Genomic DNA, 144,179 nt, shown 5'->3' with positions numbered 1-144,179 from the left:
ACCCGTAGATACTGAAGATCAGAGTTGAAAACTGTGGTGCTGGAAGAATCGCAGGTCAGGAAGCATTTGAGGAGCAGGAGAATCGACATTTCGGGCATAAGCCATTCATCAGAAATTCCTGAAGGGTTTACACCCGAAATGTCAATTCCATCTTAACTTGGGTCTGTCTTCCAGTGAATTTAACATATCAGCTTATATTTACAAGGATCCCTGATGTACTCCTTACTGCTGTTGTCAAGCTGCTGTGCCTGTCTTCAAAAGAACCAAAGAAGAGTCACGCCAGACTTGAAATATTATCTTTGTTTCTCTCTCCAGACTTGCTGAGTTTCTGCAACATTCTTTGTGTTTGTGTCTATCTTCTGTTCGGTTATGTCCTGCTTTTCTCTCTGGCTTCATCCTTGTTTTTTTGCATAGGTTGACGTGCTGGCCTTTTATACCACATTCCTAAGAAATGTTGTGATTCTGTTCGCCGAGCTGGAAGTTTTTGCTGCAAACGTTTCGTTCCCTGGCTAGGGAACATCATCAGTGCTATTGGAGTCTCCTGTGAAGCGCTGCTTTGATGTTTCTTCCGGTATTTATAGTGGTTTGTTCTTGCCGCTTCCGGGTGTCAGTTTCAGCTGTAGTAGTTTGTATGTGGGGTCCAGGTCGATGTGTCTGTTGATGGATGTTCTTGCCGTTTCCGGGTGCCAGTTTCAGCTGTAGTGGTTTGTATATGGGGTCCAGGTCTATGTGTCTGTTAATCTTCAACCAGACTTTATTCCTAAGAAATGCTGGACAGCTTTTCACTAAGTGGGATAGACTGCAGTTGACACATTTGCTTGCTTTTCTTGAGCTGGCTGCAACATAAATACTGTTTGTTGCACCTGGTGCTTGCAGGTGCTATTGTCCAACTACAGCGGCTCCATACTTTCTGCCAACTGCAAGCAGTGAATTACTGATGTGAGCTTTCTTTGTCTTTTTTTATTCAGCTGTAGTATGTGGGTGTCGCTGACTAGGCCAGTTTTTGATGCCATCCATAGTTGCCTTTGAGAAGGTGGTAGTGAACTGCCTTCTTCAACCATTGCAATTCATTGCTGTAGGTAGACCCACAATGCTGTTATGGAGGAAATTCCAGAATTTTGACCCAGCAACAGTGAAGGAACAGCAATATATTTTCAAGTTGAATTTTCTAAGAGGTCTTTTTGGAATGCTTTGAGAAGCATGATGCAATTGCCAACTCTATTCACTTCTGAGATAGGTCAGCCTCAAAAAAAAGTCATATTTGTTGCCCTTGTTATAGCATCCACTTACAAATTATCTATTGATACTATGGTCTTTGCCTATAGGAAATCAATTCTAAGTAATAAATTCTAAAGTTAACTGGATATTTCTCGGCCTCTTCAGATATGACTGAAGAATTGACCTTCATTACCAACTACTATAAGTATCTTCATAGAATGCTCAACTGGTTCTACCACTGCTTAGTTTATTATCCTCTATTTAAAGAGTTTGAACTTGGAAAATAAATCCATGGCTTTCCAATTCATGCTGAGGGATTTGATACTCATCCTTCTATGCTTTCCACATGGTACTAAATGTTCCTATTCTATTTTTTAGCTTGAAATGTACTTTAGGGTTTGTTCTGTTGGCCTTGCACTGTTCCTGAAAGCAGCCTACTTTTCATTTCAGTTATTTGAATTTAAAGTGCATCTCCTCTTAGTTCTGTCTAGGTTAATGCCTGTTATCCATTAAAATTTGAAATAGCCTTTAGATATAGTAAGTTTCAATTTGTTAGCTGCTTACATGGACCTGACCAACTTGGAATTACTCACAATTTTAAGTTTCTAAACAGTAGGAACTTCTGGTAACTGTTATATTTCATTCACTGCTGTTTCTCTTAGCTATCCAGCTTTTAAGGTTGGTACTTTACTTTTGAAAAAAATAAAGAAAATCCAACTATGCATCATATAATAATATTGTTCCATTATCTATGTACCACAAATGAACTATGCATATTCTATTTTCTTGAAGATCTCTATCATCTAAGGAACGAGGACATGCCACAACCAAAAGGACTAGCCACTCTACCATACGTCAGGAGCGTCTCAGAACTGACAGCCAGACTACTGCGACCCTTAGGACTCATAACAGCACACAAGCCAACATCCACGCTCAGACAACAACTCACTAGAACAAAGGACCCAATACCCAGCATGAGCCAAACTAACGTAGTTTACAAAATACCATGCAAGGACTGCACAAAACACTATATAGGACAAACAGGAAGACAGCTAACAATCCGCATCCATGAACATCAGCTAGCCACAAAACGACACGACCAGCTAGTAGCCATACACTCAGACAACCAGCAACATGAATTTGACTGGGAAAACACCACTATCATAGGACAAGCCAGACAGAGAACAGCCAGAGAATTCCTAGAAGCATGGCATTCATCCCCAAACTCCATCAACAGACACATTGACCTGGACACCACATACAAACCACTACAGCTGAAACTGACACCCGGAAACGGCAAGAACATCCATCAACAGACACATCGACCTGGACCCCACATATAAATCACTGCAGCTGAAACTGACACCCGGAAGCGGCAAGAACAAACCAATATAAATACCGGAAGAAACATCAAAGCAGCGCTTCACACGAGGCTCCAACAGCACTGATGATGTTCCCTAGCCAGGGAACGAAACGTTTGCAGCAAAAACTTCCAGCTCGGCGAGCAGAACCACAACAACGGATACCCGAGCTACAAATCTTCAATCAGATTTTAAAGCTTATATTAATCACCATCAAATTTCTACATTACTCTGCATGACCATTGGAAAGAAAAAGATACCGCATGTGTCAAATGTGAAGGTTACTCAGCTATTATTTATCGCTGTGGTTTGTATTGAAGAAGCACAAGGTCACAGGAAGCATCATTGTTAAAGACCTCAGGAACAAATTCCATTTCTCTACTGCACAAGTAATTAGTAGTTGCTGTTTGTTTGCAACAAGAGCAGAGATGCTGGAATTATGAAAACATCACTGGTAGTCACGGAATTTTGCAGTGCTTAAATTATGTGCAAGGAATGGAAACAGTGTTTAAAAGAATGGAGTAAATAGCTTCTTTATGAGAACACTGAACACAACACTTTCCATTTGGCATTCCCTCAGGGTTGAGGATGAATTGTTTAGTTCACCTCCATAATTGTAACCACTTTCAGGAAAGGAGATGAATCTGACTATGGAAATTACAGGGGAACTTCCCTACTGTCCACCATGGGAAAGGTCATTGCAAGAATCCTCCTCAAATACTGGGAGGAGGTGGCTGAGAATCTCCTTCCTGAGTCTCAGTGTGACCACAACCTGCTGAAAGGCACAACAGACATGATTTGTAGTGCATAACAAATCCAAGAAAAGTGCAGAGAATGCAGCAAAATGTTCTACATGGCCTTCTATCTCACAAAGACATATCACCCTGTCAGCTAGAAGGGTTTGTGAAACATACTCCTCTAATTCAGCTGCCAACAGAAATTCAACCTCATTCACTGGCTGCTTCATGATGACATGCAAGTGTCGTCTACACCAGCGTATTCACCACAGACCCAGTATGACCACAAACTAGGTTCAAGCAAAGCCTGGGTCATCACACCAACACTCTTCTCCATCTTCCTCACTGCAACTCTCTACCCTATCTCACTGCTGGAGTGGAGCTAACTAACATAACAAGTGAGAAACTATTCAACCTGAGTACAGCATGATCAGAATAGCTATGGCTGTGTGACATAGATTCGGATTTAGCTGCTGCAAGCTATAGGGGAATATTTAAACAAGAACTAGCTAAGAACAAATAAATGGCTGCCCAGAGGACTATGAGAGAAATTAAGACTTTGATTGGAAGCAAGTCCCGAATAGTGAGTTTAAAATCTCATCAGAGATTTAATGCCATAACAACCTAGCTGAAATAGATTTAGCTAATTTTAATCCAGTTTCCACTAATGGTGTCAATCCACCTCACTAACATTCTAGACTATTAAAGTCACAGCCTGTTATGCTCAAAATCATATTTAACAGTCAATATATCAAATTCCTGCCATGTTCCAACAGTGGGATAGATCCACTAGGTACTACGAAACAGGTTTGAGGGGCTGAATAACCAACTTTCATTCCTTTAGGGCACAGTAAGGTCAAAATGTTGGTTTTAGGTATACTTAAGATTGATTCCAAGCACGGCAGAGTCGAATAGGTAAAAATAAGGGCAGAACATTTCTAGCTATGTGCTTTCTACCAATAAGAGGCGCAAGAGGGCAAAGGAACACCCTCTTCTCCTAGTTACCATTCAGGTCACAGACCATCCTAACTGGAAATGGTCATTTTTTTTATTCGTTCATGGGATATTGGTGCCACTGGCTGGGTCAGCATTTATTGCCCATCCTTAATTGTCTTTGAATTAATTGACTTGCTGGGTCATTTCAGAGGGCAATATAGAGTCAACCACATTGCTGTGGGTCTGGAGTCACATGCAGATGGACCAGGTAAGCATATCGGATTTAAAGGGCATGGGTAAACTAAATGGGCTTTTACAATGGTTATATGGTTGCAATTAGACAAGATTTTAATTGCATTATCTGTCATGACTGGCTATCTTCAAAACTGACTTAATCATTATTGGAAATTCAAGCCTAGCAATTTTGCAGGAGTGCCTTCATTACAAGGACTGCAATTATTCAAGGATCCTGCTCACAATCCCTTTCTCAAGGGAAACTTTGCCAAGGACACTTAACTCCCACAAGCACATTTATATAAAAAAGCTGTGCTTTATACAATGAGGTTGTATTGATCTTCCCATCATCAATAAAGTCAGGGGTTGTGTTCCAGCCACAGGTCCCCTATAATTACACACTTAGAAGCCCAAAGTAAAACCAAGTCATTAACTGAATACACCTTAAAATGATCAACAAGACCCCTGAAAGTACCAATCAAAGTTCACTAAGTGTAAATAGCAAGGAGCAACTCAATTAGATAATCTGACGATGGTGGAAACTGAAGGATGAATGCTAATTATGACCAGACCAGTTAGTCTAACATTTATGGTGGGCACATTATTGGAGTCTATAACCAAGGATGGAGTAACTGAATATAAATGGTGCCTTGGAATCCGAATTTAATTCTTTTTAGGAGGCAGTTCGGATTCCGAAACTATTTTCCCCATAAGAAATAATGGAAAGTGAATTAATCCATTTCTGGACCCCCAAAAAAATTTACAAGACAGTTTTAACAGCAAATGCACATGATTTAGGTAAAGAAAGATGAGTAAATGACCTAAATATCAAGTAATAATAATAAAAACAAGAAATAAATGTACTAACATGAAAATAACTACATTTACCTTAGTGAGGAGTGCTAGTGGTGCACGTGGAAGCTGGAGAGGAGGAAGGAGGGAGAGGGTTTACTGCTTGGAAGGTGAGTCAACTTCCATAATAACATCAGGTAACTGTGCTTCTGCTGTTTGCTCTCTTTGTCTCTTCATTGTCGTAACACTAAGGCCACTTGTAGAGGGCTGGGGCTCACTGGACTGGCTTTCTTTCGAGAACCACCTTTGCAAAATTGTCTAGTGTTGGCGACTTTTCTAAATTTTTCTGAAGTGGTCAATCACATTGTCATTGAACATGTTTATGCTCCTGTTGACCACTGCCTTGTTAGGATGCCATTTTTCAACAATGGCCTGTATTTTAGACCACAGGAAGCACAGTTTCATAATTACAGCACTGGAAATGTTCTTCCTCCTCTAAAGAAATTTCCCCTGCCACTTCTTCTTGCTGTACCTTGTGGATGTACTGAAGGTTTCCTGTGGTGAGTTCATTCTTGTGATCCTCCACTAACTCCTCCACATCCTCTTCACTCACCTCCAAGCCCATGGACTTGCTCAGAGACACAATAACAGGCACAACAGGCGTTCTTTGAAGCCTTCAAAGTCTCTCCCTGCAACACATTCAGGCCAGAGTTTCTTCCAGGCAGAGTTCATTGTCCTCAGAGACGCTTCCCTCCATGCTTTGTCTATGATTCTCAAGCAATGGAAGATATTATAATGATCTTTCCAAAACTCTCTGAGGGTCAGTTCGGTCTCATTTGTCACCTTAAAGCATCTCTGGAACACAGCCTTGGTGTAAAGTTTTTTGAAATTTAAGATAACTTGCTGGCCCATGGGCTGGAAGAGAGGAATGGTATTGGGGGGCAGGAACTTCACCTTGATGAAGCTATATTCGCCCACCAAATCTTCTCCCAAGCCTGGAGGATGAGCAGGACCATTGTCCATCACAAGAAGAGTCTTCGGGGTAGATTATTTTCCTCAAGATAAGCCTTCACAGAAGGGGAAAACTCCTCATGAATCCCCTCAGTGAAGAACTGTCTGGTAACCCATGCTTTCATGTTTGCCCTCCACATAACATTAAGCTTGCTCTTCATAACATTGTTCTTTTTGAACACACGTGGATTCTCTGAGTGGTACACAAGCAAAGGCTTTATCTTGAAGTCTCCACTAGCATTACCACACAACAAAAGAGTATGCCTGTCTTTCATTGGCTTATGGCCTGGTAAAGACTTCTCTTTCTGAGTTATATAGGTCCTCCTTGGCATCTTTTTCCAGAAGAGGCCTGTCTAATCACAACTGAACACCTGTGGTGCCACATACCCCTCAGTGTTCACAAACTCACTAAATTTCTTCACAAAATTTTCCGCTGCATCCACATTTGAACTAGCAGCCTCTCCATGCATAACAACACTGTGGATCCCAGTTCTTTTCTTAAAGTTTTCAAATCACTTCCTCCTAGCCTTAAACTCATCACTATCAGCACTACTTCCAGGCACATCTTTTTTAAGGTCAGCATACCTGGCTTTCTCACAAATTATGCCCTCAGAGATGGGATCACCAACCAACTGTTTTTTGTTTATCCACACTAAGGGGAGTTTTTCCACCTCCTCTATTAACTTTGATCTCTTAGAGATCAGGGTCATAACACCTTTTGCCACATCAGATGCTTTTATCACTTCTTTATTTTTCAGAATCATACACACGGTCGATTTCGGCATCTCAAACATAGCAGCGAGATCAGACACACACATACCTCTCTCATGCTTAGCGATAAGTTCTTTCTTCAACTCAATTGTCGTTCTCACGGACTTCCTCTTACTCTTATTGGCTTCACTGCTCTTCTTGGGTGCCATGGTGAAGGCACAAGGGTGATAATTAAAAAAAACGCACAAATCGAGGTAAAAACACGAGGTAAAGTAGTGATGGACACACGAGAGATGCTTTCACGTCTACTTCCGGGGACGAATTGAACATACAATGTGTGACCTGTACGGTACATGGTGTTCGGATTCTGAAAGTGTGTTCGGAATTTAGGGAAAAATTTTCTCAAAATAATTGTTCGGATTCCGATTTGTTCGAACAATAGGACGTTCGGATTCCGGGGTCACCACCGTACTTGGAAAATTTTCATTAAATCAGGGAGTGTCAGCATGGATTCATGGCACGTAGGTCATGTCTGATGCCCCACTAAATGTTTTTGAGAAGTGACTAGGATAGTGATCAGGGAATGTCAATGGATGTTATTTACATGGAATTTCAGAAAGCTTTTAATTAAGTCCAATGTAGGAGATTTTAGGAAATGTTAGGAGCTGAGGGCAAATTACTGATATGGCTGGGAAATTGAGTGGCAGGTGACAGAAAGTAAGGATAATTGATAGATACACAAATTGGCAGGATGTGACCAATGATGTCTCAGAAGGATCTGTGTTAGGGGCCATAATTATTCACTGCATTTATTAACAACTTGGATAATGCCATTGGCAGTCATATATCAAGATTTGCTGGTGACACAAAATTGTAGGTGATCACATAAAATTACAAAAAGAAAATTAAAGACAAGGTGAATGGGCAAAACTGTGGCAGATGGAGTTCAATGTAAGCAAGTGTGAGGTTATCCATTTTCAACAAATAAAGCATAGATCACCACATTTTCTACATGGTATGAAGGTAAATAATGTGCACGTCCAGAGAGACTCGGGAGTTCAAGTTCACAGACCTTTAAAATGTCATAAACATGTGCAGAAAATAATCAAGAAATCAATGGAATGCGGGTTTTTTCTCTAGAGGACCAGAGTACAAGGATGCAGTAGTTATGCTGCAGTTATACAAAATCCTGCTTAGACATCACTTGGAGCACTGTGAGCAGATCCAGGCACGAGACCTTCTGAAAGATATATTGTCCTTGGGAGGGAGTATGATGTCAGATTACAAGAATGATACCTGACTGCAGAATTTAATTGATTATACAAATTAGGACTGCTTTCTCTGGAATTTAGAAGATGAAGGAGTCAACTAATCGCAGTCTTCTACTTGATAACTAGAAAAGCCAAGTAGGTAAAGATAAACTATTTCTACTGTTGGGCATTCTAGAACGAGATGTCATAGTCTAAGCATCTCAGTGCCAGACCATTTAGGAGGGATGTTAGGAAGCACTTCTCCACACAAAAGGCGGTAGATGTTTGGAACTGTCTTCTACAGATGGCAGTGGATGCTGGACCAGCTGTTAATTTTAAATCTGAGGGAGGTACATTTTTGTTAAGTCAAGTTATTAAAAGAGATGGGCAAAAGGCAGATATGAAGACAAGTCACAGATCAGCCATGATCTCATTGAATGGTGGAACAGATTTGAGGGGCTGAATGGCCCACTTCTGTTCCTATGGCTCAAGAAGAACTTCCCAGCTCTTCTTTGAATAGTCCTACGGGTTTTTTTAGATACCACCCAGAGTCTCCCGTTTTGTGGCTTATCCAGAAGATAGTTGGTGTGATTTTCTCCTGATACTGCATTGGAATGATACTCCAGATTATACGTTCAAAATGCAGGAGTGGAATTTGAACCCATGATCTTGTGATTCATAGATGACAGAGCAACTGCCAAGCCAACTTTGATATCTCCTTTCACCGCATCAATTAGTATTCTGACAACTAGTTATTATATGAACATTTACTATTGGACTTGTAATTGACAGTTTCTTTTTTACCAAGGAGTTGAATTTTGCTTTTATTGTGATTTAAGAAATACATTAAACAATTTTCACACCACCAGAATATAAATTCACTCTAAAGCATTCCAAGGTCCTTACTTTATAAAATAGCTTGCTCCTCACAATTTATTTTCTTTGGTTGATTTGTGTTTATATTTAATTCTCCAATTATTGATCTCCCCAGTACATGGTTTATAAGGCAAAATCACGCAAGCAGCATGCCGTATGTTTGTACAAAGGACTGAATTGTCATTATTGTCTGACGGTTACACTGCAGTTTGCCCTTTTTGACTCCTATTCTCTCTATACGAGGAATTGAATTTCCTACATTCTGCACTTTCAATGATGATCATGAAAATTCCATAACATTCAGCAACTCTTCACTGGTTGGAGTCATACCTGGAATCAAGGAAGTTGTTGAGGTGGTAGGAAGCTTATCATTCTCAGCTTCTGGATATCTCCGCAGGAGTTCCTCATAGTAGAGTGCTTGGTCTTGCTATTGTCAACTGCTTCATCAATGATATTCCCTCCATCATGAATGTTAAAGAGAGCAGTCCCATAAAAACTGAATTTTCCTAGTGTTTACTATATAACATGAGATTTAATTTAAAAGCTATTACAACAGTACTTCATTTTCTAAAGTTCTAGCTATGAAAACAAAAGAAGGAATACAAAAAAAAACAGAAGTCACAATTCCCTTTGAACTGGCATCAACAATTTATTTGGTACTAAATGCACCTCAGATCGAAATATTGTTCTTCAAAAGAATGCTAAACTAACCCTCAGGTGTAAGAAGGCAAAGAGACAACAATTATTCAATAAGATGAGTGGCTGTCCCATGGCCACTGGCCAAAAGGGTTCAGACAGTTGATTGACACAAAGAAAATAACCTGCCCCTAGAAATATGATATAACAAGAAGTGTCTCAGGCCTAGAGGGAAGTTCTTCAACTCTTTAACCTTGTAGGCAGCAGACCTTGTAGGCAGCAGTTCTCATTGGACAAACCCCAACGGCCAGTCTTCATTGAGCAGGTTTCATCTAGCCTTCTTCACCTGGCATATTGCAGATGGAAAAGGGGAAGATAAAGAGAACCAAGGGGAGAGTTCCCTAACACCTCAGCTAGAGAGCAGGATGCTTCCCCCACAGCTTTAACAAGACTAAGACATTCTGTGCTGACAACCTATTTGTCCCCTGATATCAGCGAATATCATGATTGTTGTCATGATTATATGCTTTCTTTATCTAACTGATTAATGTTTCATATCTAAACCACTGCTTCTTACCAAAGTCAATAAGCAATCAGAAAATTACATTCAAATCATCGACTACCATATTAGGTAACTGTGATCATGACCCCTGAAATTAACATTCAAATCAGAAGTGGGGATGTTTGTGGAAGACTGCACAATGTTCAGCACAATTCATGACTCAGACACTGAAGCAGTTCATGTCAAACTGCAACAAGATCTAGAAAGTATGCAGGTTTGGACTGAAATGTGGCGAGTAACATACACTTCTCACAAATGCTGGGCAATGACCGACTCCAACAACAGATAATCTGACATCCATTATATTGAATGGTATCACCATCACTGAATCTCCCACTATCAGTATCCTGGGGTTGACCATTGTACAGAAACTGACTGGATGAGCTACATAAATACTGTAGCTACAAGAGCATGTAGGAGGCTAGGAATCCGCAGTGAATAAGTCACCTCCTGACTCCCAAGGCACCAGTTAGAAGTGGAACAGAACACTTGCCTGGATGAGTACAGCTCCAACAACACTGAAAAAGCAGCCCACTCGGTTAAAACCACACCCACAAACATTCAGTCCCTCCACCGCCAATGCTCAGCAGCATGAATGTGTGGACCATCTACAAGATATTCTAAAGAAATTCATCCAACCCTCTTAAGCAGTGTCTTCCAAACCCATGATCACCACAATTTAGAAGGACAATGGCAGTAGATACATGGGTAACACCATCTCGTGAAAGTTCCCCTCCAAGCCACTTAGCATCTAGACCTATACGTATACTACTGCTCCTTCAGTGTCGCTGAATCAAACCTGGAATTCCCTCCCTAACAGCATTGTGGCTCTACCCGTACCAAATAGACTGTACAAATTCAAGAAACTAGCTCACCACCACCTTCTCAAGGGCAACTAGGGATGTGCAGCTAGCATTGCCTACATTCTAAGAGTGAATTAAAAAAATTAACAAGTTGTTATGTAATGAAAGCGATGGTTAGAGATTTTACAAAGGTAAATAATTTCAGAAATGTTCTTAAAATAAGTATTCAATAGGACAGAATTTGAGTATTTCTGAAAAAGAAAGATATTTTATTGAGGCGTTTTATCTTGCCCTTGTCAGAACATCTGCAGAAAAGTGATGCAAAAGTAATAAACATTTTTACAGTTAAGAGTAGAGAGTGTTGTGTGTTGATATGTGGGTTCTGATTGGTAAAGTTGCTACCAAGGTGGTCAGCTATATGATGATTGACAGTTAACTGCAAATTTTTAAAAAATTTAAACCAGGCAGGTCAACTCTGATTGGTTAAGATATTGTCCTGAGGAATGAGCCAGAGATGGTTGTTAACCTATTTTGTTAATTTAAAACAGTTGCATTATTCTTTTTCTATTCTGCAATTAACAAACCTCTGCATCTTAATATCACATTCACAATTGTTAACAGCATGGAAAGAAGGCATTTGGTCCATCATTCCTGCACTGTTCTGCCTTTTCCTGCCTGTTCCTTATACCTTGCATGTTATCTCTATAAAAGTAAACATCTAATGCCCTCGAGTGCCTCGATTGAACCTTCTTCCTGTAGCTGGCTCTGAGGAAGCTGCATCAGTGTAAATAAAGGGTGATTTGGGGACAGGATACTGGAATCTGTGGACTTATTTTATTTCCAGCATACTTCCAGGTACTTCACTCCCGACCCTAACTACTGTCTGTGTGTAAAAGTGTTTTTTTTTCTCTTTGCTTCTCACCTCCTTTCTGAGTCTTCTGTATAAAGGCTGGTTCTCAATTGTATTTTCTACATGATGCCTGCAACCTTTTTCATCGCCATCTTAGTTTCTAACTCCTTTCTCCCCAAGACATTCTAGAATTGTTTGCCCTACATTTTTCTTTTAACAGAATAAACCACAACTGTACCTGAGTCATCTCTTTTTCCAAGATAGCATTTTTTCACCTACTTTTTTTTTCCGGACAACCTTTGGCTTCAGTTTACTCTGTAATTATTCCCCGATTAATTATTCTCAGCATACATGTTTTTTGTTCTTCTCACCATAATCTTAAACCTTTTGATATAATGGCTACTATCCCCTACTGTTTCCTGCATTGAAATGTGACATTCTTGGCCCATCTCAGTCCAAAGAACAGGCCTAACAGTGCTACTTTACTTAAAAGGCTAGACACATGCTGCTGTTGGAAATTCTACTATATTATGCTTGCGCATCTCTAATTTCTTTGCAAGCTCATTCAACTAGTTGGGGTCTAAAGGCATTCCAAACAATGTAATTGCGCTCTTTTTGTTCTTGAGCTCACACTATCTGTCCTCGAACCCTTGGAACACTCTCTTTCTCCAGCACTTTAATGCTCTCCTAAATAAATACCACCACCCTCTTCATCTCTCTTTTCTGAACACCTTGTATCCAGGAATATTTAACAGTTTTCCCTGTTCCTTCTTCAAACACGTCTCTGTTATAGCCACATTTCAACTCCCCAGTCTTCTACACTAACTTGTGCATTCGCACTCATGCGCAGTAACCTTGACTTAAAATGTTTTAACTTCTCCCTTAATCTGACTTGATGGATTAACTTATTATTCTCTGTTCTGGTGTTATCTGCTTGTCCTAGTATTTTTTACTCCATGGTATTCCACTAGAATATTCATTTGTGTTCCCATGTGCGTGTTGATTTAGCTTATAGTCCCTACCTAACAGCACCAGCAAAATGCCCTGCATTTGCAGCGTCATGATAGAGCACTACAAAGCTTCCAGTACAGACAAGTTGGGTATACTGCAAACCCAACTGACAATCTTAAATTGGTTGTCAGTGTAATTCTTAACACACACAAGGTTATTTAGTAAAGTTGCACAATCACAAAATCACATCTAATGTTGGTCTCGGGATTGGCAAGTAGGGTCTCGTTGGGTACAGCACTTCTACAGTATGGTCTGGTTGGGATCTCCAGCATCTGCAGTCCTCACTTTCTCCTTGGGTACATCAGGACCCTGCTTATTGTGAACAACCAAAGGTGCATGTTGCTTGATACAATTTGCCAACCTCTGGAATGTAAGGCCCAGCATCACACCATAAAACACATTACTCATTTGATAGGTAAAAGCCTTGCTTTATTTTGATTTCAGCGTCCTGTTGTTTTGTTACTGCATGGCTGCAGTATGAAACTGCTTGCTTCACCTGTTGCTTAGATTTTTGCCTTACTGAAATTTGACATAGACTGGGCAGTTCTCAGTTCTGAAAATAGTAGCTTTATGCCTGTTCATGAGCTTGTGCAACATACAGCATGAAATGTTTTGATCAAGATAGCAACTGGCTTGTCCAATGCCTTTGCAGGGCCCAATCTCAGCATCAACTTTGCATGGTGAGCAAATGCCAAAGGTCCTATTCCTGACTGAGTAAAATATCTGAACGCCATTCTCTGGTTCATTCCTCAGGGCAAAGCTTTCACTAGTCAGAATGTGGAGATGCTGATGTTGGACTAGAGTGGACAAAGTTAAAAATCACACAACATCAGGTAATAGTTCAATAGGTTTATTTGGAAGTACAAGCTTTCAGAGTGCTGCTCCTTCATCAGATAGCTAGTGGGTCAGGATCATAGGACACAGAAATAAAAGAAGAAAGTGTCATACGACTGATGAGATGCATTGAACAAACCTTGATTGCTGTTAAGTCTTGAATCACTTAGAATTCACACAATACCATGTAATAGTCCAACAGGTTTATTTGAAAGCACTAGCTTTCAGAGCACAGCCCTGAACAGGGCGGCACGGTGGCACAGTGGTTAGCACTACTGCCTCACAGTGCCAGAGACCCGGGTTCAATTCCCGCAACTGACTGTGTGGAATTTGCACATTCTCCCTGTGTCTGTGTGGGTTTCCTCCGGGTGCTCTGGTTTCCTCCCACAGTCCAAAGATGCACAGGTTAGGTAAATTGGCCATGCTAAATTGCCCCGTAGTGTTAGGTGAAGGGGTAAGTGTATGGGTGGGTTGCGCTTCGACGGGTCGGTGTGGACTTGATAGGCCGAAGGGCCTGTTTCCACACTGTAGGTAATCTAATCTAATCCTTCATCAGGTGGTTTATCAGGACAACCACCTGTTGAAGAAGCAGTACTTCGAAAGCTAGTGCTTCCAAATAAACCTGTTGGACTACAACCTGGGTTGTGTGATTTTTAACTTTGTCCACCCCAGTCCAACACCGGCACCTCCAAGTCATCACTCAGAATGGGGAAGCAGGTTTCAATTCATTAATATGTAAATCCCAGACCTTCTTTCAAGTCACATTCCCAAGATAACTGAAGGCATTATTAAAAAAAAGGTGACACCTCAACTCAGACAATGCATTAAAAAGGTGTGAGGTTAGAGTCTGTCTGGTTCTATTTCCAAAGTAGGAATTATAAAATATCATTTGGACTGACTCCCTCCAGGCTGTGTGCTGTTTGAACAAAATAGAATATATCTGCAAATAAATTCTGCAAATGAAAATTCACCCCAAAGATTTATATGGGTGCAGCAATCACCAGAGAGAGAGAGAGAGAATGAGAGAGCAAGAAATAGAGAGAGAGAGAGAGAAAGAGAAAGTGAGAGAGAAATAAAGAGAGAGAGAGGGAGAAAGAGAGAGAAAAAGTGAGAGAAATAAAGAGAGAGAGAGAGAAAGAGAGAACAAGAGAGAAAAAAAGAGAGAGAAATAAAGAGAGAGGAAAAGAGCAAGAGAAATAAAGAGAGAGAGAGAAAGAGAGAGCGAGAGTGTGTATGTGTTTGTGTGTGCTTGGTAGAGTGTGTGTGTGAGTGTGACAGAATGTACACCTGTGAGAGGGTGTGCATGTAGGTGAGAACGTGAGTGTATGTGTCTGATAGAGTGTGTATGCGAGAGGGCCTGCATGAGTGTGAGAGTGTGATCAGGTGTAACTGTGTGTGTGTGTGTGTGTGTGTGGGGGGGGGGGGGGTGGAGGTGAGGCAGGGGGGTGGTGGTCACCTGTAGTGTGACATGAACCCAAGATCCCAGTTGAGGCCATCCTCATGGGTACCGAACTAGGTTATCAGCCTCTACTCAGACACTCAGCGTTGTTATGTGTCCCAAAGTCTGCCTGGGAGGACGGTCATCAGAAGATCTGAGGTCAAATAGCCTTGACAGCTGAAGTGTTCCCTCACTGCGCCCATATAAATCTTTAGGGTGAATTTGCTTTTGCAGAATTGTATTTGCAGATACATTCTATTTTGTTCAAAAAGCCCACAACTCTGTAGGCAGTCAGTTCATGTGACATTTTATAATTCCTACTTTGGAAAAAGAACCAGCCTGACTCAATGTTGCAATACAGTCAGATTTTAACCTCACACCTTTAATGCACTATCTGAGCTGTCACCTTTTTTAAATAAAAGCTTAAGTTATCTCAAGGATGTGACTTGAAAGAAGTTCTGTGATTTACGTATTAATGAATTGAAACCTGCTTCCCCATTCTAAATGATTAAAGACTTAAAGGCAATTCAGGTTTGTTCAATATATCACATCAGTTATATAACACTTTGATGTTTTACTACAAGTTCTGTGTCCTATGATCCTGCTCCACTAGTTACGTGATGAAGGAGCAGCACTCCAAAAGCTTGTACTTCCAAATAAATCTTTTGGACTATAATCTGGAGCTGTGTGATTTTTAATTTTGACTAATCAGAGATAACCTGCCTGGTTTAAATTTAAACATAGCTTGACAAATAACTGCCCATCATCATCTAACTAGCACATTCTACGTGACAACACCTTAACTAAAGCCCACTTGCTAAGCAACAGACTCTGTTCTCATGCAGTATAAAGATTTTATTCCCCATAACATTGGTATTCTTGATAACATCCTGATGAATGCTAGATGAAAAGGTTTTAAAAAATGTATCTTTTCAACAAAACTTAACAAACACTAACTGCCACTAGTATCTTAATTGTTAGCAAGTACAGTAAAGTCCATCGATGGGCAAAGCATAGTTTTTAATTTAAACAGACATTGAAATAAATGCAGATGAGATAGTAAAGATATTGAGCATAATAATCACTGTTGTATTAATATAAATAGCTATATTATCAATGACTGCAACTTAAGCCTTTTCACCCTCTTCGTTTTATTTATGTTATTATATACAAATATTAACTATGTTATATTTATTTTAAAATCAACTTTTAATTCTGTTTATTTTTTCTCATCTTCTTCTGGTTCTTGAGTCCCATCGTCCATTTTGGAAGTTGTGCATAGATCAAAAATAAAACCTTTGCTTAGCTGGACTACAGATGTTGTTGCATTTGTCGGAAACATAAAGACTGGATTGACTGTGTCACTCAAATCATTCCCTGATGACAGCATTATACACACTACTGGACATGCTGACTATTGGTGTCAGCTGTATAATCATGTATCAATAGGTTAATTAAACAGTAATTCTCCAGGGTTAATTCATAACGCCTTCAATATTGACCCCTTGAAACCAAATACCAATTAATCCTTCAATATACTTCACATCATACTGTTTGGGCAGCTTTATTCAGATCATATTTAACAATTTACACAGGAAAGAACAACAAAACTAACGTGCAGAATAGTTTGTGGAGAATTATGATGTGCTTTATATTCTATTCTGATAAAACAATAGAGCACAATCAGTTTAGAACTGAAAGCTGAATGAGTTGGCTCATTGAATTGATCTTGAACTAGCAAAAGAAAGAAATAATAATGTCTTTGAAGCAGAAATTGACGAAACACAACCTGGATTTAGATTGGGTGTAGGAATAAGAGAAGGATATTCAACCTAAGAATAATCATTGATAAATACCTAGAAATAAACAAGAACATCGTGCGCCGCAGGGCAAGAGCTATAGCTGGGGGCAGGGAAATTATGATGCAGTGAGGCATGACTTAGGTTGTGTGGATTGGAAAAACAGGCTTCAAGAGAAGAACACTAATGAGATGTGGGGATTGTTCAAGGAGCAGCTACTGCGTGTCCTCGATAGGTATGTACCAGTCAGGCATGGTGTAAAGGGCCTTGTGAGGCAGCCGTGGTTTAGTAAGGAATTGGAGTCCCTTGTGAAAGGGAAGAAGGCGGCATATGTAAAGATGAGGCGTGAAGGTTCAGTAGGGGCGATTGAGAGTTATAAGGTAGCCAGGAAGGAGCTAAAGAGGGAGCTAAGAAAAGCGAGAAGGGGACATGAAAAGTCTTTAGCTGGTAGGATTAGGGAAAACCCAAAGGCTTTCTATAGGTATGTCAAGAATAAAAGGATGACTAGGGTAGGTATCGGTCCAGTCAAGGATAGTAGTGGGAAGTTGTGTGTGGAGGCGGAGGAGATTGGAGAGACATTAAATCAGTACTTTTCATCAGTATTCACTCAGGAACAGGACACTGTTGCTGATGTGAATATGGAATCACAAATAATTAGAATTGATGCCCTGGAAATATGCAGGGAAGAGGTTTTGGGAATATTGGAAAGGATGAATATAGATAAGTCTCCTGGGCCTGATGGCATTTACCCCAGGATCCTATGGGAAGCTAGGGAGGAGATAGCAGAGCCATTGGCCTGGATTTTTATGTCGTCATTGTCAACGGGAATAGTACCAGAGGACTGGAGGATAGCGAATGGTGTCCCATTGTTCAAGAAAGGGAGTAGGGATAGCCCTAGTAACTATAGGCCAGTGAGTCTGACTTCAGTGGTGGGCAAAGTCTTAGAGAGAATGGTAAGGGATAAGATTTATGAACATCTGGGTAGGAATAACGTGATCAGGGATAGCCAGCATGGTTTTGTGAAGGGCAGGTCGTGCCTCACAAACCTTATTGAGTTCTTTGAGAAGGTGACTAAGGAAGTGGATGAGGGTAAAGCAGTAGATGTTGTGTATATGGATTTTAGTAAGGCGTTCGATAAGGTTCCCCATGGTAGGCTAATGCTAAAACTTCGGAGGTATGGCATTGAGGATACATTAGAGGTTTGGATTAGGAATTGGCTGGCTGGAAGGAGACAGAGGGTAGTAGTTGATGGATTATGTTCATCTTGGAGCGCAGTTACTAGCGGTGTACCACAAGGATCTGTTTTGGGACCATTGCTTTTTGTTATCTTTATAAATGATCTAGAGGAAGGACTTGAAAGCTGGGTAAGCAAGTTTGCGGATGACACAAAAGTCGGTGGAGTTGTGGATAGTGAGGAAGGAAGTGGTAGGTTACAGCGGGATATAGATAAGTTGCAGAGCTGGGCGAAAATGTGGCAAATGGAATTCAATGTAGCTAAGTGCGAAGTCGTTCACTTTGGTAGGAATAACAAGATGATGGATTACTGGGCTAATGGTAGGCTACTTGGTAGTGTGGATGAGCAGAGGGATCTTGGTGTCTATGTACACAGATCTCTGAAAGTTGCCACCCAGGTAAATAGTGCTGTGAGGAAGGCATATGGTGTACTGGGCTTTATTGGCAGAGGAATTGAGTTCCGGAGTCCTGAGGTCATGTTGCAGTTGTATAAGACTCTGGTGAGGCCTCATCTGGAGTATTGTGTGCAGTTTTGGTCGCCATACTATAGGAAGGATGTGGAAGCTTTAGAACGAGTGCAGAGGAGGTTTACCAGGATGTTGCCTGGAATGGTAGGAAGATCGTATGAGGAAAGGCTGAGGCACTTGGGGCTGTTCTCATTGGAGAAGAGAAGGTTTAGGGGAGATCTGATAGAAGTGTATAAGATGATTAGGGGTTTAGATAGGGTAGATACTAAGAACCTTTTACCGCTAATGGAGTCAGGTGTTACTAGGGGACATAGCTTTAAATTAAGGGGTGGTAGGTATAGGACAGATGTTAGGGGTAGATTCTTCACACAGCGGGTTGTGAGTTCATGGAATGCCCTGCCCGTATCAGTGGTGAACTCTCCTTCTTTATGTTCATTTAAGCGGGCATTGGATAGGCATTTGGAAGTTATTGGGCTAGTATAGGTTAGGTAGGACTCGGTCGGCGCAACATCGAGGGCCGAAGGGCCTGTACTGCGCTGTATCCTTCTATGTTCTATGTTCTATGTAACATTTCCAAATGCTTCAGAGATTATTAAAAGACATTCAATCATAGTAATGAGCAAAAACTAATTTGATGTGTAACTGAAATCTGTTACTGACATTTAAAATTGTGAGATTTATGCAGAGCTTATACTGGGATCAAATTATGATCATCATGTTAGAGGACTGGCAATCAGATATTGGAAGGAAAAGTACAACAAGGCTATGTACTGTCACCAATCTTCACACAGGACAAACATTTTGAATTCAAAAACAAAACACATTTGTGGTACACTGATGAGACAGCACTATGTGCAGATTCAGAAGAGGACTACAAAATATAAACTAGCAAGTAAAATGTAGAAGTATACAATGTAGTATGAAACTAATCAGACAAAAACACTTACAGTTAAAATGGAGTACAGTGGAAGAAACTAGAGTGAAGATTGAAGTGGACAGCATTAGTGTGGAACATGGAGATAAAGAAAAGATCACCAAAGATGGCGACTTAGAAGGACTGGGATGGCCATAAGTAATTGAGGGATGAATCTTTTTATGGCTAAATGTCAATGTTTTGAGTTTGATGAAAAATTTTGCTCAGTGAGGCCTAGAGAGCTTTCTCATTATGTCATATCAAATTCACCTCATTAACTACTTATCCAGCCCCTGCAACACCCCAGTTATCTGACACTAGCCCAACTTTACAATCCTCCATAGCTGGAAAAATGCACCATTGACTGGCGACTCCAGAATGGGTGTGTGTCCTTGTTGTTGGCATCATCTTTAAAAGGCCATTGTGCCCCAGTCAAAGCGCTGTCAGACAGGAGCCGCACTATACAGTTTGCCTAGACATGGCAGAGGAGGGGAATTTGATACAATATTTTGTAGATAGACACTGGAGATCTGTGTGGATGGAGTGTGTAGCATATGAGGGCCATCCTATTTTGCAAGAAACTGCCAGCGGAGGCCATGACACTAGACCCTGCCAGCCTGCTCCAAGGTCACCACCTGGATCGAGATGGTCTCTACTCTCTGGAGGAATGTCCATTCACGTCAATGACCTACTTGGATCCATCAGGCTAAATATAACCATCTGTTCTTTGCTAACTCATTCACCTTCACCTCTGCTACTGTACCCATCTCTGACCAAGGCTCATAATCTATCAGAATCCCTTTTACATGCAACATTCTTCTTTCACTTGCTCATACATCCCTTAACTCTATAAACCATTAAACCTGCATGTCCTCTGCACTGCCTACTCACTCAATCAGGACAATTCACCGCTTTATCTCCATCTGCACCCGCACTAAAAGCTGGACGAGCCACTTTCATCTCTGTCAATATCTCCTTATTCTCATTACAAGAAAAAAAAATCCACAATAATGCAGAAAGAGCCATGGTGGTTCAAAGATGCCCACATTTGGCTGCTCACCTCTTAGAAGGAGTGTATCCTGATCCTGACTGCATCAATTGACTGATTGACCATGTCCAAACCCCTAGACTGGTATTGGAAGCTGCCCTTGACTTACAATACCAGGACTCCCCGACTGAGGATTATTTCCTTTGACTTGACTGAGTATTGGTGAAAACCATAACAAACCTCCTGGCTTTGTGCCTATGCTCAAGGACATGGCACGGCAAAGCATTGCGAGCTTTGATAGATTTGGCAGAGGGGGAAAAGTGCAAGCCAAGGTAGGGATGCAGTGAGCATCCAGGTAGGCTCAAAGTAAGTGAGCACTAAGAAGGCAAGCACTTGTTCCAATCTGTGAGCTGGGTGTCTGTCCCTGTGCACCAAGTGTTCTTGCAGCAGCATTGCAATGTACTGCGGTGCAGCTTTAAAGATCAGAAACGTATTGTAAATGGTTTGATATGCCATGATCAAGCAGAGGGGCTAGTAAGATATGTGCATGTGGAATGTGTGTGGTTGCTACTCTTGGAACATGCCCTGAGATTCTGTTAATGAGTGTCCAAAATGGAGGTCCTTAGGAGCAAGCAGTGAGCTGAAGACACCAGGCACCTGCTCAGACTTCCATGTTGAATTTCGCAGCATCAATTGCATTCACAGCAGACAGTAAGAGAGAAAACTTCACGTTAATGAGGCAGATGTGCAGTTGATTAGCTTAATAACAAGCAATAAATCCCCTTGAAAAGGCAGCTCACCGCTGCCTGGCAAGATACTCATCTAGAAATCTAGAACTCTGTAGGGAAATGTGATTTGTTACTGCTGGTGTCAAAACAGGTTCCACTCAACTTCCCATGTGATTCTCCCAGACATCTTGCTATAACTCACATTGTCCAAGACCCTGTAAGATTCTACTTTTAATGGAGATAAAGGATGTATTAATAACAAGAAAACTTGTAGCAAAACTTATAATGAAGAAAATAAAAACCGATAAGATGCTAGGTTCGATTAGAAACCTGAACAATAAGTGAAAGAAAATATACTGCTTTGAAATGTGGATTCTAAGACATTTGGCATCAATTCCACGCATAGATCATAAAACAAGTGAAGATGTGTTTGAAATCATAAGAACAAAAAGAACTCTAAAACATGATATCCGGAAAGGAAAATATCAATATTTCAGCCGTTCTACAAGAGCTGAAAATCTGCAGAGATTTCATCTAGAGGGCAGTATGAAGGGCAACTAAAAATGGAGACAACTGAGGTGTTGTGGGATGACAGACATCACAGAGTGATTGCAGATGAGTTGCTGTGGATTTGTAAGCATGGTGTGAGACAAACAAGCATGGCATTTGATGAGCGTAGATTGCCTGGTATGGGCAGCCACAAGCTGCAGCAGCAGATTACAGCTACAGTCTATCAACCTGCACACATAACAGATACCTGTGAATTTATAATACATTTTTGAACGTTGGGAAACCCATAGAACATTGAATATAGCTAATTGGTTAAATACATTGATCTAAAATTTGACAGTGAGAATGGACACAAATTTCTTCTGTAGAATTCTAAGCACATTATTCATCTATGTAGGTCCCAGTTCAGATGGCCTTTTTTTTTATCTAAAAGGCAAACAAGAGCAGGGCTCAGCAAAACCACTGTACTTTTGACAATTAACAGATACAGCTGAAAGCTGACATCAAGCAGCCTGTGCATAGTTTTTGCCTGGATGCATACCTTCTAACTCTACAACTGAGGAACATAACATCAGTGTGCATCAGTGATGGAATTGTTGCTGTTTCTGTTTACGGTGCCTCATAACAGTAGCTGTGCTGCTTCAATCTATGTGAACTACTTCAGGCTGCTTCTTTCACATTCCTTCTAATATATATATTAGAAATGTTTCACCTAATCCATCAAGCTTTCCTTATTCAGATATGGTGCAGCTGCATATGCAAACACTGTGGGTGGCATGCTGGCTCAGTGGTTAGCACTGTTGCCTCACAGCACTTGGAATCTGGGTTCAATTCCACTCTCAGGCAACTGTATGGCAGTTTACACGTTCTCCCTGTGACTGCATGAGTTTCGTCCGGGTTCTCTGGTTTCCTCCCACAGTCCAAAGATGTGCAGGTTAGGTGGATTGGCCATAATAAATGCAGGGTTACAGGGATAGAGTAAGCTGGCGGGTCTGGGTGGAATGCTCATCAGAGGATCGGTGTGGACTCAATGGGCTGAATGGCCTGCTTCCACATTGTAGGGGTTCTGTGACTAACCCCTCCACCCTCCTATAGTTACATAATGCCTTGTGAGAGTATGTCAAGATAAGTCTGCCAATTCTTGATTTTGCACAGACAGATTTTCAGCAATACAGTGATTCCCCCATGCAGTTGTTGGACAATACCATGTTTTAACTGGATGTGTACAATTCCGACAAAACTCAAGAGGTTTGACACCATAAAGCAGCCAACATGACTGGTACTACATCTGTAAACATCGACTCTCTTTACCATTGACACTCAGTAGCAGCAGTGTGCTCCGTTTATAAGACTCACTGTAGAAACTCCACTAAACTTCCTTAGATAGGAAACCTTAGATAGCACCTTCCAAACCCATAACCACTACCATCTAGAAGGATAAGGGCAGCAGATAATTGGAAACCCTACCACCTGCAAGTTCCCTTTTGAGCCACTTCGCATCTTAACTTCCAAATATGTCCTTATTCCTTTAGTGTCAGTGGACCAAAATCCTAGAATATCCTCCCTAATGGCATTGTGGAATTCAAGAAGATTGCTTGCCACCAACCTCTCAAGGGCAACTAGGGATGGGCAACAATGGCTGACCAGCCTGCGATGCCCACATCCCGCGAGTGAATGAAAAAACAAGTATCCTGACCATAGCGCTCTGTGCATCTATTTCCTGAGTTATCAGCAACATGCCAGCATTGACAAGGTGAGTCCTTCTTCAGTAAAAATGAGGAGCTGGGCACTGCACAAGGAGAAAGGAGGCTTGGTGTGGCATTCCTATCAGAGTGTGCTTTCACAACTTGACAGGTAACTGCCAGTTTCTTGCAAGTTAGTTTAGTTGGCTTGCACTTTCCTCACCTTCAGCTGGACTCCCCACAACACCCCGGTCCTCAATGGATCCTCTGAGCAGCAACTTTACCACACATGGATTCCTGATGAAGAACACAAAGATCTGCAAGATCAGCAGCACCAGGAGCAGCAAGAGCATCCACAGCAGCAGCTCCAGCTGCCTTCTTCTCTGAGAACATGTAACGTTACTGGGCAAGAGGGGATAAATACTGAGATCCTCCCCCAAGGATCTGCAGTTTCCTTCAAGACCTACTTCTCATCAGACCAGATCGACATGCATTGCCAGTGGTCATCATGCTGTCGATGTTGTGGATAGTGACGAAGGATGTAGTAGGTTGTAGAGAGACATAGATATGATGCAGAGCTGGGCTGAGAGGTGGCAAATAGAGTTTAGTGTGGACAAGTTGAGGTGATACACTTTGGCTAGAGTAATCAGAATGCAAAGTACTAGGCTAATGGTAAGATTCTTCGGAGTGCAGATGAGCAGAGAGATCGCGGTGTCCATGTACACAGATCCCTGAAAGTTGCCACCCAGATTGACAGGGTTGTTAAGAAGGCATAAAGTGCTTTGGCCTTTATTAATAGAGGGATTGAATTCCAGAGCCATGAGGTTATGCTACAGCTGTACAAAGCTCTGGTATGGCCACACTTGGAGTACTGTGTACAGTTCTGGTCACCGCATTCTAAGAAGGATGTGGAAGCTTTGGAAAGGGTGCAAAGGAGATTTACGAGGATGTTGCCTGGTATGGAAGGAATGTCTTACGAGGAGAGGCTGAGGGCCTTGAGGCTGTTCCCATTAAAGAGAAGCAGGTTGAGAGATGACTTAATAGAGACATACAAGATAATCAGGGGGTTAGATAGGGCGGACAGGGAGAGCCTTTTTCCAAGTATGGGGATGGCAAACACGAGAGGACACAACTTTAAATTGAGGGGAGATAGGTATAAGATAGATGTCAGAGGTAGTTTTTTTATTCAGAAAGTAGTAAGGGTGTGGAATGCTTTGCCTGCGTCGGTAGTAGATTCGCCAAGTTTAAGTGCATTTAAGTCGTCATTGGACAGGCATATGGATGTACATGGAATAGTGTAGGTGGGGTGGACTTCAGATTGGTATGACAGGACGGCGCAACATCGAGGACCTAAGGGCCTGTAATGCGCTGTAGTGTTCTACGTTCTATGTTTGTCATTGGAAGGTCTTTTTTGTCCACCACACTCCCTATTCCCTCTTGGGTTTCTGTCTTTCTCCAAAGTTTTGCAAGCTTTTCTCCTGCAAAGACAAAAATAAGCATTTTATGAGCATTAGGCTTGTATTGTGTGCAATGCAGGGAACAATACTTATGCTGAGTGGGTGTGAGGCATGGGTGATGGTGGGAAATAGGATGAAGGAGGGGGGTAAATGTTGACTGCTCAGATAGGGAAGTCCAGAGGAACTTGCAAAGAGAGAGAAATGCATGGTGCTGTTAGGTGAGTTGTTCTGAGAAGTGCTGTGCAGGAGAGTACTGACGAAATCAGAGTGTGACAGGCCACTCACCAATCCTGTCCTCTTGAGACTGGTGCACTGCCTCATGGTTAAAGAGAACATGAGGCTGAGTCATTAAGTATATTCAAAGCTGAGACAGATAGATTTTTAACCAGTAAGGGAATAAGGGTTACGGGTAAACCGCAGAAAAGTGGAGTTGAAGATTATCAGATCAGCCACAATCTCATCTGAAGCAGACTTTATGGGCTCAATGGCTTACTTCTGCTCCTATGTCTTATGATCTTTCACGCATGCTGCTGATATCTCAGTCACTTCCACAAGAAATTATCTGTGACTTTCAACCATAGGGATTATATCACCACCATCCCTCAAATCTCACAGCCGGTGTTCCAAATATAAGTAAGATGCATAGGAGGCAGCCTTCCCAGGTCTCCTCTGTGCCATTGTGCTTGATGCATCCTAAGGAATCCAGTTTCACTTGAGCTGCTCTAATCCAACTGGGCCATGGCAAAACCTACTGCCAATTTTCACAAATTCTCAATCCCTTACACATCTTGTTGTTTTAGCTGGTGTTATCATTTCAAAATTCAGCAAACAAGTTAAAATCATGCCATATGCACAAAAACTAATTATTTTTTCTTTCCATGCATAGATACATATTCTTAATTCTAATTTATATCCAAACACATTTGTGAAATGCTAATTTCAAAGTGTAAAAGAGTACTAAGAAGAGAAAATGCAGAAATTTTATACATTGTTTAAGATATGCCGCCTGAAATTCAAAAGCTTCTTGGAGTGTGCAAACCACCCTCAGTCACAGCAATTAGCCTCAGTTCATCTCAGAATCTACATGGATTAGCTTTTTGACCTAAACAAACAAGTCACTTCAAAGGCATCAACTTTCATATTACAAAATACAAAACACACCAATGAAAGCACTGCGTCATCTGACTTAACTTGAGCAACAGCATGAGAGACTGGTTGGATCTTTCACATTAAAAAAAACCTGACAGCAACGAAACAGACCACCCAGTCACAAAGTGGATTTGATTAATGGAATTCTGATTCAGAAGAAGTTGAGTTTTCAAAGAAGGAATACATTGCCTTCCCTCACGATCACAACAACTAGAAAGAAAATCATTTGATAAGATAAAACTAAGTGGGATTGTGAATTTCTTTTATTTGCCCAGTTTCTGTAATGGTCCCAACAGAACAATGCTATTTGCATTGAATGTATCTTATTAATGAGTATGTGGAACTTAATAGCAAATTCCCTATTAGCCCAAATGAAGCACTATTAGTTCAATGAGTTGATATGGACATTGGGAATGTTTGTCAGTTTATTTCTCTCATTAGAATAATGTTCTGGGAAAGAATAGCAAAGCAATAATAATGATCACTGATGGTAACTGAAGGTAATCTTCTTCAGAAATCTTAATTCTGACTTCTAATCATGAATAAATGGAAATGAAAGATATAGAAAGTTGCAATGTTCTTATTTCAGTGTGTTTTTGTTTATTCCTGATGCACACAAGAAAGATTTATGTGAATTTTTTATCCATTGCATTGAATTGTTTTTCCTATATCCTTAGGAATGAGAAATAATATTTAATAATAAAGCATTCTTTAGACTCTATCAATTTTAATATCATTAACAAAGCATGGGTTGTAGCAGATGGAATAGGATGAGACTCTGAGAAGCTTCTGTATAAATATAAAGACAAATGGTTGGATTGAAAGTTCAATTTCTGCACTAATAAGTATGTTTGTAAATATTGAATCTATTGAAATTGTATAGAAGCACTTAAAGTTCGAACATACTCTCTGTGTAGCATTGCTTATAATTTTCAAGTTGAAATTTTTGCTTCATACTTTTACAAATTTAATGAATAATGTATATTTTTGAAAAGCAATCAAGATTTTCTTGAGGCTGAAGTTCACTCAGAAGTTAGCATTGTACGTAGACAGGAGCTTCTGCTAAGTGTAGAAAAAAGCAGGATTTGTCAAAAGTTGTTACATAAGTCATAAATGATAACAATCTACCCACAGTAGTCAACTCCACATGTTGCAGATAGTTTGATCAGCGAACCTATAAATTGTTGGGAGTGGCGTTCTGAAATAGTTATATGGGTTTTAACCACTAACATTAGCCTCGGGTGAGACATTTCAGTAAATAACCAAAACCTACAGTAAAATGCACAACTTCATTAAATAAAATCAATGCCCAATTTTGATGCTTATTATGTCTAGCCACAAATCAGGAAATGATATTTCATTAAAACAAACAAAATTATAGCATCACATTTTGTTACATGATATTGGAGTTGGAGCCAAAGAGACCCTGAATATTTGTTACTGTCTTCCTCCTACAGTATCCACTCTAATCACAGTCTTTCGGCTGGGGACAGTTTCCCTTTTAAAATTGATCTGATAATCCTCAACTCCACTTTTCTGCGGTTTCCCCATAACCCTTGATTCCCTTACTGGTTAATTCATAAATTAACCAAATTTCTGACATATATCTACACAGGCCAGCGACTATGCTTATAGTCCTAAGGAACTAAGATGGTAAAATACCGTCTTTATCCATGACATAAATCCACAAAGTCCAAACAGTGATTCTGTCCATATGAAGAGTGGGTGGAAAAGAACAATTTCGAGCTCCATTAGTTCGGGATTTTCTGCACTTACTGTACAATTTACGCTCTCAGCCGCACAGTTTGGTACAAACAGCATCGGACCCAACTGAATATAAAAAAAGTCGGTTTGTGAGAAATTCTAATGACCGGTCCTGCTAAACATTTGCTAACCTTACAGCCCTTACGTCTACTCATCACAAAGTCAAACTGCATTGAGTTCAATGGGGACTGAGTCAAAAATTCCTTTGCCAAGGAAGTGCTGGAAGAATCAATGAAAAAGTGGAAATAGAATGAGAAATGATGTGGAGGTGCCGGTGTTGGACTGGAGTGAACAAAAGTTAAAAAAAATAAACCAATTGCACCCTAAACTGGTGCTGTCTGATTTTTAGAATGAGACAGATGCACAGGGTGGGAATAGATAGTTAAATTAGCGAAATTAAAACAAAATGTGGCAGATTAATTAGAACGAGGGCAGAACATTGGTTGATATATTAATTTCCTCTCTGCCCGAAAAGAGTAAGCTGGTTGATAAATTGACGTTTATTTCCTGTGTGCTTATCTTATTGCTTCAATAGGTTTGCAATGTCACAAAAGAATATGTAGAAAGGGCGACTTGTTAAAGAAGAGATCCAATGAATACTTAATATACAAAAATCATGCAGAGGATAAAATGTTCCCATCTGACACACTCGAATTACCATTAATAAGATCGGCCATTTCCCTGTTCAACCCTGAGCAGTGTTTGAATTACTTCTATTTCAAATTACACCTCATATCAATCAGTTCATCACTTATGCAGCAAGTATTCTCTATCGGCAGACTGGATGTCGACTATTGAAAACAATACCATTCATACATTAGGAGAAATTGAAACCTGCATTCAACCAACACAACGCGATTCATCTTTAAATAACTTTGACCAGAGACATTAATGCAAAAGTGAGAGGTGATCAACGTAATCTCAACCCGATCTGTGCCTATCCCTTTTCAGATACAGCCTTGCATTTTTGCCAACATAAGAATGAGATGGCTCTAAGTCTAGGCGACTTCCTGTGAAGCCCCGTCTTCCTAATTAACTTTTTTTTTGCTTCTGTATAGCTGGTACAAGTGAACACATTTCTAAATGGTAACACATGCGCTGGAGTTCGAACACGTTCAGCATAATATGCGTACAGAACTTTTGCAAAAAAAAATCAGCAAACTACCGGGCGATCAGGTGTCCACTTCATCAAAGATCAACAAAGATGCGGACTTTGCACATGTACCTGTTTCACCCGCAGGAGAACATTAAACCCTTCTAGTTGCTTAGATATCCAGACATACACCGCCCCCACTCCCGTCCGTATATATGAAAGCCCACACAATACCCAGCAACAAATACATGCAGCTGGAAGCTCACATAGTCATAGTTTCCAAAGGAGATTGGGAGAGCCCTGGCTGACCGGCCTTGTTGGTGAGCGATGCATCAAGCAGACGGTGTTCACAGCTTGTCAATGTGACAGTGAAGTGATTACTGTTACACCCCTCTGGTGCCGGGAGCAGGCGCAAAGACACCGCCACGTTCCGGATTGACTGACAAGTCACCGACCGAGCTGTGGTGGGATCACCCATTTGTACACACACAATAAGACCCGAAGACCCACACCAAAGTTGACGAGATGCGTTTTTGTTTTCGCGCGGTTCACGAAGTGATGGGTAGACACAGAGCAATGCCGATCCGGGGAGGGGAGACGGGGTGGGGGCAGGCTGGTAATAAGGTTTTTAACAGCGGTGTTAGTCACCTCACTTAGAGGGCATTTGTGAGATGGTTTTCATTTTTTTCCCCCTTGTATGTAGGGAAAGATCCGATTCCATCTCAGATTTCAGTCTCTGCAATCGCCTGCCTGACAAAAACTTTGCATCGTCAATTCCGCTAATAATTTAGTTCATCCGTCCGAACGGACAACTGTTGATTCCGGTTTAGGTTGATAGTGTGGCATTATGTACACCAGACTCCCACAATCGTCACCCAACATCCTCATCTTCCTGAGTTCCACTTTCTGTCAGGGTCCCCCACCCACCCCGCGGTTATTTTGTGAGCAGCAGTGTTTCCATGACAACGACCGTAATCAGCTTTGGACATTTGGAGAAATGTAGCTGGTTATGAAGATCAAATATTCCGTTCTGGCAACATTTGATGGTGGTGTCAGCAATAGTGCATTTGAAATTTAACTCAGACCAAATTAATAACTGCTTATAGCATCATAAAGGAATTTAAAAAAATATTTTCCGAATATGTGTACCTTAGGCATTTGCGACAGGAGTTCACCTTCCTTTACGCTCCGTTAATGGATCTGTGGCTGATTAAACAGTCTTCTCTTAGCATTCGAATGTAATTCGTTTCCTGCAGAGTGCTCCAATTCCCATATTCAATGGTTAGTTGTAAGCTCTCCGTTTATAAGTGGAAATTATCTGGAAGATAATTGATCGGAATGAGGCTTGAGTGGAGCACAGACATCAGCATAGTCCCATTTGCAGTGCAATTTATAAAATCATATGTCACTTACCAAACGGCGGGATGCACACAGGAGTTGTGCACTCACTGTATCCAAAATCCGTCCGGAGGCTGGGTGAAGATTTTGGTAGACGTGAACTCATCGCTTTCTTGCCAGGGGTCAGCAGAGGAATAAAATGATACAAACGCAATTAAAATGTAATAAGGGATTGAAATGTCGCTTTAAAGCTTGAAAATAACACTACATTCGAATTTATTGATGCTTACTGTGGGTATCAAATCCCTGTGTCTGCAAGCTGACTGAGGGTTAAAATGACTGGAGAATTTGATACCAATGCTGGTCATGACAGCACAGTTCAAGATCACACTGCCTGCTGGAACAAACTTTAGGAATGAAAGATTGAGTCTTGATGGACTTTGCTCTAGGGTACATAAGGTACTATACACCAAAGCGGCTGTTTCCGTGCTTTACATCTCTATGACTCGATATAGATTGCATGCTGCAGGATATGAGCAGGATGGTCTCAAGTTCTCTGTGGATTTTAATCGAGTCGATTCGCCTGCAGTCTTGAGAATTAACGCCTCCACCAACAGAGAGAGACAAAATGTTTTAATCGTCTGTCTATTAATATCCCACAGCTTAATGTCAGGGTCAGGGAAGCGATGCTGACAGCACATGGACAGATGGGTTCAAAAAGGTGTGGAATGCTTTGTAAATATAAACTATTATTCTACAGGGACTGTTTAGATCATTGTCGAGTGCTGCAAAAGCCTTCATCAGGTTTGTGCCCGAAATGTCGATTCTCCTGCTCCTCGGATGCTGCCTGACCTGCTGTGCCTTTCCAGCACCACACTTTCGGCAGCATCTGCAGTCCTCAGTTTCTCCCTGTCCAGATTATTGGCAAGTATTCTGTTAGAAGTGCAATTAATTGTCAGTGGGCAGGGGGTTATAGTGGCTGAGAGATGTGACTGGGAACAACTGGAGATAACAGCAGAATGATGAATGGTATCTAGGCAAAAGTGAGATGCTGGAGATCAGAATCTAGATTAGAGTGGTGCTGGAAAAGCACAGCAGGTCAGGCAGCATCTGAGGAGCAAGAAAATCAACATTTCGGGCAAAAGCCTTTCATCAGGAATGGTGAGTGGTATCTGCCAGTTCAACACATGCCGGTAAACAACAGGGGCTAAAAAGAGCATCAATACTCTGGGTAAAGGTGATTAGAGGAGAGGAGAAAGGATTTGTAATTTGTTCCTTCAAGCTACATAAGGCCAGAGCCAGACTGACCGTTGTACATGACTGTCCGACCAGAAAGTGGCTGAGAATGTGGAAATGGGCGAAGACTTCTCTGCTAGTGATCAGTGTACAGTTTAATTATGTCCGAAGGCAGCTCAGAAATGGCAACATTTGGGAAACACGGCAAGGCTTTGGGAAACCTGCAATGAGGCAACATGAAGTGATGTGGAAAAAAAAGGTAAATGTTAAGAAGGAGAAATAAAACAACAAGCATTTCCTGGCCGTGTTAAAAGGTGTACAGAGACAACCACATACTTGGGGATTGGGATCAGAGGGTTTGTGTCCCTCCCTGTTGCAGTGGTTTTGTGCCTAACTCGAGGTCTGAGTGCAAGTCCACCTGTCCTTGAAGCATGGGGGTAATATGCTTGAATGAGTTGATTAAAACAAGGATACCACAGGGAGGAAAAAAACGTATCAGATAAATAGAAAGCTGTAAGTCCATGAAATTCAGGGCAATTGGATCCGAAATTGGCTTGAAGCAGAGGGAGGTGGTCAATTTTGTTCTGTGACTGGAAGCCTGTTGTCCAGTGGGTACCACAAGGTTCAGCTCTGGACCTCTTGCTGTTTGTGGTGTACATTAATGATCAAGAAGTGAATGTGGAAGGTTTGATCAGTAAGAATGCAGGTAAGACTAAAATTGGTGGTGTGGTAAATAGTGAGGAGGAAAGCCTTAGATCACAGGGCATTGTAGATGGACTGGTCAGATCTGCCAAATGATGGCAAAAGGAATTTAATCCGGAAAAGTGTGAGATGATAAATCTTGGGAGGACTGACAAAGCAAGGGAGTACATGTTGAATGTTAAGACCCTAAGAAGGACAGAGGATCAGAGGGAGCTTGCTGTACATATTCATAGATCGTTGAAGACAGCAGGACAGGTAGGTATGATGGTTAAGAAGGCATGTGGTATACTTACCTTTATTCATTAAGCCATTGAACACAAGAGCAAAGAGGTTATGATGGGACTGGAGTGCTGTGTGCAGTTCCAGCCACCACACTTTAGGAAGGGTATGATTACAGGAGAGATGGTGCTGAAGAAATTCATCAGGATGATGCCTGAGGGTGATGTGAATAAATACCCTTCATTATTCTGCACAGTAAAGAACAGTAATAGCATTCCAAAATTACCAAATAATTGAGCAGCAAGGAGAGGGAGGTGGGGGGGGGGGAAATGGGGTGGGGGTGGGGGAGAAGATATATATATATATAAAATCAAAATATAAATCTAAAATATAAATATAAAATCTAATGGCTGGTTAGTCCCTTAGATGGGTTGTAGATCAGGACATTAAAGGAAGTAACTACTCAGGTACTGGATACAGTGCTGGCAATCTTCAAAGACTCCTTAGGTTCTGGAAAACTCCCAGGTAGTTGGAAAACTGCTGATGTAACACCCTTTTTCAAGAAGGGAGAGAGATAAAACAGATAGCTCGAGGCAAGTTAGTTTAACATCTATCATTGTGAAAATGTTTTAGTCTATATAAAGAATGTAATAGCAGAGATTTTAGAAATACAAAATCTCATCAGACAAACCCAGCATGACTTCTTGAAGGGGAAATGATGCCTGATAAATTTATTAGTGAAGTTAACTAATGAGCAAGAAAGATAAAGGAGGACCAATAGATGTAACACGTTTACATTTCCAGAAAGCATTTGATCAGGTACCACACAAAAGGCTGATGGGGTTTGTATATTATTGATTGATTGATTATTATTGCACCAAGATATATACTGAAAAGCATAATTTTGTGTGCTAAAAAGGCAGATCATTCCATACAAAGTGCATCGGGGAAGCAGAACAGAATGCAAAATATAGTGTTACAGCCGCAGAGAAGATGAGAAAGAGAGATCAAAATTAACATTTGAGAGATCCATTCAAAAGTCTGATAACAGTGGGGAAGAAACTGTACTTGAATCTATTCATTCAAACTTTTATGTCTTCTGTCCAACAGAAGAGGGAGGAAAAGGTCTTTGATAATGTTGGTTGTTTTACCGAGACAGTGGGGAATATGGATGGAGTCAAGTATAGATGGTTTGTGTGATGGAATACTGTACTTTTCACTTGCATGGATGGGTTCAGCTCCAACAAGAAGCTTGACACCATCTGGGATAAAGCAACCCGCTTGCTTGGCATCACATCCACAATCATCTATGCCCCCCTCTACTGATACTTATTGCAGTACTGTGTGCTACCTACAAGATGCACAGTAGTAATTCACCAAAGATCAATAGACAGCACCTTTCAAACCCATGACCACTTCAAATCTAAAAGACAAAGACAGTTGATACATGGGAACACCATCACCTGGATGTTCCTCTCCAAACCATTCACTATTCTGACTTGGAAATATATCATTATTCCCTCACTGTTACTAGGTCAAAATGGCTCCCTAAGTGCATTAGGTATGCTGCTCCTGGCATGCCACCCCCTCCCCTGTACTCTCCATTAAATCAGGGTTGATTCCCTAGCTTGATGGTGATGGTTGAGAGGGTATGTCAGGTCATGAGGTTGCAGATTATGGCCCACAGTGTTTCATGGATGCCCAGTCTTGAGGTGCTAGATCTGTTCGAAATCTGTCCCATTTAGCACAGTAATAGTACTACACAGCAAGATGGAGGATATTTGCAATGTGAAGGTGTGACTTCGTCTCCGCGAGTACTGTGAGGTGGTCACTCTTCAAAACGTTGTCTTGGACTGATGCATCTGCAGTCAATAGACAGGTAAGAATGAGATCAAGTATGTTTTTCCCTCTTGTTGGTTCCCTCACCATCTGTAGCAGATCCAATCTGGCACTTACTCCTTTCGAACCTGACCAGCTCAATCAGTAGTATTGCTGCCCAGCCACTTTTGGTGGTAGAAATTGAAATCTCCCAGCTAAAGGTCCATTTTGGGCCTTTACCACCCTCAGTGTTTCCATCAAATGTTGTTCAAAACAGAGGAGTACAGATTCATCAGCCGAAGGAGGGTGGTACCTGATAATTAGCAGATGGTTTCGTTACCCACATTTGATCTGAAACAATAAGACTTCACGGGGCCTAAGGTCAATGTTGAGGACTCCCAAGGAATGTTCTCCCAACTGGATACCACAGAATGTGAGACTATGCATTTTGGCTGGAAGAATAGAATTGCAGATTGCTATTTAAGTGGAGTGATTTGGATGTTATTGTGCATGAATCACAAAAAAAGCTAGCACCCAAATTCAGTGGATAATAGAGAAGACACTAACAGAAAAACATAGGAACATAAAAACTGGGAGTAGATCATTTGGCCCATAGCTCCCGCTGCACCATTCATTCAGGTCCTGGCTGATCATGCAAATGGAGTCACAGAAAGCTAAAGATCAACTTGATCATTTCACCACAAAACTAAACCAATTGGAAATATTAAAATATTTATTTGGTTCACTCTTAATGAATGAGTCCTGTGGACAAGTTCCTGAAGTCTTCAAGGAAATGAATGGAACTAACAAGAGTTCTGGCTAATAAATCTAAGGCTGAAAAGTTCCTGGGCTGAGCATGAAAGCTGGAGATTGACAACACAAATCCGAAATACAAATACCAATGAGGCTTGAGTCTGGAAATTAGAAACACTTCTTACCCTAACATGATGGATGAAGAAAGCATCTGAACAGGTTTTACAGCTGCATATTCAGAATCTGGAACTGCAGAACCAATTTTAAAAACTTAAGGCTAGAGATTGGAAATTCCCATCCCATTTCCAAATTCTAGCACATGCGTAGCTTCCAAAAGAAATATTTGCAACTTCATCAATTGATGCCTGCATTATGTTTTATATTTATGGTTCCTACACTTGGTTTTTCATGCAAGCAGAAATATTATCTCCATATTGACCTTATCAAATTTTTTCCTAAATTTAAACAGCTATAATGGGTCATCCTTCAACTTACTCTTTTTTTAGAAAAGCGAGGCTCAGCCTTTCCAAATAAGTGTGCAATTTCAGTTTTATACAGTCATAGAGTTGTACAGCATGGAGATAGACCCTTTGGTCCAACTCTTCCATGCTGCCCAGATATCTAGTCCCATTTTCCAGCACTTGGCCCAATCTCTCTAAACCTTTCCTATTCATGTACCCATCCAGATGCCTTTTAAATATTGTAACTGTACTAGCCTCCACCACATCCTCTGGCAGCTCATTCCATCCACTCAACACCCTTTGTGTGAAAAAGTTGCTTCTTATGTCCCTTTTAAATTTTTCCCCACTCACTCTAAACCTATGCCCTCTAGTTCTGGACTCCCCCACACCAGGGAAGAGACTTTGTCTATTTATCCTATCCATGCCCCTCATAATTTTGTAAACCTCTATAAGGTCAGCCCTCAGCCTCCAATGCTCCAGGAAAAGCAGCCCCAGCCTGTTCAACCTCTCCCTATAGCTCAAACCCTTCAACCCTGGCAACATCCTTGTAAATCTTTTCTGAACCCTTTCTAGTTTCACAACATCCTTCCTATAGGACGGAGACCAGAATTTCACAAGATATTCCATGATCTTGGTCAATGATTTTTATCACCTTCTAATGCCTCTATGGATTATTTTTAATTTGTTCACAGAATGTGGACTTGGTTGCCCATCTCAATGATAAAACCAAAATACTGCAGATGCTAGAAACCTGAAACAAACACAGGAAAAACTGGAGGAACTCACTAGGTCTGCCAGTGTCTTTGGAGAGAGAAACAGGGTTAATTGGTTATGAAGAGTCATACTGGACACAAAATATTAACTCTGTTTTACTCTCAATGGATGCTGCCAGATCTGCTGAGGCTTTTCACCATTTTCTGTGTTTGCTGCGGCTTGCCTGTCTCTAGTTGTGAGCACCAGATTACTTTGTGTCCAAGTATTTTGACATATTTGACTATATGATTCACTAAATAGAGAACTGATAGGCTGACTTTTTGAACTGCAAGTTTAAATATTAATTCACTTGGATTTGTTTGTAACCATCACTACCATCAAGAATGTCACTGTGATCTGTTAGATAACATAGATATAACCCACAGATTGCCAACAGTAGCACAGCAATTAGTCAGGCAATGATAAAGCCTTATTTCCTTTCATTACCATAATAGTCTGCTATCATATGTATGCTATTTAGATTATCAAGTTGAATTGTTTAAACCAAGTTCTATTATGCATTCTGTCTCCGTATTTCCTTCTATTAAAAATAACCTGATTATTCAAAGTCAATTTGCTGAATCCTGGTCTTTGAACTTGTACTATGCCAATAGATATGCTTAGATGCATTTCTTCTCATTGAGCTTTCTCATCAATTCACTGTTTTTGAATGAATAGACTATACTTGAGTACGTTCTCCAGCTATGACTGAATTGTAGCGATCACACTATAGATTTCGTCTGACATTTTACCATTTCATTGCTGTAATTTCATTGGAAGTGCAGCATGAAACCTGCTTTTGTTTGTAAATGGGATTTATTTTCATTTCTGACAAAGCTACTGTGACAGAGCAATTGTTCTGTTATAAGAACAAGATGTCATCTAACTTCATCAGGGAGCCATCTTAACTCCTTCTCCATGAGAGGCTTCATTTTGTATTCCATTCTGAGAAAGGAGCCTCAAATGAATGCTAAACATTTTATCTTAGTCAAAGATAGCATATGTCATATTAATTCAGTCAGACCATCTCGAGCACAAAGCATTGGGTCTAATTATAAAACGTCGCTGTCTCAAGCTGGCTTTATTGGACAGGATATGCTTTCCTTTCACATACGACTTTGTAATAACAGCTTAGTTTCTGTTTCTCAAAAATATGGGGCCTGGGTAGTCACGACAGGAAAAGGAAAAGTTTTGACTAAGACTGGATACATAAAAGTGGACCCAGATGCAGGCAATGCCATTCACCTGACTGAAGGGGAATGACCTAGGAAAAGAATGGTGTATTCAACCATGACTGAGATTGCAGAAGGTAGGGAAAGGTAATGGGGGATACAGCATTACTATCACACTCATAGAAGACGCCAGTTGGAACTTCAATTAGGGCCCTGAAGCAGGGGAAGAAGCCTTATTGGAGAGCTTTTTTAATGCAGATTTGTGGGGAAAATGGGCTCAGATTTGAGAGACAAAGATCCATTCAAGGGCATTCAAAAACGAGGGGAGATCAGTGATGACATGGTAGTTTGCCATGGTAGTCAACATCCAAGGTGTACTTTTAGAGATGAAATGTGAGCAATACAGAATTGCAAGGGACAATATCATGCAATCAGAGTTGCTACTGAAGGTAGAGGTAGGGCGGAGTGTAGTGGATGGAGAGATATATTGTGGGGTTTGGGTAGAGAGAGCAGGAGATGGAGTACAAATTATCTTGGAAAGGGTGTGAGGAAAGATAGGAAAGAAATTAAAAGAATTTGACGGTCGTATGGGAAGGAGAAACCTTTGAGGAAATTTGGCTTGATGTGTAAGGCAAGAAGACAAATGTGGCAGGCAACTGACTGGATAATCTCAATCTTAGCAACAAAAAAACACATAAGCTCCTGACACTTGTTGCTATAGATAATAAATCCTCAAAAAGAGACTGCCCGATGAGCTTGAAGCAAATATGTCTGTAAATGATTAACAGAAATAATAGGTACGCTTTTAGTTTCTGTCAGGAAGCTGGCAGGAGTGGGTGGCAATCCCACGCAGGAATGAGAATCTGAAGCCTAGCAGATCCTACTGGCTGCTTAGCTACAAAAAAAACTGCAGCTTGCCAGAAAGGGATGAGGAAAACAGGTTGTTTAGGTCCACTGGCACCAAAATAAAGTGGGAAGCTTAGCTGAGGGCTGCAAGGGCTAAAAAGAACAGCTTAGCTTTGAGATTACATTTTTCTCTAGTTCATCTTGTACCCGTGACACTCTCTCCAAGCTCAACTTAGCCACCTCCTTGATCCCATTCCTTCTATAACTGTTGGACACCCAAATTCCCTTGCTTTCCCTGACGAGGTTGACACCTTACTCAGGAGTCAGCCAAACTTTTATCAAGCGAGCGTGAGTCCAGTTGGCATATAGTAATGAAGCTCTTGCCAGGATCTAACGATGGCTTGACGGTTCATCAAACTGAATGGTGTTAAAATTGCAGATCATTGGGAATGGAATGCAAAATGAAGCCTCTCATGGAGAAAGAGTTAAGATGGCTCCCTGATGAAGTTGAATGACAACTTGTTCTTATAACAGAACAATTGTTGTTTTGCATATGAATTAATGTAGTTAATAATTTGTCAGAAATAAATAACTGTAAACAGAAAAATAAAATGAGACACTTGATATTCTTACTTTACATCACTGTGATTAGATATGTACCGCAGGGAAGTCATTGGAATCTGTTAGCTGTCACATACAGTAATTACCAGCTATTATATTGAGGATAATTAAGCTGGTAGCATCTTTCTCTTGTAACAACTCATGTTCATAGCTTGCGAAGTACCACTGTAATTGTTTCATTTACACATTACTTACCTATATCTGTGGAAGCGCAACTGGGATTAAATATCAAATTAAAGGTCAAAGTGGGCACATGGTCCTTTTCTTTTCCATTGAAACGAAAGACTGGAGTATGTACATAAACATAAAGTCCTAAAAAAAGTTGAAAGCCAGTGAAGCATTTTTCCATGTGCAGTCATTTTTGTAATGTAAGACACACATTCACACAGCAAGATGTGAGAATGTTAGATATCCGGCATTTTAATGAAATCAATCTTTTTTCAAACTGATGCCAGGGGATCCACCTGAGAGATCAGAAAGAGTTTCAAATTATCACCTCATCCAAAAGACGTATGGCAGACTTGTACTCCCTCAGTGATATATTGGATTGCCTAAAGGAAGAACATACGTGTATCCGAATTGACATTGATCAAATAAATACTCTAGAAATGCTAGATGAATTATAACATCAAAACTACTTCATTGGAAATGAAATACTTTAAATGTTTCTGAGAAGTGATAATATGCCATAAAATGCAAATCTATTGCACAAAATTGCCCCTTCATTAAATTCATTGACTTAGAAATTTGATGGCACCAATTATTGCCTAAGTCTCAAATTTGTTGGCAACTATCCAAGATGGGACTTCTTCCTGAGATAGAGACAGAAATCTTTCCTTAAATCAATTAATGTTCCTTTCTGGGTTAAATTACTGAGGGGCAGCCTTCGGGATAATGGGCGGGCTTTCTGTTAGCAAGAATCATGTTACCGCATTAAAACCACGTGTTGGTCGCTTTCAGAAAACCCAAGTCTTAGACACGATACCTTCAAGTCTAGCACTGCTGCCCTGGGAGCATTTCCTCTGTCACAGGATCTTGATCAGATGGGCGAATGGGCTGAGAAGTGGCAGATGGAGTTTAATTTACATAAATGTGTGTTGCTGCATTTTGGCAAAGCAAATCTTAGCAGGACTTATACACTTAATAGTAAGGTCCTAGGGAGTGTTGCTGAACAGAGAGACCTTGGAATGCAGGTTCATACCTCCTTGAAAGTCGAGTCGCAGGTGGATAGGATAGTGAAGAAGGCGCTTGGTATGCTTTCCTTTATTGGTCAGAGTATTGCGTACAGGAGTTGGGAGGCCATATTGTGGCTGTACAAGACATTGGTTAGACCACTGTTGGAATATTGTGTGCAATTCTGGTCTCCTTCCTATCAGAAAGATCTTGTGAAACTTGAAATGGTTCAGAAAAAATTTACAAGGATGTTGCCAGGGTTGGAGGATTTAAGCTATAGGGAGATTTTGAATAAGCTGGGGTTGTTTTCCCTGGAGTGTCGGAGGCTGAGGGATGACCTTATAGAGCTTTATAAAATCATGAGGGGCATGGATAGGATAAATAGACAAAGTCTCTTCCCTGGGGTGGGAGAGTATAGAACTTGAAGGCATAGGTTTAGAGTGAGAGGAGATAGATATAAAAGAGACCTAAGGGCCCAAGTTTTCATGCAGGAGGGTGGTACGTGTATGGAATGAGCTGCCGGAAGAAGTGGTGGAGGCTGGTATGATTGCAACATTTAAAAGGCATCTGGATGGGTATATGAATAGGAAGGGTTTGGAGGGATATGGGCCATAAGCTGGCAGGTGGTACTAGATTGGGTTGGGATATCTGGTCAGCACAGACAAGTTGGACCTAAGGGTTTGTTTCCGTTCTGTACATCTCTATGAGGCTATGACTCTAAGTATTTGATTGCCAGGATTTCTGTGGGAAAGAAGGAAATACCTTGCTGCTTGATTAACCTCCCCTCTTGAAAATAGCTACTGTTGTTGCATTCTTGCAGTCAATGGGAGTTCTTTTTCTTCCCAAGTATATTGATGAGTGTTGGAATCTCAATTTGAGCAAAATAGTCCATCAGCTTTGGAAACACTGCTGGAATATCAACAGGGCTACTAACTTTGTTGATTTTCATTGGCTTGATCACTTCCATTAAGTTGGTCCACCATGGAGTCCACCATAAGGTACTGGAGACTAGCCTAAAGAATATGATTGGCCACTGTGGATTCACAGTTGAGGACTCTTTTCCAGCTTTGACAACTATAAAAAGAACGACACCATCCTGTGAATAAAGTGGATTTTGTACTTTTGACCTATGTTCACAGGAGCCCCGATGGCTTCAAAAAATGTTTTGTATGTCATGAAATCAGGAAACCTTAATTTTAAGTGTAGTGAGACACTTCAGGGTCCCATAAACTATATAAAGAAGGGACTGATCTGTTTTGCTCTGTATATAATTATCCAAATTTACACTGTTATTTAATGAACCATTACAAATGTAATGAATAAAATGCATCTATGGAAAATAAAGATTTTTTTAATATCAATTTATTCTGCAAACGCCAAATGATGCACAATCACTTCATTGATGATGCTAACAAACAAAAGAAAAATCTTTTAATTGTTCCTTTTAAATTTTGGAGTGGTAGAATGCAAAGAATGGCACTGAAGAAAGTGTTTGAGCTTTCTTCCATCTTTACAGTTATTTCTGTTTACATGGTGGCTCAGTGGTTAGCACTGCTACCTCACAGCTCCAGGGTCCCAGGTTCAATTCCAGCCTTGGGTGACTGTCTGTGTAGAGTTTGCACCTTCTCCCATGTCTGCGTGGGTTTCCTCCGGGTGCTCTGGTATCCTCCCACAGTCCAAAGATATGCAGGTTGGGTGAATTGGCCATGCTAAATTGCCCTAGTGTTAGGTGCATTAGTCAGAGGGAAATGGGTCTGGGTGGGTTACTCTTCGGAGGGTCGGTGTGGACTGGTTGGGCCGAAGGGCCTGTTTCTGCACTGTAGGAAATCTAATCTAATCTATTCTATCTAAAATTGTCATTGACCAGAACAACGTTCTGACCCTTTATTGCCCTAAAGGATAAAATTGGCTTTCTTACCAGAACTAATTTAAAAGAACACATTTGTCTTTTTATTTGCACTATGAAAAGGACTTAGCCATTTTATTTCAATTTTGCACGACTCAAAGGTATTGCTTTATAATGAAAGTTATTATCAGGAATGCATCAGGGTTTTTAAAAATAAATTGCCAGTCAGCTGTTATATGATTTTAATGGGAATAAAATAACTCAATAACTCACAACATTCTTAATGATCTTCTACTGCAGACTATTTCAAGTGCCAAAACTCAAGTACAGTGAACAGGAAGCTGTGAGATTGACAGAGCATTTTAAACCCATTGATTTTTGTCTCATCATTGCCACTTGTCAATAATAAGAATTTAAATGCACAACTCTTCTGTGAAGTATAGTGTCAAGAAGCTGCAGAGAATTTATGATGATTGAAGTTTATGATAGATGTTTCAGCATTGGAAATGATTCTACCTTTTCTTCTTTATTTTAGAAATCATTGGCTCTCATGATGACAGTTGACTCCCACGTCAATGTAAATACACTAAATTTTCTTTTAAAGAATTTTTTTGTCTTAATTTTCAGATTTGTTAGTCAGAATGAAAGAAAAGTACTAACCTATCACAGAGTGTGGGCATTTACTGCCCGTCTCCAAATGTCCTGGAGCCATTACAATCCTTGATTGCAAAAGGACAGAATATTAGTTAAATAGAGAAAAGCTACAGAAAGCTACAGTACAAAGGGACTTGGCGGTACTTGTGCATGAAACATATAAACCTAGCACACATATGCAGCAGATAATGAGGGAGGTAATAGATTATTGTAAGTGTACGGAAGTCTTACTGCAACTATATAAGGTGCTGGTGAGATCATCTCTTGACTACTGTGAGCAGTTTTGCTCCTCCTATTCACAAAAAGATATTATTTCATTGAACGCAGTTCAGAGAAAGTTCACTGGGATGATGGAGCAAATTACTGCAGATGCTGGAATCTGCACTGAAAACAAAAATAATGCTGCAAGTCACAGCAGATGAGGCAGCATGTGCGGAGAAAGAGCAAGCTAGCGTACCAGCTGAGCTGACTCTTCAGCAGAACTCTGTAAATGTTAGCTTGCTCTCTTTCTACGGATACTGCCTCATCTGCTATGATTTCCAGCATTTTTTTGTTTTCACTAGGAATGATTTCCGGTATGGGTAGATTGCAGTATGAGCAAAGACTGAACAGGTTAGGACTCTATTCACTGGAGTTGAGAAGAATATGAGGTGATCTCATTGAGGCACATACGATTCTGAAGTGGTTTTGACAGGGTAAATGCTGAGAGATTGTTCCCTCTCATGGGAGAGCCTAGGACCACAGGGCATTGTCTCAAATTATAAGGGCATCAATTTAAGATTTCTTCTCTTAGAAGGTTGTGAGTCTTGGCACTGGGGGCCGTGGGAGCAGATTCCTTGTGCATATTTAAGGTTAAGATAGATAGATTCTTGCTCAGTAGGGGAAATCAATAGTTAAGGGGAAAAGGCAGGAAAGTGGTTGTGAGGAATGTTGCATCAACTATGATCCTATTGAAATGTGGAACAAGCTCGAGGGGCCAAATGACTTACTTCTATTCTATTTCATATGGTCTCCTGGTCGTAATGAGACCATAGATCTTAATAAGTGGAGAAATCAATGTAAATGAAATCACTTCCAACCACTTACCTACTACCAATGTCAGACTCTCAGGTCTTTAGTTCCCAGGCTTCTCCTTACAGCCTTTTTAAAATAAAGTAATTACAGACCAGTTAGTCTGACATCAGTGGTAGGGAAATTATTGGAAAAAGTTCTGTGGGACAGGATTAATTGGCACTTGGAAAGGAATGGATTGATTAGGATTAGTCAGCATGGATTTGTTGGATGGGGATCCTGTCTGACTAATTTAATTGAACTTTTTGAAAAGGTGACTAAATATTTTGATGAGTGTAGTACAGTTGATGTGGGTGACATGGAGTTGAAAATGTGTTGCTGGAAAAGCGCAGCAGGTCAGGCAGCATCCAAGGAGCAGGAGAACCGATGTTTCGGGCATGAGCCCTTCTTCCTGAAGGGCTCATGCCTGAAATGTCGATTCTCCTGCTCCTTGGATGCTGCCTGACCTGCTACGCTTTTCCAGCAACACATTTTCAGCTCTGATCTCCAGCATCTGCGGTCCTCACTTTCTCCATGGGTGACATGGACTTCACTAAGATCTTTGATAAGGCCTCACATGGTCTAAAACATGAGAGATCATAGGATCCAAGGCAAGTTGACAAACTGGATCCAAATCTGGCTGCGAATAGGAGGCAGAGGGTGATGGTGGAGGATTCCTCTTGTCATTCAAAGCCTGTGACCAGCAAAAGATTGCTCAAGGGACCTTTGTTGTTTGTTATGTGCAGTAATGACTTGGATGTGAATGTAGAAGGTATAATTAGCAAGTTTGCAGATGATATGAAAATTGGTGATGTTGTTGATAGTGAGGAGGACCGTTTTAGGCTATAGTCTGCTCTTGATCAGTTTGTAAATTGGACAGAACAATGACAGATGGAATCATGATAAGATGATACATTGTGGGAGGTCTAATGAGGGAAATATTTACACAATCAATGGTAGGTCCCTAGAGTAGTACTGAGGAACAAAGGGCCATTGGTGTACAAATCCATAGATCCCTAAAGATGTCAGCAGAAGTACATATGGTGGTAAAGAAAGCACACGGGATGTTTGTTTCCATTAACTTTGGCTTAGAATATAGGAGCAGAGAAGTCTTGTTGCAACCTTTTAAAGTATTGGTTAGACCACAGCTGGAATTCTATGTGCACTTCTGATAGCCTCACTACTGGAAGGATATGATTGCAGTGGAGAGAGTGTTGGAGATTCACCAGGATGTGGCCTGGGATGGTCTCAGTTCTGGGGACAGACTGGATAAGTTGGATTTGTTTACCCTGAAGTAAAGGATACTGAAGGGGGCATCTGACTGATCTATGCAAAGTTATAAAATGCATGGATAGAGGAGGATGAGAATCTTTTCTCCATGGCAGATGTGTCTAAAACCAGAGAGCATAAGTTTAAGACAAGCAATAAATAGTTTAGAGGGGATCTGTTGCAACATTTTTTCACCCAGAGGGAGGTTGAAATATAGAATGCATTGCCTCAGAGAGTGGTGGAGGCGGCTACTCTCGCAATATCTAAGAAGCTTCTGGATGAGTACTTAAAATGCCAAGATTGTGGACCCAGTACATGGAAATGGAATTAGTATAGTTTGATGCTATTTAGTCGCCACAGACATGAGGGGCTAAATGGCTGTTTCTATTCTGTATGACCTACTACTACTCTCAATGATATAAAGATAAATACAAAATGTTGTTACAATTACATGAGATGAAGGACAAAACTTAACAAAAGGAAATATAGTATAAATCAATGGAGGTAATATTATAAATGGGAATTAAACAGAATTGGCAGACTTGTTGAATTATTACTTGTGCTAGTCCTCATAGTACAGGAAGAAGATGCAGTACTTCATATTTCAGGTAGATTGAAAATGAATCAAGGACTGAAACTCACTAAAGTTGACATATGCAGGAAACAGTAGTAAAAAAAACTAATAAATCCATAGGACCTGATGCTTCCCCACTCAGGTTTTAAATCAAAAATGCTTCAGCCATAATCTTCCAAATCTTTATTGATTCAGGAATTACCTCTTTAGATTTAGCAATTTGCAAATTGAGTTTTATTATGTGAAATATGTAGGGCAATGTGGATCTGTTACAGAGATATTAAGTGTAGGGAATAGAAGCAAACTGGATTAAATTTTTTTTTGGGGGGGGAGAGTGTGTTGCTGAAGTAATCATTAGGGATGTGTGTTACAACATGGGGTAAAACCCTCTTGCTTATTTTAACCCAGCAACACAGAAAGATTTATCCAGTGCAGAAATCTGTGAAAATTCTATAGACCAAGGACTAGTCAATGTTAAAATTAACAACTTTATTTCTTAAAGTATAACAGAGAATAATTAACTAACAACTATTTACAACTCCTTCCTCTAGCCTATCTTTTACCTTCCCCAACTACAATGCTAATCCGATAACACCACTCCGATTAAGATTTACAAAACAAAACTTCTTATCTCAAAACCAGGCAGCTTTTGGTTCTTCTCTGTGTTTCTGTTTTCTTTTCTTCTTCTTGGAGATTCTGCTTCACAGGTTACTGATCAATACAGGTACCTTTAAGAGAGCTATTTTCCAGACAGTCTTTACATGCTGGTAGTTTGGCAGTTCTCCTCTCAACTGTTCAGTTTTCCCTGGTCTTATACCCCTAAAGCATCTGATTATATCTTTGGCTTTTAAGATTGTCAATATGCTAAATTGAAACTTGATTGGAATTTGGTGATTTTGGGGTATAATTTAAATTGATTGGCCAAATTCAAATTTGTTTTTGTCTCAAAGCAACTCAGCCAGTGCTATCTGAATGAAATGTTACATTGTAAAGTTTCCAGCACTCGGTGTGCTTGCCAAGTCCTTCACTCTCTTAAAGGTACAGTACACTTTGACACCTTCATTACATGTGTCTCTGGATGTAGTTCAAATGGATTTGCACAAGACATGATAACACAAGATGTTATTACCTAAAAGTAAAGCTCTTGAAATTGAAGGTAAGCTACTGGTCTGGTTATGAATTCAGTGCTGCTACTAAAGACAGAGTCAGGATAATGATTATTTCAGCCATTTAAAATGAATTACTAGGGTATCAAATATTTGGGTTATTAATATTTATGCAATCCTATAGAGAGAGAGAGATGAATGGTGGTGATTTAATGTCAGGGTCACCACAACTCAGACAAGGGGCAAGGAAGAGGTGGGATTTTTATAGTAAACTCAGCCAGTGTGGGAATTAAACATCACTCTGCATCGCAAATCAGCCACCCATCACCAACCAATCAGGGATCCTGAATGAGTCTGTTTTGAAAGTCCAATTGACTATGTTGGTTGAGCCTGAACTTACATCAGACAAAACACTTGGCTCACAGTATGGGAGCTTAAAAATGTGTTGCTGGAAAAGCGCAGCAGGTCAGGCAGCATCAAAGGAACAGGAGAATCAATGTTTCGGGCATAAGCACTTCTTCAGGAATCTTCTTCCTGAAGAAGGGCTTATGCCCGAAATGTCGATCCTCCTGTTCCTTTGCTGCTGCCTGGCCTGCTGCGCTTTTCCAGCAACACATTTTTAAGCTCTGATCTCCAGCATCTGCAGTCCTCACTTTCTCCTTACAGTATGGGAATCCCCTGAATGACAGCACGCCATGGACTTGATAGAAGATTACTCCATAAAATTTGAGACATGGTCATTTGGTTGATGTAGTGTGTTTGCTGCATAGGCTTCTGGCACATGCTGTAGGTATGACAATGAGATAGGCTGGTGCTGTACGGCAAGCAGTCAACCCTGCTGACTGCTGACTGCTGGTAACAGTGACAAGCTGACTGGCTTTTTGTCTCTGCTGAACAGCAAGACAAGGTGAAAATACTGTGAACCTTTCAGCTTTGACTAAGGAGGCAAATGCAAAAATGAAAGGGATACAGTAAGCAGCCAGATAGGTATAAAGTGAATGGGTACAAAAGTGTAAGTGAGTAGCCCTGAAATACCCCCGATCCAGTCCATGAGCTGAGTGATTGCTGATGTGCACAAAGTGTCCTTGCAGAAGCATTCCAATGAAAGGTGCCGATGTTCTCCAAAGTACACCATTAAAGTACAGAAGCATTCTGTGAGTGGATCAGAGATGCAGCTGCCACATTCTGGAATGTGAAGGTGCTGACAACCACTTACACAGCTGCTGTCCAATGGTATGTATATGAGGTAAGTGTGATGTGAGAGTGCTGGCAGGCTAGGTGTTTTGGAGATAAGGTGCCAGATAAGCCCAATGCCAGGTGGGTATGGGAATAGGGTGCCAGGTAAGTACTGTTCCAGATGTGTATGGGGATAGGGTACCAGGTAAGCCCTGTTGCAGGTGTTTGTGGGGATAGGGTGGCAGGTAAGCCCATTTCCCAGTGGGTACAGGGATAGGGTACCAGGTAAGTCTTGTTCCAGATGTGCATGAGGATAGAGTACCAGGTAATTCCTGTTACAGATGGGTATGGGGATAGGGTACCAGGTAAGCCCTGTCCCTGGTGGGTATGGGGATGAGGTACCAGGTAAGTCCTGTAGCAGGTGGGTATGGGGTAGGGTACCTGGTAAGTCCTGTTCCAGGTGGATATGTTCCAGGTGGGTGCCAGATAAATGCAGTGCCAGATGGATGTGGGGATAGGGCACCAGGTAAATGCAGTGCCAGATGGTTATGCGGACAGGGTGCCAGGTAAGTCCTGTTCCAGGTGGGAATGGGAATAGAATGTCAGGGTGCAAGTTATGCGCTGTTTTTTGTAGCTTCGGGTGGGTAGAAACATTGGATGGGAGCAAGGAGGAGTGGGAATTTGGTGTCTGCTCCGGAGGCAAGTGGACCTGGGCAGGTCTGGAGCTATTGGTTGGGGTTTGCCCCGGCAAGGTGGCAGTCAGGTTAGGTCTGACCGATCTGGGGAGGATTTATTTCAGTGGAAACATTGGAAGCTCTCTTTTTTTTTAAATGAATGTGTGATTTTCTGCTTCCAGCCGGCTAGACATGCTGTTCACTTGGCTCACTGGCAGGTACGAGACAGAGTTGTAACAAGCCAACGTTATGGTCAACAGAAGCTCTACAGCCCTGGATTTGCCAGGCTCTTCAGCCAATGCACCTGCACCATCCCCACCTCCCCAATGATATTAAACCATTGCTTCATGGACAGTGAAATCCTATCGGGTACGTGACTTATAGAACTGTCTCATTGCTTTATAGGTTTAATCTTTAGTTGTTCCACCCGAAGACAAAAGTTTTGTCTTTCTGAGAATCAAATATTCATTGTTTATTTGCAGCTATTATGCTCCTATAGAAAATGAAACATTCTGAAAATGTTTGCACAGCTGCAATATCCCAAGATACCTCTGCAAACAATTGTATTTGAAAAGAAATCACCTTTATAAAATTCTTAAATGTCAGCATAGTGCATTATCATTCTGCAGAAGTATTGTTGCTCTTCTCTCTCAATGAAGATTGTTAGCTAACTTCTGCTGAAATCAAGACTTGTACAGATGATGGGATGACTTTATTTAGATATTTGTAATCATGAAGGATAGAGTATGTAGAAATATGCAGTTACAATTGTCTGAACAATCTCACGTGTGGGTCATAAATCTACACTTAAATGTATTATATGCCAGACAAGGAACTGAGCAACCTTTTTTAGACACAGAATTGGAGGAAATAGAAGCCACATCAATAGTTAAAGATAGGGCAGGTGGTGTTTCAAGGACAAGAAGAAAAAGGGGTGCATGCATATGGCATTAGAGTGACTACTCATGAGGTGAATAAATCAAAACATGGAACAGTTTGGTGTTGGAATTTCTCTGTAATTCTTCAATTCTGATACTCTTTCCCAGGTCCTCTAAACGAATTAGAGGCAGTGTTGAAGTGGAGTTCATAGAACTCATCTGTGATAACTTCTTTGAATAGCATGTTACCAAACCTACAAGGGAGCATCTAATCTTAGATCTGGTCCTGTGTAATGAGACAGGTAAAATTAATGACCTCGTAGTTAAGGATTCTCTCAGGAAGTGTGATCACAGTATGATTGAATTTCAGATATAAATGGAGCGTGAAACAGTATCATCTGAAACCAGGGTGTTATGCTTAAACAAAGGAGACTTTAATGTGATGAGGAAGGAGTTGGCTAAATTAGTCTGGGAGCACAAGCTATGTGATGCAACAGTTGAGGAACAGTGGAGGACTTTCAAAGAGAGTTTTCACAGTGCTCATGGAATACATATTCTGGTCAAAAATAAGGATAGCGAAGGTAGGAAGAGCCAGCCTTGGATAACCAAGGAAATAAAGGAAGGCACCAATTAAAAGCTCAGGCTTATAACAGTAGCCAAGAATAGTGGGAAACAGGAAGATTGGGAAAACTTTAAAAACCAACAAAAAAAAATCACAAAGCAAACAATAAAGAAGGGAAAGATAGATTGTGAATGCAAACTAGAACAGAATGTAAAAGCAGGTAGGAAAGTTTTTTTATTATAAATATATAAAACAGAAAATGGTGGCTAAAGTGGACATAGGCCCCTTGCAGGATGAGAAAGGGGAATTAATATTGGGTAATGCTGAAACAGCCAAGGCCTTAAATAGCTATTTTGTGTCAGTCTTCATAATGGAAGATGTGTCTAATGTGCCAAAGAATGATGTTAAGGATACGATAGGAGGTGAGGACCACAATTCAATTGTTATCACTAAAGCGTAGTGCTGAGCAAACCTGAGGGTCTAAAGGTAGAAAAAGCCCCTGGTCTTGATGGATTGCAGCTCAGAGTCTTGAAAGAAATGGCAGAAATTACAATAGATGTGTTAATGGTAATTTACCAAAATTCAGTGTACTCCAGGCAGGTCCTGGCAGACTGGAAGACCGTAAATGTCACGCTGCTGTTTAAAAAAGGGTGTAAACAAAAGGCAGGTAACTATAGGCCAGTGAGCTTAACATCTATAATCGGGAAAATGCTAGAGGCTATCATTAAAGAAGAAATAGTGAGACATCTGGATGGAAAAGGTTCCATCAGGCAAACGCAGCATGGATTCATGAAGGGAAGATCAAGTTTGACAAACTTACTGGAGTTCTTTGAAGATGTAACAAGTGCGGTGGATGGAGGAGAACAGGTGGATGTCCTATACTTGGATTTCAAGAAGGTGTTCAATCAGATGCCGCATAAAAGACTCATCCATAAGATAAGAATGCATGGAGTTGCAGGGAATGTACTAGCACGGATACAGGACTGGTTAACCAATAGAAAGCAGAGAGTTGGGATAAATGGGTGTTTCTCTGATTGGAGGCCAGTGGTGAGTGGAGTGCCGTGGGGGTTGGTGTTGGGCCCGCAACTGTTCACGATATAGATAAATGACTTGGAAGAGGAGACTGAGTGTAAAATATCCAAGTTTGCTGATGACACTAAATTGAGTGGCAAGGCAAACTTTGCAGAGGGTGTGGAGAATCTGCAGAGAGATTTAAATAGGTTAAGTGAGTGGGCAAGGGTCTAGCAGATGGAGTACAATGTTGGTACATGTGAGCTTATCCATATTGGAAGTAAAAATAATAAGTCAGAGTACTATTTAAATGGTGAAAGACTGCAGCATGCTGTTGTGCAGAGGGACTTAGGAATGCTCGTACATGAATCACTAAAAGTTGATTTGCAGGAAGGCAAACAGAATATTGTATTGGCTTTCATTGCTAGAGGGATTGAATTTAAGAGCAGGGAGGTTCTACTGCAATTTTACAAGGTGTTGGTGAGACTGCACCTGGAGTTTTGTGTGCAGTTCTGGTCTCCTTACTTTGGAGGCGGTGCAGAGGTGGTTCACCAGGTTCATTCTGAAAATGCGGGGGTTACCTTGTGAGGAGAGATTGAGCTGCCTGGGACTGTACTCACTATAATTTGGAAGAGTGAGAGGGGATCTTATAGCAACATATAAAATTATGAACGGGATAAATAAGATAGAAGTGGGCAAATTGTTTCTGCTGGTGAGGGAGACTCAGCCCAAGGGGTGTTAACTCTTAATTTTGGATGACACAAATATCAGTTTAAAGAGAAACAAACCTTTATTTCTGGATAGCTGGCAAGAGATTCTGGATGACACTAAAGGACCTTCTTAACCTTTCTATGTTGGCACCCCTTAATGAATCTCTGAACGTTACATGCAAGCAGTATACTTCATATCTTGGTCGGGTGTGACTAATACAAAGTTCTTAACATCACATGGTTGATTATTATTATATTGTTAAAGACAGGTATTTCTCAATCATACAATGGCTAGTGATTGCTACCTTCCTGTGAAAATACCAATTTGTTCACATGAGCTTGTTACTGTCTTATTCACAATCTTGTGTTAGTAGGTAAGGAGGTAGATAATAGGATCCAGTCTTCTTTCATCGTTGATCTTCACATATCCTTGTTAATAGGTAAGGAAGTGTGCAAATAGAACAGGATGCAGTTAGTAAGATCTGCAATGGGGCCAGCAGTCTTATCCAAGGAACAAATAGCTTTGCCTGAGGGCTGAGGGTGAAATACACACCTATGGCTCCAGACAATTCCTACCGTTCCAGGATAACCAGACACCCACAATGATTTCTGGTCTCAGTCTGCCAGAGGGCAGGCACATAATCAAAATAATATTAGGCCAGTATAATAAAGGTTTTTAACTGTTGAATTCACAATGCTCTAAAACACTATGATAGGCTGGACGTAGGTTTGCATGCTAAGCTGGAAGGTTCAGTTTCAGATGTTTCATCACCATACTTGGTAACATCATCAGTGAGCTTCTGGACGAAGCACTGGTGATATGGCACACTTTTTATTTATGTGTTTAGGTTTCCTTGGGTTGGTGACTTCATTTCCTGTGGTAATGTCATTTTCTGTTCTTTTTCTCAGGGGGTGGTAAATGGGATCCAAGTCAATGTGTTTGTTGATAGAGTTCCGGTTGGCATTCCATGGTTCTGGGAATTCTCACGTGTGTCTCTGTTTGTCCTAGGGTGGATGTGTCGTCCCAGTTGAAGTGGTGTACTTCCTCATCTGTATCCGGAGGCTCACTGATGGTGTGACCTAGTATGGTGAAGAAACACCTGAAAGCAAAACTTCCAGCTCAGCAAACAAACCTACATCCAGAACCTCAACCTGAGCTACAAATCTTCTTAAAAGTCATTATGATATACCATAATAACAGAACTTTTGCTGTTGAATTCCCAAAACTTTGTCAGGGGTATGACATCAAGATTAGAGGGAGTAGATATAAGATAGAGACAAGGAGGAACTGCTTTTCCCACAGAGTAGTGAATCTATAGAATTCTCTGCCCTGGACGCAGTAGAGGCAGCTTCATTATAAATATTCAAGAGACAGTTGGATGGAATTTGCATGGTAAGGGAATTAAGAGTTATGGGGATAATGCAGGTGGGAGGAGCTGAGACGATGGATAGATTAGCCATGATCTTAATGAATGGCGCAGCAGGCACGACGGGCCAAATGGCTTTCTCCTGCTTCTACTACTATGAATCTTGTACATGTCCCAACTTCTCCCTGTCTTCAACTATTTATCTATGCCCCTTCTTGATTGTTGAAATTATTCTCATTAATTTTCAATCCCAGAATATTTCTAAATTGAAGATCATTAATAATCCATAATTTCTCATTTGCCTTATCATTTCCTTTACTCATTCAATCTTAATAGCTGTGCAAGCATACATGTAACTGAGGAGCATGAGTAGGGCATTCAACTCCTCAATCCTGTTCTGCCATTCAATTATACAATGGTAGATCTGATTGTGGCTTCATCATCACTGTATCTATCTGTCCCCCAAGTGTTTAGTTCACTTGTCAGTCAAAAATCTATCTAACTCAGCCTTGAATATAATCAATGATTCAACCTCCACTGGTCTCTGGGGAAAAAGAATTCCACAGATAAATGACCCACAGACAGAGGAAAACAAAGTTCTTATCTCAATCTTAAATGGGCAACACCCAATTTTTAAACTGTGCCCAATAGTTCTACTCTCTCCCACAAGGAAGAAACATCCTCATAGTATTTACTCGCTCAAATCCCATAGGATCTTAGACAGCTCAATAAGATCACCTCTCATTCGTCTAAACTCAAATGAATATGGATCAAACCTGGTCAATTTTCTTTCACAGGATAACCTATTTAGCGTGGGAATTATTCAAATGAGGCATCTCTGAATGCTTTTAATGCAATGATATCCTCTTTTAGAGAGTCAAAAAGTATACACAGTATTCAATGTGGAGTAAAAAATGAGGTCTGCAGATGCTGGAGATCACAGTTGAAAATGCGTTGCTGGTTAAAGCACAGCAGGTCAGGCAGCATCCAAGGAATAGGAAATTCGATGTTTCGGGCATAAGCCCTTCATCAGGAAAATGTGGACCTTACTAGTTTCCTCATTTCCTCTCCCTCCACCTTATCCCAGTTCCAATCTTCCAACTCTGCACCACCCTCACGACCTGTCCTACCTGCCCATTTTCCTTCCCACCTATCCACTCCACCCTTCCCTCCAACCTATCACCTTTACCCCCACCTCCATCTACCTATTGCACTCTCAGCTACCTTCCCCCCTGCTCAACCCCCCTCCGCCCCCATTGATCTCACCACCCCCTTCAGCTCACAACCTCATTCCCAATGAAGGGCTCTTGCCCGAAACGTCAATACTCCTGCTCCTTGGATGCTGCCTGACCTGTTGTGCTTTTCCAGCACCATACTCACGACTCTGATCTCCAGCATCTGCAGTCCTCAATTTCTTCTAGTATTCCAGGTGCAGTCTAACTAATAGCCTGCATGTGACGTAACTCCGCAGAGGTCCATATCCCGTCACCAAATCACCCTTTATTGCCATATGAACAGACCTTGACTGCAGTTCTCCCTCATATAGAATCAGGCACCAGAGTGTTATATCCCTGATACACAACCTTTGTATGTCAGCCAGGGCTCCCTGACTCGTTCAGATTAACACCCCTATCAGAGAATTCATTCTATTGTTGCCCATCCCTGTAAGACAACTGTATAGGTGAAGATACAGTGGAGACACTTACAGCTCTATAAAACTCAATTTGGTAAGTGCTTAAACAAATAAAACATGCTTTTAACTACTAGAGATATCTCAATCAGTCTTCTACAAGCCTGGGTTCTGTAACTAACCCCAACGTTATTGCCCAGGAGAGTTGGCAGCTGGCAGGCTGAAACTCTTGTTCGTACCCTCACCATGCCTCCTGACATAGGTGACCTCTTTCAGTATTATTCTCCAGAGTTCTACTAAAATATCCAGGATCTCCTGGGTTCTATATACACAGGTCTCTGTGCCAAGTTTATGCCTTATTCGGAATTGTCTGTGCATGTGACCAATTCTGAATGTGTTGTTCTTATCTGATAGAGACAGCAGTTGCTGATTTCCTGCAGTCTTAGTTCCCAGCAGACCTGAATGACTCAGCATAATTCCACTCACATCAGAGGCCATTGTAAAGCTTCTGATCAGTTTGTATATCTTCAGCCTTATCAAACACTATGAGGTTCAGCTGACCTCATTACAATCACCACACATTGAGCCATAAGGCATCTTCCGACGTAAAATTAAAAAACAAACCAAATTTGACATGATAGAGCCTGTAAATATTCTCCACCTGACAAGCCTTTGTTTTGCATTCATATCACTCGACAACAAGATGATCCATATAACGCTTTTCAAAATCAATTACTGTATAACAATCGTCTTTAGTCATAAATTGTAAGAAGGGGTATTCTGTTCCATTCACACTTTCTGAATGATTTTCTCCTGAAGGTGAAGATTTATTGTGGTTCCAGTCACATTCCAGTAATCCAACCAAGTTTAAATTGTCATGTTCATGCACCAATGAATATCTGCCAATCAATTTCATAAAATACCAACTAGGTATCAATTTCAGGGAGTTTCATGGAGGGTTTTTCTCTATGGGCTCTAGCAAGTTATCTCACAATTCTCCACAAGGAACGTATGTGTGGTGGCCTTGTATTTAACAGTGATAAGATGCTGGGCTACAGGGCACACTGGGGAATGAGTCAGCATAAACTTAGACAGGCTGAAAGATTGACTGTACTGACAAACTGCTGAGGCGTGCAGCCTGGTCCAAAGAAGTAATTGTGATAGGAATGTGCACTTGTTTTTGCAAAGAACTGTCAGCCATATCACCTCCTCTATGAGAAGCACTGGTTTATGGCTGTTGTGCCACTATATTGACAGTAACGGACTATTCCAGGCTGCCAGTGCTTGTCCAGGTCATTGGTCAGGGTTTTAACATAGTGCCAGTGCCAGTGGTTATGGTCTATTCCAAAGCTATTCCAATACTAGCAAATTTAATGATTTGAGATAGCTTTGGACATAAGGGACACCATCAAGTGAGTTTGAATTGATCATATGTAGAAAAAACTCTTCAAAAACCCTTCATGGAGAGATACCCTCTAATAAAAATTGCTCTTTGGCAAAACATCATAACATTCAGTCCAGAAGAACATGTGAGTAGGAGTAGGGCATTACACCTGGCTCACCATTTAATACAACCACTGCTGATCTGCCCTTGTCTTAACTCTTCTTTCATGTCAACTCATCATAACCCTCAACTCTCTAATATTTCAAATACATATCTATCTCCTCTTTAAATATTTTTAGTAATCCGGGGTCCACAACTCTCTGGAATCGAACCATTCAGAACTCTTTGGGAGAAGAAATTCCTATGTATTTCAGTGTTCGTTATTTTTTCACCAACTTGTTCAAGTATGTTATGACACAATTCTGGAGCAGGTGAGACTTGAATCTAAGCCATCTCTCTGAGAGGTAGAGACACAGCATCTGAAGAGTCCTGAAAATTGCTTTTAATCAATCAGGTTAGAAATTTATGACACATCCACAGGGAAGGTGAAGCTAGACCTTCTGGATCAAAGGCATGGATAGTACCAATGCACTGCAATGTCACTTTGCTCTGTAACTGTGTCCCCTCTTTCAATATTTCCCCAGTAGTGAAAACATCTCAACATCTGCTTTATCAAGACCCTTCAGAATTTTGTATGCTTTCAGAAGATCACCACCCATTTTTCTAAACATTTATGATTAAAGATCTACCCTGTTAATTATTATTATTTAGTCTTACTAGAATAATTATCTTAATTTGTCAACCTTTCATCCTAAAAATCAACCTAGTGAATCCCATTTAAACAGTTTCTAATGCCAGTACATCTTTTCTTAAATACCGGAAACAACACTGCGCACAACACTCCAAATGCAGCCTCATCAACATTCATATAGTTGTAACATGACCTCCCCACATTTAGAATCATAGAATCCATACAGCATGGAAATGGGCTATTCAGCCCACCAAGTCCACATTGACCCTCCAAAGACCATCCCACACAGTCCCACACCCCTATTCCTGTAACCCTGCATTTCCCACTATGGGCAATTCAGCAAGGCCAATCCTCTAAACCTACAGATCTTTGGACTGTGGGAGGAAACTGGAGCACTCAGAGAAAACTCATGCAGACACGGGGAGAATGTATAAGTTTCACACAGACAGTCACCCAATGCTGGGATCGGATCAGGATCCCTGGCATTGTGACGCAGCAGTGCTAACCATTGATTTACTCTCAAAACTCCAACCCATAAGAAATAAAGGACAAAATTCCATTTGCCTTTTTAATTACCTGTTGCATCTGCATGCTAACATGTTGTGTTTTATGCACAGGAACGTCCTGAGCCCTCCACAATGCCCTGTTTTTGGAGTCTCCCTCCATTTAAATAATTTCACAAATGGAGCCTTCCAATCAAAGTGCACAAACTCACATTTCCCGACTTAAAACTCCATCTGCCAAGTTTTTAACTCTTCACTCGCCCTATTTATATCCCATTCCAAATTCTTATGTCCTCATCACAACATGCCCTCCTACTTATATTTGTTGATCAAAAATTTTGGATATACTACCCTCTGCCCCCTCCTCCAAGATAATCTAGAGAATCTGAACGAGATGATTGCTTATTAAATCTGCACCGTTACACTTATTACATCTAAAATGGCCTGTTCCTGGGTAGGTTCTGCAAAGTATTGCTCTCAGAAATCACCCAATTTACTCATCTTCCATATTATTCTTGCCATCTGGTTTGTCCTGTCAATATGCAGGTTTGTAGTGCCTTGCTTACATGCCTTCATTATTTCCCAATTCACACTTAGTCCTTTAGTGAGACAAATCTTTGGGGGCCTATAGATGATTGTCACCCTGATTTCTTTCACTTGCTTTTCCTTATTTCCACTCAATCTGATTTTATACCGCAATCCATTAAATCAATATCACTACTCACCACCGCACTGATACCTTCCTTCATTAACTACTTTACCCACTTCCTTTCCTTTTTATCTGGCTGAATACTCTTGAATATTGTGCACCCAGTCTTGATCACCTTGCAACCAGATCTACATAATAACCATTAAGTCTTATTGATTTATTTTTATTTGTACTGTAATCTCATGTAACTCATTACAAATCCTACCTGCTTTCAGATAAAGAGTCATACACTTTACAAGCATTACCTCCTCCTGATCTAATTTCTACTGCAGTCTTCTGCATAGATTTTCTATCTCATTTGAATGGGCATATGAATAAGAAGGGTTTGGAGGGATATGGGCTGGGTGCTGGCAGGTGGGACTAGATTGGGTCGGGATATCTAGTTGGCATGGACAAGTTGGACAAAAGGGACTGTTTCGTGCTGTACATCTCTATGACTCGATGACTCTTCTTGTCATACATTGATTATCATTGTGGGCTGCACGGTGGTACAGTGGTTAGCACTGGTGCCTCACAGCGCCAGAAAGCTGGGTTCAATTCCCACCTCAGACGACTCTGTGTGGATTTTGCACGTTCTCTCTGTGTCTGTGTGGGTTTCCTCCGGGTGCTCCAGTTTCCTCCCACAATCCAAAAATGTGCAGGTTAGATGAATTGGCCATGCTAAATTGCCCATAATGTTAGGTGTAGGGAAATGGGTCTGGGTGGGTTTTGTATCAATGTGGACTTGTTGGGCCGAAGGGCCTGTTTCCACACTGTAGGTAATCTAATCTAATCATTCAGCTCTTTAGTACCTCGCACCTTTGCTTTCATTTCTTTTTGATTTTGAAACTCCCCTTCTCCACCATGTACTAGTTATATGACTGACCAGGACACTGGTCCCTACATGGCTTAACTGAAGCCTATCTCAATGCGCTTTCTTTCCCACTACTGATGTCAGTGCTCCATAAATCGGCATCCATTTCTCACACACCAATTTTTCAGTCATGCATCTTTCTATTCTCATTTATCTTGCACCAATTTGCACATGCCTCAGGTAATAATCCAGAAATTATTAACCTTGTGGTTCTGCCTTTTACGTTTGCCCCAATATGCTTGTAATCCCTTGGTCTTTCCCATATTATTGATACCTGCATGGATCACAACAACCGGATCCTTTCATTCCCACTTCAAGTCCCTCTCCATCTTATGAGAGATGTCTTAAACCTTGACACCACATTGGCGACACAACTTTGAGACTCTATCTTTGCTGCAGAGAACAATACCTATTCCCCTAACAATGCTATCCCCTCTTGCTACCAAATTACTCTCCTCTCACTCAAATAGCACTCTTGACCACTGAGTTGTGGGCCATTCACTCAATCCTACAGTCTGTATCTTTGTCCACACTGGGAACCAAGAACTCTTACCAATTGGACAGAGGCATTGCCAATGCTCCTCCAAAGTTAAATTCTGGATCCCCATTCCTTTCTATGCCCATAGACCAAATTAGATGTCTGAGATTTATCTAACACATGTGACTGCCTCCTGAAACAAAATGCCCAGTTCTCCCCGCTTTCCCCAGCCCTGAATGTGTCACAGTGTTCACAACTCTGCTTCGTTCTGAGCCAAAGTTCCTTGAATAGCCAACACTTGCTCCAGATCTGGTCATCACGGATCATACCAGCATCCATCAGTGCCCAATAGCACAGCTGCAACATATCACCTGCCCAGCCTTCACTGTCTGAATTGATTAATTGAATTGGATGTTAAATATTTTACAAAGGAATTTCTTATTCTGCTGCTCTGATAACATCTTGAGATTTAAATGACAGGGCCATTCAGAAAAGGTACAGAATAAGTCACTGCTATCAGTTTCCACAGTTCAGCTCTGACAAGTGGAAACAGATTGAAGGGTTTTTTTTATTCCCTAACCATGCTCTTCACCTGCAATTTCTCTCTTCTCTTTATGAAACATCTGACCCCATTCTTTCACGTTGTTTGAGATGTCTTGAGAATCTGTTGACCTTGTTCTCTCTCCCTCAATTCCCAGTTTCTGTGCCCCAGCCACCTCTGCTTTACCATTAACATGCAGTCCACTTATGTCTCCATTTCCTGTCAGAATGGTCGAACGCTCTCCTCTTTCTTCCTTGAAAGGTGGCCTCAGCAATATTCATGTACCACTTCCCTTCTCTGCCTGGCTGAGCTCACTCTCACTTTGAATAGTTTGTCCTTTAATTCATCTCACTTTCTCCAAGTAATCGATGTGGCTTATGGCTGTCTCTATGGACCTGAGTTGTGTCTGTCTGCTTGTGGAGCCTATAGAACATTTCTTGTTCCAGTCCTGTCAGGTCTCCCCCCTTCAGCTATTTCTCTGGTACATAAATGGCATTACTGGCGCTGTTTCCTGCTCTTGTTTAGAAGTGGAAAAATTAATCAGTTTTGTTTCCAATTTCTATCCTAGTCTCACCTTCACATGGACTATTTTTGATTCTTTCCCTCCCTTCCTTCACTTTAAAGTTTTTATTTCTGCCACTTTCCAATTGGACTTCCTAACATGTCTTCCTTTCTCCTCAACTGAGGACTCTTTACTCACAATCCATTTCCCTCACTACTGCCCTTACCCTTTTCCTGTCCCTCCCTGAGCAATGATAGAGTCTCCTTGCTCTCACTTTCCATCCCACTTACCTTCACATTTGAGAGATCATTCTCCACCATTTCAGTCACCTCCAGCAGGATGTCAACACCAAACGCATCTTTCTCTCTCCTCCACTGTCAACACTCTATGGGGACCATTCCCTCCATGACACCCTTATCCACTACCCTGTCAATCCCAATACCTCTTCATCCCTCATGGCACATCCCCAAACAGAAGCTGGAACACTTGTCTCTTATATCATCATTATCCAAGGCCCCAAACACACCTTCCATGTGCTGTGTGAGATATTTGTAGAGTCATAGTGTCATACACCATGGAAATGGATCCTTCAGTCCATGCTGACCAAGTATTCCAAACTTAAACTGCATTTGGCCCATATCCCTCCAAACATTTCCTATTCACACACCTGACCAAATGTCTTTTAAATGTTGCAACTGCACTGCTTCCTCTGGCAGCTTATTCCATACATACACCATCTTGTACTTCTTTCAATCTAGTCTACCCCATTCACAGTTCACAACATGGTTTTCTTTACACTGATGGTATAAGTGCATATGGGGTGATAGTTTTATGGAACACCTCTGACTTGTCTGCAAGCATGATCCAATTTTCTGGTGTCTTGCTATTTCAATTCACCATCTCACTGTCATTTTTGTCTCGGCCTGCTGGAGCGTTCTATCAAATTGCAATGGAAGTAGATCCTTTTCTACTTAAGCACTCTTGAGCCTTCAGGACTCGCCATTGAGTCAAGTAATTTCAGACCATGATCTCTGTCTTCTATTTTGATTACTGACCCACCATCTTGTCTGCATGGATTTGCTCTCAGTAGACCTGAACCATTTTTGAAAGTAATAACTCGCAATAACAATTTGCTTTCATCTGTATCTCTTCGCTATAACCATTAGCCTTCCTTTTGCTTTTGGCTCTTGGGCACTTTTTCCCTCTGTTCCATTTGGTCTTCCTTCCCTTTTATGTACAACATAAAACCCATCCTTTTCCCTACCTCTAAGCCAGGAAGCTCAGGTTCAAGTCCCTCTTGCACCAGAGGTGTGTCATAACATCTCTGAATAGATTGATAAAAAATGTTTAAAATCCATCTCTTCTCTAAGCCTCTTTAAGTGTCATATTGAACTTGAAACATCGAAACATAGGAAGGTTAACTCTGTTTCTCTTTCCACAGGTGCGTCCAGACCCATGAGATTTCTCCAGCATTTTCTGTTTTCATTTAATTTTGGTGTCACTTGAGCTTTCAGGAAGCTCAATTGATGCTTAATTATTTAGTTATGTATGGAAGATGGCTGCTCATTTCAGTGCCTGCCCATACCCTCCATTCTATGGGAGTGACTTTGGGGTGATTAGAAAGATGGTGAGCTGAAAACCTGGCCTATTTACATGTTCCTACTGATAACACACCCTGTGAGTGCATGTGACATCCAGCTCAGTGTTTCTTCATTAGATGTTCTCTCTCTTACACCTTTTCTGTGGTGAGGCTGCATTGGCTGACCAGCAGGACAGCAATTGGATATCTGAAAGTATGAGAACAAAAGTCGAGCAAATGAAATTTGTGGAAAATAAAATGTTCAGCGTCACATCATCTGGAGGTTGCTTGTCACGACAGACAGTGAGATGAGTGAAAAGGTGAATTCAGGAAGTACTTCAGACAGATATGTAAGAATAGCCCAAATGTCCCCAACAACAAGCAGTTGCAATGGCCTCAGTTACTGCCTGTCCAATAACTTACAATGTTGTCTCCTTTAAGATGCTCAGATGGTGCAGATATATGTCTTTCCATCACTGGGTTTCTGCTGCCTCTTGCTTCGTGCAATCTTGACCTGCAAGAGACAGTGCTGCATGTCAGTAAGGCTGCTGAAATGTGGTTTGATTATGTTCCAGATATAGCTGAATAACTGGAGGCATAAGGAAGCTGTGAGATGATGCAAGGCACGTCTCAGTAGTCATTGTGAGAGTATGTAATGAGTATTTGGATTAGAGCCATAAACTCTGATTGCTTGAGATTTCTGTTGGCTGATTAATGGGGATGCAATGCCTCGAACGTGAAGTGGAGTTAGCATTGTGCTTGGTTGACAATGGCATTTTAAACTGTATTCACTTAACTTCAGCATGTGTGTATAGCTGTTGCACTTCAGCAGCAGCCAGGCTGTCAAGATCACATTGAATTAACTTTCATGGCTATCTGCCTCTGTTCCCTTTGCAGTGTTTATCTGGAGACTCCCCACCCCCGCAGAAACTTGATCTTTTACCTGCCTCATGGATGGCACCTCCAGCACCAGCTCAGAGATTCTGGGAGTCTTGTCTCTGGTCTAATGCTTTGCTGTAGTCTTATTCCTTCTTTGAAATACTTTCAATACATTTTTACCAGCATTTGTAGCCAGAATTCACATCCTTTTTTTAAACGTCATCTATGAGATGTGGGCAATACTGAAATCAGTTGCCTACATCCAACTACCCAGAGAGTAATTAATTGCTGTATTTCTAGATCCACATGTTGTGACAGATTTCCTTTCACAAAGGACATTACTAAACTAGATGTATTTATTTTAACTGATAATTGTCAATGCTTACATGGTCACCAAAGGCTAGTATCTTTTTAATGAAGACTCTTTGGAAGTCAAAGGTAATCATCCATCTTTGAAACTCCTGCTCCCTGAACATGAACCAGGCTTTATGGATTACTAGCCCAATGAAATTACTGTTGCACCACTGCCTCAGTTCCAACACCCCCGACACTCCCCATCCCACCCCCCTCTAGGCTGCCTGTAAGAAGTGCAGGCTAGCCATACATGTATCCAAGAACCCTTCTAGGCTTCCCAACTCGTCAGCAGCATTCTTAGCATTGGACTGGCGCTCACAAACAGGCTGAGGAACGGATAGTGCAAAGGCATATGCTGCCGATAACACTTCGACCAATTCTGGGGTAAGAGTATCCCAAAAGCCAAAGATAAAATCTGCATTATTGAAATTAGCAAAATGTTATTATAAATTTGCATGTTAGAGTCAGAGGGTTTTACAGCATGGAAACCCTTTGGTCCAACTCATCCATGCTGACCAGTTATCCTAAATTAATCTAGTCCCATTCATCAACATTTGGCCCATATTCCTCTGAACCTTTTCTATTCATGTACCCATCCAGATGCCTTTTAAACATTGTAATTGTACCAACCTCCACCAATTCCCCTGGCAGTTCATTCGATACATGCACCACCCTTGTGTGAAAAAGTTGCCCCTGAAGTACCTTTTATATCTTTTCTCTCTCACCTTAACCCTTCTAGTTTTGGACTCCCCTAGCCTGGGAAAAAGATCTCAGTAATTCACCCTATCCGTGCTCCTCATAATTTTATAAACATCTATGAAGTTATCCCTCAGCCTCCAACACTCCAAGGAAAATAAGCTCTAGTCTATTTAGCCACTCCCGAACAGCTCAAACTCTGCAGCCCCAGCAACATACTTGTAAATATTTTCTGAACCAGTTACGTTTAACAATATCCTATAACAGGGAGACTAGAACTGAATGCAATAGTCTAAAAGTGGCTTAACCAATGTCCTGTACAGATGCACCTTGACACCCTAAGCTCTTATTTTCGATGCACTGCTCTTTGCTGTGCACGCATTCTCCAAACATATGTTTACTTTATATAATTTTATTCATAAGGTTATATTGCTTAAGCATTAGGCTTTACGTGTTTGTGAATTGTAATACCTATAATTATCCCAAGACACTTTTCCCTGCAGTATGCTTGGTAGAAGGAAGTATTTCTTACTGTTTTTCCTTTCACTTATGTTCACTCTGTGCTCTGATTTAACTACTTAAGAAACAGGAAGTGCTGAAGCATCTATGGAGAGAGAAACAAAATTAACATGGAGTCTTACCAGACTCAAATCATTAACTCTGCTTCTCTCTCCACTGATTCTGCCAGAGCTGCTGACATTCTCCAAGACTTTCAAAGGTTTATTTCAGACCTCAGAATTCAAAGTACTTTGATTTTATCGAAATTTGTTTTCTGTTGACATTATGGTCTTTTCAGGCCAAATCATTCAGTTATCTTGGCTGCTGGTTCTTGCACAAGTGACAATGCAATATTTAATTCAGCTTTCCTTCAGTGCATAGTATAAAACTGAATTACTTTGAAATTGATTTGTTTTAAGAATCCTGTAAAGATATTTATCTGAATCATTCCTCATTGAGCATTGATGTGAAATGTCAGGGATGAGTTCTAAATTCATGACCATAATGAAATCATTTGGGATTACTAAGAGATGCCCAAATATGGTTCATCTTCATTCAATGTGGAAGTGGAAAAATCTGTGGTAAGACTTTAAAGACCCAAAAATATAGCAACGTCTGATTGATGATTTTATGCTTGCTTATACTTACACTTAGTTACGGTTAAACAGGAAAACTTTAATCTTTCCCATCAAAATTAACTGCAGGAATGACTACAAGTCCCAAGTGTACATCCCTTAAAATTTGGACTTATCATTAGCTTTGCCGTAGTCTTCCTGGTGTTAACTGGTTTCCAAGACAGTATGATAATTTTTTGATGCAGTACCCTCTTCAAATGCCTCTCTCAATTCCTCAAGGAACACCCAACCATTAATGATTTTTGAATTGCTTACATTTTTCCATAATCATATTGACTGCCATTTCCATCAAATTCTCAAAAGAATTCACTAACAACCTGGCTACAGAATTATAGATAGCTCTCTTGACATGAATAATGACGAGTTTGGATTATTAAATTTGAATCGTATCTTTTCCACTTAAACGTCTTTGTTTTTCTTCAGTTCTTTGTCTTATTTGAATGCATCCTTTTCCCCATTTAACTGCTGCTAATTTCAGAAAAAAATTGAATTGGTTGTAAGTATTACTAGATCTTCTGTTGCATCTCTCAAAATGAGTCAGATTATGCTGTTGCAACCTCAGCTCTCTCTCTCTCTCTCTCTCTCTCTCTCTCTCCTTCTCTCTCTCTCACACACACAGGCACACAATTAGACAATAAACCAGCAGCACCCTTTAAAAATAAGTATACTTTTCACAAATAAACCAGTTTCAGAAAAGCTGGTCCATCATCTCTAACTGAAATATAAGTTTCAGTTGTAATGACATTTACATTGTTTTGACCAGATTACACATTATTCTTTCTGAATAAAAATTTAAACATTAGCATTTCATTTAATGACTGTATTTCTTTTTCTTTTGTGTTTACGACTATAAATACAGCAAGGGAGAAAAGATTATTTGGGGCTTCTTCAACTAGTTCCCCCAGATCTTGTGCTTTGACTCTGCGAAGATCCTTGAAAACCAATTTATGTATTATTTAATCCAACCTGGAAACTTGGAGGAATCTAACTTCCTCAAAGGACAAAAAAAAACATTTAATCAGATGACTTTCATTTCGAAGCATAGAAAATTGTACTTGAATTAAATGGCTTCTGAAGTTCCCTCAGATAATAGACTAAGATACTTAGGCAGGATTTTCCTTTCCTTTGCTGTCACTTCAGTTATACATCAAAGGGCACAAACTTTATATGAAATTAGAAGTTGAAAATCTGTTCAAACTGCCCCAAGCATCCACCGTAACAGTGGCAGGCATGTCGAGTGTCATGCCCTCTCCCTGTCCAACCCAGTAGTGAGTTCCTAAGATGATTTCCTTAAAAAATTAAATTAGTCTGACCCTGGATGAGTGAAAAATCAGCTGTGAAAGTACAAAGTCTACCTCACCATCTTCATGTCAATAATTCTGCAAGAATCCAGCTACCTTTTAGAGTTTGATGTATCGAAAAAGTGTGGCCATGTACTGATTGAAACTGTTTATAACACTCAAATTTTCTCAGACTGAAAAGAATCAAAAGAATATCATTGACAAAAATTAACTTGAAATACTTCATTCACTACTTTTTGGATTCAATATCTATCGAGCAAGTGATACTACTTCATCCCTGTCTCAGTTCACCAACTGTTGAAATCCTGAAAAAACCATTATTACCTTGGAACACCTCTTTCTCAATGCATTTCTTCATGGTCTTCCACATTTTACCCTAGAGTATGTACGTACTCCTTGGCTACCAAATTCCTCAACTCTTTACACAAATCAGCATTAACAAACCACCAGCCTCACCATATCATTGTGCCTGCTTTTGAACCAACTCACACACCATTTCATCCTTCAACACTTTGCAGCTCAGGAACTCATACAACTTCCATGCTTCTGCCACATTATGTTATGTGGAAGGATACACATATATCCCATGCATCTTTACTGGATACTTCTTATGGCTGTAAGTTTGCTTTCTAAGTGCACAGTCACTTCAAGATTATTTGGAAGCTACCAATTTCTGTATGGGTTACATTGCTTTTTCAGCATACACTCACTGACTTCAGCAGCAATTTATAGACTACCAGCCTCTTCATGATTCCCATTGGTTTCCAAGTGCACAGGCTCTTCAGTGCTCAGTTGCAGGCTGCCAGCCCCTGTGGCTTGCATTGCTTTTCTGTTGCAGAAGGAGTTGCAAATACCTTGAGATGTGGAGGGCCCTTAACAGTCAAGGGGGTAGACATGCTGTTGGATGATTGTGCTACATCAATGTAACACCTGCAGCATGTGCCAACAGCTTATTTGGCAAATGCACCTAATGTATTTCAGGCAAATGACCATGTGTGAAAGTCAAAAGGGAGCAAAGGATGAATGTGGATGACAGTCAGTCAAAGGGTACTGCCATCAGCAGTCAAAGGTCTCATCTTATTCCAGGAGGTTGGTCCTTTCAGAGTCCACAGATATACATCATTATAATCCAAGAGATGAGCCACCATCAGTCCTCCAGGTCAAAAGCACCCAGTCCAGACCAGTTGGAATGCTGTGGAGATATTGGTCCAGGATGCTGGACGACGGTTGTCAGGGTTGTATTGCTGATCAGCCAGGGGTAGGATAGTGAGACATGGTCAGTCTTGGGAGTTTAACGATAATAGTCAGGCAGTCCATGGAGTCCTGGAGAAAGTAGCTGAAAATGTGTTGCTGGCTACAGCACAGCAGGTCAGGCAGCATCCAAGGAACAGGAAATTTTCAGCTCTGATCTCCAGCATCTGCAGAGAATTTCCTGGTCCTTGGATGCTGCCTGACCTGCTGTGCTTTAACCAGCAACACATTTTCAGCTCTGATCTCCAGCATCTGCAGAGAATTTCCTGTTCCTTGGATGCTGCCTGACCTGCTGTGCTTTAACCAGCAACACATTTTCAGCTCTGATCTCCAGCATCTGCAGAGAATTTCCTGTTCCTTGGATGCTGCCTGACCTGCTGTGCTTTAACCAGCAACACATTTTCAGCTCTGATCTCCAGCATCTGCAGAGAATTTCCTGTTCCTTGGATGCTGCCTGACCTGCTGTGCTTTAACCAGCAACACATTTTCAGCTCTGATCTCCAGCATCTGCAGACCTCACTTTTTACTCCTGGAGAAAGTAGTCAACTCAAGCCCAATCTTCATTGTAATGGGTCACTGAGAGAATGGTGAGAGATAAAGGGCAATTGTCGACATAGGGTCTGACCTCACAATAGATAGGGAGGAATTAAAAGCTCCACAGAGGGATTCAACTAGGTTCCACAAACTCCAGTGTCTATATGGGACAGCATAAGATCAACAAGGACGTCAAGAAAACATAAATTGTGAAAGCACTAGTTCTGGATTAGATATCTTGGAACTTCAGTACAATGTTATCACATTACTATAAATTATGAATGATGCTTCATCATTCTTATTAAACAGAATGGATTCTTCAATCACTCAACAGTTCATGTTTTCCACATCATCACAAATTTAAAATGCCACCAGTCCAATATGTGGCAATCTAACACATTCCAAGTAACAAACCAATACCTTAATACCAAGTCATGTCTTTAGGATATATCAGACAGTTATTACTGAGATATTGGTACCTGCAACAATGAATAAAGGTTTGGTCAAACAGTCCTGAAATCTGCTAACATTATACTACAATTGATTACCCTTGATATTGCAATAAGATTAATCTTTTGCATTTGCTTATTAAACAGGGAAAGAGAAAGCAATTTTAAAGTAGGGAGCTATTGAATTGCGGAAGATCTGACATCAATGATCAGTTTTAGGAAGAAGTAATCAACTGTGAAATAACAAAATGTAATTTAAAGATGTGCCATTGCATATTGATTTCTAAGTCTCAGGGATAACAGTTTCAGACCTGAAAAAGGAAATTGGTAAAATAAGCTGAGGAATGTTGAGAATATATTGGTTACAACAAATTATTATAAATTGAATGCATTACCCTAAATGGCAGTGGAAGCAAATTGACTTGCAACATTTAACTGGGTATATATTTGAAATGTTAACATTTGCAAGGCTACGGGGAGAGAACAGGGAAATGGGATAGCTCTTTCAAAGAAACAACACAGTCACAATAAGCCAAACGGTCTCCTTCAGCCTATCTGGGTAATCATCACTTATTGATTGGGCTTTTTGCACAATCAGAAAATTGCCAGTATTAAAAAAGAGAGAGTTAAATATTCTGAGGCTTCAGTAACATGTTTGGATCTCAAATCCCATGCACCTTTTCAGAAGTAAATGCATATTTGTCTGCACATTCATGTGCATGCCTTACCAAGTCCAGAATAATTTAATGGATACAGTCAAAAATACATCTTGTGAAAGTTTACATATTTCTGTGTGTTTCATAGAGGTAGTATATTTTCTGTTAAGCTGTGTAAATGACCTTGACACAGGTGTAAAAAGCATCATTCTAACATTTATAATACTTTGATGAGTTGCAGACTTCAAGATAGCATAAATATATAAAATAAGGTGAATCACTGAGATGGAATTCAATGTGAAGAGATATAAGTGAATGCACTTTGGAAGAGCTAATTTGGAATAACAATATTCCTCAAATAAACCAACATTGAAAAGTGCACGTGAGCAGAGAGCCCTCTGTGCTTAACTACACAAATCACTAAAACTGTTCAACAAGTTCATAGAGTGGCTAAAAGCTGTGGTTAGAAGGTAGTTACATAGGTTTATAAGTAGAGAAATATGATATAAAAAGATCATACTCGAATTTTACAAGTCATTGCTTACACATGAACTGGAACATTGTGGACAAAGCTGGTGACTATATTTGAGGAAAAATGTCAAAACTTTGAGAGAGTACAATGGAGGCTTACCAGGATATTACTAGGGATAGAAAAAAACAGTGAGAGAAGAAAGAACAGGAAGACAATCTTGAAACCTCACTTCATGCCTTCCGAGAAGCATACAAAAGAATCAGTCTCAGCCTCAACCTCAAGAAGACTCAAATCTTTACCAAACTGCCCTAGCACAAGATCCTGTCTATTCCTCCATTAGGATCAATGGAGAAATCCTTTCAAACGTGGAACATTTCCCCTTACTGGAGAGCCATGTTTCATCTAAGGCTGACATCGATGCGGAAGTTCACTACTCCATCTACCTTTGAATGCTCATACTGAGGTCCTTGTGCACAAGGCAGTCACTATTCCATCCTTTCTAAAAGGCTCAGAAGCTTGGACTACATGGAGATGCCACCCAAGGCCCTGGAGCATTAACATTGTTTGACTTGGATTCTCCACATCAGCTGGGAAAACAGGCATGTTAACATCAGCATCCCTGTAGGACCCAATAACACCAGCATCAAGGTCAAGGTCATTCAACCATGTGCTTAGGATGCCTGAGATCTGACTGCCAATCTTCTTTGCCCAGCTCAGGGAAGACACCAAATAAGAGGAGGGCAAAGGAAGCACTTCAAAGACTCCTTAAAGACTTACCTCAAGAAATGCAACATAGACATCAATGCCTGGAGCACCCCCACACTGAATGAACCAACTTTGAGGAACCTCCAGTGTGAAGGGACACCAGTCCCCATGAACACGCATCGACAAGAGGAAGTACAGAAAAAGAGTCAGAGAAAAGAATGCCAATGACCTCAGGCCCAAGGACCAATTCTACCTCCTGAAAACATCTACCAAGTCTGTGGTCAGAGATGTGGCTCTAGGATCAGGCTCATCAACCACACTAAGACCCACAGAAACCATGACCATTGAAACAGAATTTCCTGGGTGTTAGCGAATGATCGCTCACAACTTTGAAGAGGGAACAGGAGCAGGACTTAAGAAACCGCTGGTCTCTTAATGGCTATATCAGTTAGAGCCATTGCCCTACATAATGTGGGGGTGAGATCTTGCAGAGCTTTCGTTGGGTGAATATCCAAGAATGGACTCCAGGAATTTTGAATTTTTTTAGGTGTAAGTGATCTGTACCTTTTTGTTTCCACATGTCTCTTTGACTCCATTGTCCTTTCTCTATCATAGCAATTAGTTTGATGGAAAATATGTAGACTCTTAATTGCTGTTCAGTTTAAATTGAAAGTTTTAAATTTGGTCTGAAATGACACAAAAATTGCCAGTAAAGTCTGAACTTAGAAATTCTGTCCAGTAGATCTAATTTTGGGCATGATGCTCAGTTTGTAATTACTGATGGTAGATGATTATAAAACTCACCAAAGCATATTTCATCGGCCTGTGTGCATCAGCCTTTCTGTGTGTCTGTTCAGTAACCCAATATTAATGTACAACCAGACTGGTATGGGTTGAAAGGGCAATCTGCAATGTCAATAATAAATGCATTTATTTCAAAACCAACTTATTAACAATGCCACCATTAATATAGCAGAGAATTTGTCTTCATTACTGGTGTTACAGTATGTGATTTCACCATACCACAAAATTTAAATCAAGCTTTCACCAGAATATCACAAAAACCATTTCTTGTTTTACATTGTTGAACGTTATCATGTGAATAGGCAATGCATTGTTCATCTAAAGCAACAAACCCACAAGTAAAGATCATAGAATTGAGAAAAGTGCAAATGTTTATCAAAAACTGGCTACAGCAGCCACTTGTTAAACAGCAATTTATAAAAGCCACAGTGAAAGAATAAGTCCAGTGTTGTAGTACAAGGGAAAAGAGAAAATTAAGCCCATCAAAAAAACAATTACTTTAATTGCCAATGCAAGCTTAGGCTTCAGATCGCCATCCATTGTGAGAAGACAAAATGTCTAATTTTCTTAGTTTAGACTGTTATTGGACTTGAATGCCAATATGTTCCATTTTCATTATAAGGAGAAAAAACTGAAAAAATTCAAATCAGCCAGAAACATAATTCAGGAAAAATTATATCTTTCACAAAATTATGTCATGCCTTTTAAGTAATTCCAGTAATCTAATGTTTTTGGTCTCCAAGCACACATTTCCTCCACAGTTGATGCTTGCCAACAGGCCAGCTGTCCGGACACTTGATTCAAACATGCTTGACTGTAGGCTCCAGCAGTTGGAGAAGCCGTGTGTTCCTGTTCTAAATGTGAGTATCATTGCTGTTGCAAACCTGAAGCTCCTCTAAATCGGCATGCCATATTCCCTCTGCCTGGGTAATGATCTATGTGAACTGGGCTCACTGCCCTGTCCGAACCTATGATCAAAACAACTCTTCCTCCTCCTACTCAAAATAGGCAAAGCTGAAGAGCTTGTGTTTTATTGTGGTCAAACTGGGCCTAACCAGCATAAAGAATGGCTAACAACTGAGGAGTTGTTTTAAAATGCTCTACTTTATCACAATCAAAAGCTAGGCAGTAGACATGAAGATGTCTATGTTATCTAGGAAATCTTGTGTATAATACGAGGATATTTTGATCTGATTCATCAGAAACCTGACTGGATTGACCAACTGAATTACACTGTAGCTGAAAATGTGTTGCTGGTTAAAGCACAGCAGGTTAGGCAGCGTCCAAGGAATAGGAAATTCGACGTTTTGGGCCAGAGCCCTTCATCAGGCATTCCTGATGAAGGGGTCTGGCCCGAAACGTCGAATTTCCTGTTCCTTGGATGCTGCCTAACCTGCTGTGCTTTAACCAGCAACACATTTTCAGCTCGGATCTCCAGCATCTGCAGACCTCACTTTTTACTGAATTACACTGTACCCAATGATACTCACTGACTTCAGTTAGTAGCAAAATTAATTGGGACATAAAGCAGCTCTGATCCTCTTTGTTTCCTACTGGTTCTGTACTGTTTCACGATCAATACGCCTTTAAGAGACAAGCTCATAGGCTCATGATATCACCACTATATCACAGCATATGACCTAAGGATATGAAGATCGAATACTCCATCTTGAAGTATTATTTGCTACTGGAAGTACGCACTTCTGTTGTAAGATAATAGATTAATATTAGACTCAAGATTTATGTACCTGAGAAAGATAATGTTTGTGCATAAAAGTGACTTGTAATAAATGTTAGTTGGACTTTAATACGAAGATAGCCATGCCCAGCTTCAGATAACACGAGCATTGCCCCATTAGCTAATACACAATCTTGAGGGCAACCCTTCATCATGGTAGTAGTGATGACCATCAATACAAGACTCCAACCTTTGTAGCAGAAGACAAACTGTGCAATAGCTTTGGATGCCAGAGAATTTGGACAAGAGATAGCTTTTCACCCTTAAGCAATACTAGTTTGAGTATAGGAAGCCATACAAATTTGTAAATAGGGCACTAACCACTAAAAAAAAGAACTAATTTCTTTTTGGTTAGGATGTAAGTTCTTCCAAGACAATGACTAGGGTTTCCTTAATTTAAAAAAAGGACTGAAAGGCACACTTGCGCTAAGTCACAAAGCCAATGCAGTGCAGAACAGACAGTTAAAAAACAAGAGTATCATTCCCCGATAGCTAGCACATTGGTAACAGTCTTTCACAATTCTTTGTTATTAAGGAAGAAGAAGTGTTAAATTACACTTACGTAATTGTCATAATCCCAGCTACATATGGCTTAAGGTGGTACACTGCAAATTTTTTTCAGGCATCGTGATGGAAAGTGGGCATGTCATTATGGATTGGGCATCCAGTGGCACCCTTGTTGGTGTGCAACCATTCAAACAATGCATGCAGTTTTATTTTACAGACTAAGAGATAAGTGATGCACAAGAAAGAACTCTAAAAATGTTGCATGCCATTGGAAAGGAGGGGTTTCACTTTATTAACATATCTGATCTTTCTTTGGATGATCAAAAGGTTCCAGAATAGCTCTGAAAGATTCTTAAAGATCAGTTCAATGTAAGAATTAAGTTGAAGATTAACAGACTCCAACTTGGGCCATGCAGATAGAAACTCCATGTGTTTTCCAATGAAAACCTGTCAGAAGGTTCATTGAATTAATAATTGTCTCCACTCCCATTTAAACTTTCATGAAGCATCTTATGCAACAAAAGCTATGCAATTATATATGGGAGTTTAGTTCTGAAGCAGAGTTGTTGAACTTGAAAGGTTAACTCTTTCTGTCTCCATAGATGCTGACTGATCTGTTATGTTTCTCCCCTATTTTCTATTTTCATTATGATCAAGATATTCTTTTTCAACTGTATAATGATGCTGTAAGCTATGAAGTTAAAGATGTTATCAAGGTTGAACTGTTACACTTTGGTCAGAGACAATCTGATCAGTTGCAGTTGAAAATTGTGGAAAATGAGCAATTTCAAAATTTATAAGAGATTGTTATTCAGTTTAGCTTGAAAACATTAAAGAAGCACCTGAGGAGATTCGTTCATTTTAGGCATGGAATCAAACTTGGTATAAAATGGTAGGTCAAAGAAGTCCTGATACCAAAGCATTATGCCAAGACATTATCTTTAGGATCACATGAGTATTGAACACACAAAGCACAGCAGGTTAGGCAGCATCTCAGGAATAGAGAATTCGACGTTTCGAGCATAAGCCCTTGATGAAGGGCTTATGCTCGAAACGTCGAATTCTCTATTCCTGAGATGCTGCCTAACCTGCTGTGCTTTGACCAGCAACACATTTGCAGCTGTGATCTCCAGCATCTGCAGACCTCATTTTTTACTTTATTGAACACACAAGGCAGCTGCTTCATAGGACTACGTGCCAGAGGTAGAAACACAGCGGCATAGAAAATAGGGAGAGGAGGAGACATTCAGCCCTTTGTGTCTGCTCCACCATTTGATTTCATTTCCATTATTTTTCATATTTCTGTCTTTGCCATTAATTTCTGGTGTACTTTTTCTCTACTGATAGTTTTTGTATGTATTTCCTCTCACCCCCAACCTCACCTGCTGCTTGATTATTCATGTGTTTGGTATGCTAAATGTCCTAAACTAGAAAGAATAGCAACATAGAAAATTGAAAAAGGAGAAGGCAATTTCACCCTTCCACCATTCAATATAAGTATGGTTTGTCATCCAACTCAGTAATGTCTTCTCACTTTCTCCCCATAGCCTTTGATCCCTTTAACCCAACAAACTAAATCTAATGCCTTCAACTGGCCTCAACTGCTTCCTGTGGCAGAGAATTCCACAGACTCACCACGATCTGGCTGAAGAAATTCTTGTTATCGCAATCCTTAATGGCCTATCTCATGCACTTAAACTGTGATCTCTGGTTCTGGACTCATTATCATTGGTAACATCTTTCCTGCATTTATCCTGCCCAGTCCTGTTCAAATTTTGTAGCTTTCCCTGCAATCCACAGCATTCTTCTAAACTTTAGTGGTGTAATTCTGACTGATTCAGTTGCTCTTCACATGTCAGTCCTGCCATCCCAGGTTCAGTCTGGTAAACCTTTGTTGAACTCCCTCCACAGACAAAAATATATCCTCAGGTAAGTCGGTCAAAACTGCACTCCAGGTGTGGTCTCAGCAAGACCCTGTACAATTGCAACAAGACATCAAAGAATCGTAGACTGCCTACTATGCAGATAGAGGCCACCCCTACGCCATCCCTATCCCTGTAGCCCCAGGAGGAAACCCACACAGATACAGGGAGAACATGAAAATTCCACATAGCCAGACATTCACCCGAAGGTGGAATCAAACCTTTGCTCCTGGCGCTGTGAGGTAGCAATGCCAACCACTGTGCCACCATGCCACTATGCTGCACATCTTACTGTGTCATCTTACAGACACATGAATGTTTGTAAAGCATGTAAAACATATCAACCCCAGCAGTGGAGGGAATCTTTATATTCATGCCATGTTCCATCCACTCTTTGCTTGCAATTAGCAACAGCCACATCCAGAATGTATGCAGATAATTTCACCCTTATGATGAGCTACTTCTCTAAATTTCACATTGTTTGTGGCAGATATACAAATATAAATACTTGGATACCAGTAAATGTTTATAAAGTAGATAACCAGTGCAAATCATACAAAGTAATTCATGATCATGGTGATAAATTGTGAAGGAACAGAAGCCAGCTCAGGTCAATATGCAGCACATGAATCATAATCATGCACAGAGTGAGAAAGGAAACTCTGAAGACAATGATTGAGCAGTGACATTGAGTATGGGAATAAGCAGCAAGCCAAACAAAGTTGTTGGACAAGTGCATCAGAGAACACATATCCCTCTTGGCAGATATACAATCTCTGTATCAGGACAAATCTTTACATTGAAGTTTAAAACATTTGTCCTGTAAACTCTATTTTACTGGCTTGTATAATTATCAAATTGCCATCATGTGCCTATAGGCAACTATGTTTGGAATAACTTTTTACCTTAGGAGGAAAGAAATGTGTTATATCTCCAGGCCAGTATATCTTTAAGAGAAACAATCATGATATTATCACGGTATCTTACTATCGAATCTGAGGATTTAAATATTGTGGATGGCACGGTGGCACAGTGGTTAGCACTGCTGCCTCACAGCGCCTGAGACCCGGGTTCAATTCCCGACTCAGGCGACTGACTGTGTGGAGTTTGCACGTTCTCTCCGTGTCTGCGTGGGTTTCCTCCGGGTGCTTCAGTTTCCTCCTACAGTCCAAAGATGTGCGGGTCAGGTGAATTGGCCATGCTAAATTGCCCGTAGTGTTAGGTAAGGGGTAAATGTATGGGTGGGTTGCACTTCGGTGGGTCGTTGTGGACTTGTTGGGCTGAAGGGCCTGTTTCCACACTGTAAGTAACCTAATCTAATCTCATATTCCACCTTCTCTTTTCTGGAGGCTTACTGCTCAGCTGTAACTTAATAGTTTTATATTAGTCCAGAGACTTAAGTGCCTGAGGAATGCAATAGCTGAATATAATAGTTACTCAAAATAAATGTCTGCTGAATTTTTCAATACCATCATACCAACATCCAGTTTTGTTTTTGTTACTGGAGATAACATAAGTATTGCTGCATCAGATAAAACATCATGCTGGGGGCAAATCAGACACTACTAAATGGGTTAGGTTAAACATTACTTTGACTGTGATATATCTGCTTTCTTTTTGTTTGTCCCAAGGTTCATCTGGCCTCTAATAAAATGACAAATTTAATGCAGAACAGATTCCAATGTGACCTACTTGTCACCATAAGATGTTCAACAATACTTAATCTTGGCTTTCAGTACATTTATGTTTAAAACTAGCATAGTTTTCCTATGAAAATAGTTACACTATGCCAGTATTGATGACTTCTGTTGTACCTCCCACATAGTGTATTTAAATTCTTATATTCAGCAAAGGAACTGTGAGTCTTATATTCATTTATTGAACATGATTAATATTAGTACAAGAAAGTATACTGTGAAGGAACAAAGAAAACATTACAAACTATCTTATGCTTTAATTTAACTTTGTATGGCCATAGACCACCACACTAGAACTTGGCCCAGCTTTACGTGGTAATGTCTTCCTCTTCTTCTGATGGTCTTGGAGATATTTTCTTTTTCGATGGTTATTATCGAGTTACCAGGTTGAGTGGGGCTTTGCAGTGATTCTTATCCTTCTGAGTCTTTGATCCCTTTTAGGAGGGTCTTGAGGATCTGCCAATGAATTGACCAGGTTTGATTACCCTAATCAACCAGACCCAACCAGATGTTGGCACATTGATGGCAGGGTGGCCCTTAGGTGTCCATTACAGTAGATGTTGTTGGGTACATGTAACCTCCTCCAAATAAGGGTGCAAGGCACCTTCATGTCTAGAGAATGACTCACGCTCCCAATTGTCCTGATGGTGACATTCCATTGTCCCATTCAAATCCAAATTCAGGTGTGCATTGCAGGATCTGCGGCAGTCAGGTTTGTTTACAAATTATCTGTGGGGTAGCTGCAGCCTGTCTGGATTCTATAGTATGTGGATTAGCACTTTAGTCAAGGCTGGGTTCCATTTCCCAGCAGGTTTTAAGCATTTAGGAGAAAGTGAGGACAGCAGATGCTGGAGATCAGAGCCGCAAAGTGTGGGGCTAGAAAAGCACAACGGTTCAGTGCAACATCCGGGGATGTAGGAACACTTCCTGATGAAGAGCTTATGCTCGAAACATCAATTCTCCTGCTTGTCGGATGCTGCCTGACCGGCTGTGCTTTTGCAGCACCACACTTTTCGACTTGATGCTTAAATCGGTGTCCATCTTTTGTAACTCATGGTAAGTTTATTATTGTCCACCATAGGTTCATGATTTTGGTTGGCCCGACCGGACACACTTCCTAAAGTACAGCAGTAATTCTGAAGACAAGGATGTTAGTCAGTCTACTTCGTCAGGAAAAATGCAAGGAGTTTAAATTGTGAAACTCAATATATGATTAGTATCTAATTGCACATTCATTATGTAGATATTTCTGAAATTTGGTGCTGCATACGAGTTCTAAATGTTAGCTCATTTTAAAAGAAATTCATCCTTTGCTTGTCTGGTAAAACAAACTGATATTTAATACAAAGTGCACAATTATACCATTTATTGGGAAATGATTGACTATCAGGTAAAAGATGCTACAGAATGGAGTTAGGTATAATTTCCCTTCAGATATTAGCAAAAAGGAATAATCATTTTACCATCTAAATGTTTAAAAAGAGCATAATTTCTGGTAAAACTGGATTAAAATGTCTCCTTAGACTCAAAATACAAGTGCATGATGGTGTGATTACGTAACCACTGTTTTACTGTGATTACTTGGGTTCTTTCCTGACTGGGTAGGATTAGTCGGGTTGGAGTACGATTCCTTGTAGATAGCTATCTTCTTGTCTGCTTGAAAACATTGGGCAATCATGATAGCAAAAATACAATCAAATTAGTGTCATTCCCATTTATTTTTCAACATATGTAATGATAATTTACTGGAACGAGACACTCCTGTAATCTGATTCTCTAATAACTGCCATTTTACTATCTAATGCCTCATGATTCTAATGCAGAGATGAAGCCAAGAAAATATTCTCAAAATTTTAAAATACAAGATCACTCCTAACTTGATAAACCAATGTGAGACAGAATAAAATCATTGGACCTACTGAACCACTTGTTTACAGATCTATTAAAATATGTTTCAAATTCTCCTTTCATGTGATGCCAATTGAATGGAAATATTGCTCAAACACAAATGTGCTTGACCAAACTCAGCAATTACAAGTCAGTCAGCCAATTTTACTTAGTTTGTAGTAAAGTGGAGATGGCATGGAGCAGGATGACACTAGGCACATGGACATACAAGATGACCACTGAGCCATAAGTTGGCCACTTCATACACAAGATGGCCACTGAGCCACAACATGGAGAGAGACAGCAGAGCAAACACTGACACTGCCTGGGCCCACCAGAATGCCAGCACAATGCATTCACAACCTAGTTGATTAGTTAAGGTGAGTGGGGGTGAGAATACACATGAGTAGCATATACTGTCTGCCGAAGTGTCTGGGTCCAGCCAACACTTTGATAAAAATGCTAACAATCTGATATGGATTCAATACAGAGTGATGATAGTCAGGGCTGCGATAATCGTCCTTCTCAGGAAGAGTAATTAACATTCATTACTACAGCAATGGACTGTCACGCAGGCATTGAAACTGACAATGTCTGTGCTGAAACTGGCAACAACCATGCTGAAATTAACAAAGGCTGCACTGGAACTGACAATGACAGCACCAAAACTATTAATGATTCTGCAATGTTTACAATAAACAAATCATTTTACCGAGACAATAACCTCATCACTGACCTATAATATCACAAAATGTATAAAAATATCTTGACATGTGTTCTGGGACAAGAGAAGACTCGCAGCTGACCACTGTGCTGTTGGTGTCTTTCTCTCCCCAGAGCTCCGGTATTTCCTTGTACAATAAACTCTGTCTTTGAACCCCAACTCTGACTTGGAGGCTGGTGATTTTTCCCACAACAGTAAGAAAAGTTTAGGGTGTAGGTTTGCTCGCTGAGCTGTAGGTTTGATATCCAGATGTTTCATTACCTGGCTAGGTAACATCATCAGTGGCAACCTCCAAGTGAAGCGAAGCTGTTGTCTCCTGCTTTCTATAAAAATAAAATAGAAAGCAGGAGACAACAGCTTCGCTTCACTTGGAGGTCGCCACTGATGATGTTACCTAGCCAGGTAATGAAATATCTGGATATCAAACCTACAGCTCAGCGAGCAAACCTACACCCTAAACCTCAACCTGAGCTACAAACCTTCACAAACTTTGCAGTAGGAAAGGTTTTAGAGACTACAATCTCAAACAAAATTAATGGACGTTTCAATTGGATGTGGATTGATTTCAGGAAAACTTGCAAGCATTTATTAAAGCCAAATTGTGCTTACCTCACATGATTGACTTTTTGATGAGATAATGGAAAGTGTTGATGAGGTTAACAAGATTGATGTGGCATATATGGACTTACAGAGGAACATTGTAGACTTGCCAGCAGAATTGAAGCTAAGGAATAAAAAGGATAGGGGCAGTATTAAAAAAAATTGGTGGTTGAGTAACAGAAAGCAGTAAGTTCTGAAGAAGAATCACTGGACCCAAAACTATTGACTGCTTTCTCTCCATAGATGCTGCCAGACCTGCTGAGGATCTCCAACAATTTCTGTCTTTGTTTCAGTAAAAGAAGAGTGTTTGCAACTGGAGGAAAATGCACTTTGGAGTTCCTCAGTGCTCAGTATTGGGTAGACTAGACACAAGTTCAAAATTTGCAGGTAATCAACATTTGAAAGTCTTGTGATGAAGACAGTAATAGACTTCAAGTAGACATGGACAAGTGAAATGGGCAGACACACAGCAGACAAAATTTAACACAGAAAAGTGTGAAATCATACAATTTGAAAGGGAGACTAAAGATTCATAATATAACGTGAAGAGGGCAAGAGCAGAGAGGCATTATGGTTTATGTATACAAATTGTTGCGAGTTTCAGAACAGTTTATAAGATTATATTAGAGGATTTTGGTCTTTATGAGTACAGGCATCAATTAGGAACCAAGGAAGTTATGACAAAACTTTATAAGAAAGAGTTTGTTCACAACTGGAAGATTATCTCCAGCTGTGGGTGTTCCATTGTAGGATCAGTGTGGAGGCTTTTGAAAGGATATAGAAAATATTTGCATGAATAGTCCCAGGGTTGTTTGGAGGGAGAGGGGGGGCTGGGGGGAATAACTTCAATCAAATGAATAGATTAGAAAAGCTGGGATTGATCTCCTTTGAGAAAAGAAGGATCAGAAGACATTGGAGACAGGTATTCAAAATCATGAGGATGTGGGAAAGGTAGTCAGGAAAACATTTGTTCCATTGACAGAAGAACTAGAGACACCAATATGAGGTGAGTGGCAAAGTAATGAATGGTGACATAAAGATAAATATTTTTACAGAGTATGTAGTTTGAGTCTGGATTGTATTGTCTAAGAGGGTGGTAGAGATAGTTCAATCATGGCTTTTACAAGGAAATAGGGTATGCTTCTTAAAAGATAAAATTTGCAGGGCTACAGAGAATAGAATGGAAATGGAACTAGCACAGTTGCACTTGCAGAAAGCTGGCATTGATATAATGGGTCAAATTGCCATCCTCTCTTGCTGTAGCTGTTGTGTAATTCTACACTTGGAGAGCTATTTTAATGTTTTGTTCAGGAGGATAGTCAAGGCCCAGATCTTCTGGTCCTGATCAGAGATCTTATTTCCAACCATGGTCTGACAAAAAAACAAAAGACATAATTATTTCCTTCCAATTTTTCTGAGCTTCTATTGGACGATGCTTCTTAATCTTCTATAAAGGAGTCCTTAGAGAATGAAGTGAAGAGAATTTTTCCAAAGTCAGGCCCCATTTTTACAACACTGGCAGCTGTATTTCTGTCAGTGAAAAGGTTAAATATCTAAAATCTTCTTTAAGAAGTCATGGCGAGAAGCTACATGATTAAGAATGCGTAATGGTAGTCAGTTCTGGGTGGAAGGAGTCATGGTGAGGCATATCTAGTACCAAGGGACAGAGAGATAAGATTTTCATTCTGAATAAAATTCCCTGGGGAGCTATCCAAGTAAGTTGGAACTGCCTGACGACCTTTTGGGAGTATCTTAGAGAACATGAGAGTTACACATCAGAAGTTCAATCTTCCCATGCAATTTCTAAACAGTTGGGACCATTTGAGGTACAATGCCCTACAAACATCCTTACACTGGGTAATATATTTCATTATTCTGAAAGAATTTCAACCGGCAGCTTTTTAAATTTATACTGAGTTAAGAAAATAAGAACATAAGAAATAGGAGCAATGAAAGACCAATGACCTATTGAGTCTTTCCTGCTGTTCAGTATAAGCACATCTGATCTTGGACTTCAATTCTAATTTCCAATCCAGTCCCTGAATTCCTGCAAGGTTATTTAACAAAAGCTCTAGATATGTACATCATAATTTACAGCAGAAACAATATCAAGTTAGGTGTTCTTCCTGAAGGGAAGCTTAATAAATCTCAATTGGTCCACTGTCTTCTGGCAAATTGCAACCACTAGAAATCTTCTGAAACATTTGATTGGTCAGACCTATAGGTTTCTATCCCAGTATCCCAGTGGTGCCCCTCTGATGGGCCACACATTTAATAGTTAGTCAGACAAGCCTTTGCCAACCATGATTCTGTTTACAAAGTCGTATGTTATTTAGACCTTTCTTTGGACGTCCTGCTCCTGACCTCTATGTTGATTGCCTTATAATGGACAAAACCTCACAGGAATGTTTTGGGAAGCTTGGAACTTGGCTGAGACCGAATTACTTAATTTGCAACTATTTAGGGCACTTTAATGAAAGTAATGGTAGGATATTGGTTATCTTTTCTGTCAGTGAACCAGGATTCTGGGTTCAAGTCCCTCTCCAGGACTTGATGGCCAAGGAAAGTGCATTCATAATGCAGTCAAACACGTTGAATATTAACTTATGAATCCATCCAAAATATGTCAGTAGCCAGTGAGGAAACCCCTAGTCAGTTACCTATAAAAGGCAACACTAAGACACTGCCATACCTATGTAAGCATATTGGTGCACCAACACAGAAGTCCATCCATTTACCAAACCCTTAAGACTTGAACAGAGAAAAAGAGTAATACAGACATGATTATGTAGGATGGGATATCTATCGACTTGAGACTGTAAGTGAAAATGATAATAATAATTTGATATTAAAGGGAAGAACAGGACCCTGGAGTATAGTGGTGGCTCTACATTTTTTTCTTAGGTGATAGTTACAAAGCTGGAATAGTTAATTTCCTGTGTGGTAAATCACTTTTAAAGATCAATCCTGGTGAATTTGAAAACATATGTTTTGTAATTTTTAAAGGACTAATCAATGCCCAAATGCAACTGTATTTTTATCACTTGTTAATGATTTAAAATTTTTAGCTCTTATTAAAATGCTAGGCTAAGCATTTTGGCATTAGTGATGGATAAATGTTTAAAATATCTGCAAATAACAAATTTACATTTACATAGCTTTGTTTACATTTTCATCACATCTCAAAATTCTCAAGCCAATTAATTATTGTTGAAGTCACTGATGTTATGCTGGTGAACACAGCAGGCAAATCTGTGTTTCTGATTGAAGATGGAATATTGACTGGAATAGCATGCTGCTCTTCTTCAAATACTGTCATAGGATCTTTGATGTTTGCCTGAGTAGGCAGTCAGGGCTACTGCTTAACAACTCATTCAAGAGAGAGGGAAAGAGAGAGAGAGAGAGAGAGAGAGAGAGAAAGAGCATTTGCTAACAACATGACACCCCTTCAGCACCACATCAGGATTACATGCTCAAAATGTATTGCTGGAACCCCACAACTTTCAGACACATCACTATCACTGTCAAGAACTCATCTGGTTGGGCAGACTCCACTCCATAGGTCAGTTCAGAACTCCAGCCTATGATCAGGACTCAATGTAACTGGGGGCATTTAATGTAACATTTTATACTCAGGGTAACTTTTAATGCTTTAAATGCAATCCTACCGGAATTATGAGAGGTGTATTTTGGAAAAGTTGCAGAATTTTGGCCTTCTTCTAAGTCGCAACTCAGACATGTTTCCTTAAAATTACCCTAATTAAATAGGTAAATATACAGCAGAATTTTTAATTGGATTTTAATTTTGCTGGAATCAATAAAAAATTAAAGGTTTAAAATTAAGACACCATATGTAGTGCACTGAACAAGGGGGATTAGATTACTTACAGTGTGGAAACAGGCCCTTCAGCCCAAACTGACCCTCTGAAGAGCAACCTACCCAGACCCATTCCCCTACATTTATCCCTTCACCTAACACTACAGGCAATTTAGCACTGGCCAATTCACCTAACCTGCACATCTTTGGACTGTGGGAGGAAACCCACACAGACACAAGGAGAATGTGCAAACTCCACACAGACAGTTGCCTGAGGTAGGAATTGAACCTGGGTCTCTGGCACTGTGAGGCAGCAATACTAACCTCTGTGCCACTGTGCCGCTTAATGAAAGACAAATCTTAGATTGGATTCCTGAAGAAGGGCTAATGCCCGAAACGTCGATTCTCCTGCTCTTTGGATGCTGCCTGACCTGCTGTGCGTTTCCACCAACACATTTTCAGCTCTTGCACTGAACAGCCAAGCTCTATAAATTCATGAGGGACAAAGGAATAGGTTTGGATTAGATGAATAAAGGTGTGAATAGGCTCATATGAGAGATGAAGATAGAGTGCGTGCACCATGTGGCTTGTTTCCATGCTGTAAATCCTTGATATTTCCATGTAGCTTGCGTGGTTTAAATGGGCGTAATTTTGAATGCTCTATTTGTTGCAAAACTACAGATCTTTATCTATCCTTCAAGGAAAGGCCTTTCATTTAAAGGAAACCATAATTCTCAGAAAAGTTAGTCAGAACTATTATATTCGTTCATTGTCTATTGCAGTTATATTTTCCATAGCCGAATTAATGTTGATGCTAATATTATGAGCAAATAAATAACTCATTACCTGCTTATGAAAGATTAAAGGATTGTTCTTGTTGATGGATTGTATTTGGTTGGATGATTTTTTTTAATTTCATGCAACAAGGTAGCATTCTCAAGTACCAACTTCAATATCGTAAGTTTATTGCTTTTAATTAAAGTAGGTCTTATTTAAAATTGACCTGTTAGAATGTTAAACTTTCCATGCCCCGACAAAGTAATTCAATAAACTTGGTCAGCCCACACATGCTTGAGTGCTGTACAATAATCTTCAAATATTCTTCAATCCACCCACTTCTTTTCAACTGAAAGAATAATAAGGATCCTTAACGTTGCATAAGAACGTCAAGCCAAATAACCATTTTTGAAATAAATTAATCAGTGTTCAGGCCTTTCCCTTTCAATATTTCATGAGTAATTGAAAAATTCGCAATGAATTTGAAGCTCACAGCAACAGCAATTCATGAACCTTGGTTTAAAACTCTCCCAAGGAGAAAGTGAGGGCTGCAGATGTTGGAGATCAGAGTCAAATGGTGTGACGCTGGAAAAGCACAGTCGGTCAAGCAGCATCCGAGGAGCAGGAGAGTTGATGTTTCAAGCATAATCTCTTGAAGAACAGTGTCATTCACCTGTAGATGTACAAATGTACTGATTCCAGAAATTATGTTAAACGTTTTACTTCGGATGCTTGTCAGTACAGGGTAATATTGGCCCAAAAATAGCTTTATTGCCTTTTTGAGCCGATACCCTGTTAGTTCTTACCTTCCATGAAGCCAGCATCTTCTTCTTTCAGGTGGCTTGAATGCATGAAGTTGAATCTCAATAAATATTGAGAACTACCAATTTCAGACAGAGTTGGATGTAACACTCTGTTAAAACTTTGACCATTTTCAGTTGGTTGTTAATAAGACCTCAGTGATGAGAAGCAATACTGAGAAATCTGGCAATACTTACTAACTCGAATTGCTCCCATACTAGTCTTCCCATATTAGTATAACCTTTGTTTCTTTGTTTACATCAGAGACATTCAGAAGGTTTTGATGTGCAAGTGGGTATTGATCATGCATCTGATGTAAGAAACTGGCTTCAAATCCCAACCCAGGAGCAGAAATATAAGGATGATGAAGGTGGATGCCTTGCCCCATGAGAACAAAAGTCAGTAGTTAGCCAACAGATGGACAACAAGCTAAAACTGGAGCAGAGTGAGTCATGTATACATATATAAAAAGCAAGATAATAGCTAGGGAAAGCGTTGGCCCACTCAAGGACAAAGGATGGAATGTGTGTGTGTGGAGCTAGAAGAGGCAGGTGAGGCCTTAAACCAATACTTTGTATCAGTATTCACCAATAAGAAGGAATTGGTGGAGGATGATCTTAGAGAAGGGAATGTTGAATTGTTAAGCCAAGTTGTTATTAAAAAGGAAGAGCTGTGCATCTTAAAAAATATTAAGGTAGCTAAGTCCTGGGACCTGATGAAATCTATCCCAGAATATTGAGGAACTCAAGAGAACAAATTGCTGCAACATTTACAGGCATCTTTGTATCCTCTTTGGCCAAAGGTGAGGACCCAGAAAACAGGAAAATAGCGAATATTGTCCCATTGTTCAAAAATGGTAGCAGAGATAATCCAGGGAATTACAGGCCTGTGGGCCTCACGCCAGTGGTAGGAAACTATTGGAAAAGGTCCTCAGGGACAAGATCTATATGTATTTAGAAGCAAATGGACTTATTAGTGATAAACAACATGGATTTGTGTGGGGGAGGCCATGCCTAATTAACTTGATTGGATTTTTTGAGGAGATGATGAAGATGATTGATGGTGGAAAAGCGATTGATGTTGTCTAAATGGACTTCAGTAAAGCCTTTGACATGGTCCCTCATGGCAGACTCGTACAAAAAGTGAAGCCACATGGTATCTGGGTGAGCTGGCAAGATGGATACAGAACTAGCCTAGTCATAGGAGATAGTGGATAATGGTGGAAGGATGCTTTTTGAATGGAGGTCTGTGATAGTGTTGTTCCTCAGGGGTCAGTGCTGGGACCTCTTGTTCATGATCTACATAAATGATTTAGAACTAACACAGCTGGTCTAACTGGTAAGTTTGTGGTGATACAAAGATTTGTGGAGTTGTGGATAGAGAGCAGGATTGTCAGAAGATACAGCAGGATATAGGTGAGTTTTAGGCATGGGCAGAAAAATGGCAGATGTAGTTTTTTCCGGACAAATGTGAGGTGATGGATTTTGGAAGGTCAAGTACAGATGGAAATTATAGAATGAATGGCAGAGCCCAGAGGAGTATTGATATGCAGAGGGATCTGGGTGTGTAAATCCCTAGATCACTAAAGATGATAACACAGGTAGATAAGTTAATTAATAAGGCTTATGGTTGGAGTGGTGCTGGAAAAGCACAGTAGATCAGGCAGCATCAGAGGAGCAGAAAAATCAATGTTTCGGGCAGGAGTCCCTCACGAGGAATGAGAATCCTGATGAAGGACTCCTGCCTGAAATGTCAATTTTCCTGCTCCTCGGATGCTGCCTGACCTGCTGTACTTTTCCAGCACCACTCTAATCTTGACCCTGATCTTCAACATCTGCAGTCCTCACTTTTGCCCATGAGGATAGACAGGTTATATTACATACAGTTCTGATCACCACACTACCAGAAGGATGTGAATGCTTTGAAGACGGTACAGAAAAGGTTTCCCAGGATGTTGCCTGATATGGGATTTTAGCAATGAAGAAAAGTTGGATAGACTGGGTTTCTTTTCACTGGAACACACAAGGTTGAGCAGTGACCTAATAGAGGCTTGTAAGATTGGGAATGGCCTGGATTGAGTGGAAAGTATGAGGCTTTTTTCCCAGGGTAGAGGAGTTAATTACTCAATGACACAGGTCAGGTTCAAGGCATGAGGGGGGGAGGTTCGAAAAAGTTATGCAAGGCATGTTTTTCACACAAAGGAGGTGGTAGAAGCAGACACAATAGCAGCATTCAAGAAAAACCTGGACAAATGCATGAATTAGGTGGGAAATAGAGGGACACTGACCCTGTAAGTAAAGGCAGTTTTAATATGGAAGGGCAAAATGTGTCGGCGCAGGCTTGGAGGGCCAACGGTTTTGTTCCTGTGCTGTATTGGTGTTTGTTCTTTGTATTTCCACTCAGTGGCAGGAAGTCACTCCTCCTGGAAATGCTGACCAATCTGATTGGCAAGAAGCTCTAACAACACAATAATGGATGCTGCTAAGACAGCAGGCAGTCCACAAAGGAGGCCTGAATGAACTCCAAACCAGACTAAGTTGGGTACATTGTGCCAGGGTGTTTTGCCAGTTTTGAGAGGGGCAAAGTGTTGGTAGGAGCAAGTTTGAAAGTCCATCCAGGGAGGATGAAATGGGGTCATACCATATTCCGGGGTATATCCCCAGTGGTCATAGTAGTAACAATCTTCCCTCCAACTGTTTTAGAAATCTTTTTAAGGAAAATGACTTGCCACTTCTGCCCAACAGCTCACAGTATGATAAGTATATAAGGTCCTCACCCCAGACTCTGCAAAGGATATGGTGTGGATAAACTATCTGGGATGCCTGGGGTAGATTCACTCTCATTAATCCATCTTACTTGTATTAGCGGAGACTTCTGATAGAAAGGGGAGAAGAATGCCCAAGTGAAGGTTTTGGCGGAGTTATGACACAATCTCAGTTACCAATAACATTTGAATTGAATTGAACTGAATTGAATTGATTATATTGTCACGAGTACCGAGGCACAGTGAAAAGCTTTGTCTTGCAAGCAATACAGGCAGACCACAGTTAAGTAGGATAACTAGTAACTAATAGGTAAACAGCAGCAAAAACAAAAACACAGATACAGATGAATGTTAAGAGTTTGTTAAGAGTCCATTCAGTATTATAACAACAGTAGGGTAGAAACTGTTGCGAAACCTGCTGGTGCGTGTGTTCAGGCTTCTGTACCTTCCACGCAATGGTAGAGGTTGAAGAAAACCATTGGCAGTGTGGATGGATCTTTAAGAAAGCTGGCTGCCTTTCCTTGACAGCAGGCCTGGTAGATGGATTCTATAGATGGGGGGTTGGCCTTTGTGATTGTCTGGGCCAAGTTCACCACTCTCTGTAACCGTCTCCAATCTTGAACAGTACAGTTGCCATACCAGGTAGTGATATATTCAAACTGAATGCTCTTGATAATGCATCTATAAAAGTTGGCAAGGGTATTTGCCACGATGACAAATTTCATCAGCTGCCTGAGGGAGAAGAGATGTTGTTGGGCCTTTGTAACCAGAGCATCCACATGAAGAGTCCAAGAAAGTTTGTTGTGGATGACCACTCCCAGGAGCTCGACACTCTCCACTTGTTCCACTTCTGTGCTGTTCATGAGTAACATCCCCCCCGAGAGTCAATAATGAGTTCCTTGGTTTTGCCGGCATTGAGAGCTAGGTTGTTCTCAGTGCACCATTTTTCCAGGTCTTCCAGTTCCTCTCTGTAATCTGTGTCGTTGCCATCTGAGATTCGACCGACTATGGTGGTATCATCAGCGAACTTGTAAATTACAAAATTTAAGACATTTTTATATCATTTTATGACGTTTTCATTATTTTATAAGATGCATGATGATCTCATGTGAAACAACAGGTACAACTTAAAAGTAAGTAGACATTATTGCGACTGAAATATTCCAGTATACACATCATGTCTACACTGGACACCAATACATAATGATCACAATCGAAAAGTGTGGTGCTGTAAAAGCACAGCAGATCAGGCAGCAGCCGAAGAGCAGCAGAATCGATGTTTCAGGCATAAGTTCTTCATTAGGAATCACAACACCAATCAGGATCTGTCCATTATTTCCTAATGCACAGATGTTACCTCTTGATAAGAGTTAGCTCCTTGACAAAAAGCTCAAAGAAGCCATAATAATTTATTTATGATATGGTGGTTGGCTTGCCAATCATATCACCTGCTCACCCTCTATATTATGGGAGTGAGTGGAAAGGTGGGGAACAAGTCACTTGACCTATTTTACTGAAGGCCCTGCTTAAAACACACTCAGTTGGGATTGTAATATCCAGCTGCAGGATTTGATAACCAAATGTGTTCATAAAGCAGCGAAACAGATTTAATCACACGGTAACTTAATCCACAGTAATGGTAGGTATGGGCAGTACAGTGGGTAGCTCAGTGGTTAGCAGTGCTGCCTCACAACACCAGGGACCTGGCTTCAATTCTATCCTTAAGTGACTATCTGTGTTGAGATTACATATTCTACCTGTGCCTGTGTGGGTTTGCTCTGGGTGCTCCAGTTTCCTCCTATAGTCCAAAGATGTGCAGATTAGGTGGATTGGCTATGCTAAATTGCCCATAGAGTCCAGGGATGTGCAGGCTATGTGGGTTAGCCATGGCAAATATAGGCTTACTGGAATGGGTGGGTCTGGGTCTTGGAGGGTCAATGGACTTGATGGGCCAAATTGCCTGCTTCCATACTGTTGGGATTGTATGAATGTATGATTCTATGATTCCTGGCCAGTCAAGTGGTAGAAAGAAAGTTGGAGCGGCTGTCATCAATCAAGTTAACAATAACATCATTAGACAGGTTTCAAAATCTGATGCAATGTGGACAGAAATCTAATTGCTGTAGAATTTCCCTGGGATCCCTCTGTGCTTATCTAGAGTTTAGGGACATGGTGAAAAATAAGTAAGCTTAGAAGTGTGGGTTTAAAAATTGCTAGCGTGTCTGGAATTAGATGTTTACCCACCCAGCTCTGAGGTTAACTTGGCTGTGTAGCCCCTTCAAAGAATGGGTACTAATTCATTTATGTAAATGATTCTGTTGTAATGCTTTCTTCAATATCCTTTTAAATTCAATGATGCATGCATTGTGTTCCCAGCACTGGGCAAGGCAGAATGACGCAAAACTAAGATTATAAAGTAATTTTATGGGGATCATTAAAACTCAAGCAAATAACGCAATAAATACTCAGTGTTCAAAACACATTCCTTGTGTAATACTAGAAAAGGGTTTGATCAAGACTACTTGTCCACTACTTGTGAAGTCCATGGATTCACTATTCTCTTAGAAAATAAATTCCTCCTCATTTCTGTCTTAAATGTGCAAAAACAATTCCAAAGGATGGAACCACCATTTATGGTTTTATGGTAAGGTTAAAGATAGCATCAAACTTATAGAAAAAGCAAATGACTTCCGCAAGTGACTTCCTGACATTGTCATTGATAAGATGGATGGCACGGTAGCATAGTGGTTCAGGATCTGCATTTGATCCCACCCTTAGGCGACTATCTGTGTGGATTTGGAGATGCCGGTGTTAGACTGGAGTGTACAAAATTAAAAATCACACAACACCAGGTTATAGTCTAACAGATTTAATTGGAAGCACTAGCTTTCCAAGCGTCGCTCCTTCATCAGGTGATTGTGGACCACTATCACCTGATAAAGGAACGACGCTCCGAAAGCTAGTGTGCTTCCAATTAAACCTGTTGGACTATAATCTGGTGTTGTGTGATTTTTATCTGTGTGGATATTGGCAGTGACTATATATAGGTTTCCTCTGGGTGCTTGGGTTTTCTCCCACAGTCACAAGGATGGGTAGGTTGGGTGTATCGGCCATGCTAAAATGCCCTACAATGTCCAGGGGTGGATAAGCTATGGTAAATGCAAGGTTACAGGGAGAGGATGGATCTGGTGGAATGCTCTGCAGACATGACAAACTAATAGCCACTTTTGGCAGTGTAGGGCTTCTGTAGTTTTTGATCTCTACCATTCCCGTGTCCTGAACCAATGCCATCTTTCTCTATTGTGCTAGTACCATCATTAACCAACAGACATCCTCTTCACCTCTTCTGAGCTTTTTGTCCTTTCTAAATGTCCTGTACCTTTCAATTTTCAGGTTCTAATCCATGTCATCCTGCAGTCAGGTCTATAATGGCTACCAGATTGTACCTATTCATTTCTATCTATGCTTGCAGTTCATCCATGATTTATTTTTAAATTGCTTACATGAAATCTGGTACAGAACCTTTAGTTTCGTCCTTCTATTATTTATAAGCCCTAGCATGATCTATCAGTTTAAATGCAGATTTTGTACACACTATATCTTGTTATCAAGGTCTCCCTCTTGCCTTCTCTATACTTTTTGATTTACCACATCTTCCCAAGTTTGATCACTTGAATGGCTACCTCTACCATGGTCTGTTTGCTCATCCACCCTCTCACTCATCCAAACAAGATTAAAGAACCTCAAACTACTTGGACAATTGTGAAGGCTGAGGGTCCTGTGTTTCTGCCTCCTGGGTCTCCAAACCTAGCAGTCATACTCTTCTGTCATTCAACATTGATTAAATCAGAAGCTCCTGTGCCAAGAAGTGTGACTGCCTCCTGGTACAAAGAATTCGGGTCACACCTCCTCTCCCTGAAGCATCACAGTGTCTGTACATTAGCCTCTAGCTTGTAAACTCTCAGCCAAACTTTTTCAAACTTCAAATACTGCATCCAGAAGTTGCCACATGCTGCAGCTGTGACACCACTTGCTCTGCCGTCCCAATCTGTTCTAATTGTTTAATTAATTATTTAAATAATTGTATTATTATTTTTATACATTTTGTTAACCTCACCAATTGCTGTACTACTTTACATCTTAGGCATAGGACAAACCTTAATCACTTACCAAATAACTGATTTCTTCTCCTGTTGCAATGTAAGAACATGGGATCTGAAAGAGTTGGAAAAAGCAGAAACAAAGGAGCTCCTCTTCCCCTACCTTCTTTTATCATCCAACTTCCATTACTCTACTGGAAGTCATGCTCAAGTGCTAAGTTGTATTAAATTGGCTAGCTTTATATATCTCTAACACCAATGGTCTATCTAACTCAATTTCACAAGAACTGATTTTAGTTGCTTCTTTCAATAAGTAAACCTAGCTGCTCTTCAGATATACATCTTGTTAAAGCCTTGTTTAAAGTGGAAACTTTACAATTTTCTCTTTTGCTATCATCCCTCTCGTGGACCAGCTGCACTTGCTATGTTACAGTTTAATAAGAATGACTTAAGCAAGGGGACTTCAATGGTTCAAGAAGGAACCATTCCCAACACCTTCTCAGGAAGATTCTGGTGACAGAGTAACTGGAGCAGGCGGAAGTTAAGGAGTCCTTAAAGGAGGGTGAACACTCTAATGATACACAGGCATATGACTCATTCACCAGCATAGAAATACAAACTTTGGGGAATATTAATTTCGGAAACCATTAAAACCAGAATTAACTTATTTTATTAAATATTCAAATGAATATTTCCCCAAGGGATTTCCAACTCACCTCAAATTTTTTCCTAGTGAAATCCAGCAGTGGACAGGATCACGTTGGCTTCCCGCCCATGCCAGCATTTTCATTGCATCCTACACAAATCTTGAAGTTGTGTGTATCTTAGAAGATAGATGACAGCCAAATTCTACACATGATCAGATTTCAGGATTGAGCGTACTGAAGCCAGAATAGACAGCAAGAATTGCACAGGTCCCGGTTAACTGGTGGGTGAGATTGCACAGCTTTACAGGATTCAGGTAAGACCACAGAGCAGCCTACAGTATAACTTTAATGGGGATGTACAATGTACCTTAATGCATTACAAACTTGACAGAAGCTCTGTGTTCAATGAAAACAGGCATGGAAATTTTCAGCACCTAAGTGACACACGACTTTTTGCTGGGGCTTTTGCAGTCTTTATTGCAGCAGAAGTAATTGGCATTCAGTTTTTGAATGGTGCAGTGGAAATCTGGTGTCATGCAAGGTCACCTCAGGACCATGAAAATTCAGGCTGCTGTCATTAAGGCTGTGGATTAACATGTGCAAAGGAACTTTCAGGCTTTATCATCATTGTCTTCTAAATGTAGATTACTAGGTTTGCCAAGCTGCTACCACAGGGGAGTGGCAGAGACCTCATGGAACATGAGCCCATTGTCTTCAGGCAGAATGTCTTCATTCTCCAAGCCCTGGCACTCTGCCTGATAACTACCCTTTGATTTGGTTGGTGACTGAAATGCAGCTGGCACAGTGGATTGCTGCAAAATGGAGGCATCATAACCTGCATCAGACACAGCACATAGAGTGAAGTAAATTCCCTTCAGTTACCTCCAGGGCAGCTCCTGCAACCTAATGTGTGCACAGTCAAAGACATCCTGCACCATGAGGAATATTGAAATCCTCATGAACTCACATACATGCTGCAGATGTCACCTTGAAACACAAATGCACTTGCATAGAAAAGTAGGTGCTGGTAGACTAACTTTTCACCCACACAATCTCAGTGAACCCTAAAAACAACCTTTTCTCCCATTGGACTGTGGAAGAATTAATTGTAGACTTCAACGTACATTGCTTTTAAATTAGCATTCCAGTTAGCAGAAAAATACTTAGCTGGCACGTATTGTGCTATAATTTTGCAAGGAGATTTGCAATATGTTACAGGCAGTTGATGGCATTATAATGTTACCTTGGAAACTGGTGACATCTTAATTTTGTGTAGAGCCTAACAATGCTGCGTCGAAAAGCTGCTGGTCTGGAAATAGAATTTTAAAAAGTCCTTAATAACCATCGGGTTCATCAAAATCCTGTTGGGCAACTTGCTGATCAGAATAGGTGGCAAGCAATTACTGATATGTAGTTGTTCAGTCAGTCAATGCCAGGCTGTCCATAACCAGATAATCACTGCTTCTCCCTTGGTTCCACAAAAGAAAGTGAAAAATGTGTTTTGAAAGCTCATATCTGTTTCTGATCCATCTGGATTTACTTGACATGAAAGCTGCGACTGGTTCCTCACTCAGATTGGTAACAAAATCATAACTTCTCAAGACCACTTAGGAATGGGCAATCAATGCTGACCCAGCCAGCAATGTCCATATTCCATTTGTAAATAAAAGAAAATCACAATCCGAATGAGATCGCCATCAGATTATTTAAAAGAGGACCATGAAGGCTTGAAAAGGGCAAGTTCAATTTGGAGAAGGCGAGTTATCCAGTGAATTTAAGCTGTTAAATCCACATAGTATCCCCAGGCAGACAGGGTTAAAGTTGATTCCCCATCCACTTCTTCACCTTGCAGTCCTTGAAAAACTGGGAAATGAATTTGTCTCCATGTTTTCATTATCAATAAGCTTGCAAAACCAATTCATCGACAAACAGGTTTGATACCTTAATGCTATACCAAGTACCCAAAGCATTGATTTTAATTGACACTTTGACATTTGAAAGGCTTGTTACTTCTATGCGCAAATAGAAAAAAAATGAGAACGGTTACAGTTTTATTAGTTTAACCAAGCAATTCATTGAGTAGATATTTTATTTGCACTGAACAAGGTGCACATTTTAACTATCAATAAATTATCAATAATATTCTCTTTCAAACAAATTGACTGTAAATAAGTTGAATGGAAATATACATAAAACTTATTTGAACCTTTCAGTAACTGTTACCTAGTCCATTATTTGCGCATCTAAAGCACACTACTGCTGCATAAATAGGAGATAAAACAATTCAAAACGGGCTCTTGTTTTCAACTGTATACATTGAGAATTTAAGTTTGTCCAAATAAACTGGCCATCCTGATATTTTCTTCAACAGCTCAAGTAGGAAAAAAGGAGATGCAAGATGACATTTCACTTCAGAGACCTGTGATTTAAATACTGCACAGCCCAATTGAAATTTTTCATCTTACATTGCTATGTATTATCAAGCAGTATTGAATCAATTGCCAATGGGTCTGAATACAAAATAATACAACACACTTTCAGTGACAATTAAGAATAGATTGACGGTCTCATGCAGTGAGGCTGCACAGATGTGTGTGGGAAGTGAAAACTGTGTGGGAAGTGGAAATATTCGTAGTGGGGTCAAAGACTCTTGCTCCAGAATCAAAGAATGTTTACTATGAATAAATCCTGACCTGGAAGCATTTGAATATTGGCAAAAGGTCGAAAAAGAAGAAATGTTGCTCTCATTAACTCTTACAATCTTTGTAACAAACAGTAAGCATTAAAGTTATCCAAATAAAAACATAGATACGTGTTGATCCTCAAGATGCAGATGAAAGAAATGAAAGAGGGAAAGCCATTGGCAGAAAGAAAATCTGAATCCCAAAATAATTTGGGAATATTAGGGAAAGGATCAAGTGATTCAGCCCTTTGAGACTGCCCTGTCATTCAAATAGGTCATAGTTGATTTGTATCTAGACTCAATTTTCCACAAACATAAACAGAAATTGCTTGCATAACTCAGCAGGACGAGCTGTTTCAAGTCCGGTGACCCTTCTTCAGAAGTTCTGCATTTTGAAGAAGGTTCACTGGATTCAAAACATTAACTCTATTTTCTGTCCACAGATGCTGCCTGTACTGGGCCCGAAACATTAACTCTGTTTCCTCTGCACAGTTGCTGCCCATGCTGTTGAGTTTCTCCAGCAATTTCAGTTTTTCTTTCAGGTTTCCAGCATCCATAGTTCTTTGATTTATCTCAATTTTCCAGCCTTGGTCTTATACCCCTAACTCTATACTGACAAAAATCCATCTCAGTCTTCACTCATGGAATCATCGAACGGTTATGCTGCAGAGTGAGACATTGAGTCCATTCTGTATTGGTTCTACATAAATCTCACTAATCTCAAATACCGTCCTTTCTTATAGCTCTCCAAATTTTAAATCTTCACATGCTTATCTGATTCCTTTTGGGCAACCACAATTGAATTGTTATCCAAAGCACTTGCAATCAGTGCATTCCACGTCCCATTTGCTGCTTAAGTTTTTTTTTAATCACTTGGAACATATTGACATCGCTGACTGACCAGCATTTTGTTGCCCATCCCTCGTTACCCTTGAGAAGAGGGTGGTGAGCTGCCTTCTTGAACCGCTGCTGTCCAGATGCAGTAGGTTGCCCTTCGGGAGGGAATTCCTGGATTTTGAGCCAGTGACTGTGAAGAACAGCAATATATTTCCAAGTCAGGAGGTGTGTATGATCTGCCTGAAAAGCATGTAAGACAACACTTCTCACTGTAATGTGGAATGGTGCCTTTGTCCTTCTAGATGGAGGTGGTCTTGGGCTTGGTGGGTGTTGACTCGGGGTTTTACTGAATTTCTGCAGGGGGCTTGTAAATAGTATACACTGATGCTACTGGGCATCGGAAGTGGATGTTTGTGTGTATGCAGTGCCAGTCAAGAGGTCTGCTTGCCCTGTATGGTGTCAAGCTTCTTGTGTGTTGCTGGACCTACATCCTTCTAGGCATGTGGGGAGTAATCCATCACACTGCTGACTTGTGCCTTGTAGATGGTGGACAGACTTTGGGGAGTCAGGAGGTCAGTTACTTACTGCAGTATTCCAAGCCTCTCATAGCCACTGTGTTTATGTGATGAGTCCAGTTGAGTTTCTATTCAATGCTAACCCTAAGTATGATGATAATGGGGGATTTAGTGAAAGCAACACCATTGAATGCCAAGAGACAGTGCTTACATTGTATCACTGGAGATGGTTATTGCCTGGCATTTGTGTGGCACAACTGTTACTTGCCCCTTGTCACCCCAAGCTTGGATGTTGTCCAGAATTTGGTTACATTTGAACACGGACTGCTTCAGTATCTGAGGAGTCATGAATGGTGCTGAACATTGTGCAATCATTGGCAAATGGTGCTACTTCTGACCTTATGATAGAGGGAAGGTTATTGATGAAGACGTTGAGGATGGTTGGGCCAAGGACACTACACTGAGGAATACCTTCAGAGATGTCCTGGACCTGACATAATTAAACTCCAACAACCATGGTCATTTTCTGATGCGCCAATTATGACTCCAAGTGATAGAGATTTACCACTGGTATCCATTGATTCCAGTTTTGCTAGATCTCCTTGATGCTACACTTGTTGAATGTAACCTTGATATAAAGGGCTATCAGTCTCGCCTTGCCCCTGGAATTTAGCTCTAAGTGAAATATATCTCATGTCATCTTTGATTACTTTTCCATTCACCTTAAGTACATTCTCTGGCTCTTGATTCTCTTTACAATGAGAAAATTTTCCCAAAATCTGTTGCATTTCGGGCCCTCATGATATTGAGCACTTCTTTTCAAATCTGCTTTCAAATGTTTGTATGGCAAACAATCCAAGATTTTCCAATTTATCCACATAACCTAAGTCTTTCAATCCTGGAACCATTTATGTAAATATTTTCTGCACCTTATCTCATGTCTTCACATTCTTCATCAATTGTGTGACCAGAAATTAGATGCAGTACAACAATTGAGGCTCAATTTGTAATTCATAAAGATAGAAAACAGAACGTGGGAAATCTAAAATAAAAAAAAACATCATCCTGAAATGTTAATAATGCTTGTGTCCTCACCATTGGCAGCATGGTGGCACAGTGGTTAGCACTGCTGCCTCACAGCGCCAGAGACCTGGGTTCAATTTCCACGTCAGGCAACCATCTATGCGTAGTTTGCACATTCTCCCTGTGCCTGCATGGGTTTCCTCCCAAAGTCCAAAAATGTGCAGGTTAGCTGAATTGGCCATGCTAATTTGCCCATAGTGTTAGGTGAAGGGTTAAATGTAGGGGAATGGGTCTGGGTAGGTTGCTCTTTGGAGGATTGGTGTGGATTTGTTGGGCTGAAGGGCCTGTTTCCACACTGTAAGTAATCTAATCAGATGCCACCAAATCTGCTGAGAATTTCCTCTATTTCACCAGCATGTTTTTAATTGCCAATGTTCTATAATTGTTTGGATACACATACAAACAGATTTAAGAACAGCTTCTTCCCCACTGTTTTCCGACTTTTGGATGTATCTCTTTAATGTTAATGTTGATCTCTCTCTGCACCTTCTTGGCAGCTGCAACATTGTATCCTGCACTCTGTTCTGTTACCCTGGTGCACTTGTATTGTATGATCTGCCTGTAAAGCACGTGAGACATTAATTTTCACTACAACATGCGATAGTAATAAATCAAATCAAAATAATGGTTTATCATAACTTTCCAGAGACAAGCAAAGGATGTAAACTTGAGCTTTTACATAGTTGTGAGTCTTTCTTTTAATGTGAAAAGCATACTATAGAAATCCATTATCTTGTAGATTTATTTATCTTTAAATCAACCAATGCAGCCGTGCCATGACATACCTCTGAAGCAGGTGGAACTTGATCCCAGGTGGGGGACATTACTATTGTACCTCAAGACCACTCCCAAATGTGAATCTTCCACAAAATAAACAACACCATTCTGTCAGTTATTAGATTAATCATGAATGACACCTATTAACTCCATTAAACCTCCCTATTCAATAACAAACTCACCATGCTTACCCTTCCTCTCTCAATGATAACACATTGCAGATTCTAGTTTTATGGTACCAGTTATGTCAATGCCACAGGTGCCATGCTAATCTCCTGAATGGCACCTGTGCCACACATGCACTCTGCTGTAACCCATGCTGGACATAATCAAGGAGGACAATAAAGCAAGATTTATCGTGTGTGTTGGAAATAAGTCAGGTAGGCAAATTACGAAGTCAGTCCGGATCTAGCACCATTTTTTGAGCCTGGCCCTCTTTTTACTCTGTGCAGCTGAAAGGACCAGTAGTGCTATTTAGAAGGATCATCAACTCCTTTCAAGGACAGTTGTTGCATAATTTCTACTCTCTCAGTCTGTGGAGGTAATGGATGGTTTTCATTTTAATGTTGGTAACGTTGACAGAGAGTGATGCAGTACATGGAAAAGGCCCGAGCTTTGAGTTTGAAGGTTTTGATTATGGGTGCTTTTATTAATATTCTCCTTGGGCAGCAGCATGAGGGAGAGATATAGACAACAAGCTGCTCACCAAGAGAAGAGGAGGAAAACTCTCACCAGGAGGCATCATCCATCGAAAATAATCAAGGAACCGTTCTCATAATTTACCCTGCGGCAAGAACAGTATGTGCGTTGATTCCATTTTTCAAAGGAAATGCTGACAGAACTTTCTTGCAGATTTGGAATTGAATGGGGCTGCTGGTTACTATGAAGGTCAGCGCAGTCCAGAATTTCTTTGTACCAAGATCATTCCAAGCTAGAGCATGTAATATCTGCAACACCTCTCATTCATCATTCAGTGCTATATTAAACATTTGTGTCAGAGACTATTATTCTGCCAGGAGAGGGGTTGTATTCCCTCTCATCAGGGAGAAGCAGCTATATATGAACATCTGAGTTCAGAGGAGGCATAGGTCACTCAGCTGCTTTAGCCTGCTCTGTCATACAATACAATCTTTATGATCTGAGTAGTCTATATTCTTGCCTAGATATCTAATTACCTTTCACACCTTTGCTTATCCAAAAACTACTTATCTCTGCTTTAAAAATATTTTTAAGACCCTGTGTTTCCACCCCCTTGTAAGGAAAGGCATTCCAGAACTATCACTCTTATGAGAGAAAAAAATCCATAATCTATACTAAGTAGGCAATCCCTTATTTTTACATGATGGGCCCAATTCAATATTCACTCATAAACGTTGAAACGCAGAAACTAAGAGCAGGAAGAGGGCTTTCAGTTCTTTGAGCCTGCTCCACCATTCAATATGATCATGGCTGATCCTCTAACCCTGTACCAAATTCCCGATTTCTTCCCATACACTTTGAAACCACTTAAAACAAAAAAATGATCTATCTTTTTTGTAAATATATTCAGTGACTTGGCCTCTATAGTCCTCTTTAGGGAAGAATTCCACAGGTTCCCTATCCTTTGTGGGAAGAAAGTTTTCCTCATCTCAGTCCTAAATGGTATATCCCCAACCCTGTGATCAAACCCTAAAACAAGGCTATACTCCTTATCCAGGGAGAGCATCATTCTCTGAATCTAGTTCATCCAGCCCTATTAAAATTTGGTATATTTTGAACAGATCCCCTCTCATCTCTAATGAGTATAGGACCACTCAGACCAATCTTTCCTCAAAGGACAGTCTTGCCATTCCTGATATCAGCCTGGTGAACATCTGCAGCACTCCCTCAATGCTTTCTTAGGTAGGGAGACGAAAGCTGCATGCAATATCTCAGATGCGGTGTCACCAAGATCCTATATAATTGGAGTAAGATATACCTACCTCTGAACTCAAATCCTCTCACAATAAAGGCCAAAATATCACTTGACTTCTTAATTGATTGTGGCACTAGCCTGTCCACTTTTTATTGACTGGTGCACAGGACAATCAGATGTCTTTGTATATCCAGATTTCCCAATATATCACCATGTTAACTAATACTTTGTCTCTCTGTTTTCACACTAACGTGTATAACTTCATACTTAACCATATTTTACGAATCTGCCACTCACTCAACCTGTCTAAATCACCTTGAAACATCCTTGGTTGTCCTCACAACTCACAACCCTTTCCAGTTTTGTATCATCAGCCAACTGGGAAAGGTTGCATTTATTTTTCCTCATCCAGGTCATTTATGTGTTTTGGAAATAGCTGGCATCCAAGCACTAGTCCTTATGGGATTCCATTAGTCATTACCTTCCACTCAGAGGAAGACCCATTTTTTTCCAGCTCTCTATTTCCTATCTGTCAACCCAATCTCGATCCATGCCAATATAAAACCACTCTATTCCCCCTTCTCCCACAATATGGCTCTTGTGGTCCAGTTGTAGTGCCCACACCTCTCAGCTAGGAGGGCTAGGTTCAAGTCCCACCTGCTCCAGAGGTGTGTTATACCATCACTAAACAGGTTGATTGGGAAAAAAAAACTATTACCTCCACCCTGCATGTTTTAATTTTGCCCACTGACATTGTATGCCTTATCAATAGCCTTCTGAATATCCAAAAATACTGCATCCACTGGTTCTCCCCAATTAATTCTACTAATAAGATACTGAAAAAAAGCTCTGGTAGATTTATTAAATATGATTTTTATAAACCTTGATGGCTTTGCTCAATCCTGCAAATGCTTGCCAAATATTCTGTTATTGTGTCCCTTATAATACTCTGCCATTTTCCCCATTACTGAAGCCAGGCCAACTGGTCTGTAATTCTCTGTTTTATCTCTCTCTCTCCTTTTTAAATAGTGGGGTTACATTTGAGTATATAGGAACTGTCCCAGAGTCTATAGACTTTTGGAAGATGATTAATGCATCCAATATTTCCAGGGTTACTTCATTTGGAACTCTGGAATGTAGATTTTCAGACACCAATGATTTGTTATCCTTTAACTCCCTGGCATTATTATCTTACACGTGCTGATTTCCTTAATTCTGTCATCTTAATTGACCCTTGGTCCCTTACCATACCTGGGAGACCTTATTGTGCCCTCTTTTGCAAAGACAATGTTCAATTCTTCTGCCATTTTGTGTTCCCATTTATAATTGCCTGGCTTCTGATTGTTAGGGGCTTGTATTTATCTTTATTAATCTTTGTTTCTTAATATATTTACAGAAGCTTTTACAGATAGTTATTTTATGTTCCCTGCAATTTTACTGTCAGACTCTATTTTTCCTTGTTCATCAATTTTTATGTCCTCTTTTTGTTGAATCCTAATAAGTTCCCAATCTTCAGGTTTCCTGCTTCTCAAGGAATTTTCAAGGCTCCTCTTTGTATCTAATATTTTCTCTAATTTCTTTTGGTTGAGTCATTGTTCCTATTACTTATATGCCAGTCAGGAATGAATAATTGTTGTAATTCATGCACGCATGTAAAAAATATTAACTATTGCCTATCTACTGTCAACCATTTTAGTCATGTTCCCCACTCCATCTTTGCTGATTTGCACTTCATTCCTTTATAGTTCTCTTGATTGAAGTTCAGGACTTTATTTTCGGATTTAACAACTTCCTCCTTCATCTTAATGAAGAATAATGAAGAATTCCATGACATTATGGTTGTTCTTTCTCAAGGGACTCAGCACAACAGATTATTAATTAATCCTTTCTCCTTGCACAGCACCCAGTCTAGATATAACTTCTTGCTCTAGTTATTTGCTCAACACATTCGTCTAAAAAAAATACATATTCAGGAAATCCACCTCAATAATATTGCTAAGTTAGATTATCCAATCTATATGTGAATTAATGTTACAGTTGTACTCTTATTGCTTGCATGTATGATTTCTTGTCTCATATCTTCCCTAACATCTCCACCACTGTTTGGGAACCCATAGACAAACACAAACAATGCTTTCTGCCCCTTTCTGTTTCTTATCTCTACCCATACAGATTCACATCATAATTTTCCAAACCAATAACCTTCTGTCAGTCTTGCATTGACACTCTTTTACTGACAATGCTACTCCACCTTCTCTCCATTTTTGTCAGTCCATCATTAACAATGAATAGCTCATGATGATCAGTTCCCATCCTTGGTCACCCTGCAGCCATGCTTCCATAATTGCCCTGATATCATTAATGTTTATATCTACTTGTACTGTACTGATAATTCCTCAACCTTATTGGGAATGCTTCACACATTAACTCACAAAGCCTTTATACTTGCCATTTAAATCTTGTTAGACATCTTAGCTATACATTGCTATAGATGTTTGACACTGATTGTTTTCTTCTGCCTTCCACTTTTGCTTCTTACATTTCTGATTTTTGTTTCTAACTTTGTTTCTCCCTCCCCTATATGCCTGCTCAGGTTTCCATCCTATGCCATTGTAGTGTAAACACTCCTGATAACACTAGCAAACACTGTCCTAAGTAAATTGATCAGTCCTGCCAAGATGTATCCTGTCTTCCTTCTACCATCGCACCTACTGTCCCAGGAATCTGTTTGCCTCCATCCTTCAACATTTCTTCAGCCACGTATCCCTCTGGTATATATTGTTATCTATACTCTTGCTAACGTATGGCAATCCTGCAATTACTACTTTTGAGGTCCTACTTTTTAAAATTTATGTTATAATGTTATAATTCCCTATACACTTTCTATAAGACTCTATTGCTTTTATTTACTCATATTGTTAACATTGGTATATACCATGACCACTGATTGTTCACCCTCCATTTTCAAAAAGGCCTGCAGCCTCTCCAAAGCATCGCAGAACTAGGGAGACAACATTTCATCCTGGAATCTCTTTTATGACCACAGAAATGCCCCTCTGTTCCCCTTACAATTGAATCTCCCTACCACAATAGCCCTGCCATACATTTTCCTCCTTTCTTGTATAGCAGAGCCACCCATGATGCCATTGCCTTAGTTTCCACTGCTATTCCCTTAGGTGTCACCCCACCTGACCCTCACTACAGTATCTAAATAGTATGTCATTGACAGAGGGTGGCCACAGGTGTTTCCTGCACTACCCGCCTTATACTCTGCCTGGTTGTCCTCCTTGTTGCTTGTTCAGTCTTTACCTGCTGTGTGACCACTTAACTGAGCACAAAGCCGATGACAATCTCAGCCTCGCAGATGTTCTAGAGTGAATCCATCTACCCTTCCAGCTCCAAAATGCAGTTAGCCAGTCGTTTGCACTTCCTGAACACAAGCACCCTCGTAATGGCTTTCCACTTCATTCAGGGGATGCATATCACAGCTGTGAGCTCTGCTGCTGTGACTTCTCTTTAGATTAACATTGTTACTTACTCCCCTTAAAGAAGACTAATTGTACTTGGCATCTTATTTCATTCCAAACATTCATGCTGCAATGCAAAGTTCTTGCCTTATGTCTCGGGAGATCTTACTTTAAGCTTTTACCTTGCTTACATGTTACTGCCTGATTATGTTAGACCTACCTTGTGTAGGTAGATCAAAGAACAGCTCTAAAAATATACATTTTCCTATTTTACAACAATTTGGAGACAATCCCTAACAGCAGTTTCTTACCAACAATATATTTACAGTTTTCCTGTGCTGTTAGTCTTTGTCTTTTCATTCTATTTTGAACTTAGCACAAGCTATTTTCTCACAGATCCTACTGCATTTCTGACTTGCAGTGTAAATGGTTAGACCTTGAACATGGGCCCCAATTTATAGCCTCCCACAATGAGCTGCTACCTTGCAGGTTGACAGGTCCTGCTGCTTCTATTCCTCCCAAGGCAAGGTTTCACACCAACCAGCTGCTTGCCCTGCACCCACAATGTGATGCTGCTTTGGGTTTTCAGTGCAGTTAGGCCTCTCAATCTGCACTTTGTTTCCTCAGTTATACACATTTTGCTCTGGAAATATTATTTATAACAGTAACATTAATGAAAGTAGCTCGTTCCCTCTCTGGCTAGAAAAGCGCAGCAGGTCAGGTAGCATCCAAGGAGCAGGAGGCCTGACGTGCTGCACTTTTCCAGCAACATATTTTCAGCTCTGGTCTCCAGCATCTGCAGTCCTCACTTTCTCCATTCCCTCTCTGGCCCAAATTCCTACTTTGAACCAAATTTTCAGTTACTCACTATTTCTCAGTCTCACTCTGGTGAAGTTTCCCTCACCTTGACCAGGTGGTTTACTCTGACCTCAAAAGAGGAAACATCTTTTCAACATTCACCCTGTTACACTCATCAGGATAATTTATGTTTCAATCAAATCTTTGCTGAACAAAGCGACCTTGGAGTGCAGGTTCATAGTTCCTTGAAAGTGAAATTGCAGATAGACACGTTAGTGAAGAAGGTGTTTGGTATGCTTTCCTTTATTGGTCAGAGCACTGAGTATAGGAGTTGGGAGGTCATGTTGCAGCTGTATAGGACATTGTTTAGGCCACTTTTTGAATACTGTGTGCAATTCTGGTCTCCATGCTATTGGAAGGATGTTGTGAAACTTGAAAGGGTTCAGAAAAGATTTATGAGGATCTTGCCAGGGTTGGAGGATTTGAGCAAACGGGAAAGGCTGAATAGCCTGGGGCTGTTTTCCCCTGGAGCGTCGGAGGCTGAGGGGTGACCTTATAGAGGTTTATAGAATTATGAAGGGCATAGATAGGGTAAATGGATGAGGTCTTTTCCCGGAGTGGGGGATTCCAGAACTAGAGGGCATAGGTTTAAGGTAGAGGGGAAAGATTCAAAAGGAACCTAAGGGGCAACTTTATCATGCAGAGGGTGATGCATGTAAGAAATTAGCTCGCAGAGGAAGCGGTGGAGGCTGGTACAATTACAATATTTAAAAGGCATCTCGATGGGTATATGAATAGGAAACATTTAAAGGGATATGGGCCAAGTGCTAGTAAATGAGACAAAATTGATGTGGGATATCTGGTTTGCATGGACGAGTTGGACTGAAGGGTCTATTTCTGTGCTGTACATCTCTATGTCTCTGTGACTCTAAGTCACTCCTTTGTCTTCTAAACTCCAATGAATGCAAGGTTAGCCTGCTCAACCTTTTATCATAAGATAACTCACCCATTCCAGGCATTGGTCCACCTCTGAACTGCTTTTCATGCATTTTTAGAGTACTTCGAAAAAAGAACAATAATCTGCATCAGACTCAAGACTAAGTCTCACTAATGCCCTGGATGAGAGAAGTATAACCTCCTTATTTAGGTATTTCAATCACCTCACTACAAATTCTTTTTTTCCAATTACCTGCTGTACCTGCAAATTATCCTTTTGCAATTTGTGTACGAGAACATTCAAATCCTTCTTCATCTCAGATCTCTGCAATATCCACCATTTAGATAATATACTTTTTTTATACTTTAATATACCATTACATTCTAAAATAATATTTTATTTATTTTCAAAAATTGACAAGTTCACATTTTCCTACACAACAGTCCTTTTGGCTCTCCACTGCCCATTCTCTTAATCTATCCAAAACCCTTTGTCACTTCCTTATGTCCTTTTCACAACTTACTTCCCTGCCTATCCATGTGTGACCAGCAAACTCAGCAACCATACCTTTGATCCCTTCAACTGAATGAATTATATAAGTTATAAAAAAGTTGATATCTCCTTACTGATCCTTGTGGCACCCATTTATTACATCTTGATAACCAGAAAATGACTCATTTATGCTTACTCTCAGTTCCATGTTAGGCAGTCAATCTTCTATTCATGTCAATTTGTTACCCAGTACTTCATGAGCCTTTATTGTTTGTAATAAACTTTGATGTGAAATCTTATCAAATACCTTCTGCACATCTTTATACTGTACAGTTATAGGTTCAACTTTATCCATAGCTCACGCTACTTCTTCAAAGAACTCCAACCCCCAACCCTCTCTGCTGTCTCTTCTCCATAGCTTTGATTTCCTTACTGGTTGAAACTCTGTCTGTCTCAGCCTTGAATATTTTTCATGACTGAGCCCTGACAGTTCTCTGTAATAGAGAATTTCACAGGTTCATCATCCTCCGAGAGAAGAGATTCCTCATCACTGTCTTAAATTAAATGACCATTACTCTGAGATTATGCCCTCTGGTCCTAGATTCTCCTACAGGGGAAGAAAGCTCCTTGCACCTACCTGGTCAAGTTCTCTAAGAATCTTATGTGTTTCGATAAGGTCACCTCTGATTGTTCTAAACCTCAATGGATATAGGCCCAATCTACTCAACCTCTCTTCATAAGAAAACCCCTCCACAGCAGAAACAAGCTGCCTTCAATGCCATTATAGCTGTCCTTACATAAAGGAATAAAAGATTTTGACAGCATTCTAGGTGTGGTCTAGCTAGTGCCTTGTACTTCTTAGCAATGCTTCCCTAGTTCTATATTTCATTCCCTTCAAAATAGAGGCCATTCTTTCATCAATGTTCCTTACACCTGCTGAACTTTGGCAGTAGTGTTTTGTCATCTTTAATGAAGATCCCTAAATCCTCTGGGCTGTAGCTTCTTGCAATTATTGTCCATTTAAATTATGTTTAGCTTCTCTATACTTCCTGCCAAAATGTATTACCTCACATTTTCCTGCATCAGATTTTATCTGCCAAGTTTTTAACTGATCAGTAAAGCTGTCAATGTCCCTCCATGGATTCACCATTTCCTTTCCCATCTGCTGTTGTGTCATTCTCAAACTTGGCAATAGTACACTCGCTTATGTCATGCAAGTCGTTAATAATTTATAAATAATTATGGCCTCTGTGACACTCGAATAATAACAGGTAGCCATCTACATTCCATTAATTAGCCCATCTCTATTGAAATGTTGTTTAACTTGATTTCCTGTTTTATTTTAACTTGATCGACTTTTGACCCCCACAGTTGCCCTTGTTTAAGTTTAACATACTAGTTCTGGACCCATTTTCCTCTCTCTCAAACTGAATGTAAAATTCAATCATATTAAGACTAACTGCCTTCATGATGAGTTTATTAATTGATCCATCTACTGTAGTTGCACAATACCAGGGCTAATCTGGTTGGCTTCAGAATGTGCTGTTCAAAGAAACTATCTGAAAAAAGCTTTTATGAACTCTTCATCGAGATTACCTTTGCCCATCTGATTTTTCCAGCCTACAAGAAGGTTAAAAACCCATTGATTTCACCAGACCTTTCTAACAAGCCTCCATTATTTCTTCCTTTATGTTTCATCTGATCATGTGGTTACTGTTATGCCTTTACGTTATATCCATAAGTAATATCTTACCATTATCATCTCTTATCTCTATCCAAACAATCTTACATACTGATTTTATATCCTGAACTTGGGTCATCCCTCTGCAATATTATCATCAATTAACAGAGCCAATTTATGTGAGCTATGTATCCTTCCTAAATATCAAGTACCCTACAATATTCAGACAGTAATCAGTGTAATCTTGCAGCTCTGTCCCTGTAATGGCTATCAGATCAAGCTTATATATTTCTATTTGTGCTATCAGTACATTTGTTCTGTGTTGAATGCTGCATGCATTCAGACGCAGAAACTTTAGCTCTGTCCTTTTATTGTTTTTTCTAACCTTTCGCCTTGTTTGTTGATTTATTCTTCGATTTGGACTGTCTATCCCTTCCTTCACAGTCTGTTTATCACTTCCAATATTAATACCTTTATCTCTTGCCTTATCAGTACACTCTGATTCACCACATCTTCCCAAATTGATCCCTTGCCTCCATTATATTGGTTTAAAGTTTTCTCCACCTCCATAGCTATGCAGTTTGTAGAACGCTGGCCAAGTTTTAACCCTGTTTTTTCCCACTCGTACCAGTGCCCAACAAACTGCAATTACTTTTAACACAAATGTCTTTGAGCCACACATTCATTTCTATAACCTTATCTGCCCTCTGTCAAATTGCCTGTGGATCAAGTAACAATCCAGAAATTATTATCTTTGAGGCTCTGCTTCTTAACATGGTGTCTAGCTCTTTTTACTGAACAGACAGAGCTCCTTTTCTTGTCTTGCCTATGTCATTTGTACCTGTTGTGATGTATTTTTATATATTTTAGTCAATGTACCAAGTACCATAGAGACTCAGTTTCTCATTGATACAATAGCTGGAATTTTATTAATAACTATCTATGTACACTAAACTGACATCTTAGAATTATGTATAAACTGGGTTCTATGCCTACTTACATTGCTATGACATTATCCAAATAGTTGACCAGTTGATTAGAGTGCAGGATAGACATGTCCCTGTGAAAATGAGGGATAGAAATAGCAAGATTAGGAAACCATGGATGACAGATAAAATTGCGAGACTAACAGAGAGGAAAAAGGAAGCATACATTAGGCAACTGAAAACAGACAAAGCTTTGGAGGAATATCGAGTCAGTAGAACCAATCCGAAATGTGGAATTAAGAAGGCTAAAAGGGATCTTGAAATATCTTTAGCAAACAGGGTTAAGGAAAATCCCAAAGGCCTTTTATTCATACGTAAGGACCAAGAGGGTAACTAGAGAAAGGGTTGGCCCACTCAAGGACAAAGGAGGAAAGTTATGCGTAGAGTCAGAAAAAACGAATGAGATTCTTAAGAGTACTTTGTATTGGTATTCACCGAGGAAAGGGACATAACAGATGTTGAGGTTAAGGATAGGTGTTTGATTAGTCTAGGTCAAGTCAGCATAAGGAGAGAGTAAGTATTGGGTATTCTAAAAGGCATTAAGGTGGACAAGTCTTCAGGCCTAGATGGGAACTATCCCAGGTTTCTGATGGAAGCAAGAGAGGAAATAGCTGGGCCTTAATAGATATCTTTGCAGCATCCTTGAACATGGGTGAGGTCCTGGAGGACTGGAGAATTGCTAATGTTGTCCCCTTGTTTAAGAAGGGTAGCAGGGATTATCCAGGTAATTATAGACTGGTGAACCTGACGTCAGTGGTAGGGAAACTGCTGGAGAAGATACTGAGGGATAGGATCTATATATATTTGAAGAAAATGGGCTTAACAGTGGTAGGCAACATAGCAGGGAAGGTCATGTCTTATCAATTTCATAGAATTCTTTGAGGAAGTGACAAAGTTTGTTGATGAGAGAAAGACTGTTGATGTTATATACATGGACTTCAGTAAGGCATTTGATAAGGCTCGCCATGGTAGTCTGATGGAGAACGTGAAGTCGCATGGAGTCTAAGGTGTACCAGCCAGATAGATAGAGAACTGGCTGGGCAGCAGGAGACGGAGAGTAGTAGAGGAAGGAAGTTTCTCAAAATGGAGAACTGTGACCACTTGTGTTCCATAGGGATTTGTGTTGGGACTACTGTTGTTTGTGATATACATAAATAATCTAGAGGATAGTATAGGTGGCCTGATTAGCAAGTTTGCAGATGACACTAAGATTGGGAGAATTGCAGATAGCGAAGGGGACAAAATATAGATAATGCAACAAAATATAGATAGTTTGGAGAGTTGGGCAGAGAAATGGCAGATGGATTCAATCTAGGCAAATGTGAGGTGATGCATTTTGGAAGATCCAATTCAAGAGTGACTATACTGTAAATGGAAAAACCCTGGGAAAAATTGAGGTACAGAGAGATTTGGGTGTTCAGGTCTATTGTACCCTAAAGGTGGCAATGCAGGTCGATAGAGTGGTCAAGAAGGCATACAGAATACTTTCCTTTATTGGGTGGGGTATTGAGTACAAGAGTTGTTAGGTCATGTTACAGATGTAGAGGAGTTTGGTCTGGCCACATTTGGAGTATTATGTACAGTTCTGTTTGCCACATTACCAAAAGGATGTGGATGCTTTGACGAGGGTGCAGAGAAGGTTCACCAGGATGTTGCCTAGTATGGAGGGTACTAGCTATGAAAAGAGGTTGAATAGATTAAGATTATTTTAATTGGAAAGATGGAGGTTGAGGGGGGACCTGATTGAGGTCTCGAAAATCATGAGAGGTGTGGACAGGGTGGAAAGCAAGAAGCTTTTTTCCAGAGTGGGGAACAAGTTACTAGGGTTCACGTGTTCAAGGTGATAGGGGAAAAGTTTAAGGGAGATATGCGTGGAAAACTCTTTATGCAGAGAGTGGTGGGTTCCTGGAACGCGCTGCCAGCGGAGTTGGTAGAGGCAGGCACAATACCATCATTTAAGATGCACCTAGACAGATACATGAACAGACAGGGAGTAGAGGGATACAGATGCTTAGAAAATAGGTGACAGGTTTGGATAGAGGATCTGGATCAGTGCAGGCTTAGAGGGCTGACGGGCCTGTTCCTGTGCCAGAATTTTCTTTGTTCTTTGTTCTTTGACTGTCTGTCTAACTGGCTGCCTAGCTGGCTTACAAACAGGCTGTTAAAAGATTGTCTGCCAGGCTGGCCAATAGAGATATGATGAAGACCTTTCAGACAAGAATTTCACAGTAAGGCTGCCATCCCACTTTCATAAAAGCATTGTGCCTTTATGATTGATCAACATATAAAATCATGCACTCTAGTACATTATCTTTCAATATTAAGATAACACTTTGACAGGCTAAAAACATTTTCGGGTCTTGTTGTTGTACAATTAGCATGATTCATCTTTGTAGTTTCACTCTGCAATATGTCATTTGTCATTGTGGATGGCTCTGTATCAAACACATGGTACTGTCTGATATGATACTTTTGATATCCAAGTCATCATCGTGTATAATAATGGTTGATCATACAGAAATTGAATGTATCATCTATTATGTCAACTACTGTTTATGATGTCATGAAACTGGGCAGTTTACTTGGAATCTACTAAGGCAGTAGAAATGACTATACCAAACACAGCCTTGTTGACCCTGCAAAATACCCCTTCATAACACTTGAAACCTAATGTCAAAATTGGAAGAGTTGTCTCACAGACCGGTCAAGCAATAGTTTGACAGAGTCATACATATCTGATCATACCTTGCAGACAATTTTCATCACCATCTCCAAATTTGTACTATTCCACCAGCAGTGATGACACAGTGGTATATACAGTTAGGAAAGAGTTGCCCTGGGAGACTTAAACACTGATTCTGGATCTCATGAAGTCGCATGATATGTTTCATGATCGCTGGAAGGAGCCAAGATGTGTAATCCACTCAGCACTCTGGTTGGAGATTGTTACAAAAGCTCAGACTTAGTTGTATAATGGTGTATTGATCTCCCAATCATTGAGGATAGCGATATTAGTTATTTGTTCAGTCACTTGTTTAACTAGAACCTAGATCTGATCCATTAGTTAAGATTTCTCTGTAACTTTCTGTTTGTGCATGCAAGTCGTCCTATTTCATAGCTTCACCATGTCAACACCTCACTTTTGAAGAATGCTTACTGCTGACCTACCCAGTACTTGATGGGATCTATCTTCAAATACTGAGGGAAGCAGGTGAGGAAATTATTGGGGCCTTGTACAAAATCTTTGTATTCTCTTGACTCATAGTCAAAGTCCCAGAGGACTGGAAAATAACCTTCGTTTAAGAAGGGCAACAAGGATAATCAGGGATATTATAGGCTGGTGAACCATATGTCAGTGGTAGGGAAATTATCAGAGAAGATTTTTAGGGACAGGATTTACTCATAATTGGAAAGATATGGACTTAATAGCAACAGGCAGCGTGGATTTCTGTGAGGAAGGTTGTGTTTCAAAAATGTGACTGAGTTTTTAGAAAAAGTGATGAAGATGATTGATAAGGGCAGAGTGGTGAATGTTGTCTACATGGACTTTAGCAAGGCCTTTGGCAGGGCCCCTCAAATGCGCTCTACAGTGAGCTAGTAACATGGATGCAGAACTAGCTAGGTCATAGAAGACAGAGATTAGAGGTGGAAGAGTGTCTTCCTGTTTGGAGATCTGTGACCAGTGGTGTTCTGCAGGGATCAGTACTAGGGATCATTTATCTCAAGAGGGTTGGAATATAAAAGCACCGTTGTGCTACTGAGACTTTATAAAGCTCTGGTTAGGCCCCATTTGGAGTACTGTGTCCAGTTTTGGTCCCCACACCTCAGGAAGGATATACTGGCACTGGAACATGTCCAGCGGAGATTCACACGGATGATCCCTGGAACGGTAGATCTAACATACGAGGAACGGTTGAGCATCCTGGGATTGTATTCATTGGAGTTTAGAAGATTAAGGGGAGATATAATAGAAATTTACAAGATAATACATGGCTTGGAAAGGGTGGATGCTAGGAAATTGTTTCCGTTAGGCGAGGAGACTAGGACCTGTGGACACAGCCTTAGAATTAGAGGCTGTTCACTTCAGAACAGAAATGCAGAGACATTTCTTCAGCCAGAGAGTAGTGGACCTGTGGAATTCATTGCCGCAGAGTGCAGTGGAGGCCGGGACGCTAAATGTCTTCAAGGCAGAGATTGATAAATTCTTGATGTCACGGGGAATTAAGGGCTACGGGGAGAATGCTGGTAAGTGGAGATGAAATGCCCATCAGCCATGATTGAATGGCGGAGTGGACTCGATGGGCTGAATGGCCTTACTTCCACCCTATGTTTTATGGTCTTATGGGCCCCTGATGTTTGTAATATATATATAAATGATTTGGAGGAGAATGTGGGTTGTCTGTTAAATAAATGTGCAGACAGCACAAAGGTTGACGGAGCTGTGAATAGACAGGAGAATTTCCAGAGGATACAGCAGCATATAGATAGACTGCAGATTTGGGTAAAGGAATGGCAGATGAAATTTAATCAGACAAATGAAAGGTGATGCATTTTGGAAGGTCAAATGCAAGAGGGAAGTATACAGTAAATGGCAGAAACCTCAGAAACATTAAGATCCAGAGGCATTTCAGTGTACAGGTCCACAGTTCCCTGAAAGTAGCAACACAAGTGCATAAAGTCATCAAGAAAGCATATGACATGCCAGCCTTCATCAGTAAGGGCATAGAGCCTTCATACCTGATGAAGAGCTTTTGCCTGAAACGTCGATTTTCCTGCTCCTTGGATGCTGCCTGACCTGCTGTGCTTTTCCAGCATCACTCTAATCTTGATTCTGATCTCCAGCATCTGCAGTCCTCACTTTCCCCTTCATCAGTAAGGGCATACAGTATAAAAATTGGCAAGTCACGTTGCAGCTGTATAAGGCCACATTTAGTCAAGCCACATTTGGAAAATTGCACACAGTTCTGTTTGCCAATCTACGATAAGAAGGTTGGCACGATGGCTCACAGCACTAGGACTTGGGTTCGATTCCAGCCTCGAGTGACTGTCTGTGTGGAGTTTCCATATTCTCCCTGTGTCTGCATGAATTTCCTCTGGGTGCTCCAGTTTCCTCCCACAATCCAAAGATGTGCGGGTTAGGTGAATTTGTCATGCTAAATTGCCTGGGTGTTGTTGGTTTGGTGAGAGATTAGAAAAACTTAGTTTGTTTTCATTTGAATGTCAGAGGCTGAGGGATAACATGATAGAAATCATGAGAGGCATGGATAGCCAGAGTCTTTTTCCCAGGATAGAAGTATCAATTCCTAGGGGACATAGGTTTAAGCTGAAAGGAGGAAGGTTTAAAGGAAATATGAGAGGCAGGTTTTTTTACACAGAGGATGGTAAATGCCTGGAATGTGCTGCCAAGGGAGATGATAAAGACAAATGCAATAGCAGCAATCAGGAGGAATCTTGACATAGACATGAATAAGCAGAAAATAGATGGAAATAGACAGGCTTTTAACTTAGAAAGGCGGCATGTGTCAGCATAGGCTTGATGGGCTGAAGGGCCTGTTACTGTGCTGCCCTGTTCTTTGCTTTTATCTGTGCCAAGCAGGTGGGTAAGGATATAGTCAGGTATGTTTTTCCCTTGTTAACTTCCTCACCATCTTCTGCAGATCCAGTCTACCAGCAATGTCCTTTAGTATTTGGCCAGCTCAGTAGGTAGCGTTCCTCCTGAGCCACTCTTTGACAAGTACAGATTCAACAGCCAATGAAAGGATGGACTGTATGTGGGAATCAGCAGGAGGTTTCCTTTCTATGCTTGATCTGATTCCATGAGGCCTCATGGTGTCTACAGTCAATGTTGAGGACTCCTCGGGCAATTCCCACCTAATAATATGCCACCCCCTTTTTGGGATCTGTCCTGCCAATGGGACAGGACATAGCCAGGCATTGTGATGTAGTGCCTAGAACATTGCCTGTAAAGTATGATTCCATTAGTATGACAATGTGAGGTTAGTCTTCCAGTCTCAGTGCATATGTTGGTAGGGAGGACTTGGCAGTGTCGACAGGGCTGAGTTTGCTATTTCTAATGCCTTAGTGTAAGTCTGACTTTCCATCTGTATTTATTCCTTTCTTTGAAACTTCTTGACAGTTGATATAATTGAATTGATGCTTGGCCACTTTAGCAAGAAGTGTCAAACACATTGTTGTAAGTCTGGATTCAGCTGTAAGTCAGACATGTATGGGTATCAGTTTTCCTTCCTGAAACAGCATTAGTGACACTAATGCATTTTAATGACTAAGTAATGGTTTTATGCCCTTATTCGATTTTTAATTCAAGGTTTTTTTTAAATTGAATATAAACTTCACTATCTGACATTCAAATCTGACTACCAAATCATTACCTGGATCTCTGAATTGCTAGCCCAGAAATGTTATAATTATGCATTTGCCTTCCCCTACTTACGACATGAGTGTGTGTGAGAAAGTAATGCATTGAGTTCCAAATCTTCTTCCCTGGGGAGTTTACAGTGGAATGGAGTTTCATAGAAGCAAAATACCATTGTTCTTATTCAGCAACGTTCCTGGTGTTATGACCCCAGCTGATGGTAAGACCAGACAACGCAGATCCCAGTATGAAATCTACTTGACAGTTTTATTTATCTTATTTAATGTGGTGTCAATCACTAAAACAAGTCACAGAGTCTGCAGAGTTTCTTAAACTATAATATATTAGCCAATGATGAAAACATAAGATGAAAACAGAAGATGAAAACAAAATGAATTCTGAAAGACAATTTAGAAAAAAATAGAACACACTACAAGACAAAGTTTTCGATCTATTCCCTCAAACCATCAATTTTCAGAGATTTAACATTAGAGAAATTACTCTTCAATCAAATGTTTAAGTTCCAGTCACTGATTTTCCCCCATTTCCTTCCTGAGAATGCCAATTGTTTAAACTTTCTCAGCACCTAATAACTTGAAGATTTATAACTAAACTCTCCTTCCTAACCTGCAATCTTCTTCCTGACCTCTCCGTCCCCACCCTTTCTTCAACCATGCTGTTGCTTCAGAAAGAACCAAAATTGTTGCAGCTCTGAGTAAATGAAAGTGTGTACTCCACAAGCTTCCGCTTAGTTCCTAGATCTCTCCAAGGATGGGCGCATTAACATCATGGCTACCATCTACTTCACATATCTCACCACCTTTTGAAGGCTTCCCTTTATCTGCACAGTCTTCTTGCTTCAGTACACAGCTCGGTAATTTCCTGTTTTCCACATTCAGACTCTCATGAAGTAGTTTAACTCTTTTGTTTTTCCTTGCCACACCCATTACAGGTAGCTGGTGCAGTTAATGAACACTGTTCCTCTCTCCCTTTTATTTTGTACACAACAGCTTTTCCATTTTTTATATTTGCGACATTATCCTAAGTCAACTGCAGTCGAGAAAGGTTCTTTGTCATTTTGAAACACAATTGATTCTGTTTCCTGACCTCAGCAGTTCTGTTCTTTTGGATTTTGCTTTTGATCAACTAAATCATTTCTTAACTGCAATTGGTCAGATAATTCAACACTCTCATGATAATTGTGTCTCTGATCAGATTATCTTTCAAGCTGCCAAATTCATAGTCCTCTGCCAGTCTGTCTAATTGGGATTATAAATGTATCAACACTCTCCTTGACAATAAGTTCATGAAAATTAACCTGTTCAGCAGTGGTACTTTTTCTCAGATTGAAACGGGTGTCAAATGTAACAAACTTAAACAACAAAGTGATCTAACTGGTCTATGCTATAAACCCAAAACTTCTGTTTTCAGCCCCATCAACACAACAAACAGACAGACAAACAAACACAGTTAAGGCATAAATAAATGAAAACAGCAAAACTGGCCAGATTACTTAAGTGATCTTCACAAAGTTTTGTTCCACGGGTGTAGACGATGGTTTTTTTCATTGATTTTTGATCAGGGTCACCTTTACAGATCACTCAGATAACTGCAGTAAATTTTATAAATGCAGTTAATTTTATTTAGTTTTCTGTTCTCTGAAAGTGTTACTCAAGGGAGGTTAACACAGGGAGCTTCCCAATTTTCATGCTGTATCATCAGCAACCAGATTCTGTTTCACAGAAAACACAGTCCAAAACACAGTTCAAATATCAACTACTCCCTAACTGACTGACTATCCCCTCCGTTATGATTCAACGTCCACTATCTGCTTGAGGATAATACTTTTTCTAGAACTGCTGGAACCAATTTTCAGGTGAACAACCAACTTCTGTTATCTGTTAAAAAGCAACTTGCCCAGTGCTGAAACATCTGCAGAAACTTTTGGTCAGCAACCAACCTGCAATTATGGGTGTGTTTTTATGTGTGTGTGCGTGTCTGTGTGTGTTTGTGTGCATGTGTGTGCGCATGTGTGTATGTGTGTGTGTGTGTGTGGTTGGGCTTGTGTTTGTGCTATGGGTGTGCATGTGGGTAGGTGTGCTATTGTGGGCATTCAGAAAAGATTTACCAGGTTGTTATTGGGAATGGAGGTTTTGAGTCATAAGGAGAGGCTGGAAAGGTTGGGATATTTTTTCACAGGAGCATAGGAGGTTGAGGAGTGACCTTACAGAGGTTTAAAAAATCATGAGGTGAATAGCAAAGGTATTTTCCCACAGATAGGGGAACTCCAAACTAGGGGCATACTTTTAAGGTGAGAGGAGAAAGATTTAAAAGGGATCTGTGGGGTAATTTTATCTCACAGAGGGTAGTTCTTCTGTGAAATGAACTGCCAGAGGAAGTGATAGGTATTAGTACAGTTGCAACATTAAAAGACATTTGGATAGGTACATGGATAGGAAGGATTTAGAGGAATATGGGCCAAATCCAAGCAAGTGAGATTAGTCTAGATTGGGAAACTTGGTCAGCATGGACAAGTTGGACTGAGGGATCTGTTTCTGTGCTGTATTACTCTATGGCTCAATGTGTCTATAACGCCCTTTACTAATTATCCATCTCCTGGGCGCAGATTAAATACTCACTTCTAATCTGTTTCCATTGAAACCAAGTATAGGTGACAATGAGAGTTGATATGGAGAATGAGATGTTGAAACTGGTTACTTCTTCACCACCTTCAACCAACCTTACCTTGGAGGTTAAAGTCCTCAAACCAGCACCTTGATTTTCACAAACCGATACATTTTTTAAAAAATTGCCCTCAGATAGGTCCTTCCCTTTCATTTCTTTATATATGGCTTATCAGGCTCTGTTTGGGTAAAAGAAACTTTAAAAGTCAGTTTTGGTAAATGGGGCAATTATTTTAGCTTGCTGATTTTGATTTGGTTGTTTGTTTTTGTTCTTTCAACTTTCCCTGCAGTGTGTGTTTTTGTGTGATATTTCCTGCACAGTCAAGATCTTTCACTAAGTGTACAATGAGATCACAGTAGTAGGTTTGATTGGCATGGCAAGGAACCATGAGCCAGTCATTACTATAGTGATCTACCGCAGGGCAATGCTTTATTCCAGCATCCATTTTAATATGAAGTAGCTGCTTTATTTTTGCTGCACAGGTGTCCAAAGGATAGAAGAGCCCTGTTATGGTGAGTGTTACATCTGTGCTCTTTAAAGATAAAAAGCTTGTGACGTGTATCAGGAATAATGATGGCCAGATATGAAAGCATCATCCTGAACATGTGCTGATTCAACAATTCTAGTTTCAAAGTAATTGAGGGCTTAATTGCCCACATCATACCCCGTGGAGCTTTTAGCTGTTCCTTGCCACATGAAAGAAAACAGAGAGCTAAACAGGAAGTAGGCTTGAGAGATTGTGAAACAATAGTAAATGTAAACAAATTTAACCAAGGCTGAAGATAGTGGACAGGTCAGTGCTTCATGAGTGCTTATTCTCTTAGAGATTATAGGCAAATATAGATAAGAACTGAAGCAAACACCATTTCAAATGATGAGTTGGAGATGCTGGTGTTGGACTGAGGTGTACAATGTTAAAAAGCACACAACACTAGGTTATAGTCCAACTGGTTTAATTGGAAGCACTCTAGCTTTCGGAGTGTTGCTCCTTCATCAGGTGATAGTCCTAGTGTGCTTCCAATTAAACCTGTTGGACTATAACCTGGTGTTGTGAGCTTTTTAACTTCAAATGATGAGGACAGAGTTAAAAATCACACAACACCAAGTTATAGTCCAACAGGTTTGTTAATGGCTGCTACAGACACAAAAAACATTTACAACAGGTAGAAATTACATGGCTATAGCACTTAGCCAGCACACTACAATTAAATTTCTCCAAATATACCTTTTTCAGAAAATAAAATAAAATACAACATTATCTGCAGCTACAAGTTATTCCAGTTATCCAATATACACAATCTCAAAGTAATTTATCCTTTAGTGATGAAGCAGAGCATCATTTCCAATTAGCTCCACTTTCATCAGTCTTCTCATATACATTGCAGGCATAGCCTTTAAGTTGTGCAGACTTCCTAATAGTGTGCATATGTGTTAACATTAGCAGTTCCTCTGGTATCATCTTGTTCTTAGGGTGAAGTTATTTCTTCAGAGGAAGTGCTGTTCTTATGGCAAATACTGCAGTTGTGGTACCTTCTATTGCTGATCCATTTGTGTTGTAGTAGAATAGTGGACCTCTGGGAGTGATAGACAACCTGTCTTCTCTTGCAGATCTTACGGCGAAAACTTCTGATCCAATTGCTTGTAGTAAAGAAACAGCTTCTCTAGTTGTATGAGTATTTTTGCTGTTGTGATTGGTTGTGCTGATTACTCACATTCACAGTACATGATAGATGTAACAACTGCTCAACAGAGATCCCGAATTGCCACATAGGCTAACTTTTTTTCAGAGCATTGTACATAAGCACTCTGACTTATTTTCCAATGCTCAGCTATGGCAATGACTTGACGACTTTATCAAATTGAAATTTGGCTTTCAGTCATTTTATCCTGGTTTTGTTACAACTTGTTATAACTTCTGACTTCAACAGTTTTTACACTGCTGAAAGAATAGTTTGGGTGCAATCTTTAGGCTGGACTACTTTACATTATTTTAGAAAGATTGCCTTGAATAAATTTGAGCTATATTTGTTCAAATTCTTTAGTGTCCCTCTGGCAATATTCACTGCCATTTCAGACTTTCCATAGTGTGGAGATGATGAATGGGATTGAATTTTCAAAACCTTTATAAAATGCTTGAAATCTTCACTGTGGTCTATTTTCACAAATTACAATATCCTTAATGTTACAATGACTGAAGAATGCTGTCAGGCATTTTACAAATTTACGCATAGCCATCAATGTCAGCTGCTTAAATCCCAATAGTCAGAAGAACGGAGCAAAAGCCCATATTGCTTTGCTTTTATCAGTTAAGTATCTTGCTAGTAACCTTTAAGCAAGCTGATTTTTGTGACACATTGTCCATGGCCAATTTATTCAATACAGTTCGCCAATCATGGAATGGGATATGAGTCCATTTTGTAATCACATTGATTCTGAGATGACAGACACAGAATTGTTGTGATTTACCTGATTTCGGCATCATCATTATAGGTGAGCTACAGCTACTATGACTCATGCAAAAAAGCTAATGCCCTTCATTAATTTAATTGTTTTCCTAACTTGAATTAAACTTTTTGGATTGACTCTCTAAGGATGTTGTTTTTTTCAGTGACACCCTCCCCCCACGTTAGCAACAAGAACAGACACAAACATTTTTTCTGGCCTGAATACTCTTTCTCTCTGACCATCTTTTTTGTCATAATATTTCTTTAACATATTGATATGACACGCTTGCTGATTCTTTTTCCTGTCTGGAGCACTCACTACATAATTCACACTATTGACTTTCTTTTTGATTTGATAAGGTCCAGTAAACCATGCTTGTGAAGGTTCTCAGAGACTGGTAGTAGTCCAGCGGAAAAAAATAACTTTGGCATTTGTATCTGCTCTAGTTTGCACTGTCCATCTAGTAACTTTCAAAAGCTTTTAAGTTAATGCACATGATTTGGTCAGTTTTGATATGAAAGTTGAAACATCAGCTGACAGTGTGGTCTCTGGGCTTTGGTAAATCTTTTTTTTATTAAATTAAGTAGTCTTCTCACCTAATTTCCAAAGGTAAGTTCAAAGGAATAAATTCTGTGGACTCATTAGGAGCATGACTATTGCCAAATATTAGTAACAGAATTTCTTTATTCCAATTATTATCATATTCTTGACAATAAGCTTTAATCATGGGTTTCAAAGTTTAATGCCATATTTCCAATGCATCTTGAGATTGAGGAAGAGTAACTAAAGACATAAATTGTTTTATTCCCAAACTATTTATTATTCGTTTGAATATTTTCAACATAAAAGTTGAACTCGATCTGATTGTATTTCTATGAGTAAACAATATCTTGTAATAAAGAAACGGAACAACTTTTCAACCACCACTTTTGAGGTAATCTTCCCTCAAAGCACAACTTCAGGAAATATTCTGGTAATATCCATAGTCATTACAGGACATTGATTTCAACTCCTGGTTTTGGGTAGGAGTCCTGCACAATATGTTAAGACCCTACAGAACCATTTTTAGTAGGTTCTAAAACCTGAGTTCCCTTTATTGGGATTTTATGTTTTACTCATAAAATGTTGTTAAAACATTCAGATAGGACTATCTCCTGATGGACCACATCCAATTCCTCATGGCTAGTATTTGAGGTATTCTCTGCTTATTAATTAGCACTTTGCCTTTCAAATAATAACATTCAACTATTGTTTCAGATTCAATTTCAGAATAGACTTTTTTTTAGTATAACTCTCAATTGTAAATCTGTTTGCTGTAACTCTATTTAAAGCAGATAAGATAAATACATCAGCCTCATTCACTTTACTATATCTCTTTTAGTTAAACTTTTAACATTTTTATGTGATAACTGAACTGCTAAGTCATGTTTCTGTTTCATAGGTTCCTTCCCTTACTGGCTAATTCTGTGGGCCTGAGGCCTAGTCATAATATTATCGGAAAACACTCCAAGATAGTCTTACTGTAACAATTCAGTTTCCTTTACCATCACAAGTTGTTTTACCATTATTAGTAAGGCCAATATTCTTCAACCTGTCAAGTTATTTCCCAAAATAAAATGAATTCCTTCTGTGGGAAATTGTCTCACTATGCCCAATACAACATCCCCATATAAAAAGATACTTTTTGCAAGGTTTGTGAAGGTTTGTAGCTCAGGTTGAGATTTAGGGTAAAGGTTTGCTCGCTGAGCTGTAGGTTTGATATCCAGACGTTTCATTACCTGGCTAGGTAACATCATCAGTGGCGACCTCCAAGTGAAGCGAAGCTGTTGTCTCCTGCTTTCTGTTTATATGTTATATGTTTATATTCTTATTTATATGTTTATAAATATGTCCTATTTATATATAGGACAACACATCTATCCTGGGACAGGCTAAGCAAAGACATGCCAGAGAATTCCTAGAAACCTGGCACTCCAACCACAACGCTATAACCAAACAATAGATCTAGATACCATCTAGCAACCCCTCAGAAAATGAACAGGAAATGACATCACCATAAACCCAGGAACCCCATCCAGGACAAACATACAAATAGAAAGCAGGAGGCAACAGCCTCGCTTCACTTGGAGGTCGCCACTGATGATGTTACCTAGCCAGGTAATGAAATGTCTGGTTATCAAACCTACAGCTCAGCGAGCAAACCTACACCCCATAAAAAGATACTCTTGAATCCAATTCTGTGTAGTGAGACTGGATCAAAATGTCTAATGTATACTTTCAACTTATACTTTCTCTTTCATTAGCTCCTTTAGAAGACACATTACATTATCAGCAATTTACAGGTCTAAGGTATTTCCCTGAAGTCTTTGGTAAACTCCATTTAGACATAGGTTGTAAAAAGAAAGTTTAAGGTTGAACAATTCAAATATTTTCTTCACAAAGAATGAAGTGCAATAACTTTACCTACAAAGCAAGGAACTTCATATATATATACAACTTTCACATGACCTCAGTACATTCCAAAATGCTTTGTAATAAATGGACTACTTTTAAACTGCATTTACCTTCAAGTGGAAAACTTCAAACAGCCAGGTTTAACAAATGGTAAATAAATGAATGACAGGCATTTCTGGCTTACTGAATTTGAATGGTAGTTTCAATTTTTTAAATATATAAGATGTTTTGTGACTAAGCCTGGTTAACAGAGGTGCTCAAAACAGTGCAATGGGCTTCAGAGAAGAAAAATCAGTTAAGGTTAATACATCCAATCATAAACCAGTAGTTCTGCTTCAATATGCAATTTCACGGATATCAGGTGATGGTATGAAACATCAGAGTTGAATGAAATATTGCAATGAAACAATCGGCTGTCATTCATGATTAATGATACATGCATGGGCTGTCAAAGGGGAGCTGATGCCCATAATCCTTTGCATACAGGAGAGAAATAAATTAGCAAGTTAAAAGTTACGCCAAGGATCTAAGTGATCTGTGATCCTTTCCTCTAAACCACCGACACCATCGGCCTGCATTGGGTGGAAAACATCAGTCACACAGAATCTGCAGTTAACCTTCACCTGTATAGTCCACAATTCAATAGCTGTCATTATTTTGATGACAGAACAGGCCAGAAGAACCAAGTTAACATGATGTTCTGGAGCGGATTTGGTGAATGAATACCTTTTGTAAGTGGTGAAGAAGAACACTGGATTAAGCATTGACAAAATAAAGCTACAATCGTTCATAATTTATAGTATTTAAAGCTCTCGGCACCCTTGCACTTGAGCAATAGATGTCCAATGTGGCAACATGGCAGTTGCAGTTGTGGATTCTGCTGTAATGCATCTGTTCTGTTGTTTAGAAATATGATATAATCAATGCATCAATATCACCCTGCTGACCCAGTGAATTAATTCATTTACGCACTTTGACACTGAGGTAGGTAAAATAAAGAGATTCCCAAGATAATTCTCCAGACTGTTATAACACAGCTTTGCTTAGATAATTTTCCCACAGTTTCCCTTGACATCTCAAGTTTTGGAGAGGAAAATTTGACCACTCCCAACTTTCTTACTTGAAAGTCATGATGTGGAGGTGCTGGTGTTGGACTGGGGTGAACATAGTTAAAAATTACGTAACACCAGGTTATAGTCTACGAGGTTTGTCTGGAAGCACCAACTCCTGGAGTGCTACAACACACACACACACACACACACACACACACACACAGACACACACACACACACACACACCAGGCGGCCGCACAACAGGGCCACGAGACACAGAGGCCACAGCAAAAGATCACAATGTCATGCATGCAGCTGACACAATACATCAAACAAACCCAGAGCACTGCCAAGTCCCCCATCCCCCAGAATGGACGGCAGGCCATGGCTCACCAAAATGCATTTCCCTGAACCTCGCCCAACCACACTCTCGAGCCAACCCTAGGTTCCATAAAAAAAGGTTACATCTCGGCCCAGATAATGCATCAAAAGTGCAAGCCAGAGCCCGCTCACACCCCAATCCCGAGCCAGACCGGCTCCATCCCAAAATAAGAATCTACATCTTCATCCAATTTCCTCGTGGATTTCCTTTTAACCGTCTGCAAGCTTGGAATGATCTGTGCAAGCTATCTGCCAGAATTGCTGCCTTTCTGATCTTTAATGTTTGATGCTCAACTAAATAAGATTTAAACAAAGAACATAAATTGCTGGAGAAACCCAACAGATCTGGCAGCATGTCTGAGAAGAAAGCCGAGTAAATGCTATGAGTTCAATGACTCTTCATCAGAACTGATCAGCTCGCTCCTGCCTAGCTAACTTTGCTTTCTTCGCACAGGTGCTGCCAGACCTGCTGAATTTCTCCAGCAATTTCTGTTTTTGTTACAGGTCTCCAGCATCTGCAGTTCTTTGTTTTATTTAAATAAGCTTTTAATTTTGCTGGAATGCTAATTTCTGAATTCTTCCACGATCATAAATTTCCTTACACTGTCAAAATATTTCTCTAGCTTCAGCTTCTAAACAAATGATCACACAATATTTCTTTCTCACATGCAATTTTACAAATGTTTTATTAGGTTTCTTTTTTGTAAATCTACATTTTAATTGATAAGTTTCAAGGACAGGCTCATAAGCATTGTTTATTGTCTCAATGACAGTTCCATTCTTTGACTGACACATACAGACATAGCTACATCTGTCAAAACATTCCCTAACTTTCAGATCCAAACATTTACCTTCTCAAATGAGTGAAAAAACCTTTTGTCTCTATTCTCAGTAACTTAAGGTACGAAGTGCAGATTCTTGGTAAAACTGAATCCCTTTTTGGAATCAGAAAAGCAACTCATTTATTTCTTCTTTACTCTAACATTTCCTTTAGCCAACTCCTATTGTATATATTTCCTATTACTTTGGAGTTCACATTTTCTGCTTTAAAAATTCCAAGACCTTTTGCCTTTTTTTCTTTACTTTCCACTTCAAGTTCTCTTAATTTGATGTTCCGTTCCAATACTCTCTGTTTTTCTTTTTCCTCACTTCCTCTTAATTTCTGTTTTTCTTCAAGCAAAAAGAATTTTATTTCTAACTGTACCTGAGTTAATTCCAGTTGTGATATCCAATTCCAGGTTTCCTATCTTCCAATTCGAAATGTTGAATTACCATTTGAAGCATCTTATCTGTATAGGACCACAGTTTTACACTCTCAGTTTAGCTTGAGTCAAAATTTGTTGTTATTGCTTTCACTTCTGGAAAACTCTTAGTAACTTTTAAAGCCGTCTGCAAATTCCATAGAATAATGTTTCCCTACAATGCAGTTTCACATCTAGAAGGATCCCAAACCTGTTGCTTTAAAAAGAAAGATCAGAAGTCACATTACATCAGGTTATAGTCGAACAGGTTTATTTGAAATCACAAGCTTTCAGAGCACTGCTCCTTGATTGGGTGAGTCACTTCATGAAGGAGCAGTCCTCCAAAAGCTTGTGATTTTAAATAAATCTGTTCGTCTATAACCTGGTGTCGTGTGAGTTCTGACCTTGTCTATCCCAGTCCAACACTGGCACTTCCACATCATAGCTAATAGGAAATACACAGATCAGTCTTAAAGTCAGGGAATTTAAATCCCACAAAAGCCTTCCGTTGTTGTGATCCTGGCTGATGGTATTATTGGAGACGTTGGGTCCTTGACTGAAATCTGACATGATGGATCATAATTGTTTATATTATGTACCAAGGCGGTATTTCATTAAGACACAAGCAAATGACGCTGCAGTTTAGATTTCAATGATAAACCAGGATTGTTGTATAATATAAAACTGGTCTGACCGATGGGACTAGCTGTGTCAGTCTTTTGAGAGCCAGTACAGACATGATAAGTCAAATGGCCTCCTTCTGCACTGAAAAATTCCCTGATAAAAAAAGATAAATTCAAATGCACCCAGTTATTTGGATATAATGCATTCTTGAAAGATTTCAATCCCACCTATCCTATTGCTCAAGTACTCAAACACCAAAGACCCTTCTTTATCACATGTATAGTCTATAAGACAACAAGACATAGAAGCAGATGGAAGTGATTTGGCTCATTGATTCTGCTCTGTCATTCAATGAGATCATGGCTAATCTGACAATCCTGAATTCCACCTTCTTCTTACTGTCATAGCTCTTGATTCCCTTAATAAAACATAGAACACAGAACATAGAACAATTCAGCACAGTACAGGCCCTTCGGCCCTCAATGTTGCACCGACATGTGAAACCAATCTGAAGCCCCTCTAACTTTCACTATTCCATTATCATTCATATGTTTATCCAATGACCATTTAAATGCACTTATCTGCCTTCAATATACTTGACATCTGACTAACAATTCACTCTACAGATTCACTACCCTCTGTCATTTCACCCTTTATTCTGAGATTATACTCTCTCCTCCTCGACTCTCCCACAAGGGGAAACAAAATTTCCACACTAACCTTTCTGGTTGAAAAGGCGTAACTAGTAAACTGCTACAATGATCAGCCTCTGACACACGTGTCCATTCCTGACTCCAGTGTGAAACACTCATCCCCTCTCCCCCCAGCCCTCACAATAGATCCTGTTATTCAGAGCATTTCCCCTGAGGTCTCACAAACAATTATTAAATGAATCTATGCATTTTTGTGTTAACCAAACCCTGCAGCATGATGACACTTGTTTTCTCAAACTCAATCCCATCCTCTTACTTTATCTGGCCATACTTGGGACAGCAGCAGTAATAGTCAAGTCTGCAGAAAAATGTGACTTGCAGAAGTGCACAGTTTAGCACAAATAAAATGGATCTTCACGAAATACATGATGTCCAAGTGAATGACACCAGGGCAGTGTTATTAAGATGTAGGGGTGTATTGTATCTTTAAGAGAATTGAAAAGCTAGCAGAAGTACCTGACACAATACAAAGTGCTCTGAACAAGGTAACAATGTAACATTTAGTCAAACAGCTAGCAGTAGCTGGGTTGCTATGAGACAAAAGCATGCAGCAAATTCGGTCAATTAGTTTAAATTATGCCCCAAGATACCAAACACCAATCTTGTTTGAATTTTATATTTTGATAATATTAAAGTAAATGAAACAATCCAACATTTTGGGGTATAAATATCAGACATTTTGAACAGTTAGCTAGAGCTGCAAAGAAAACTGCCAAAACACCATCAGATGTAGGTTGCTAGTAAGAGCTCTCCAAGAGGTACCTTACTGGTGAAGGAGTTTGAGATTAGATTAGATTCCCTACAGTGTGGAAACAAGGCCTTCGGCCCAACAAATCCACACCGATCCTCTGAAGAGCAACCCACCCAAACCCATTCCCCTACATTTACCCCTGACTAATGCAGCCTAACACTACGAGCAATTTAGCATGGCCAGTTCATCTAACCTGCCCATGTTTGGACTGTGGGAGGAAACCGGAGCACCCGGAGGAAACCCTCGCAAACACGGGGAGAATATGCAAACTCCACACAGACAGTTGCCCGAGACGGGAATTGAACCCAGGTCCCTGGTGCTGTCAGGCAGTAGCTAACCACAGAAAAAAACATCGAAACAGACCTGGAGAGAGAATCTACAGAGGAAAACCTACAGAAATTAGTGGTGAAATTCTGGCAGAAGACATTGGGAGAAAGGTACAACATGTTCCTGTTGATATAGAATATTTTGAATGACAAGAGGACAATGGTTTAGCCACTCACTGACTGGTAATGGGCAGCAATTAAGGTAAATAATTAACACATTAACAGCTATGCTTTCCACCCAGTAACAGCTTATTTGTATTAAAGCAGCTTCTCCACTTGGAAAGGCCACCTCTTATGATTTTCTTCTTTCATGAGATATGGGTGTCTCTGGTGAAGAAAGCATTTGTTGCCCATCCCTAATTACCCTTGAGCTGAGAAGCTTGCTCCCACCATTTCAAAGAGTGCTTAAGAACCAGGTATATTGCTGCAGATTTGGTGCCTCATGGAACCCAGACCAGATATGGGAAGCAGATTTCTTTCTTTAAAGCATTAGTGAAGCAAATGTGTTTCATGACAGACAATGGTGGTTTTGAGCTCACCATTAACAAGATTAGCTTTAGCTTCCATTTTTACAAATGAAATTTAAATTCTATCAGCTCCCATTGTAGGATTTGAACACATGTCCTCAAAGGGTTGGGCTGGAGTTGTGTGTTACTGTTCCAGAGATATTACCTCAATACCACTACTTTGCATGGGCTCAGGAACCTAATGAATTAATATGACTACTACAACACTGGTAAACACACTGACCAATATACAAATAGCAAGTAGATGAATAGCCAATTAGTCTAATTCTGGAAGAGAACTTCCTGGACTTATCTTATAAAATATATATTGTTTTCATTAGTTCATGGGATGTGGGCATCACTGACTGGCCAGCATTTATTGCCCATTCTTGGTCTGACTAGCTTATGAGAACCACTTCAGAAGGTGGCACAGTGGCTCAGTGGTCAGTACTGCTATCTCACAGCATCAGGGACCAAGGTTCAATTCCAGCCTTAGGAAACTGTCTGTGTAGAGTTTGCATATTCTCCCCACAGCTGCGTGAGTTTCCTCCGGGTGCTTTGGTTTCTTTCCACAGTCACAAAGATGTGTGGGTTGGCTATGCTAAAATGCCCAATAGTTGTAGTGGTTCTGTTTGCCGAGCTGGAAGTTTTTGTTGCAAACGTTTCGTCCCCTGGCTAGGAGACATCATCAGTGCTCTGGAGCCTCCTGCGAAGCGCTTCTTTGATGTTAACATCAAAGAAGCGCTTCGCAGGAGGCTCCAGAGCACTGATGATGTCTCCTAGCCAGGGGACGAAACGTTTGCAACAAAAACTTCCAGCTCGGCAAACAGAACCACTACAACAAGCACCCAAGCTACAAATCTTCATACAAACTTTGAATGCCCAATAGTGCACAGGGATGTGCAAGCTAGGTGGGTTGGCTATGGTAAATGAAGGATTATGGAGATAAGGTAGAGGCCAGGGTCTGGGTGAGATGCTTTACAGAGGGTTGATGATGATGATGATGATGATGATTCAATAGGGCTGAATGGCCTCTTTCTGCACAGTAGAGCTTCTGTGATTCTAAGGCAGTTAAGAGTCAACTGCTTTGCTGTGGATCTGGAGTCACACATAGGTTAGATTGGTTAAAGACACTAGATATCATTCCTTAAAGGATATCAGTGAACCATATGAGTTTTTATCACAATCAACAGTGGTTGCATTAGGTTAGTTTTCCTTTACTGAATTTGAATTTCACCATCTGCTGTTGCAGGTTTGCTCCATGTCCCCAGAACATTAGCCTGTGGATCTGTATTACTCAGCCAATAACATTATTAACATACCATTACCTTTGAATCGTAACAGTCCCAGGTTATCTTTTCATTGAGAATAGCATTGAGTCTAAACTATTCACTGAAATTATGTATTCAGAACTAAAATTCACAAAGTTCTCAATCAGAAATGTAGAACAAACTTCACACTCACTTAAAAAGATAAAGGAAAAAAATGACTTCCTGTAAATTTCTCTTGAGTATCATTGGAAGTGGGTAATTAGTTGAGGAAACACTGAAAGTAGATGATATTAGGCTTGGTAGATTGAACCCACCATCAGTCATCTTCCTCTTTGAAGGGAGAAGCCCTATAGTCCTCTATGACCATGGTCACCTTTACTTTAACTGGATAGGCACTGTAGGCAAAATGAATGCTGCGTTAATAAAACACTGTTGTAAAGTTTGATTCTAGTGGCCTCTGAAGGGCATCTTACTCAGCCAAAGAGTGTAGGTAAGGGCAGATTGGAGGGCTCAGTGAGGAGATGAGGGCAGTGGGAGTGCAGCATTCAAGAGGTTGGGGAGGATTAAGGAAACAGAGGGTTTTGACCCAATGGGACCAGGGATCCACAAGGAAGATCCTTCCCCTACTTGTCTGACATTGCCATAAGCACCTACATGGAGCAAACCTACTTCACCAAAACCATGTGTAAAATGGAGGCCAACTGTGAGAGAAGACACTTAGGTGGCTATTCATTGTTCACTGAAGAGTCTCAGTAGGTCAAAGAACAAGAATGATCATCAATGCCATCCATCTCGAACTTTAGAAAGGTCAGAGTTGGTTGGTAGGTAATAGAAGGTCACTTCTTGGATTTTAAGTGATCTTACATTCAAACCTCCCAGTAGGTAAACACATAACCTAACCCACGAAACGGGGCTTTCATTTGGGTCAGAGCCTCAGTCTGTCTCTGAATTTTAACCAGACCTTCTGCAGACTGAAATCAAAGCTTTTGAATTATGGGGCAGAATAGCTAAATGAATCACTCAAGCTCCTGAGTACCTGGGACTCGGTTGGACCTCAAGTTGAAGGTTTAGAACAGCTTTATGCTGGGCAAGGAATCTTAAACGATGAAAATAAGTTTAGGAAAGTGTACTTTGTCAGATAAGGATTGTGCAATGTGTGAAAGTCACCCTGCAATGTCAGTAATATCTGGTATCTATCAGCTCGATCACTTGCAATTATGAGAAATGGAATAGAGTTTAAATGAGCAAGCTACCCATGTTTGAAAAAGATTGAGCAGAAGTAAGTGGATTTTGTTTGTTCCACATTTGTTATGCAGCTGCTGCTTGTACATAGGTTGGCTTTATGGTGAGTTATTGGTATTATTTATGGAATTTAAAGATTAAATGTAGAATTATTATATAAGTGAGTGAATCTGTGTGTAGCTGCACTCATATCTTTCTAAGCAAAGAGTTTTTCCCATGAGCAAAAACACAAACACTTTCTGATACTTCTAAATGTAAAGCCAGCAAATGTTTTGTCCACTAGTAAAGTCCTTCCAAATGTAAACAAATGCCAATTACTGGCCCCGAGGACTCCCTCTCTCATACTAATTTCAACAAAAAGACTCCAGAAATGCTGAAAAGCTAATTGTTAAACCCCTCATGCACCCCAACCAAACCTTCATGCCACTTGTTCAAAGTCCATACTCTAAAATAAATATTAAAAAAACTCTCACAAAGTAATTTGCTGTGTAAAGTAATTAGGCAAATTAGGATGAGAAAGTAGTCCTACTGTAAATAAGCAGGTGAGAGAACGTGGTGCAGAGTTCCCTTCTATGTGTCGGCAGAAGTGAGGACCGAATGCTGGAAACCAGAGTTTATCAGAGTGGTGCTGGAAAAGCACAGCAGGTCAGGCAGCATCTGAGGAGCAGAAAAATAGATGTTTTGGGCGAAAGCCCTTCATCAGGAATGAAGGGCTTTTGCCTGAACCATCGATTTTCCTGCTCCTTGGATGCTGCCTGACCTGCTGTGTTTTTCCAGCACCACTCTGATCTTACCCCTTCTATGTGCAGCCACATAGTGAGCCTTCACTCTGCTGCAGGCATCACTAAGAGAACCCTGAGAGAATTTCTCTTCTCATTTTCTTTGTATGAAATTGCAAGCATTTAAAATTTGACATTTTCTGGACATACTGACAAGGGAGTAAATATTCCTTGGTTTGTTTACACTGTTAGTAAACATGAGTTCAAAAGAGCAGGTCATCCCATTGCTGCTTTGGTATCTCTTGCAATTAGAGCTGACAGGTACTGATCATCAAGATATTTGCTTGAATTACAAAAGGGAGAGGGTTTTGAGAATCTCGGTCTTCTCATTTGACCCTTTGCTCTATTTGCTTTGCTCGTAGCATATGGAGAGCCCTGACTCTGACTGGTTATTCAGTCATAGAATCATGGATTCAGAGAATCCAGAAACAGGCCCATCCATGCTGACCAAGTATAAGGGAGTCCTACTCTTTCCCAACTGCCCAACAGAACATAACATCCTGCCATTGCTCATTGTGGGTGGATTGCTTGTTGGAAAGCATTCAAACATTTGAAAATGTTAAACTTTATTGAACAGAGGCAAAAGCAAAGAAAAATAAAAGCTGCTTTTCCTTTGGGAACAAACAGCACTGGGTAGAGGTTATCCTTATCAGGAATCTAGAACTAAGGATAAACACTCTCCCATTAAGTTGGACGTGAGGATTTTTTTTCTCTCTGAGATATATCTCTGGAAATTCTCTATTCCAGTGAACTGTGGAAGCTGAGTCATTGAACAGATTCAAGGGCCAGATAGATTTTTCAGCTACAAGGGACACAAGGGTATATGAAGCAAGTTGGGCTGTGTAAAGCCAAAATCAGTTTCACCATAATATTATTAGATAGCAGAAAAGGTTCAACACGCTGTACAGTTAAGTCCTGCTCCCTATTGGTACGATATTACGCTTTACACGTGTCACCTGTCATGTGTGGGTCTCTGTATTCTACTAAAATTCACTATTCCTGTTTCTGAAAGAATTTGTGTGTGACCAACCCCTGACATGAAGGTTAATCTCAAAAGGCAACAAACTGGACATCATTACTTTTATGTAGATTTCAAATTGTTATTTCAACAATAATCCTTTTGACACATCTAAAAAGCTTCTGAATACTTTCTGTTGCTGATGCAGCTTTGTTTGAGCCATATATGTTTTCAGCAATATTTAAAATGAAGTACTTGTTGGGGAGCATTAATGTCCTAGGTATCATGATAAATAAAATCTGTTATTGAATCCAATGTATTCAGTCGTGTATTCCTCACCAGACTTAATACTAACACAGATGGTGCGCGTCTGGAATTTCATGTATTTTAAAATATCACTAACAATGCAGTAGAATGAAATATTTTCAATTCCAGAAACATACAGGACTGAATATTATATGCTTTTTCTTGGCTAAATCCAAGTTGCATTGAGTATTTTGTCTGTGTCAGTCACACCTCCAGAGTGTAGAGGAACAGCCAGCAGTGCTATAAAAGGTCATTGACCTTTACTGCTCTGTCAGAGTAAGTACCAGACTCCTCTCTCTGCCACCTCACACTCACTCTATCTTTGTCACTGCACACAACTCTCACCAAGGCTAATTCCCCACTACTCTCACTGTGGCTGGCAACATTTTCCCTCATTCACAGCCCACTGCCCCCTCAGCTTCCCACAGTACTAACCCTGCCTCCTCAATCCTTCACTACGTCTCACTAACATTCCCCCACATTTCCCAGCGTTGACAGCTGGGCCACCCTCATTCATTTCCCCCCTTCCGCAGGAAAAGAGAGAGGCAGGATGGGTGTAGGGCTGCTTGATACCTGGCACCTTACCCCTTACCCATCACACTGCATAGGTGATTCAAACCTCCACCTCTTCCTTGCCTGCCTCCCATCCTTGATGCTTGGAAGTTCTAGATGATGAGGGTCAAATTGCAAGAAGACCCTCAGCACGCCAGGCCCTTCTAGACACAAATACCCCCGGGTTGACCATCAAAGCTCCAGGGTCAGTTGCCTCTACTTTATGCGGCAACACTTCACCTCTGCTGTGGAATCAGAAAATGCACTTAGATGTTGTGAGAGAGAAAAAGAAAAAGGAAAACATGTTGGTTGTTGGTGACGCGGCTGACAAAAGCTAACCTGCTTTTCCAAACATGTATTTTGCTGACTGTAATTTTCACGCACCCATTTCTGAAGCTCACAATGTATTGTTACACCATCAAACAGCAGTTCATGGTCACTGAAGAAACTTCATGGGTGAAAGTTTGCTCACAAAACCATTGACATCCACTAATATCAAGGGAACAATGAGAACACATGACATAGGGAGCTGATAATCCCATATGTTTGGATCCTTCTATGCACAAAGGAGTAGCTGTCAAAGAGTTGTCCAGCAATAGCTGTACCCAGAGGGGGGGGGGGCAATGGCCTACTTATATTATCAATAGGTCCTTAATCCAGAGACCCAGGTAATGTTCCACAGAACTAGGTTTGAATCCCAGATGGCAGATGATGGAATTTGAATCCAAGCATAATTTGAAATTAAGACCCGAATGATAGTCATGAAATCATTGCCGATTGTTGGGAAAGACCGATCTAGTTCTCTAATGCCCTTTAGGGAAGAAAGCCTGCCATCCTTACCCAGTGTGGGCTCCATGTGACTCCAAACCCACATCAATGTGGACAATTAGGGATGGACAACAAATATTGAGCTAGCCAGTAATGCCCACAACCTGTGAATTATTAAAATAAAAGGGTAACACCTTCAGAGAGGGTCAGTGGTGCAGAATAGCAAGAGGCCATATAGTCTACAAGTCTCATGACAAAATATTTCAGGGGGGTATGTTGTTCCCCTTTAAAAACCCTCTGAATGGTGTGTGGTGTAACCCCTCCCCACAAGGAGAGTCACTTACTGTTCATGTACTTGCAGCTATGTTCATCCACTGTATACTTTCAAATTCTGTGCAACTGTTCTGAAATAACTCCATTTAGGCCAGTATCCTGTCACAATTGACCCTTTATCTACAGATGCATAGCACTGATCCAGCTTCCTCCAAGCCAGCTCTCAGAGAGAGCTGAACCTCTGGCACTGCTGTACTCCTGTTTATATCTGTCAGCCAGGAGTCTCTGATTAGACCTGGTTAACAGCCCCTGAACAACGTTATATCCTATGAGGTCCACCTGGCTGACCTTGTTACAGTCACTCATGTTCCTCCGAGGGTGGAACGCAGCTTCAGCCTGACTGTTTTGGCGAACCCACCAATGACCACATCACATTCCTAGTGGCCCACCTGTCAATCCGATAGGATTCACACTTTCTCCAGTGGGTAAAAAAGTGGCAGATGGAGTTTAATTTAGATAAATGTGAGGTGCTGCATTTTGGGAAAGCAAATTTTAGCAGGACTTATACACTTAATGGTAAGGTCCTAGAGAGTGTTGCTGAACAAAGAGACCTTGGAGTGCAGGTTCACAGCTCCTTGAAAGTGGAGACGCAGGTAGGTAGGATAGTGAAGAAGGCATTTGGTATGCTTTCCTTTATTGGTCAATGTATTGAGTACAGGGTTTGGGAGGTCATGTTGCAGCTATACAGGACATTGGTTAGGCCACTGTTGGAATATTGCATGTAATTCTGGTCTCCTTCCTATTGGAAAGATGTTGTGAAACTTCAAAGGGTCCAGAGAAAAATTACAAGGATGTTGCCAGGGTCGGAGGATATGAGCTAATGGGAGAGATTGAATAGACTAGGTTGAATGCATTTGTTCCTGCATTTGCTGCCAAAGGGATAAATCAGAAATTTGATAAAGTTGCACTCAGGAAGAGAAGTTTTATGAGCTGTGACTGCTAATTATTAAAGTAAGCACAATTTAATGGAGGTTATGGTGTGTTCAGTATATCTTAAGATATATTCTTGCCAGGATTTCCCCTGTCTAGATTGAAGAATTGCCAAGCACCTTTTGCTAAGTAAATATCTATGGAGGATTTGTCTTTGCTAAGCTTCTTAGATGATCCAACAGCTCTTCTGGTATGGTCTGGATTTTTCTCCATCAATGGATACAACCTCAATTTCACTCCCTCTGAACACAATGGGGTGACTGTTGCATACTGTGTTGTAAATTACAGCATGGGGACAACATACAGTCAGCTGCTCTGGTTTCCTGGACCCCATTGGCGAGATACAGATTTTAGTTTGGGATACTGCCACAGGCAAAGTGGAAACTAGAAGAAAGACACTACTGATTTCAACAGTCTACAGGGTGAGGACAGAAATCATATTGGTGGCCCATTGCAGCAAGCCCATTAGTACGCATCTTTTTCTCCCAATGTGCCTCAGAATTGCACTTTTTTTTATACAATACGGTCCCAGCTGTAAACGTTACAGAAACTGAACGGGGAGGGGGAAGAAGAAAGGAATAATGGAGGTGCAAGAGGAGTGGGGGTGAAATGGCCTCTGGCTGCAGTCACAGCACTGAGCTTTGGTGCTTGGGATTGCAGGCTCTGGGCAAGAGGCCAGCGCAATTGCAAGAGGAGGCAGCAGGATCTCAAGCGAGCAAGACTGTAAAGTGTGTCTGGGAATGGAATAATGAGGGAGTGTGGTTGTTTACCATCTATAGCACCCTTGCTTCAAGTGGTGTGGATGTGATATGCTCACCTTATCTCTCTGAGCCTGGGTTGGAAGGATACGTAACTGTAGGCGGGTGTGGACAGGATGGGAATTTACAGAGTCATAGAGATGTACAGCATGGAAACACACCCTACGGTACAACCCGTCCATGTGAACCAGATATCCCAACCCACCTGCCAGCACCCGGCCCACATCTCTCCAAACTCTTCCTATTCATATACCCATCTAAATGTCTCTCAAATGTTGCAATTGTACCAGCCTCCACCACTTCCTTTGGCAGCTCATTCCATACACGTACCACCCTCTGTGTGAAAACGTTGCCACTTAGGTCTCGTTTATATCTTTTCCCTCTCATCCTAAACTTATGTCCTCTAGTTCTGGACTCCCCAATCCCAGGGAAAAGACTTTGTCTATTTACCCTATCCATGCCACTCATAATTTTATAAACCTCTATAAGGTCACCCCGCAGCCTCCGACACTCCAGGGAAAACAGCTCCAGCCTGTTCAGCTTCTCCCTGTAGCTCAAATCCTCCAACCCTGGCAACATCCTTGTAAATCTTTTCAAGTTTTACAACATCTTTCCGATAGGAAGGGGACCAGATTTGCACGCAATATTCCAACAGTAACCTAACCAATGTCCTGTACAGCAGCAACATGACCTCCCAACTCCTGTACTCAATACTCTGACCAATAAAGGAAAGCGTACCAAATGCCTTCTTCACTATCCTATCTACCTGCGACTCCACTTTCAAGGAGCTATGAACCTGCACTCCAAGATCTCTTTGTTCAGCAACACTCCCTAGCACCTTACCATTAAGTGTATAAGTCCTCCTAAGATTTGCTTTCCCAAAATTCAGTACCTCCCATTTTTCTGAATTAAATTCCATCTGCCACTTCTCAGCCCATTAGCCCATCTGGTCCAGATCTTATTGTAATCTGAGGTAACCCCCTTCGCTGTCCACTACACCTCCAATTTTGGTATCATCTGCAAACTTACTAACTGTACCTTTTATGCCCGCATCCAAATCATTTATGTAAATGACAAAAAGTAGAGGACGCAGCACAGATAATTGCAGCACTCCACTGGTCACAGGCCTCCAGTCTGAGAAACAACCCTCCACCACCACCCTCTGGCTTCTAGCTTTGAGCCAGTTCTGTATCCAAATGGCTAGTTCTCCCTGTATTCAGTGAGATCTAACCTTGCAAATCAATCTCCCATGGGAAACCTTGTCGAACGCCTTACTGAAGTTCATATAGATCACATCTACCATTCTGCCCTCATCAAGTTGCTCTGATAGAGCGACATCAGTATTAAAAAACTGTGACTGAATGAATATATTTTTGCATATGAACTAACATAGGTAAGTGGATACACAATTCAACTCTAATATTCTTCATTGCCCCAATGAAAAATGTATAATGTGTAACACATACTGATAAATAATGATAAGTTGAATAACTACATTTTTCTGTCAATACAATATTACTATGATATTAATTCGACAGTACAGTTTGATTTACATGTGCATTATTGTTTCTCCATACTAATTAGTTTTGATGTCTTCTTCCATCTACCTCCAAATTGAAAAGTAATATTCATCGAGTAAATTGAATTTTAAACCACACATCTCATTTAGTTACATTGAGTCACAGCAACTTCATAGAGTATGGTTCATCATAATCAAATATTCTTGTAATTCCCCAGAATAGAACAAACAAAAAAAAACGAAGGCGTATTGCATCTTAATAACAGTTGAAGTAACTCTTCCTACAATGAATTAAAAGTAAACATATGCAGGATTAAACAGTCAGTTATTGAGCAGCTGCAAGTGACAGTTTGATACATTTTCAATCTTTAATGAGATAATGAATATTTCATTTTAGCAAAACTATTTAGATGTACGTGCATTCATTTGCATGTATTCGAACAGAGAAAACTTAAGAATATCAAATGATTAAAAATAGCTACTTTGTTGTGATATTATAACTGAATGGTTACTATTGGAGTTGATGGGGTGGGTAAGATCCTCCCTCTCATGAAGCTTGAGGGAAAAAGTTAACATGTCAATGAACGGGGTATTCTTCTTCCATAACCTCTGATATTACAGACCTCTGACAAAAACAAAATCTATACTTTCCTTTTCAGGATGAGGAACTTTCATTTACATTACATCCAGTATGCTGCACTGCTAATTAATCACTTTTGAATTGTCGCCATTGCTGTGATCTGGGGAAAGGCAGAAGCCAATTTGCATGTGTACGTGCCAAAGGCCCATACATGACCGGGGTATAGTTAACCTGCAGCATCTAAACTGGGAGCATTTTCCTTGGCTTCTTCTAAGAATGCCACAGGATCTTTCACATCACTCCATACAGGCAAATGGGCCAGCTTGAGAAGGCTTTGCTGCTGAATTCAATTATTGCTAGTTTATGTGGCCAATGCCCATGTGATGGATAGAACATCCAACAAAGGCCTTTTTGAAAACATGTGGCAATACTGAAAGAAGATTCATCTGTACTAACCTCTCTTTTGGCTCCTAAATCATCAAGTCAAAAATTAGATGTACTTTGAATTCAGCAGACCATATAAGGCACTTTGTTTTCTAACTCCAGCGCATCATGGTAACATGTTTTATTATGTTTAATTCGATTTTTTAAAAATATAATAGCAAACAAATTAAATAAGCTGGCTTTTCCCAAAAGCTAGGTTGTCTAATTGAAAATGAGGACTAACTCTCAGAGTTAGCCAACCTAATCGAGACCCTTGGCAGCATTACTGAGGGAGGGGTGAACCTACAAGAAGAGAGTGCAGGCCTGATCAGAGAGGCATTTTTCCTTTGGCTGTGCCCAGGTCGAGCAGGTAGGCAACTGTAATCAGGAGTTTCAGAGCCGGGGACTAACCATTGCTATTGGGATGGTGTCCGTCTCCAAGGACCCGTCATTAAAGGCGGTTCCTTGCCCAAGGCTCTCCACATGGTGAGGGCCTATCCTAGGGCTAGTGGTAGGAATTTGTCTGCCCACTGACTGGAGGCAGGTAAAGCCACACCTCTGGTATTCTTGTCATTGAGAATAGCCCTCAGCAGTGACAAAATGTTGGGCTCCCCTCTCAATGCTTACCACTGCTATTTCATGAGCTTCCCAACCCATCTCCAGTGAACTGGTAAAATTCTAATTTTATGATTCATTAACTGCTAGTGTTAATTTAGTCTAATTTGTATTGGTAATAGACCAAGGAACTTCCCTACATAAATCACATACATTCAGAGACGATCTTATTAAAAGAACAAGTTAAGATGTATAATATTCCCTATAATTTCTGTACTACCCACTATTAATTCAGATTTTTAAGCTTCTTCAAAGACATGTTATTAAGGTAAAGCATACAGAAGATGTCTATAATGGATTAGATAGTGAAAAACTAACAAGGATTATATAGATAAAACTTAAGATGAGATGTCACACAGAAAAATGAAGTTAAGGTAATGGATGAAATGTTTTCAAAATATAAATTGCACCAATTATAAGATGTGTGATGATCTCTTACACTCTTATGAGATTATCATAGAATTATAGACTGTTACATTTAATATGATTAGTAAATCAGCACTTCCTCCTAGGAACATTGTTTCTATTCAAAGTGGTGAAAACAAAGTCATTTTTCAGCAACGGTCAGCACAGTTGATCAGCAGAGTTGGGGACTGAATTCTGTTACAAGAGGCACTTTTGTAATTGGCCACCAATGACTGCCCATAACTCCCTCAAACAAAAAAACAAAAATCAATCAGCAAGCGTTTTATGGGTTATTTACAGGCTGACTCAATATAAGAGACTGTCAATGGCATGGGGCTTCTCTAAATATGCTCTAACCAAAGCATCCGGACACTTGTTTTTTTTTGAAATACTTAGCTGATTCACATAATTTAACATTTTTTCTGTGTAGTCACATGTGGGGTAATCCATAGGGATTAACTTTGTGCACAGATTGTTAGGGAATTTTTGAGATGTTCTGTGACAGTACAGTCATGCAGCTTGAAGGAAATACTGCTTCTGACCCTATATCCTTACTTCTACTAAGGCTGCTTCATTCCATCGAACATCTGGTTAACATAAAATAAAAATACTGTGAATGTTGGAAATCTGAATTCAAAACAGCAAGTACTGGGGAAACTCAGCAGGTCTGGCAACAGATGTGGTGACAGAAACAGAATTAACATTTCAAGTCCTTAATGACTCTGAAGATGTCAGTAGGCAGGACCTACACGCACCCAATATCCATAGAAAATGGCATCCAGTACACTCCACCCTCTCTGAGCCATCATGGGACATCTCTGATCCCTTGGGAATATGCATTTTAATGGTGCACCGACACCTTTCATTGCAATGCTAAAATAAGGATACTTTATGTACAGGAACAGGCACTCAGTTCACAGACTGGAGAAGATTAGACTTACAGTGTGGAAACAGGCCCTTCGGCCCAACAAGTCCACACCGACCCGCCGAAGCGAAACCCACCCATACCCCTACATTACCCCTTACCTAACACTACGGGCAATTTAGCATGGCCAATTCACCTGACCTGCACATCTTTGGACTGTGGGAGGAAACCGGAGCACCCGGAGGAAACCCACGCAGACACGGGGAGAACGTGCAAACTCCACACAGTCAGTCGCCTGAGTCGGGAATTGAACCCGGGTCTTCAGGCGCTGTGAGGCAGCAGTGCTAACCACTGTGCCACCGCTAGAGCTGCCTTCTCACCCTTTTTGCTCTCACTGACCTCATGTCTACCTAGACGTTGAAGAATCCTTGCCTTGTCTTATGTTTTAACATTTTGCCCCATCTGTCACAACTTTAAAGACTCACAGTGGTTCTGTTTTGCCTTGTAGTTTAGTGCAGATGCAGAGCCACACAGCTTGTCATGGTAATCAGCAGTAATCAGTCAGTGGGGTAGGCATTTTACTCAACAGCACAGTGCTCCAAGAATTTCACACCTTCATCATGTGCCAGCCATCTACTCAGCAAACACATTGCTTCTGCTTCAACTGAGTGGTCACATCTCAGACTCTAAGGGGAATAGTCCTCTATCAAGGTCAGGGAGATAGCCTTCAGGCAGGGGGTGCAGCATAGCAAACCAAAGGCAATGTCCGATATCAATCCAGGAACCTGTGTACAGTCAAGAGTGTGGTGCTGGAAAAGCACAGCAGGTCAGGCAGCATCCAGGAAGCAGGAAAATCGACGTGTCGGGCAAAAGCCCTTCATCAGGAATGAAACTGGTGAAACCAATTTCCTCATTTCTCCTCCCCCCACCTTATCCCAGTTCCAACCTTCCAGCTCAGCACCACCCTCATGACCTGAGGAGTTATGGATGTTTCATGTGACATGAATGTAGGAAATAGCACTGACTACACAGGCCTGAACTACAGGTCTCCATTGTAGGTCGGATCCTGTGGAACCCAGGAATATACTGAGACACTGTGGCAGCGCAAAAAGAAGTCCTTTTGAATGCACCTAAGTGCTACCAGTGAGGTGTCCATGTAAATAAAGTTTTACATTTGTAAACAGATGTTTGCTTTTCACCAACAGTTGTATGTGCGATTTCCGTTTAGTTACTATACAACAATGAAGATACAGAGCTCAACCATCTTTAATTCTGCACGATACCCAATGGTTCATGATGTGAAATGAGCAGCTCCTGCAGCCTGTGCAGACGATGGACAAATCACTAGTGATTGCAAGTTTGGCCACACGGCTCCATCTTTAGGGTTGACAATCATTGGTATTGCGTCACATGTTAGTAGAATTAATTTGTTATTTTAAATGATATGGCCAAGGAGCCTTGAAACAAGGAATTCAACTGCACTCAGGCTAATGCCTAATGTTCATATAGTACATATGAGTTGTGGTGTGTTTTAGCATCAGTGTATGGGTGACTGTGCAATGTTGTTATCATTTTAAGGGCCTTACACAGCTTGAAATTGGAAATCTCTCCCTCACAGAATGAAAGACTTATTTTCTCACTCTGGATGTGATCACAGCCATTTCAGCTCCATTGCACCTTTGTTATTTGTCATTCTTCAAACAGTGAGTCACAGAGTTAGCCTCTCTCCATCTTGGTGAAAGTCCAAATATAAACATCCTCACAAGTTTTGTAGTTCTTGAAGTCCCCACCCAACCTGGCTGTGTGAGTCTTCATATACCCACTTTAACTTCAACCTCCAATTGGCCCCAGGCATAGTAAAGGAACATACCAGGTCTGTTGTGCACTGTTCCCTCCCCCCACCCAATGGAAACCAGGGTGCTGTTGATAAGTAATAATGCCCCCTACGTGATGCCATTCCCTCAGTTACTCTAACATCTCACCATTACCCTCCCTACACCTTACATACTGAGTTGCCCCCTGCGGAATTGTAATCCCTTTTACAGCCAACATTCTGACTCCAAGCCCCAATTAAGTTCATAAGTTCCCTGCCCTCAGCAGTGGCTCCTGATAAAAATCCCTCTTGAGTTTTAGTGGGCAGATCTCCTCAGAACTGATCATAGCCCACTCTTTGAGTGAATTATCCTGACAGCCCTGGAAAACGGTGACCAGACACCCAACTAATATCTAGGTGAAAGTGAGGACTGCAGATGCTAGAGATTAGAGTCGAGAGTGCTGGAAAAGCACAGCAGGTCAGACAGCACCGGAGGAGCAGGAAAATCGACGTTTCAGGCAAGAGTCCTTCATCAGGAATGAGGCTGGGAGCCTCTGAGGTGGAGAGATAAATGGGAGGGGGGTGGGGCTGGGGAGAAGGTAGCTGAGAGTGCAATAGGTAGATGGAGGTGGGGGTAAAGCTGATAGGTTGGAGGGGAAAAGGTGATGGAGGGGAGGATGGAACTGATTGGTGGGAAGGAAGATGACACAGGACTGGCACTTCATGTGGCCAAGTTGCAATATATTAAGCTTTCTTGCAGTTTCGTAACTTTATTTACTTCAACTTACTTTAATCTAATTATAAGATCAAGATTAACATGGGAGAAGCATTTCTCACCCTTACTCCAAATCAGCTTCGCCTCCTGTGCCTATAAATTCTTATTTTCCCTGTGCTAGCTTTGAAGTTTCTGGTTTCAAACTTACAAGAATTGAAACACATTCCCTAACAGCAGCTTCTGAACAGCAAACAACTCACAACATTCCTGAGCTCTGTCACTGTTGATATGTTTCTCTGCTGCTGAATCAGGTTCTGAAGACTGATACAAAAGGTGAAGTCACATGGTATCGGGGGTGAGCGAGCAAGACGGATACAGAATTGGCTTAGTCATCAGAGACAGAGATTGCCGGTGGAAGGATGCTTTTCAGAATGGAGGACTGTGACTAGTGGTGTCCCACAGGGATCAGTGCTGGCACGTCTGCTGTTC

Source organism: Hemiscyllium ocellatum, chromosome 12, assembly GCF_020745735.1.
Source record: "Hemiscyllium ocellatum isolate sHemOce1 chromosome 12, sHemOce1.pat.X.cur, whole genome shotgun sequence".
Classification (NCBI taxonomy): Eukaryota; Metazoa; Chordata; class Chondrichthyes; order Orectolobiformes; family Hemiscylliidae; genus Hemiscyllium; species Hemiscyllium ocellatum.
Note: the sequence above shows the minus strand (reverse complement) of the source record.